General features: G+C 35.0%; 2 protein-coding genes across 6 annotated transcripts in view; both read left to right on the top strand.

Moving 5' to 3' along the window:
- The window catches only part of LOC131154578 (sterol 3-beta-glucosyltransferase UGT80A2-like), a 137,152-nt gene extending 122,017 nt beyond the window's left edge, over positions 1-15,135 (top strand). For both annotated transcript variants that reach the window (XM_058107437.1, XM_058107436.1), the window contains 5 exons: positions 6,222-6,324; positions 6,453-6,529; positions 13,441-13,488; positions 13,576-13,725; positions 14,599-15,135. In XM_058107437.1, coding sequence (XP_057963420.1) covers positions 6,222-6,324; positions 6,453-6,529; positions 13,441-13,488; positions 13,576-13,725; positions 14,599-14,775 — 555 coding nt within the window. In that variant the 3' untranslated portion in view covers positions 14,776-15,135. The remainder of the gene's footprint in view (positions 1-6,221; positions 6,325-6,452; positions 6,530-13,440; positions 13,489-13,575; positions 13,726-14,598) is intronic.
- A 61,336-nt stretch (positions 15,136-76,471) lies between these two features.
- LOC131154577 (protein LUTEIN DEFICIENT 5, chloroplastic) lies at positions 76,472-107,610 on the top strand. Of its 4 annotated transcripts, none has more exons than XM_058107433.1 (16): positions 76,472-76,715; positions 76,825-76,990; positions 77,943-78,159; positions 78,288-78,359; positions 78,457-78,567; positions 78,813-79,004; positions 79,154-79,315; positions 93,737-93,832; positions 93,912-94,013; positions 99,816-99,848; positions 99,984-100,064; positions 100,175-100,257; positions 105,006-105,137; positions 106,596-106,656; positions 106,838-106,903; positions 107,233-107,610. In XM_058107433.1, the coding sequence occupies exons 1-16, from the start codon at positions 76,592-76,594 to the stop codon at positions 107,422-107,424; spliced, it is 1,890 nt and encodes a 629-aa protein (XP_057963416.1). In that variant the 5' UTR covers positions 76,472-76,591; the 3' UTR covers positions 107,425-107,610. The 4 variants fall into 4 exon arrangements, with proteins under 4 accessions (XP_057963416.1, XP_057963415.1, XP_057963417.1 ...); XM_058107432.1 differs by having other exon boundaries at positions 76,822-76,990; XM_058107434.1 differs by having other exon boundaries at positions 76,576-76,715; positions 76,825-76,976.
- The last annotated feature ends 36,569 nt before the right edge of the window (positions 107,611-144,179 follow it).

The following is a 144,179-nucleotide window of genomic DNA, read 5'->3' as shown; positions in this document are numbered from 1 at the left end:
AACTTATCTCAAAAAGGATTTGTGTGCTATGATGCTTCCTCCAATAAATTTCATATATTTCGTAATGTCGTTTTCTTTGAGCATCAATGTTTCTTTCCTAGTTCTCTTACATCATCTCCTGTGGTTTTTGTTCTTCCTCACTTTGATGATTTGATATGCCCTCTTGAACGCTTCAAGCTTGGTTTTGTGTATGAATGCCGTCGGCCAACTTTACCCCTTCCTGAGTCTGATCTGCCACCTAATCCTGATCCCGTTTTGCATCCTCCTCGACTATCTAGCCATGCTTCTCATCCACCAGATAGGTATGATTTGCCTTATTCCTCCTTCTCGGCTACCTTATCAACTATGTCGATTCCTAATTCATACTCACAAGCTGATAAACATGAGTGTTGGAGAAAGGCTATACAGGAAGAACTTCAAGCTCTTCACGAAAATTAGACTTGGGAAATGGTCCCTTGTCCTTCTCATATCAAGCTAATTGGGTGTAAGTGGGTTTTTTCTATGAAACTTTGGTCTGATGGGTCTGTGGACCATTATAAGGCTCGTTTGGTTGCCCTTGGAAACCGTCAGGAGTATGGGGATGACTATGAGGAGACCTCTGCTCCTAATGCTAAAATGACCATTGTGCGTACTATTATTGCCATTGCAGCTTCTCAAGGATGGTCCCTTTGCCAGATGGATGTGAAGAATGCATTTCTTCACAATGATTTACAGGAAGATGTTTACATGACACGTCCTCTTGGCCTTTGCTCATCGTCGACGTCAAATGCGTGTAAGTTGAAGCGCTCTCTATATGGTTTGAAACAGGCTCCCCGGGCCTGGTTTGATAAGTTCCAAGCTACGTTACTTCTGTTTTCTTTCATCCAAAGCCAGTATGATTCCTTGTTGTTTCTTTGTACGACTTCTATTGGTATCGTTCTTCTTCTGGTTTATGTCGACGACATTGTCATCACTGGGACTGATTCTGCTCTCATTGATCGACTCAAGCAGCATCTTTATGATTCCTTCCATATAAAGGTTCTTGGTCCTTTCCGATATTTCCTTGGTTTGGAAGTTCAATCTGGTTCATCTAGGGTTTTCCTGCATCAGCATAAATACATGGAGGATATGATTTCCTTGTCTGGTTTGCAAGACTCCCCTTCAGTGGATACCCCTTTAGAAGTGAATGTCAAGTATCGACATGAGGAGGGGGTTCTCTTTCTTGATCCCACGGTGTTTCAATAATTAGTTGGTAGTCTCAGTTATCTCACTATTACACGGCCTGACATCTCCGCCGAATTATTCGATATCTCTAGGGTTCCTCTCACCATGGCTTGTTGTTCTCTACTGGTACTTCTCTTCGTCTTGTGGCTTTTAGTTATACTGATTGGGTAGGATGTCCTAGTACTTGCCAGTTTGACACCGGGTGGTGTATGTTTCTTGGTGATTCCCTTATCTCTTGCAAGAGAAAGAAACAGGATTGTGTTTCCAAATCAGTGACCGAGTCAGAGTATCATGCCATGTCGGCAACCTGCTCGAAGATTATGTGGCTCTGTGGCTTACTTGTTGTAATAGGTTTTCCTCAGTTTATTCCCACTCCTCTTAATGCTAATAATACAAGTGCTATTCGGATCACTACAAATCCCGTCTATCACTAGCGTACCAAACATATCGAGGTGGACTGCCATTCTATTTGGGAAGCTATCGATACTCTGGTTATCTCTATTCCACATGTCTCAAGCGACCATCAGATAGCGGATGTCTTCACCAAAGCTATGACAAGACTACGTCATCAGTTTCTTGTTGGCAAATTGATGCTTCTTGATCGACCAACATCAATTTGAGGTGGGATGTTAGTAGGATAGTAACAAACTTACCATAAATTGTTCTACATTTATTTAGGAAACAAATCTATCAGACCTACCATAAAATGTTGTATAATTATTTAGGAAACAGATTTGTAAATATCTTTTATGAATTAGGGGTCAATGCTTTATGTTAGGAGATGCTGTAATTAGGATGCTTAATGTTAAGAGATGTTGTAATTAGGAGATATTGTAATTAAGGGATATATACCATTGCTGTGATTAGGAGATATTGTAATTAAGGGATATATTGTAATTAGGGAAAATGAATTCTATATAAGAAAAGGACCACTTGATTGAGGGTCATCGAGCAAATCTAACAGTTGATACACCCATGGATCTTGATAGCTTAGTGCCAAATTTGAGTGATTTGTTGGCTGACCCTCAATGACCCCAAAGACTTGTTGGAAAGTTGAGCTATTTCATAATCACTCAACCATATATATCTTTTGCAACAAGTGTTAGCCAATTTCTTGATTCTCCAAGAGCAAGTCATTGGGATGTAATCATTAATATCTTGAGATACCTTAAAGTTGCACTTGAGAGAGGTCTCTTACAGCAAGATCAGAGTAACACTTGCATTCAAGGATATGCATATATAGATTAGGTTGGTTCATCTTCTTATAGAAGATCCACGTTTGGGTATTGCATTTTTGTTGGTAGTAACTTGGTATCCTAGAAAAATTAGAAACAAAAAATATGGTGACCTAGTCAAGTGCTCAGCTAGAGTATTTGGCCATGGCCTACACTAAGCTTGTATGGCTAATGAACAAGTTGGAAGAATTTGGTTTCTACATTCTCTGGCCATGGAGTTAATGTGTGATAATCAAGTTTCTATTCATAATTTTTCCAACCTAGTGCTCCATAAGTAGATGAAACCAAGGTCTTAAATTTCGATTTCGACTCAAATTTCAAAGCTCCAAAAGTACAAAAATTTTGACGGAAATTTCGATTTCGATTTGAAAAAGTAACAGAATTCAGTAATAAAGCATGGAATTCTTTGTAAAGCTTTAGAAATGGTTAACAAACATAATAATATAAGTTTTAGGACTAATATATTACAAATTAAATACATCTATGTTTTGTATGAGGTGGAAAAGTTGTAAAATAGTATGTGTATCAAATATATTTAAGATAATGTGCATTAAACATATTCAGTTAATACAAATGAAATTCATAAATCATTTAAATATTATTTATTATACAAATAGTGATAATTTAGACATGAATGGTTAAATAAAACGTTACTGTAAGTTTATTTTTTTCATATAATTTCAAAAGCACTTGTAATAATTTTTTGTTCCGAAAAAATAAATAAATAAATAAAGATAGAATTTCACTTCATTCCTAAATTTCTCATTTGAATTCTAAGGAAATTTTATTGTATAGTTAAAATTTTGGCAAGTTTTGCTAAAATTTCGAGATTTCGATAAATTTCGGATGATTCATTGAGATTTCGACGGAAATTATGCAAGACGGAAATCGAATGCCATTTCAATTTCAAGGGTGACGCAAATCGGAAATTTCAACGGAAATTTCGACAATTTTGTGGAAATTTAAGACTATGGATGAAACCCATTGAAGTTGATTGTCACTTTCTTCATAAAAAAAGCACGTGCAGAAGCTCATTACAACCACTCATGGGAAGTAATTCCAACATGCTGATACTAAAGCATTTAGGGGGGGGGGGGGGGGGGGCGGTAACAACTTAGGAGCATATATATTTATGCTTCAGCTTGAACAGAAAGTGCCACTGGTTAGTTATTTAGGTTGTTGTGTGTTATGGCTATGTTAGTAAGCTTGAGTTAGTGTGTGAATTAGTAAGGGTAATATGGTCACTTTCATCTTCTTGGCATATATTATACATAGAGGGAGAGATCTATCATTGTGATCAGGTCTTTCAGTTTACACAATACTTTTAACAGTTATAAATTTGTTGCGACATGTTATGAAGAATGAATACAACAATTAATGTAGATGAAATTTGTTTATGGAGTGTGCATTATAATGCCTATGGTTCATTGTAAATTTACTTTATCTTGATGGTTTACAGTTAAAAGGGAAAATTCAATATTACATGTTCCTTAAAAAAAAAAAAAAATGTGAATCTCTGTATCATGTTGATATTGGTATTGTGTCATGCCTGTGACAGGTTTCAGTGATAGCACTTCTTAGATTCTGAACGACTTCTTGATCTGGATTCCTCCATTTGGATCATAAAATTGATGGAAGGAAGATCATTGCCTCCAAAAGAATATGATCATTGGTCTTACTCATCTACAACTAGTTATATAACCTGAAGGGATTTGTCAATTGCATTAAATATGTATCGTACTTCAGAAGCAACTACACAAATTTCACTAAAGTATTTGGACTTTCCATGTTTATCATTCATCCCTATCTAGAGTACTATTGCACTAACATCTATAAAAAGAACTTTTTATTGTATGAGGTACACAAATCTTAAAATCTTGCATGAGAGAGAATCAGATTCCCTTTTGAGCCAGCTTTTAACTAGTAGGGGGTGGATCATTATTGGTTGGGTGTTGACTTTAACAGGAAAAAGATAAAGTGGGAGCTAGTGGGGGAAATATGGAGATGTGCAAGAGGTATGGGCTAGAAGTGTCCAGGAAGCTTTTTTGTCAATCATATGAGTTTGGAAAACCCTTACAAAATTCTTCTAGTTGCACATGGTTGTTTACTTATTGACTTGAGCAGTGCGTAAAGGAAAGTTTGGAAAAAGGTCTTGAACCTGTTACCTTTTGCAGCCTCTCGTTCTAGAATCTCTGATCTCATCTTTTAATTAGTCCTCTGATCTCACAATAGACTATCCATTTAGCTGACCATGTCTAGCACACGCCCAATATGCATAAATTTATGTTTAAAATAAAAATTTCCTTTTCTATCCTCTCCTTCCAAAAAAGAATTTTTCCCACAAAGAATACATGTGCTCAACCCTCTCCTTACCTGCAAACCCTTCTCCAGATCTCCCATCAGCCGTCGCCTACTAGTGTTATTATTGTTGAGGGCATTTGTGTTCCAAGTGGGTAGTGTTGGAGAATTTGGAGAATTGTAGAGAGGAAATAGAGGATTTACAATGGGTGGATTGGATGATAAAGGGAGTATGTGAGTTTGGATCTGCTGCATCTGCATCCAAGATTTCTATATCTGCTAAATCCTATGCTAAAACTATCATTCCCGGCCATTCCCCACGGTTCTCAGCCAACTCCTGTCTCTATTTTGTCATCAATGGCCTGACACACCACCATAAAACCCACGCCACTCTGTCAACTCAAAACCTATCTTAGGTCATGGCAAAGGTAAACTGAACCCATAGCACCATTTTTGTTACCATCCAACTCAGTTGAGCCCTTATCTGTGGCCATATTAGCCAAAAATAGCGGGATCCAAGAGCAATTAGAAAGAAATCAAAGAAAAGAGCATTGCAGTCATGGTTAGCCACACCGACAGTGCAGTTATAGCAGCCCCAGCCTTGATCTCCTTCTTGGATTGCTCATCAACTGACTTCTGGCAGAAGGCAATGAGGGCCTTGGCAGTGTTCTGGTGGATGATATACTTGTTGATTGGATGTGATCATGTGGCAATGAGCAAGTGGCTAAAATTGAGTGTGCGTGCATGTGGAGCATGGATAAATGCCTCAATTCCCTGGCCTTACCTTTCCATTATGCCGCAGCCTAGTTTCCAGATGTCTCCACCTTCTGCCATTTTCTGATTAATAAATTCTGCCTCTGCCTATTTTTGTCTGCAAAATTTTTCCTTAAAATTTTTTTGATTCCACAATCCCAATGGTGCATGAAGGTTTTTGAAAAATATGGTGCAAAATATAGGTCTAAAACTTCAGATTTTTTTTTAAAAGAAATTTTGCTTTAATAATGAATGCAACAGGATTTAACGGCTGCCTCTAAAAGACTGGGAAGAATGCAGATTACTGAGGTCTTAGGCCATATTGAATGGAATATTACATGATATGTCGTTCTTTTGGTTCCATTACCCCATAATGATAAGTGTTTTGGTCATGAAACTGTTGCCAACTACATCCTGCTCATGATAATTGGGAGAAGGCCGACATGGAAATTCTCAACCATTGTCGCTTTGGAGAACTTTGATTTTCTGAATAAGAAGGTTCTCCATTTGCAGTCTGAATTTCTGAAAAAATATTCAATGCATCTAAGAATGGCATCTATGCACCACCCATTGGTCATTTTCTGAAAATACATTTGCTTGCTAGAATGCTGATAAAATGGGTTCTTAAAAAAACAAAAAAAGTGAATTTGGTTTTACTGTTTTGGCTCATTGACCACAATGGTAAAAACTTCTTTCCTCCTATACTCATCATTTATTTTTTTGAGTTTGCAGCCTCTTCAAGATCCAGGGAAAATGACTAATATAGTTGTTCAAGCTCTAGAAATCACTGGACAAAGAGGTATCATTAACAGAGGCTGGGGTGGTCTTGGTAACTGTAAGTTTCTATATCTCTTCTTGATCAATTGGATAGTCTCCATGAAGATCATACTTTCTGCCATTATTTAGCATTACTGTTCTGTAGTTATAGGAATGCATTTTATAGACTTAGTCCTTTTTTTCCAGTGGCAGAACCAAAAGACTTTGTGTACTCATTAGACAACTGCCCTCATGATTGGCTATTCTTGCGATGCTTTGCTGTGGTGAGTCTTGATTTTTTTGTTTAAATTTTTTGTTACAATTTGATATTTCTCATTTTATATATTGGCCACATTGTCCTTTGAATATCATGAATTCGAGTGGTGAAGACCAGTGGCCGATCAAGGACCTTGAGAGGTTATTTGTGTTTTTTTTAGTATTATTATTATTAAGTGTGTTAGTATGTTAATTAGTGAGAGTTAGCAAGTGTATTATTGTTAATAGAATGTATTTAATTTGTATTATAAATAGAGGGAGAGACCTATCTTATAGTGAGGTCATTCATTTTAATCAAATCTTAATATGATATCAGAGTGTGATCCAACCTAAACCCTATTCCCCTCAGCTGTTGTCGGAAAATGCCATTCCTGCAGCTGTCCTTCCCAGATCCATCTCCACCCCACATTATTTCACAAAACCAACCATACCCATAATAAGAATCCCTCAAAGCCTAACCGCAAAACCCCATCACCGGAGGAGCTCCCACACATCCCCACACGCCAACCAAATGCCAGCAGTGCCGGCGCGTGAGTGAATTTCCGACCACCTTTTTCTTCTTCCTTTTTTCCCTATGCCATGTTCTGATTCCTTCTCTAGACAATATTATCAAGCTGTTAGGCCTGTTTGTGAATTTTTTTGGAGCAATGGTAGTGTTTTTATGTTCAGTTGTGAGGCCGTGGCAGTGCTATATACGTTGGTAAGTTGTTCACCTCATCCATGATTGTGTTGGTGCTTCACATAGTTTGTGTTTGTCTCAATTAGTTTTGATTGATCTTCTTGTTTGACATTGGTGTGGTTTCTAATTTGTGAGCATTCGGTTGGAATCTATGAATCCTAAAAATTTGTTTCCTACACCGCTACCACTAATAATGACTCAAAATTTGGATGGAAAGAACAATGTTCAATGGTCTAAAGTTGTTTGGGTTTATTTAGCAAGATTAGGAAAATATGACCACTTGCTCCAATCAGATCCTTCTAATGAGAGGAGAAAGGACGTGTGAGCTCAAGAAGATGCCTTGATTGTTTCCCTCTTATGGAATTCGATAGAGCGACAGACTGCATGGATTTCTATGCATCAAGATGTGCAAGGAGATTTGGGATTATGGCAAACTTCTACTCTAGTAACATTACACGTATGTATGATTTATCCCAAGAGTACTTTCAGTTACAACAAAGAGATAGGAATATTGCAGATTATTTTGGAGTGATGAAGTGTATTCATAAGGATTTTAATTTCGTACAACTTATAACTGCCAACGTTCTTGAGGTGCAGAAGCAGAGGGAGTAGATGATTGTTGTTCGTGTTCTAGCTGGCTTGAGACCCAAGTTTGAGGCAGCTCAATCTCTGATACTTAGTAGTGTCGAGCTGCCATAATTTGTCAATGTTTATCCTCATCTCCTTCATGCTTCCTTTAGCACAGTCCTACTCTTGCATCTGGCTTTGAGAGGACAACCTTTGCTACACAGGGTGATTTCTCTACCAAACAACCGCAAAAGTTATCGAGATGGTTCGAGTGGTCATAGCTGTAGAGACGGACGACGTAGAGGTACTCCTTGCAAGTGCACTCATTGTGGGCGGAGTAATCATACTATTGAGCAGTGTTGGGATCTTCATGGTAGAGCTTCACGTGTTGCCAATGCAGCCACCACTGACTTCACACCTTTGGGAGCAGCCAATGCAGCCACCACTGACTCCTCACCCTTGGGGAAGAGCTGCCCGGGGGGAGGGGGGGAACGTACTATATCCATGTTAGAGGAAGAGTATTCCAAGTTCTAGCAGTATCAAGTGTCACAACAAGCTTCTCTTACCATTTCATCTCTTGCCCAAATAGGTAATCCCACAGTATGCCTGTCATCTAGTACTTCTCATCCTAGTCCTTGGGTTGTAGACTCTGCTGCCACTGATCTGATCACAGGCATACCTAGCTTCTTCTCCACTCTTCAATATCCTACAAATTTACCTTGTGTTACTCTTGCTGATGAATCCATTACTATAGCCAAGGGAATTGGGACTGTAAATCCCACTTCTTCTATTTCCCTTCCTTTGGTTTTATATATTCCTAAATTTCCTTTCAATCTTATGTCTGTTAGTAGAATTACTAAATCCATGAATTGTTCAGTGACATTCTTCCTTGATTTTGTGGTTATTTAGGATTTGAAGACGAGGAAGATGATTGGCGTAGTGTGTGAAGCTGATGGATTCTATCACTTTGAGCTACTATCTCCTTCTACCGCTTGCATTGCTGCTACCACACCTTTCCAAATTTATTGTTGCCTTGGTCATCCTTGATTGGAAAAGTTAAAATGTCTTGTTCCTAGTTTGAGTTCTGTGTAGTCTCGATTGTGAGTCTTGTCAGTTGGGAAAGCACCATCATGTTCCTTTCGCTTCTCGAGTCAATAAATAGGCTACAAGCCCTTTTATGTTAGTTTATTTTGATGTTTGGGGTCCTGTTAGGGTTGCATCCAAGTAGGGTTTCCAGTACTTTGTAACCTTTATGGATGATTATTCAATATTGACTTGGTTATATTTAATAAAATATCATTCCAAGTTATTTCACGTATTTTGTGCAATTTCTTTTAAAATAAAGACTCAATTTGGTTTTCCAGTTTGAATACTTCAAATAGATAATGCTAAAGAGTATTTTAGTGCATAATTCACTACTTATATGACTTAGTTTGGTATTGTTTATAAGTCATCCTATGCCCACACTCCTCAACAAAATTGGGTTGCAGAGAGGAAAAATAGACATCTTCTTGAAATCACTCATACCTTACTTTATCAAATGCATGTACATAAAGTGTTTTGGAGTGATGTTGTACTTACTTCTTGTTATCCTCTGTTTTTAGTGGTAAAATTCCCTATTCCATTCTCTTTCCTAATTCACCTTTATTTTCTCTCCCTCTTATATTTGGGTGTGTGTCCTTTCTTCATCAACTGACTCCTAGGGTGGATAAGTTGGATCTTTATGCTATAAAATGTGTCTTTATAGGCTACTCATATACTCAAAAGGGATATTGTTGTTATAGTTTTGTGTTGCATCGCTTCTTTGTTTCTACTGATGTTACCCTCTTTGAGTCTGCACCTTACTACACTCAGTCATTCAGTGCTTTTGAGCTCAATGCGTCTCTTCCTTTGCCTTATCTTCCATATTCTACTTTGCTGTCCTTGCCCAACTAACCATCTGCTCTCCATGTAATTCATTTCCTTTTCAACGTCTTGATCATCCTAATTCGCAGGTGTATTCACGACGATGGCTCCGAGGAAGAGACTCCCCTTTAGCTTCTATTGCCACACCTTTGGTTTCCTCGTCTGATGATCTTACTCCCCATGATGTTGATCCTCTTATTGTTGTTCGGAAAGGTAAACGCATATGTACTCAACATCCCATTTCCAGCTATGTTTGTTATGACTCTTTATCACTCTCCTATTGTTTTTTTGTTACTGCTTTATCATTTACAACCCTTCCTAAATCTGTTTCAGAAGCCTTATCCATTATGGGTGGAGGGAGCTATGGTTGAAGAAATGAATGCTTTACATGACAATGGTACTTGGGACTTGGTACCTTTTCCTCCTGACAAGTCTATGGTTGGTTGCCGCTGGGTTTACATTGTAAAAGTCGACACTATTGGTTCTATGGCTCATCAAAAGGTTTGTCTTGTTGCTAATGGTTATACTCAGGTTTATGGTTTGGATTATTCTGATTTTTTTTTTCCTCCGGTTGCCAAAATTACAATAATACGTTTGTTTATCTCCTTAGCTACCACTTGCCACTAGCCTCCACATCAGTTAGATATGAAAAATTCCTTGTTAGATGGTGACCTTGAGGAGGAGGTTTATATGGAGCAACCACCTGGGTTTGTTGCTCAGGGGGAGTCAGACTTAGTGTGTCAGCTCAATAAGGGTCTATATTATTTAAAACAGTCTCTTAGAGCATGATTTAGTAATTTTAGTGTTGTTGTACTTGAGTTTGGTCTTCGACGATGTGTTGTGGATCATTCTGTGTTTTATTGTCATACTTCATCGGGTAGGATCCTTCTTGTTGTTTATGTAGATGATATTGTTATTATAGGTGATGATGATAAAGGTATTCGGAATTTCAATTTTTTTCTATAGACTAAGTTTTAGACCAAATATTTGGTACTATTGAAATACTTCTTGGGTATAGAAGTATCTAGATCTCATATGGGAATTTTTTTTGTCACAGAGAAAGTATGTTCTTGATCTGTTGGATGAAACTGGGTTGTTGGGATCTAAACCGATTGATACACCTATGGATCCTAACAAAAAGTTAGTGTCGGATATGGGTAATTTGGTACCTAATCTTGGACAATAACGGAGACTTGTTGGAAAGTTGAATTATCTCACAGTCACTTGGCCGAATGTATCTTTTGCAAAAAGTGTTGTGAGTCAATTTCTAGATTCTCTAAGGACAAGTCATTGGGACGCAATAATTCGCATCTTGATATATCTCAAAAGTGCTCCTAGGAGAGGTATTTTATATCATGATCACGGTCACACTTATATCCATGTATATATAGATGTTCATTGGGTGGGTCGCCTTTCGACCGGAGATCCACATTCGGGTACTATATCTTGGTTGGTGGTAGTTTGGTTTCTTGGCAGAGTAAGAAACAAACTATGGTGGATGGTCAAGGGCTGAATCAAAATATAGAACTGTGGCTCAGACTGCCTGTGAACTTGTCTGATTGAAGAACATGTTAGAAGAATTTCTTATTTCTCATTTTCAGCCTATGAAGTTGATGTGTGACAATCAAGCTACTTTTTATATTGCCTCCAACCTAGTCTTTCATAAGTGGATGAAGTACATTGAAGTTGATTGCCACTTTGTTCAAGTGAAACTTGTGCAGAAGTTCATTACTACCGCTTATGTGAAGTCGGATATGTAGCTTGCTGATTTGTTTACCCAAGCATTGGGGGGTGCTCGTGTTAAATTCATTTGTAACAAGCTAAGAGCATATGACATTTATGCTCCAACTTGAGGGGGGTTGTTAGAGTTTATTTATGTCTATTAGTATTATTATTATTAAGTGTGTTAATATGTTAATTAGTGAGAGTTAATAAGGGTATTATTGTCATTAGAATGTATTTGATTTGTATTATAAATAGAGGGAGAGACCTATCTTCAAGTGAAGTCATTCATTTTAATCAAATTTTGACCAACTTTAGTCTGTAAGGGCTATAATATGCATATTCAATGTTTTTTTTTTTTGAAATTAAACCTTGATGGAGACAACTTAAGAATGTGTGGTGATTTTTGTCTATCTGTATACTTAAGACAAAAGTAGATTTGCCACACTGGCAAGGACTGTTGTAACATTATTTGAAAAATTAAAATAATTAGGTAAGTAGGGGAGTGCAAATGCATGCACTAAAAAAGGTTTAGAATTGTTGCGGCATTGTATACAGACAATAGATACCCCAAGGATGGTCATAATTTATATTTGAATAAGTAAGACAGGAAACCTAGTTTTTTGGATTGAGAATGAAGAATTGAATTGACTTTTACAGCACCAATTTCAAAAACTAGTTGAAAATACAGTTATATAAAACAAACAAAATATTTATATTAGAAATATGAAACATGTTAATGAAGATCATGTGTCCCAATATGCATACATGCCTATCAGATGTACATATCTATACATATACACGTACACACAAACATGTATGCATACATCCCCCCCCCCCCCCCCCGCGGCCCCCCACACACACACACACACATATGTTAGTATATTTTTTAAGGAATCAAAATAACTTGCCATTGAAATATAAAAAATTTTCATATGCAAACACTATAAGGACTAAAAAAAAAAATTTCTCTCAGGGAAGAATCAAACAAATGACACCTTATGAGATTTCAAACTATTGTTTAGAAAAAATTAGGAACTCAAGGGCTTTAGTTGTGGAAAATATTTTTAATTTCTAATTTTTAGTTTTCCAAAGAATTATAAAAATTTTTTTTTTTATTTTTTAAGATTGGTATTAAAAATGTAGAAAATATAGAGTTTTTTTAAATATGCAAAATAATTTTCCATTATTTATTTTTAGATTTTAAAATAATCACAAAAAAGAGAACTTATTTTCCAATTTTCAGATTTTATACAAGATAATATTTGGGATCATGGATTTTGGGGCTTGAATTTGGATTTGTGTACATGAGAAGAAATTTTATACAAATTCATACAAATTAAAGTTCAAGATCTAAATTTCATGCTCCCATATGCAAAGAGTTTGGAAATCTAGAAAAATAATGGAAAGATGTTTTCTAACTTTTTGTATAAATTTGGAAAATTGAAAAATAAGGTGGCATTTTGTAATTATTTGAAAAAATAGAAATAAAAAATAAAACTATTTTCATAAGTAAATAGTGTCAAAATTGTTTACTGTTCTTTTATTTCATACAAATGTTGTAAAAATGAAAAATTAGCTAACTTTTGTTGTAGTGTTTTGGAATACTAAAATAGAAAATGAAAACTTTTCCAGAACTAAACGGGCCTTAATTTTTTTTTAAATTCAAAAGAGGAATAGAAGTGACTAGTGACTAGATGTTTAAAGGTCTTTTTATATGCAAAATTGGAGAATTTTTTGGATTTTAAACAGATGGATTTGAATTGGAAACAATTCGGTATACCAACTGCTTCTTGATCCATAAACGGTAAGAATTAATCAAGAATAATATGATTCACGGTCAATTGTTTCTTCCTTTGGTTCACCTACTAGCTTCAAATTGATTGGCTAGTGACTCAAATTGAATCATAAGATTCAATTTGAGAATTGTAAGATTTTGACAACTAATTCACCATTCTAAAAATTAATTTTCCCCCTGGTTTCCTTTTTTCCAGTCATTCTTTGTAAATATTGAGTGTTCTCGAATTACCATGCACAATTTTGCAGGTACATCATGGAGGTGCTGGAACAACTGCTGCTGGTCTAAAGGCTGCGGTACTCAACTATGCAGCTATTTTTTCTGATTCTTACTCCTAACTGTTCCTCTAGCTTCTGATTCCTCCTCGTTTCATTGTAATTCAGTGTCCAACCACTATTGTGCCCTTCTTTGGGGACCAACCATTTTGGGGAGGGCGGGTGCATGCCAGGGGAGTAGGTCCAGCACCCATACCAATTGATGAGTTCTCACTTGAGAAGTTGGTTGCTGCTATACGATTCATGCTAGATCCTAAGGTAGTTGGAATTCCTTCAAAACTTTTCATTCAAGTTAATCTTGACTGTTCCATATCTGCCTTTATAGAGAAATTATTCAAAATTTTTCAAAAATTCCCCATGCCATTTTAGAAAGAATTATTTAATAATGCAACTCATGACTCAGCTTCTTCCTTTTTCTCTCTCTATTTTTTTTCAGGTTGTGATTGTAGACTTTAGATATAGCTGTCAATCACCAAATATTTCTCTTGACTTGTTGCTTGAGCTTTCTAAAATCTTGAATTTGGACTTTAGGTTGTGTTGTTGTCTTGCTGTAACTGGAATGTGCATGGGAGTGAAGTTGGTACAAAATGTGTGAGCCTAGAATAATAGTTGAGCTACTAGATAATAAATGATAGTATTAGGAAGAATAAGTAACTAGACAAGAGAGAGATCTTCCTCTCACTCTCTCTCTCTCTCTCGGATGGGTAACAACAGGTAGATCTTATAAAAAAAATGAGAATGAAAAGTTACTTCGACATTCAGAAATAGGGGAATCAAGGACAAATATGGGAACACTATTTTATTTTTTATTTCCAATTGTCGAAAAATAAAAATAAAAAACATCACCCTGTTTTATTGTTTTTCTGCATTTGTATAAAAAGCTGGAAGATCAAATTTTCTTATTTTCGAGCTTTAGTTGAGAAGCTAGAAAATAAGGTGGCATTCTTAAAGAAGCTGAAAATGAAAAAATGGAAACTGTTTTCCACAACCAAATGAATCCTAAACTGCTCCCATTGTTTATGACATCAGATTTAAAAAGAAAAAAACTAAAGTTTGTATAGCTCTGGGCTTACCTTTATTTTATTTTGTGGATGCTAAACAAGAGAAGCATTGCATTTGCACTGAATGCAGGTGAAAGAGCGGGCAGTTCAATTGGCCAAGGCCATGGAGAACGAGGATGGGGTGACAGGAGCAGTCAAAGCTTTCTATAAACATTTTCCTGGCAAAAGGCCGGAGTCCGATCCCGATCCTAATCCATCTCCCAGCAGTTCATGCTCTTTAAGACGATGCTTTGGTTGTAACTGTTGACATTGGAGGACCTTGTTGCTTGAAACACTTGCAGAATTTTCCTCCCCAAGTTTCCACAATCATTCCCATCTTAGAATCCATTTTCATGCAGAATTTTTTACCAGGATGACCCTTCCCAACATCATTATACGCCCCAAGTAAGATGGAGATGAAACTCAGTTCCACTCTGTGTGATGTCCACTTTGTTGGGGGAAAAATAATAAAAGTTGAGGCATGTTTTCTTGTAAAGAACATTTTTATATTCTCTCTTTCTTAGCTTTACTATAATTATAAAAGAAATGCAATGTTGTTTTTCAGTTTTTTTAATTGTTATGTAAACATTGGATCCATTCACTTATAGAAAGTTATTTACATTTTTAATTTTCTTTTAAAGTTTTAGAAATATTATAAAAGGCTACCAGATCTGTTTGTTACAACAAGCTAGTAAAAACTATTAAAAACTACATTGCCTTCAGAAATGTTCAAATTGTGAATTTGAATTTGTATAGATTTGAATGAAGTTTAGTACAAATTTGTACCATACATAAATTTATATGTCTAAACCCACGCAGCTCTCAAATGTAGGGTTATTAAAAATTTTGTATACAAATATATTGCAAAATATTAAAGTTGTTATGATGATACTTTCGAAAGCTTAAATTGAAAAATAAAACGAGCAATTTTTCAAGTCGATGGTCCGTGAAAAGATCTTACAATGATTTTTTGTTATTTTTTATGTTGAAAAATAGAAAAATGCAGCAGCATTAATTGTTTTAGCTTTTTAACTCCATAAGATGAAAAATTCTGAAGTCCAAGCTATCAAAGACACCCGTCCTAAGATCTCTACAACCAAATAAAAAAAATTAAATAAAAGGATGTATTATGATCTTACAATCAATTTCAAAATCCTAGACAGGTTAGGTTTCTATAAATAAGAGTAGGAAAATCAGAATATTGTGAAGGTATAGATCCACAATACAAAGCTGAACTCGTGACAATGCAGAATGATCCTAAAACTAATATTAGGAGAAGAAAAAAAATGTATATGTTATACAACTCACAGAAAATGTTGATATTACGGTCATATGTACTAGGAAGATCTTAAGTATATAAGGTTGGTTTTAATTTAAATTGTGTGAACTGCCTTTTGTGGGACAAAATCGTGCGATTAATAGACCAAAACGAACAATTTCACAATGTCTTGTCGAAGTTGGATTGAAATCGTTGCATTTAGTATCAAAGTCACCTTGAAAGTACTATTTGTTTATGATTGGGTCTAAACATGTTTTGACAATTAGGTGGAGGGTGGCAAGTGAGGTTAAGGCTGCTCGTGACAATGAACTGTGTCCTTGGTCTTAATTCAATATTTTGATGCTGCAAAGGACATGAAGACAAGGCATTTAGGAACCAAGCATCGTATTCGGGCTTTGCAACTTGAGATTTCCCTCAAGAAGGTGACGATGACATGATTGTTGATCCTAGAGTCAAAATGTGCTGTTTAAACACACCAGCACTCAAATCTTCGTTAGAAAGAAGCTGCTAAAATTTGATTTGCAAGTTCAAGCAACTAGGATTTGATTTGAAACTTAAAAAATATGCCTATGATGGTATATAACCTTAAGGTGTTCTATTTCTTCTACGTTATCATCATGGTCATCTTCTTCTCCTAAAAAAGTACAATTTTCATCCTTGATACTATTGAGGAGGAGGAATTTGGTCACCTTTGGTAGCTAGTGTAAGCACCAAGTAACCAAAAATATATCAAGAGAATTAAAAAAACCAAATGCTTAGTTTCCATCAGGAGGTTGGAATTCCTATAATTCCTTTTTCCTAAACCATACATGAAGAATTCATGCAAATGTCGAAAAATTGTTTCTAGGTTACTACAAGACCATGGATATAATGTCTCTAATTATTGATTATACCATGTTTTGATGGATTATTTTTAAAATATCTTCTCTTTCTCTTAGCAATATGATTACTTTTTGTGTGATTTGTATTGGAAGTTTGTAAATCCATTTGATATAAAAGAAAGGAGGAGGGATTTCAGCATTTTTACTATACTATGACAATTAATTTGAGGGGCTTAGGTAGGCTACTTTTTAGTTGTTCGAGTCAAATGCATATGTTTTAGAGAACTTTCTGATGCAGAATCAAATCTCGAGAACGGAATTGCATTTCAAAGTTTAGTTTGTAAAATTAAGGACGAAATTATATTCCAACCGGAATATGATTCCTGTGAATGGAGGAATCACAATTCTAGTTTAGATAAGTTGGAATTAATCTTCATTCTATGGAATCAGACTCATTTTATAATAGAAAGATTTAAAAAACAACAAGAAATGCAAATAATACTAATTATTATAATAGATAACAACTAATGATAATTGCAATAACAATAAATAATATTCATTATTATAAAAGTAATAATAACAATAAGAACAATATTAATAATAAAAAAAGTCAAAAATAATTGTTATTTTAAGAATGACAATTATTATAAAAATAATAAAAGATAATAACAACTACTATAAAAGTAATATTTATTATTGTAAAATAATACTAACAACAAGAGTAATAATAATTAGAAAAGGAAAAAAATACTTATTACTATTTTAAAGGTAATAATTGTTATAAAAATAATAAAATAGTAATAACAGCAATAAAAAAATAATAATTACACTAATAACAATCACTATTATGAAAATAATAATAAAAATAATCAAACAAAAATAACAACAAATAATAATAAAAATAATACTTATTGTTATTATTATTATAAAAATAATAATAGCTAATAATAATTACAATAACAACAATAATTAACAACTAATAATAATTTGTTTGTTATTATTTCATCGCTATTTGTTTGTTTTTTGTTTTTTGTTTTTTTTTTTTTTTAAAAAAATTTCTAATTACACACATTTGAGTAGGTAATGTTCTTTTTTACACCATACTGCATTGGCCAATGCAAGAATTAACTAAAGTCGTTGCATGCCTTTTGATGGGAATTTTTTATCATGTCTAGCCTTAACAAGTGTTTTTTATTACATATTTGATTTGAGATTGAGAAAATTTAGCTAAAGTGTTGTTGATGTTAAATCGTGTTTGAGATATCGATGAAGGGAATCTTCCCCAACTTAACACCTTGGTGATTTTCAAAATAAGAAGGTTAAAGAAGAGAGAGAATGCTAATAGACTGGTAAAAACAGAAAGATATAAATAGCAAAGCCGTCACATTATTTTTTAGAAAAAAAAAAAACTTAGGACTACTAAAATTAGAGATTGGGTCCAAGAGTACATTTGTTCACAGGGAAGGTGACTGACTAACCATCTCAATGATGATTAACCAGTTAGCACCCCTATCGGCACCTGCTCATGGAACATCACTGCAAATTTCATGTGTGTGTTCCCTTTTAAAGAAAAAAAAAAACTAAGAGATATATTAAAGAAACAAAATGAAGAAGACTCCATTTCGTCATCCAATTAAGTTGTTATTGTTTATAAACACTCAAAAATGACTTGAGAAGTTCTGAATAAAGAGGTTAACCTTCATTAGAACCCTAATTTTTTTTTAAAAATGATGATGATGCAAAACATTGATTTGAAAACATCGAGATGTTACTAATTAAAAACATATGTTTGAAATGAATGTCATGATGTGGTCAACTTGAAAATGTGTTTGAAAATGAGTATTGATATGCAGTCAATTTGAAAAAAAAAATTAATTGAAAAAATGGTTTGAAGATGCACGAGTTTGATGGAAAAGTTTAGGGTTTCATCATCAATCCCCTTTTTTGTTAAATCAAGATGGTTTTGCAAATAACTGTTTGGGTTTTTGAAAGCATTTTTTATATGTGGAAACTCCAAAATAGATCAAATACAAACACCTAATTATATGCTTTTTGGTTCATTTGACCTAATCTTGTTGGTCAGGACCATAATCTCCCTTAAATCATATGATCTTTGAGGGTTAAAAATCCTTATTGTGCATAAGGATAAGGGGAAGATGATACTACACAATAAAGTCTTCCCTTTACCCCACCATAAGTTTATATTAGAATTTGAGAATCAAGCCACGTAATTAGATGCTATACACACATGCTAATAAAGTAACTTTCACTTTTGGATTTTTAAAAGACAATCATAATAATAAAATATGCTATTAAAAGTAATTCAAGCAATAACTGACAATACTAACTAATAGGCACTAGAATTTTCACTAACACCCAAGGAACACATTACTAGATACTAATGACAATACTAAAATATTCTAGTTAGTATACTCACTCACATTTCACTAAACACCTACTAATCACATGCACACTAAGCACCAAAATCACAATTTAATAACAAGATATACTTGGTTATAGGGTAACACACATACTAATACCTCATACAATGCATGTAGGGTCCTATGCTAATGTTAACAATACAGATGATAAGATAATAACACAATATTAGGTTAATGGCATGCACACATTATAGGTCGATTGATAAGGCCAAAGAGAGATAATTTACAAGATAGGATCTATTTATATCTAACGTCATAAAAAAAAAAAAAAAAAAAAAGAGTTCGGATCTCGTGCGGGAATGATATGGAAGATCTAACACATATATATATATATATATATATATATATATATATGCATGTTATACGTATGCAACCATGATGAAATGCCTCGTGCGTGCATGAGCATCCATTATCACACCTACTCACATCAATTTCTCATGCATGCATATTATCAACTCTCAAACGCCGAAATAAACACACATTCACATATTCATGACATATGCACGTATTGTTGTGTCGGGCACCCCACTTGTGCCAAATACCAATACTACAACTATTGCTATTAAATATATAAGAAATTAAAGCAATACAAAAACTAAGAATAAAACAGTAAAAAAAAATATGACAAGAAATTTACGAAGTTCAGTATAGAATTACCTACGTCCTCGGGCGCTGATGATCAATCCACTACTTTTTGATAAAGTACAACTTTGAGGTGTGTTTTACAAATGAAGAGTTGAGCTCTTTATATAGCTTCGACCTCAAGTCCAAAAAATACTTCTCTCCAATGTGGGACAAATAATATAAAAAATTCACAACAACCTTTTATACTAATGTGAAACTATTCTACCAATCTTAGACAAAAAACAACAAATCTCCACCTTGACGATAAATTCAACAAATTTTTTCAGTCACCAACATTTTCTGGAGATCCACATCATCGGCGTCTTCCAAAAATATTCAGACTTGCAAGATATTGATCAAGTCCAAACAATGTTTGAATTTGATTATTGTCATAATCTTGGTCAACATATCTGCGGGATTTTCACTTGTAGCAATCTTCTGAAGAGTATCTTTCCTCCATCAATAATATCCCGCATAAAATGAAATCGAACGTTGATGTGTTTCGTTCGTGCATGGTAGATGTGGTTCTTTGCCAAATGAATAGCACTTTGGCTATCACAGAACACAACAATGTGCTTCTGAACAACTCCCAAATTTTCAAGTAAACCCTGCAACCAAATAACTTCCTTAACAACCTCTGAAGCTGTCATGTACTCTACTTCTGTTGTAGATAAGGCAATGGTAGACTGTAAGATAGGCTCCAACTCACTAGACCATTAGCAAATGTAAAAACATATCCAGTAGTTGATCGACATTTATCCAAATCACTTGCAAAATCAGAATCCACATATCCAACAACACGTTGATCAATAGTATTATTTTTCTCAAATACTATACCAACATCAATCGTATTCATAATATATCTCAAAATCCATTTCATAGCTTGTCAATGTCCTTTACCCGAATCATGCATATACCTGCTCATACTTACAGCTTGTGAAATATTAGGTCTAGTACAAACCATTGCATACATCAGACTACCAACAGCACTTGCATAAGGAACCTGTGACGTTCCTCATATGATTTAGGAGATAAAGCCGCACTAAGTTTGAAATGAGGAGCAAGAGGAGTGCTTACTTGTTTTGACAGCTCAGACATGCCAAAACTCTATACTACCTTCTTCAAATATTGTTTCTCAGATAAACTAACTTTTCCTCTCATTCTGTCTCTGCGAACTCCATGCCAAGTATCTTCTTTACTTCACCAAAATCTTTCATCTCAAACTTTTGATTTAATTGACTTTTCAACTTGTTGATTTCTTCCCTATTCTTTGAAATTATCAACATATCATCAACATACAAGAGTAAATATATAAAAGATCCATTTTGTAGTCTGCGAAAATAAACACAATGATCATGTTTATTTCTGATGTACTTCTGACCCATCATAAACTGATGAAATTGTTTGTACCACTGTCTTGGAGACTGTTTTAAACCATACATCGATTAACCCAGTTTACATACCCAATTTTCTTTTCCAGCAACCTGAAATCCATCTGGCTGAGTCATACAGATTTCCTCTTCCAAATCACCATGTAAAAAATGTAGTTTTTACATCGAGCTGAACTTGTTCAAAATCAAATTGTGCTACCAAAGCCAACAAAATTCGAATGGAAGAATGCTTAACAACTAGAGAAAATACCTCATTATAATCAATGTCTTCCTTCTGTGCATAGCCCTTAGCTACCAATCTAGTTATTAAGCAAACATTATTTGCATCTGAAAATCTTTCTTTCTTTACATAAACCCATTTGTAACCAATTGCTTTCTTGTCATTGGGAAGCTGGGCTAACTCCCAAGTCTGATTCTGATGAAGAGACGACATTTCTTTATCCATTGCTCTTTTCCACTTGTCTGATTCAGAGTTCCTCATTACTTCTTTGAGAGTGTAAGGAACATTATCATCCACAACTGGAAGTGCATAGGCCACCATATCAGTATATCGAGCAGGTTTTCAAATTTCTCATCATCCCCTTTGAGAAACAATTGATTCTTGTTGCTGTGAAGATTCTCGAATTGAAATCTCCTCTTATTGTACACTATTCGCCACCCTAACTGGAGAGTTACCTTGTGTAGTCTTATTTCTCACTGGGTTTCCCAAAATTGTCTTAACCTCCACCTGTTGTTGAGTACCACTGGTCTTCTCTTCAACTCGTGACTCCTTGCGTATTGTTTTTTTCATCATCACAAGTTCATCAAAAGTCACATCCCTGCTTAAAATCATTTTTTTCGTCTCTAGACACCAAAGATGATATCCTTTGACTCCCGCACTTATTCCCAAGAATATTGCTTTCTTGACTTTTGGATCTAACTTAGATTCTTTAACATGACAATAAGCCATAGTACCAAATACATGTAAAGAATCATAATCACTAGCAGACTTTCCAAACCATACCTCATAGGGTGTTTTTCCCCCTATTGCAGATGATGGTAGACGATTGATGAGATGACACGCATATCTAACAACCTCAGCCCAAAACCTTTTGCCTAACCCAGCATTAGACAACATACATCTAACTTTCTCCAGCAAAGTCCGATTCATGCGTTCTGCCACCCCATTCTATTGTGGTGTATTTCGAACTATGAAGTGTCGAGCAATACCTTCATCCTAATTCATAAATGGGTCACTCGTGTATTCACCACCATTATCTGATCTGAGTTGTTTAATCTTTTTGCTAGTTTGAGTTTCAACTAATTTTTTCCACTTAAGGAAAATATCATACTCTTCATTTTTATGCTTCATAGAATACACCCAAAGTCTTCTGAAAAAATCATCAACAAAAGTGACAAAATAATGCATACCACCCAACGAAGCCATTTTTGTGGACCCCCATACATCTGTATGGATGTAGTCTAAAATACCTTCAGTCTTATGGATTGTTGTGCCAAATTTCACTCTAGTTTGTTTTCCTAGAATGCAATGCTCACAAAATTCAAGTTTGCACACCTTTGCATCCTTTGACAAACCTCGCTTAACTAATTGTTGCAAAGACTTTTTTCCTACTTGTGCTAATCGCATATGTCATAAACTGGTTGTATCTGAACTTGCATCTTTCTCAGAAACAACAGCTGCTGAACCAATAACTGTACTACCTTGTAAATAATACAAGTTATTTTTCCTTATTCTTTTCATCACCACCAGCGCACCTAATTTAATCTTTAAGGTTCCATCTTTCAAAGTATAGTGAACCTTTTAGATTCTAAAATACCTAATGAAATCAGATTCTTCTTTAGGCTTGGAACATACCTAACATTAGTCAAGGTCTCAATAGTTCCATCTTGACATTTCAACTGTATTGACCCTATTCTAGTTATTTTACAAGTATTATCATTTCCCATTAGAACAACCCCACCATCTAATTCTTCAAAATTAGAAAACCATTCCTTACTGGGATACATGTGATAGGAACAACTAGAATCCAAAATCTACTCACCAAAATAATGTGACAAAGATGTTCCAACAAGAGAAAAATCTGACTCACTTCCATCATCATTGGCTATATTGGTATTAGAATGTGCTTTGCCCTTATTCTTCTACTATAATTTAGGGCAATCTTTCTTCTAATGCCCTCTCTCACGACAAAAGGCGCATTCATCTTTAGCAGGTCTCCCACAAGATTTACTCCTCCCATGAGATTTACTCTTCCTTCTAGGCATACGAATCTGAGAGCGTCCCGTTATTGTTAGTGCTTCTGCTATTTCCTTATGGACCCTCTGATCCTTCTTTCTGCATTCAGTACTAATCAATGCAGTACAAATAACATCATAAGTAACTTTATCTTTCCCATACAATAAAGTGGTGGTCAAATCTTTATACTCATCAGGGAGAGAATTCAATAACAATATGGCTTTATCCTTGTCTTTCACCTTTTCATCCAAATTTAACAAATCGGCCAAAATTTTATTGAAAGCATTTATGTCATCATTTATTGAAATACCTGGTTGATACTAGAAGCGAAACAATTTCTTTTTCAAATAGAGCTGATTTTTCAGACTCTTTGTCATAAATGTATCTTCCAATGTTTTCCACAATTTCTTTGCAGATGTCTCTCTCATAACACAATATTTATGATTTTTGGCGAGACACAGACGAATCGTACCACATGCCTGACGATTGATCTTTTCCCAATCTCTGTCCCCATATCTACTGGTTTATCATCCAAAGCAATATCTAGTTCTTGCTGATACAAGATGTCCATCACCTCACATTGCCACATACCAAAACTATTGGTACCATCAAATTTCTCCACCTCAAACCGAGCATTAGTTATCGTCTTCAATGATGATGTCGAAGCCGAAGGGGTTGGAGTTCGTGTGGACAGAGTTTCTTCTACTGCTGCACTAGTTTCTGTCATCTTCTATATATTCAATAGCAACCAACAAAGCAAAAGGCATAGGACGAATAGTACGTACCAACTGTGACTACTCTGTTTTATCCTATGAAATTCCACTTTGACCAGGCTAACCTCCAGGGAGCGATTGAGCCGCAATGGTCTTTAAGCACTCGCTTAGACAAGGTCTTTCTTAGGCATCAAACGTGAAATCAAGGATCCTAACAGAGGAACACCTCCGTATTGACACTATTCAACCTAACTCTGATACCAATTGTTGTGCTAGGCACCACACTTGTGCCAAACACCAATACTACAACTATTGCTATTGAATATATAAGAAATTAAAGCAATGTAGAAACTAATAATAAAACAGTAAAAAAAAACAAGACAAGAAATTTACGAGATTCGGTATAGAATTACTTACGTCCTCGGGCGACGATGATCAATCCACTACTTCTTGATAAAGTGCAACATTGAGGTGTGTTTTACAAATGAAGACTTGAGCTCTTTATATAGCTCAACCTCAAGTCAAAAAAACACTTCTCTCCAATGTGGGACAAATAATATAAAAAATTCACAACAACCTTTTATACTAATGTGGAACTATTCTACCAATGTGGGACAAAAAACAACACGTATATCATTCATATGTACCTCAATGAAGGAGCCAAAAAATATGAGCACCTCTCGAGCCACCCCCGGGGAAGCCTCAGATTTATTTGTTCTTAAATTTCTATGAAATTATGGCAATTTTTCAATTTTCGTCACCCTCGAAATTGAAATGGGAATCGATTTCCGTCTTATATAATTTTCATTGAAACCTCAAGGAATCATATGAAATTTATCGAAACCTCAAAGTTTTAGTGAAACTTGTCAAAATTTTAACTATACAATGAAATTTTCGTCGAAATTCAAATAAGAAATTTAGAAGTGAAGTAAAATTTTTATCTTAATTTATTTGATTTATTTTATCGAAACAAAAGATTATTACAAGTGCTTTTAAAATTATATGAAAAAAAAAAAACTTAGAGTAACATTTTATTTAACCAATCATATCTTAATTATCATTATTTGTATAATAAATAATATTTAAATGATTTATGAATTTCATTTATATTAACTGAATATGTTTAAGTATATTATCTTACAAAAATGTTTGATATACATACCATATTACAACTTTTCCACCTCATACAAAACACAGATGTATTTAATTTGTAATATATTAGTCCTAAAACTTATATTATTATGTTTATTAACCATTTCTAAAGTTTCACAAAGAATTTCATGTTTCACTACTAATTTCTGTTAATTTTTTTCAAATCAAAATCAAAATTTCTATCGAAATTTCTGTCTTTTGAAGCTTCGAGATTTGCGTCAAAATCGAAATTTAAGACCTTGATGTACGCTACCAACTCATACATGCATAAACATGATACGACTCACCCTTTCATGCCTAGATATCCTTCACCACTTAAATACGAACGTGTGCTTTTCATTATTTTTTCTAAATTTCTAACTCTTATTTTGTGCATGAGAGTATGAAATTCAGATTTTATACTTTAATTTGTATGAATTATTTATAAAATTTCTTCTAAATTCACACAAATTCAACTTTGAGACTCAAAAAACTCATGATTTCAAATATTACCTTATATGAAGTTTGAAAAATTTTAAAAATAAGTTGTATATTTCGTGATTATTTTGAAATCTATAAAAAAAAAATTAAAATTTATTTTGCTATTTAAACAAACTCTTCATTTTTTTTTTACCTTTTTTATTATAGATCTTGAAAATTTTAAAATAAGCTAAAATTTTTATAGTTTTTCAAAAAACTAAAAATTGAAAAACTTTAAAAAATATTTTTCTGAGTTAAATGGAAATATGATTTTTCAATTAAATAGAAATTTGATTTTTTGAAAAAAAAAATTAATCATATTAAAACAAAATTTTAACTTTAGTAACATTTAATATTAAAAAACTATAATAAAAAATAAATTTCTTTATTATCCTTAATTAAAATGCTTTTCATTTCTTTATTAGGGCATCTTTTTTATTTGAAAAATTAATGGGGCCTACCTAGTAAGTGCATAGTCATTTACCAGGGGTAACCCAAGGTTTGAGAATAAAGGAAATTACATGGTACGAACTCAGCTAGTTAATAGGGGATCTTTTTTTCTTTTTTTGAAAAATCAATGGGGCTACTTGGTAATTATAGAGTCAATTACCGGGGGATAACCCAGGGTTTAAGAATAAAAGGAATGGCTTGATAAAAACTTAGCCAATTACCAAGGGATTTTTTTTTATTTCAAAAATCAATGGGCCTTGTTTGGCAAGTAGAAAGTCAATTACTAGGTGGTAACCCAAAGTTTGACAATAAAAGAAATGGTGAAATGGCTTGGTAAGAACTTAGCCAGTTACTAGAGGATCTCTTTTATTTGAAAAATCAGTAAGACTTGCCTGATAAGTATAAAGTCAAATACTAGGGGTTAACCCAAGGTTTGAGAATAAAAGAAATTGTCTGGTAAGAACTTAGCCAATTACTTGGAGATCTTTTCTATTTGAAAAATTTTGAGGGTCTGCTTGGCAAGTATAGAGTCAATTACTAGGGGGTAACCCAAGGTTTGAGAACAAAAGAACTTATCTGGTAAGAACTTAGCCAATTACTCAGAGATATTTTCTATTTGAAAAAAAAAATGGGGCCTACTGGTAAGTACAAAGTCAATTATCAACTCGAGGTTTGAAAATAAAAGAAATTGCTTAGTAAGAACTTAGCTAGTTACTAGGGGATTTTTTTATTTGAAAAATCAATAGGGTCTACTTGATAAGTACAAAGTCAATTACTAGGGGGTAACCTAAGGTTAAAGAATAAAAGAAATGACTTGGTAAGAACTTAACTTGTTACCAGGGATCTCTTTCGTTTGATTAATCAATTACGTCTACTTGGTAAGTACAGAGTCAATTACCTAGGGGTAACTCAAGGTTTGAGAATAAAAGAAATGGCTTGGTAAGAACTTATGCAGTTACTCAAGTTTCTTTTTTAATTGAAAAATCATTGGGGCTTGCCTGGTAAGCACAGAGTTGTCGATGCTAGATTCTGTCTAGAGGTGCAGACGAAAAGGAAATGGCAGTCCCCAAACGAGAAAGAAAGGAATTTTGATTTAAAAAAGAAAAAAGAAAAAAAAAAGGTAAAACAATTAAAACACTGAGTTACCACCTTATTTTTTTTGCGAAACATAGGAAAAATAAAGAAAACCCCTGCAAGTCTATGAAAATCTAAATTAAATTTCAAAAGTACACTTGTGTGTAGGGAAGGTGATTAGCCAATGATCTCAATGATGATCAACCTTTTAGCGCCCCTAATGACACCCATTCGTAGAATGGTTACTGTAATTATGCAGATGTTGCCTTCAAAAAGTGAAGACAAAGAAAATAAAAGAGAGAGAAAAGACTCATTTTGGTCATTCAATGACAAAATCACTATTTGAGCATTCCAACATGGCCTTGAGTAGTCTAGAGTATTGCTCTAAAAGGGGTGAGCCTCAGAACCCTAATTTTTTATGAAAATATGATGATGATGGTGATGGTGATTGATGAATAGAAAACTGTTAGTTTTTTTTTTTTTTTTAAATGCTAGGCTTGTATTACTAACCAAGAAAACCAATTTTTTTTTTTTTTAAACACTGGGTTTGTATTACCAGTATTTGAAAAGAGTGAAAGAAATGAGTGAGTTTGAAAATGAGAGAGTTTGAGTGGAAATATAAGGTAAGATGCATAAGTTTTGAAATTTTAGGACTTTATCATCGCCCTTATTGAAAAGTGAGAAAAATGCTGGAAAAAAACATATTTTTTGGGTTGTTTTTTTGAAAATGTAGTTGAGAAAAAGAAGACTTTGACATCAAATGAACTAAGCATGGTTCGTTTGGTCTAATTTTGTTGGTGAGAGTCTTAATCCTTCTTAGGTCATATGATTCTTGAAGGTTAAGATTCCCATCATGCCTAGGGATTAGGGGAGGAAAACACTATGTAGTAGAATATTTAGGCATAGAACACTAATAAAATAACTTAAAGCCACACAAAAATGCTATTTCCTTTTTTGGATTTTTTTAATGTTTCATTTTTTTTTGAGTTTTTTAGAAAGTAATGACAATAAAGGTAATAACTAAAGATCAACAATAATACTAATAATAATGGCATACAAATAAATAGTAATAATGCAACTTATGCAATACACTTACCAATACATGCACATGCACAAATCACATAAACCCCTAACATTAATTATATGTACATGACATCACATAATAATATTCACACACTAGCACTAGTCATGTGCACACTATGTATCAAAACAACACTTCCTCAAGTCAATAGAAATAAAATATGTGTTATAAAATACTTTGATTTATGAAGAAAAGGTCCTTTTTGTTTTGATTGAAAATATAAAAAGATAAGGATATGACATTCAAATGACCTTTTGGAAACCAAATGATTTGGAGGTAGAGTTTTCCTTAGGCCCCTACCTTCATCCCATAGTTTATGCTTATGGATTAAGCAAAACCTTAAGTTTAGAGTCCCTTCTATTTTGGTAATAAATTAAGCAAAACCTTAAGTTTAGGGTCCCTTCTATTTTGGTAAATATATTTTTTATTGAAACCGTGAAAAAGGTTTTGACCACTTTCTGAACATCTATCTTTGGAAATTTGGTGTGTCAAAATTTTTGAATGATTAATTATTACTTTTATCAAGATCCAAGTTTTTTTTTTTAAAAAAAATAAAAAGAGTTTTAAACAAATTTTCCATTTAAGAAAGGAGATTACTCCCTTGAACACCCTATCTTGGTACCAAATAAAAAAAATTCATTATCCCAAAGTTAAAGGTCAAGGCCAAAACATGAAATTTAAAAAAGACATAAACTTCATTTAAACAACTTATGTACTATAGCCAATAACTTCCTTCACAAATCTTCAATTTAGGCAACCCCTTGAACCTAGACTCATGAGGCTTCAAAATGATAGGTGGTAAGTTACATGGTTCAATTACATAAGTTCACTATATGAGTCCAAAGTTGAGTCTCAAAACTGTCTATGAAAGGTCAAGTCCATGTAGCCAGTTTGGATAAAAATGGCCGTAACTTTACTTTGAGGGTCCAAATTGTGTACGACAAAAACTATTAATAGGTAAATTCTTAGAGCTTTAAAATGACAGATTATTTGTAAAATTACTGTTAGCCTAATAAGGCTTACAATTCTTATTTTGATGATAAAAAATCAAGATAAGTTTGATATGATTTTCAAGTTAAATCGGTTCAGGAAGCAGGCAAAGCTCAAGCATTTCAAACTTAAATGACAATAAAGCTCATAATGGACATACTAAAAGCTTGAAGAATGAAAGTTGATTGAAAGCTCAAAGATGATATACAATCATGGAAAAGCAAGGATTTACATGAAGATCAAAAGATTAGAGTTTTAAGGATGTCTCTATGTAAGTACTTCATGTAAACCTCAATATAAATTGAATTGAAGCTCTTACAAATAAAAAGAAACTAAGAAACACATTTTTTGAAAGACCTTAAAATATGTTTTTAAATCAAAATGATAAAAGGTCTCAAAGGAATAAAGTTTTAAAAGTAAAAAAGGGAGTTTCTGAGAGGCAGACGATTGCCTAATATAGGCAGTAGACTGTCAAAAATAAAGGGAATTAAACTTGGGAGGCAGTAGGATCCCAGGAGATTGCCTAAACCCTGTCATGCACTTGAGTGGTCAAGCCAGGTGATTGCTTATGTCTTCGCAGGAGACTGCCAGCTTTTTGGATATATAGTTTTGACTATGGTAGGCGACTGCCACTCGAACAGACTTTTAAAAACTTAACAGGAAGATTTTTTAAATGGATTTATTGGGCTCTACTCTTTTTGAAAACTTGATGTTTACTCCAAGTAAATTTGGGGGGTAAGGAATTATCTTTTAAACATCTATAAATAGCCCCAAACTACAATGATTTTATTTACTAAGAAATTTTCCAACAATCAAAGTACTCTCAAAGCTCTCAATCTCTCTTGTGCTCATCCTACTTTCACTACTGAATTGCTGCTAATCCCAACTCCGAATTAGAGCCACCAAAGTTTGCATCTTTCAATACACGGAAGATATATTTGGTGATCTAAATTCAATTGAGCTTCAATCTCTTTATATTGATTTACATTGAAGTATATTTGTGTTGAATATTTACTAACCAGCTTTGTTGTGAGAGTGTCTCTTGTACACAAACCTTTCTCTACTTGTTTCTTGTTTATAGACGATTCAAGGCTGTTGGATCATTATGCCAAGCGAAGGGATATCATTTAGAGAGGCAAACTCTTGCCTAATCAAAGGAGTGTTGTAAACGGTGTTGTTCTGCCCGACAAAGGAACTGACCTAGTGAATCCTTTGGTGGTTTGCCAAAGGCGAGGATGTAGGCTGGGTACAAGTCGAATCTCGTAAAACCTTGTGTTCCTCTCTCTCTTCCCTACTCTTTACTTTTCAGCGAACTTTACAAACTTTGTGGATGCTTTATAATTTCTGAATTTTGAGTGTTTGGTTGTTAAATAGACTAGAAGATAATTTGTTTTGGTTTGATTAGCATTGATTGTGGAAACCAAAAGGGACTACGTTGGTTGATCATCCTAAAATTATTAAATTAAAAGTTTATTTAAAAGCTGAACATTGGGAAGAAGTGTGATTGTGAATTTCAAACACAGGGCTTATACAAATCCAACAAGCATTGCATATTACTATAGAGCTATTGTTACAAGAATCAAGTGCTTGGTTTTTTCGTTTTGATTGTGGTTGATTTGGATTGATTATTTTACATGTATTTTGTGATTGTGTTTAGGTTGTGTTTAGTGTTATAATAGAAAAGCTTTTAAAAAGAATATAAATCTTTTAAAACCCAATTCACCCCCCCTCTTGGGAACTATATCCTATTTTCAATTGGTATTAGAGCCTAGTTATAGTAAATCTTAACAAGAAGTTATAAAAAGATCGAATGGCACACTTAGGAGTAGCTCCCTTCGGAGAGGGTCAATCCTCAACCCGACCACCTATCTTTTGTGGATATAACTATACTTTTTGGAAAAAATGAATGCAAATCTATCTTCAACATATGGATTGGAAAGCTTGGTAAGTTGTTATGGATGGAGATCTAATTCCTACCAAAATAGTGGATGGAAAACAAATTCCTAAAGAGAAAAACGTCTTGACCAATATAGACTACAAAATGCTACAAATAAATTCAAGTGCCATATGTGCCTTGTATTGTGCTTTAGATGCTAATGAATTCAATAGATTCATGGCTTGAAAAACAGCCAAAGAAATTTGGGACAAGTTAGAAGTAACTTACGAGGGAATGGTAAATGTTAGAGACAATAGAATTGACATGCTAACCAGTGAGCATGAAGCTTTCAAAATGAATCCGGATGAAACAATCACTAGTATGCACTCACATAATAAATTCTCTAAGTGCCTTAGGAAAGACCTATACCACCTATGAAATGATTCAGAAAATACTAAGTGGCCTTCCCTTTATATGGGAACCAAAGGCCATTGCAATAACTGAAGGTAGGAACCTTAAGACTACCTCACTAGATGAACTTATAGGTTCACTACTCACTTATGAAATGACATTAAAAGAAAAAAACCCTAAACCTAAGCATAAGAAGTCCATAGCCTTAAAAGTAGCTAGTGAAAGATCAAGTGAAGATGAAAGTGAATCTAGTGATCTAAACCAAGATGAATTAGCATTCATCACTAAAGGACTTGGCAAGTTCTATAGGAGAAATAAAAAGTTTCCTAGAAAGTTTAGTAAAAAGAAATCTGAAAAAGGGGAAACTAGTAGGAAAGAAAACAAAAGTAAAAATGACCCTCCTACATGTTATCATTGCAAGAAACCAGGACACATCAAGTCGAACTGCCCTTTACTCAAGAAGGATAAAAAGAAGAAGAAGGAAGCTAGGAAAGCTATGTGGGATGATTCAAGAAGCGAAACGGAGAACGAGTCAAGCAGACAAGCGATAGCAAATATGTGCTTCATGACAAATAATGAATAGGTAAATTCTTACTACTCTTCATCAACGAAATCTAGTAACGAATCTTGTGATGAATCTTGCGGTAGCATGCCCTCCTATAAAGAACTACAAGCCGAGTTATTTGCCTTATATAAAAGGTTTATCAAAGTCTCCAAAAGAAACATAAACTTGAAAGAAAAAAATGAAAAACTAATGAAACTACTTGAATCTTCTAAATCCATTGAAAAGGAGAAAGAATCTCATATTGAAAAGTTAGAGGGGAAAATAGAAGATATGACTCAAGAAATAGTCAAAATACAAGTAGATGATCAAAATAAAAAGGATTTAGAAATAATTGAACTAAAGAAGTCAATAGAAGATAAAGAGAAATTCATTTATAACTTTACCAAAGAAAAAGAAAATTTTGAAAAGGTGATTGGACAACAAAAATTGCATGGAAATAGAGAAGGAATCGGATATAATGGAAAAACAAATAAAAGAAGTAAGAAGTTATTCATGAGATATTTTGTTAAAGAAGCAAAGTACTATGCTAGTACTTCCTCAACCAATATACATGAACATACTACTTGCTACATGTGTTATGATAAAGGACATGTGATGTTTAACTGCCCACTCAAAAGGAAATATGTTAAAGTTCAAAATGAATGGAAAGTAAACAATGGAACTAAAAATAATTCAAAGAAAGTAAGGAAAATTTGGGTTCCAAAAACTAACACCATGAATCCTTCATCGTAGGTGTGCTTTAGGACAACACCATCAAGGGAAAAGTGGTGCTTGGATAGTGAGTGTTCGAGACACATGACCGGAGATAGGACCAAGTTCACCACACTAAAACAAAACAATGGGGGATACGTGACCTTCGGTGACAATGCCAAAGGTAAAATTGTTGGCATTGGTAAAATATAGGTAAAGAACCCTCTCTTACAATTGATGACGTGTTGTTGGTAGATGGTTTAAAACATAATCTTTTGAGTATTAGTCAATTAAGTGACAAAGGTTTTGAAATAATTTTTAAGAAAGACAAATGCATTATTCAAATCCTAAGAATGATGAAACCTTATTCATAGCTCATAGGGTACATAACGTATATTGTATAAATCTTGATAACCTAGTTAATCAAAATGTGACATGTTTGGCTACCATGAATGAAACTAGTTGGCTTTGGCATAGGAAACTAGGACATGCAAGCATGGACCTATTATCTAAACTATCCAAGAAAAATTTAGTAAAATGATTACCAAATATAAAATTTATAAAAGATAAGATTTGTGATGCATGCCAAAAAGGAAAACAAATTAAGACAAGTTTCAAAAAGAGGTACATATCAACTAGTAGACCCTTAGAACTCTTGCACCTAGACTTATTTGGTCCTACTAGAACACAAAACTTAGGAGGCAAACAATATGCTTTTGCGATTGTAGATGATTATTCAAGATATACTTGGGTATTATTCTTAGCAAAAAAAATGAAGCTTGTAACATGTTAATAACTCTATGCAATAAACTACAAAATGAAAAAGGCTATAACATAACTAACTTTAGAAGTGATCAAGGTAAAGAGTTCAAAAACAAAGATGTTGACAAATTTTGTGATGATCATCGTATAAACCATAACTTCTCAGCACCTAGGACTCCACAGCAAAATGGAGTTGTTGAGAGGAAAAATAGAACTCTTCAAGAAATGGCAAGAACCGTGTTAAATGAAAATGATTTGCCTAAGTACTTTTGGGCTGAAGCTGTAAATACATCTTGTTATGTTATAAATAGGGTATCTATTAGATCAAGTCTAGATAAAACACCTTATGAACTATGGAAAGGTAGAAGACCCAACCTAGCTTACTTCCATGTATTTGGATGTAAATGCTTTGTTCTCGATAATAAAGATGATCTAGGTAAATTTGATGCAAAATCAGATGAAGGCATTTTCTTAATATATTCAACAAATAGTAAAGCCTATAGGGTTTATAATAAGAGAACACTTACTATCGTTGAATCCATGCATATAACTTTTGATGAATCAAATCACTATGTCAAAGAAATTAAGAATGATGAAAGAGAAGATATCTCATAAAAATAAGAAAATCTTGAAATAAAAGAAGAAAACAATGATGAAACTTCAAATGAAAATCCCATAGAAAACCAAGAACTACCAAAAGAGTGGAAATATGTTAAATTTCATCCAAAAGATCAAATTCTTGGAGAACCATCAAAAGGAGTAACCACTAGAGCATCATTGAAAATTATATGCAACCATTATGCATTTTTATCTCAAGATGAACCCAAGAACATTGAAGAAGCCTTAAATGATGATTCTTGAATTATGGCTATGCAAGAGAACTAAATCAGTTTGAAAGAAGTCAAGTATGGCAACTAGTAGCTAAACCCAAAGAACATTCAATCATAGGAACTAAATGGTTCTTTAGAAATAAGAAGGATGAAAATGGGGTAATTGTTAGAAACAAATTTAGGTTAGTAGCAAAAGGTTGTAATCAAGAAGAAGGTATCGATTATGAAGAAACCTTTGCACCCATAATAAGAATGGAAGCAATAAGGATGCTCCTAGCCTATGCAGCCCATAAGGATTTTAAACTATATCAAATGGATGTAAAAAGTGCGTTCTTAAATGGATATATAAATGAAGAATTTTATGTTAAATAACCTTCAGGTTTTGAAGACACGAAAAATCGCAATCATGTATACATGTTAACAAAAGTTTTGTATGGTTTGAAAAAAGCTCCTAGAGCTTGGTATGAAAGACTAAACAATTTTTTACTCAAAAATGATTTTTCAAGAGGAAAGATAGATAGCACTTTATTCATAAAAACTAAAAATAAAGATATGCTTATAGTACAAATCTATGTTGATGATATTATATTCGGTGCAACACATGAAGGATTATGTAAAGAATTTGCTGCATGTGTGACGACCTGAATAATAATGGTATTTAAATAATAAATATGAAGGGAAATGGAAACAGTAAAAGAAGGAGGAAGTCGACGAAGCGTTTGTCGATGACATTGCACTTTGGAAATAATAACTGAGGGAAATTATCAGGGCCTCGTCGACGAACACAGGGGATTCATCGATGAGGGTATAAGAGGGCCTCGTTGACGAAGCCAAGTTTCGTCGATGAGAAGATACCGAGAGAGGGTTTCGGGGAAGTCTGAAATTCATTGACGAATGTGCAGGTTCGTCGACGAACTTTCTACAGGACTCGTCGACGAGGTGACGTCTCTCGTCGATGAATCTGATCCTATAAATAGTAGAAACTTGGATTTTAATGTAGAAAACAAGAAATCTCTCTCACTCTCTCTCTCCTCTTTCGGTTTCTCTCTCCTCTCTCTTCGATTCTGGCTCCGTCGCTCATCGGATCGACGATCTGAGGCCACCACGACGCTCCTGGAGAAGTTCTTTACATATCTGCCGGAGCGGATCGTCGGTGGAACTCCATTGAAATTCATCCTTGAGTTGAGGTAAGACTTTTTATGCTAAATTTGGTCTTACTGTAGTTATAGGAAATGATATTCATATTAAAATACTGAAGTTTAGTTCTCCAAGTTTTCATTTTCAGGGTACTGATCAGGAAATCCTACGGGTGTGAGTCTAGGAATACATAGGGGCTTTTTAGTTGCCAGGTAAAGGAATAAACTAAAATAGTTATTTTTTCACACGTATTATTATTATTATCAGCAAAGAAATTTTCAAGGAATATGCATGATATTTGAATATTATTGAGAAAATGTATGTTATTGGGAAAATATTGCTATTGTATGGAGAATGAGATTTTAGAATGAAATGTACGAAATTACTTAACTTAGTGTGGCATGAACGTTATTTTCATGAAAGGTAATGATATGACAAATTTTACGAGTAAAACATGTTTTTAGGTATTATAAAAAGATACAGTATGTTATGATGATTTTGAAAAATACATGATAATTGATTTATTTTCAGAATGAAATGTATGAAATGATTTCAGCGCGAGGCCGTGTATATATGAAATGATTTCGGCGTGAGCCCATATTTATGAAATGATTTCGGCGCGAGACCGTATTTATGAAATTATGAAAAATGCTATAATATCATGTATTATATGTTATCAGAACCTGAATGTTAGTTTAGTTCAGTTTTAGGAGCTCGGTACCGTAACTATATAGATCAGATATCTATGTTCAGACTTGTGCTAACCACCCCACGAAGGGGTGGGAGATGGATAGTCAATGTAGCTTTTAGTGTAGAGTTGTAGATGTCCACCTGGCAGTCTAGACCAGGGTGTGGCAGGCCCATCGTACTTACAGACATTTTTGACTCGGCAGTAGTCAGCTAGCCATTGTCGGGTCCCGCCTTCGGGCTGCACAACCCGTCATGGGGGTAATACATGACATCAACTAGTTATTCATCCTGGGTATAATTTTAGTATTATCAGTTATAGCGGATGTTTTATGAACGATATGATTTATTAGCAAGTATGAAAGTATATGATTATTCAGTACAATATGATGAATGTTTACAAATATATGAAATGTACTGTATATGTATAATTGCATTAAATGTTCATATTGTCACACAACTGTATTTAGTTTATTTTCCCTTACTGAGAAGTGTCTCACCCCGGAACTTAATTAATTTTTCAGGAGACCCTGAGAGACCGGTGGGTCGTGGCCGTTGTTGAGTTTATTGAGTTACAATGCTAGGAGGGTAAGATTTTGTATTAGGATTAGGATTATTTTGTTGTGAGATCGTAGTTATAGTTGGAATGTTATGGGAGATTGAAAGTATATATATGATATTTTGGGGTAAGTAGACTCTGGTATTATGATTTATGGTTGGATGGTTGTAATTCTATACTTACTGCTACTTAGGTTTTCGCTGTGAATGACAGGTGTCTCGTTACCCTCGGGTTCAGGTTGACTGTTTTATTTATTTTTCTTATATTATATGAGTACATAAGTAGGTCGTTACAACATGTATGCAAAGAGAAGTTGAAATGAGTATGATGGGAGAGTTGAATTACTTCCTAGGGTTACAAATTAAACAAGCTAAAAATGGAACATTCATAAATCAAACTAAACATATAAAGGATATGTTGAAAAATTTTGATATGGAAGAAAGCAAACCTATAGGAACTCCCATGAGCACCTCAACAAGCCTTGACAAAGATGAAAATGGAAAACAAGTAGACACTAAACATTACCGTGGAATGATAGGAAGCCTATTATATCTAACATCATGTGCACCTGACATCATGTTTAGTGTATGCATGTGTGCTAGGTTTCAATCGGCACTTAAGGAATCACATCAGATAGTAGTTAAATGAATACTAAGGTACTTTCTAGGCACACTTGATCTAGGCTTGTGGTTTCCAAAGGGAACTGATTTTGAAATGATTAGCTACTCAAATGCGGATTATGTTGGGTGTAAAATAGATAGAAAAGCACTAGTGGAACTTGTCACTTTCTAGGACACTCACTAGTCTCCTGGTGTTCAAAGAAACAAAATTTTGTGGCATTATCCATAGCTAAAGCAGAATACATAGCAACTGAGAGTTGTTGTGCCCAAACATTATATATGAAACAACAATTAAGAGATTTCAAAATTCAATATCAAACAATTCCAATAAAGTGCGACAACACAAGTGCCATAAATATTTCAAAAAATCCGGTATCTCACTCAAGAACAAAACATATTGACATAAGACATCACTTCTTGAGAGATCACGTACAAAACGAGGAAATAATTCTAGTGTTTGTCAATACAAATGATCAATTAGCAGACATATTCACAAAACCATTCTCTGAGGATCGATTTATATTCATTAGATGAGAATAATGAATGATGCATGTTCGAGAAGTTGTTTGAAGAAAAGTTTTTTAAAATCTGCTTGGCAAGCGACTGCCACCTGGGTGACAGACGAATGCCATGCTATTGACTTGGTGCCTTTTGGGTTGATAGGCGCTAGCCTCCTAGTGACAGGCAACTGCCTCGCGGCAGGTAAGGGTTTAAAACCCTATCATGTTTCATTTTAACAACCCTTAGGCGCCTGCCACTTCTCGTCTCACTCTAAATCCTCTCATTCTTACTCTTCTTCAAACCCAGTTCTCCTCCAAATCCGTCCAAAATCAGGATCCAAACCAAAAACCTACATCATCCTCACAAAATTCCTAGGGTTTCTCAAATTCAAATCTCAAAGCAAACATGCCACGAACAAAATCGGTTGCTAACAAGGGTGCTTCCTCCTCCACACGCATCAACAATGATGAAGTATAAAAATGGTTAGTAACTCCTCAAGCCAAAATTCTCTATAGAAATCAAATTGCTTCATCGGAACCAATTCTAGGCAAAGTAATCGATGTTGTATTTTTCAATTCTAATTTTCCTAAAATCTTAGAGCTTTTTAAAGAAATCGGATGGGAAATGTTTATCACATATCAAGCCAAAGGGTATTATCCAAACTTAGTAACGATCTTTTATGCTAACATGGAGAAAGAAGACGATGGGTTAAAAACGAATCTCCTAGGGCAGAGTATCCACCTCACTCCCATATCTTTAGGAAAAATCCTTTGTGTTAAACCGAGAAATTTCGAAGTTCAAATTGTTGAAAAACAATGAATAATGGCCCAAGGATTCACTCCAGAGGCATTCTTACCTCTTGTAATGACTGATACACCCACCTATTTTGGAAATCCATCCATCTATAAACAGTTAAATCTCCAAGCTATAATTTTGCATAAACTCATTAGGTATAATATCCTACCACGATCCAGTTCACATGATCATGTTTCCTTTCTAGATTATTTCATCATGTGGTGTATTTTGAAAAGGAAAAATATGGATCTTTCTGGTCTTCTCATCAAGTAGATTAATATGAAAGTTGACGCTTCTCGCATCATTCTTCCATATGTTGGGATATTGAATATGGTGTTTGCAAATTTTAACATCCTCACACCATCTTTCAACTTCATTAGAAAAACCCATTACAACATATTTTCTAACACAATTCTTAAACACATGGGTTATAAGAAAACCACTCAAGGATGGTTTCACAAGGGTCATCGACACCCTACATCTGCACCTCCACCTTAGCCTTCTATGCCTGCTACTTCAGCACAGCCAAACCCAGATACTCCCTCTTGATTTCTACCATTTTACACTCACTATATGGACTTCAGCGATGGGATGCAATTTGGTCTTGGTACTCTTCAGGAGAAGGTTTCCATTGTGGAAACTCACTGCTCCACTCTTAATCAGTGGGTTGATAAAATTGAAAAGCATTTGGCTAGTACGACACCGATATATATCAGCTCCGATCCATCTAGTGACAATGAATCTGCTAAAAATTCTGAGGAAGAAGAAGATGAAGATGATTGAAATGGATCCAAGGAAGATTCTGACTGATGTGCTTGATCCTTGTGATGTTTTGATATCTTATCTTATGTATTAGTACTTAATCTTTCTATGTATTTCATCGGACAACATTTTTTTTGTTTGTAAGAACTTAAGTACTTTTGTAGTTCAAAACTTCCCTATGCTTTATGATGAATCACCCTCTTAAGTACTTTTGCTGCATGCCATTATACGAACTTGTCAATGAAAACCTGCACACAAACTTAGCAACCATTAAATACCAGAGTATTTGTCATGATAAAAATGGGATGTGACCAATAGGGTTAACATAGACTTTACTTTTAGAAATTGAATGCATTTGGATTTCAATTAGAAGATTAAGATTCAAATATTAGACCTTAATTTTGGGAACTAAAAGGAATTGGGCTTGAATTTTGGAGTACTTAGAGGGTTTTTGGCTAGGCTTGTATAGGAGATGGAATGAAGATGGGGACATATGGACCTTTTTTGTGCAGGATTCTTTTTGTATTTTTGTATTTTTATAAAAGACAATTTTGTTACAATTTTGAAAAATGGACTAAACCACACAAAACACACGCACACACACACACACACAAAGCTTACTTTCTAGGATAATACACATTAGAATAAAAAACAAAATCAAAGAAAAACAAAACAAAAATAAAATAAAATAAAAAAATAAATCCAAGCTTAAAAGGGTTTGGGTAAAATGGACCATCAACACTATCAACAATGACATGGCAATAATTCCATGTTAGCTTTGTTAACATTAGGCAATAAATAGAAGAAATTATCTGTCTTTTGCTGCATAAATTATAGTCCATACTATTCACCTTATTATACTTATATAAGTTTTGTTATCTCCTAATAAAATAGTGCAAATGCAGCTATAGATGGAAAGAATTTAGGAATTCCTTTAAAAGAACTACATGCAATTCGTAGTAAGAGAACTGAGCTTGAAAATAAAAAAAAAACACAAGAAGGCAAAATTGGGTAGACAATACTAGTCTGCCTTCTATCAACATGTTAGCCTTTGCTTGGATTAATCACTAATAAGGTATTTTTGTTTCCTATCCTATATGCTTGGATTCCTAGAATTTATTTCACTATAGAATTAGTCAATTTTTTGATTTTTTTATAACTTCATGTGACTACTAGAGCTTCATTCATATCATAGACAAATGCACTTGTAATTCTATAATAGTTTAAGGTTGAAATGTAGGATGTTGTTGGCCAAGAAAGGTGTTGTCAGATGTTAACTGCTTCGTGAAAAACTCATTTGCTAGAAAAATGAACTATTTCATTATTCTTTCATTGGGTTAGTAAGACGGTACAGTCTTAATTTTTAATTGTGCCTTGATATTGTATGCTCTATTGGCTCCATTGACATCACTTTCCTACCCAAGTGTGATAGTTGCAAGTATTATGTATACAGAAGCCTAGAATACAACCACCTTATAATCATTTGTCAAGGTCTCTCTAATCATTATGTACAAAATTGTTACTTCTAAGTAATGCATAAATCTTAGGGATTCTTAATAATAATGGACTGATAAAATTTGTAATGTCAGATATTGAATATTAAGCATCCCATGCATATAAAAACATATAACCCTAAGAAACCACTAAATTTTAGCCATATAGGCCCATGTTTTTTATTTGGGCCTTTCAAGGGTTGTAATCTTAGCATCCTTAAGTAATAATGGACCAATGAACCACTCTTCTGCTATAAGAGGGAAGAACAAGTGCAAGTGAAACCATTCATAATGGATATGTAAGTGGATTATATCACGACATGTGGACTAGGGCTAGGCTAGGATCCAACGCCTTAACAGGGATGCAAGACAAATCATATATGAAATGGGATTACGTTTTCATATTCCTTAATTTCTATGGACTCATAACTAATCTTTGATTTATCTTAAGTGCAGTAAGTCACCTAATAAACTACTAATTTATGGAAAGCCTAAGCCAAATCTACATCAGAAAACTAATAGGGTTTGGCCTACGCTACTAAGTTGAGTTTAGAGTATACTTATACAAGGGGAACATATTAGCACCCTATATACACTTGTCCCACGAACGATACCCATTTAGCCTTAGATTATTTTAAATTTAATCGACAAAGAACTTCAATTTGCTCAATTATTTCTAATTTACCATCCATTTCAATAATATTGATCCACCTCATGACCATATGGTATCCTGGTTATGTATAAGGGTTCTTTCACCTTAGGAATCTCAAAAGGATACTATCATCCCATTATAAAATTCCAATGTCAAATTGATTAGATTTGGGTTCTTCAAGCTAAAATCACATAAGAAAGATTTAGAAATAAAAGAGATATCAAATAATGCAAGAAAGAACCGTCATACAAAAAATAAGAACACAATCCATCAATCAAAGCAACACATGCAACTTACTCCAAATAATCAAATTAAGGTCATGCTTCGAAAAAAAAAAACAACATAAAAGGAGTTTCAATAACCAACTAAAAGTAAGGAAATTATGAGATAATAAACATAATCTAAAAGATGTTACTAAGCAAATTCAAACTACAGTTCCCTATTTCCACAAGATCTAACTTTTCTAAGAAAGAAAGCCAACAATTCCAAGTTTTATCTGCAAACTTCTCTCTTGATTTTCATAATGTTTTATCTTTTTTGTGAATTTTATCTAATTGAAACCCTAATCTAAGGAAACAACCAAAGGAACCCAACCAGCTCTAGAAACTCAAGAAAACAACCCCTAGAACCTAGTTTAAGAATTTTTCTCCATTTTTTTTTATTTTATGTTTTGGCTTATTTTTAGATTTATTAATAATGAAATTAAGGCACAAATGACACTAATAATAACAACAAATACAAATAGTAGGAAATTCATCTAAAAACACTTTAATGATTCTTTTGAATATTTTTATTTTTTTTGGATTTTTGAGAATTGAATACCAATAATAATAATAATAACAATAACAATAAGAACAGTAATAATGCTAAAGGAACTTAAAAGAAATAATCAAACTACAACTTCTATTTCTCTACATTTTTCTCAAAAAAAATGAAATACATAACGATGGATAGATCAAATATATAATGATGATGATCATAATCCACTAAAAACTTAAACAAAATAATAAACTTATTTTTGTTTCTATCTTTTTGTGCATTTCTCATAGATTTTTTTTGAAAATATAATTTATACTTTAAATAAAAACAAAAACAACAACTATCCATCATGAAACTAACTAGAGGCGTGGATCTTATTTTCTTTAGATTTTCCAAGGCTTTGATGTGCATTGCTTGTGATGCTAGAGATACTAGTCCAAATTGGTTTGCACACCCAACCATGGGCCATCATGAATTATTGTCCCTCGCATCATGTCTTTGCCAAATCTTTGAATTCTCATGGAAACATTTAATCTATAGGGTAAGAATCCAACTCTATAGCCTCAATTCTTTCAGTTTTTCACAAGCCTCTTTTGGTAGTAGCCTAATGTCCATCGAGACACAACAGTTCTCTTTGAGCTTGCTTGCAACACCACCACCTCACAACAATCTATCAAACTACTAATAGTGGATACTTGAAATGTCGGAGATGGGGGTCTAGATCTCTCTCTCTCTCTCTCTCTCTCTCTCCCTCCCTCCCTCCCTCTTTCTCTTACATTTTCCTATCTTTTTCTATCTCTCTCTTGCAATATCTCTTGTTTATGTTCTGTGCTATGCAAGACAACAAAAGTTTTTGTTATGACCTCTCCCAACTATTAGCTAATCAAAGTTTATAAAGAATGAATGAATAATTGTTGTGTATTATATTGGTCCTAGAGGGCATAATTTATGAAACTTTATTACACACATGGATCGCATGGTTTGATCCATAAAGGTAAGTATTTACACACATGGATCACATGTGCTACTTCATACTAGGTTGGTATGCATGTCACATGGGTAAATTTATATAAGGTAGGCATGTATATATTTACACGCATAGTTGTATGTTGCTAACATACCTACTCAAACTCAATGAGATAAAGACCCTAACTTGAGTTTGGAAACTAAGTGCTGGAAACAACCATGATAGGGCACTTAAGGAGAAATGGTGTAAAGTAGCATGACTGTTATTGTTGTGATTGTCCATAAATTTAACGCTAGAGAAGTACATAAAGAGGTAGGAAACCTAGGAGTATATCTAAGCCTACATAGGGAAGCAAATAGCTAGGAGCATATCTAAGCTTGGAGAGGTCTACAAGGAGTTAAGGGCAAATTTGAGCAAGGAGAGGGGAGTAAGGACCTAGAAGAAAATATAAGTCCGAAGAGGTAAGCAAGGGGCTAGGAGCAAATCTAAACAAAGAGAGTGGAACAAGGACTTAGGAGCATATCCAAGCTCAAAGAGGTAAGCAAGGAACTAAAAGAAAATTTGAGCAAGGAGATGAGAGCAAGGAGCTAGGTGCTAATTTTGGCCTCGAGAGATAAGCAAGGTGTTAAGAGGCTATGATGACAAGTGTGAGCGATGTTGATGGCATGCACAAGAGGTGGTGCTGATGTATGTGGGTGATGGTAAAAAAAATGGATTTTGTGGATGGTAGGAGCTCTTCGCTGGTTGTGGAGCACAAGGAATAAGAAAAAGCAGACGACGATAAGAGACGATATAAGAAAGCATTATCCATGGTGGAGGATTGCCAACCATGGCTCTAATACCATATTAGCTAAGAAAAGTTTACAAAAAAAAAAGAATGAATGATTGTTGTATCTTCTATTGGCCCTAAAAGGCTCAATTTATACTATGTTCTTACACACATGGATCACATGGGTTAATCCATAAAAGGTAAGTATTTACACACATGGATCAAATGTGTTAATTCATATAAGGTTTATATATGTATCACACAGGTAAATTTATATAGTGTTGGTATGTATAAATTTACACACATTGTTGTATCTTCCTAACAAAACCATCACCTGAGCCATTGTTGGAACCCCTATACTTCGAGGTCTACTATGCCAAAGATTAGTAAAACGTGCTAGCTTCTCTCTTTCTGTGTGTGTGTGTGTGTGTGTTTCTCTCTATCCCCCTTACTAGGCTCAACAAGATTATGAAAAAATAGAAGGAAAAAAACTGAGGAAGAAGAAGAAATAAGAGGGTGATGATGATGAATGCTAATAAAACATCCATAGAAATGTGTACATGTAGGCTTATGTAGGTGATTTTCATACACAAGTGGCCATAATTATTATGGAGTCCATGCAAGAGGTGTGTGAATAAGAAGTATGATGAAAATGATAAAATTCCATGATGAATGACCATGGTATGAATGCTTATAGTGTTAAAAAATGATTGTGATGATGAAGGGGATCACAAGCATAAAAAAAAATAATACCTTCAAGTTATGCATACAGTCAATATTTAAACTAGAAAACATACCTCCCCTATAAGCCTGTGATCACTCCATCTAAAATCTAATGGGGTAACTAGGCCTATGCAAAAATTTGTTTTACATATCATCATTCGGAATCAAGTTGAAATCCAATTAAGAGTGAACATTTTCTAAAAACACTATATATCTTGCTCATCCTATTCCCTAATAATTCCAGGTTCAAGCTGAAGGAGAGCTCCACTTGTTAGGTTCTCCAAGATACAACAATTTTGACACGTATTACAAGTTGGTAGGAAGACAATGAGGATATTCAATATGTGTTTTTGGGGTAGTTATGTATATAGACTAGAGAGTGAGAATAATGTTGCATGAAAAGTACATCGCAATGTAAAGAGCTTGTTGCTAAAGACGTTTTACATTTAGCAACAAGCTCTTTACATTGCGATATACTTTTCATGCAACATTATTCTCACTCCCTAGTCTATATACATAACCGCCCCAAAAACACATATTGAATATCCTCGTTGTCTTCCTACCAACTTGTAATACATGTCAAAATGGTTGTATCTTGGAGAACCTAACAAGTGGAGCTCTCCTTCAGCTTGAACCTGAAATTATTAGGGAATAAGATGAGCAACCACAAGTTTCATAGACATTCTTAACTCCCCCTTATTCAAATGAGGATTTCAACACTTAACACAAGAATTTATATATATATGCATGATCATAAGGTACATGAACACAATCTTTATTCAAGCAATTTGTCCATATTAAGTGATCATTGCAAAGTATTCATTTAGCATGCATTTACACATTCTTTCAAATATAGCAGTGTTATCCTAAGTTCCCAACTAAGTGCATAGTTTATCACAAACAAGTACCAATTCTAACTTGGGCAAGCACCACTTAACATGGAAATACTAACAAGTGCCAAATTCCAGCTTGGCCAACCACAGTTTACTACAAAATTACCCTCCAGAGGTTTAGGGCCTTTCACCCAAGGGAGACACAATCCCTACTTGCTCAAATTCCTTAATATTATAGACACAACAACACATGATGCCAACTACTATTTAACAATTCAACATATGCATACACAAGCTTTTCCATAGCAAGTAAAACCATAATCTTTGCTAGAGGAATATCTATCACATGGAAATTTTCTAACTAAACAAGATATGCAACTATAGCAACCAAAGAAAACATGTATATGTATTTTGCAGCCATATCAAATAATTAGAGATAACAAACTTAAATCTTCCTTATTAGGATTCAACTTTATACAAGTTTCTACCATTGTTTCCTTTAAATACCCAAAAATACTAGGTGAATAAATGAAAATTAAGAACACCTACCCTGATTTTCAGCTTCTTCAACTTCATCTGAGTTCCCCTTTGAATTTCATGTATTTTCTCTTGATTTTCTATAAAATTCCCAGATTTTTTGTAGAGTTAACTCTCCCTTTCTCCTCCCCCCCTTCTCTCTTTTTATCTTAATCTAGGGTTTTCAACAAGAGTTTTGGGGTATTCTTTTCTATATTCAAGAAATTTTGCAGGCTGGAAAAGTTAAAAACAGCGGCTAGTAGCTATTGGTAACGAGGGTCTACTGTTCTAGAGGTTGAGAAAATTAGGACCACTGTTGGCAGCTGATGATAGCAAGGGTCTCCTGTTCTAGAGGCTGGAAAAGTAAAAACATCTGTTGGAAGCTGATGACAATAGGTGTCTACCATTCTAGAGGCTGTTAAAGTGAAGACAACTGTTGGTAGCTAATGGCAATAGGTGTCTACTGTTCTGGGGCTGGAAAAGTCAAGACAGCTGCTAGCAGTTGATGGTAATAAAGGTCCTATAGTGTTGATAGATGCACTAGGTGTTTGCTACTAGTTTGTTTTTCTCTTTTTGCCCCAACTCAATAATATTTATATTTTAGCTTGACCCTTATAATTTGCTTTCATCTAAGTCCCTCTTACCACTAATAGTCAAATGGAATTTCCATTATCAGTTAGCCCAACACAAATAAATAAATAACATGGTTAGTATTGTTTATTGAGAAACAAAACAAGTCATGCTAATTTATCAAAATAGTTTAAATTCACCTTGGCCTAAATAGTATGGTTATCAAAATTCTCTCACCCTTAAGAAATTTTGTCCTCGAAATTTCATCCAATCTTAGGTTATAAACAAATGAGGATATCTTCCAGTCATGTTGATTTCTGATTCCTAGATTTCTTCTTTGATGCCATGGTGTTGCCATAGTACCTTGACCAAAGGAATAACTTTTTTCCTTAAGACCCTTTCCTTCTTTTCAAGAATCTGGATAGGATTTTCTTCATAACTAACATCATCCCTCAACGGAATATTGGACCATTCAAGAACACGATTCAAATATGGTTTATACTTTGGAAGTATCCAAACATGGAAAACATTGTGAATATGAGCTAATTCATATGGCAACCTCAATTTATATGTTGTTTTCCTAACTCGTTTGACTATTTGAAACTACCCAACATAACAAATTGTAGTTTTCCCTTCTTCCCAAATCTTAATGTCCCCTTTCGAGGTGACACCCTTAGGAATACAAAATTTTTTACTTCAAATTCTAGCGGTCATCTTTTTTATATGCATAAATCTTTTGTCAGCTTTGGGTTATGAGGAGATGATTTCATACTTTCTTAATTTTCTCAGTAGTTACTTGAATTAAATATGGACCAAGCATTTGATTTTTCCCTATCTATACCCAACATACTGGTGATCTACAAAGTCTCCCATATAGAGCTTCATAAGGTGTCATATTTATACTTGATTGGAAACTGTTGTTGCAGGCAAATTCTACCAGAGGTAAATGCTCATTCCAAATGCCTTTGAAGTCTAGAATGCAAGCCCTCGACATATCTTCTAAAATTTGAATTACCCTTTTATATTTGTCATCTATTTTAGGATGATAGACAATGCTGAATTTTAATTGTGTTCCAATAGCCTTTTGGAAACTTTGCCAAAATTGAGTTGTAAATCTCATATCTCTATTTGAAATGATGGATAATAGAATCCATATAGTCATACAATTTCTTTTATAAACAACTGACTTAGCCTTTTGAGTGAATATGAAATTTTGACAGGCAAAAAGTGAGTTGATTTTCTCAATCTATCCACAATAACCCATTATCATGATCAAGGGTAGTCTTTGTCAACCCTTAAACAAAATCAATTGTTACCTCATCCCACTTTCATTGTGCTACTGGTAATGATTGTAATAAACCCACAGGATTTTGATGTCCAACTTTCACTTATTGACAAGTTAGAAATTTGGTCACAAATTTTCTCACATCCTTTTTTATACATGCCCACCAAAATTGCCTTTTTAAATCTTTATACATCTTAGTGCTTCTGGGATGGAGTATGTATCTAGAACAATGTGCTTCCCGCAATACTTCCTTTTTCAAATAATGTGGAACACAAAGCCTACCCAAATTATGAAGTCCTCTATTAGAAGATTTTGTCCATCCTTTAAAGAGTGTACCCTCTTCTATAGTTGTCAATATTTTTTGAAATTGAGAGCCATGCTCTTGTCCGTTGATAATTTTCTCTAGAATAATTGGTTGTTCCCTTAAGTTATATATACAAACCTTATTTCCTTGAAGTGTCATCTGCAAGTTAAAAGAATATATTGTCTTCAACATCTTCCACCTTTGAATTTTCAAGTTTGCTAATGTGTGTTGGACTTTCTTCTTAGTGCATCTGCCACAACATTTGCCTTACGTGGATGATAATGGAGTTTGAAGTCATAATCTTCCAAATACTCCACCCATCGCCTTTGCCTTAAGTTCAATTTCTTCTCAATAAAAAGATATTGAAGGCTTTTATAGTCTGAATTCAATTCAAATTTGTTTCCATACAAGTATGAACTCCATCATTTTAATGCAAACATGACTACAACTAATTCCAAGTCATGGGTTGGATAATTGCGCTCATGTGGCTTTAATTTTAGTGATCTATATGCAACCACCTTTTCCTTTTGCATCAGTACACATCCCGGACCATTCAAGGAAGCATGTGTATATACTGCATAGCGATCTTCATTATTTGGAAGAGCTAGTAGTGAGGCTATTGTCAATTGATGCTTTAATTCTTGAAATGTTATTTCACATTCTTCACTCCACATAAATTTCTTTCCTTTCCTTGTCAACTCAGTCAATGGCATAGCTATTCTAGAAATACTCTACACTAACCTGCAATAATACCATGCCAAACCCAGGAAACTACAAATTTCGGCCACATTTTTAGGGGTTTCCCAACTTAGTACAACCTTAACTTTATAATGATCAACAAATAAACCATCCTTGGTTATGACATGACCAAAAAATTTCACACTAGTTTTTCAGAACACACATTTCTCCCGTTTGGCATATAACTGATGCTCCCGTAATGTTTGTAAAGCCAATAGCAAGTGTCGTTCATGTTCTTCCTTTGTTTTTGAATATTTCAAAATATCATCGATAAAAACTATAATAAATTGATTTAGGTATGGTTGAAAAACTTGATTCATCACATCCATAAAGACAGTAGGTGCATTTCTAACCCAAAGGGTAATACTAGAAACTTATTATGACCATATTGTGTATGGAATGTCTTCTTTGGGATGTCTGACTCTCGAATTCTTGGTTGATGATAACCTTATCACAGGTCAATCTATGTAAAATATTGGGATCCTACCAATTGATAAAATAGTTTATCAATTGTTGGAGGTGGATACTGATTCCTAATAGGAACTCAATTCAACTTCCTATAATCAATGCATAGTCTTAAGGACCCATCATGTTTCTTAGTGAATAACATAGGTGCATCCCCATGGTGATACACTAGGTCAAATAAATACCTTGTTGAGGAGATGTTTTAGTTGCACCTTAAGCTCCCTTAGTTCAGTTGGAGTCATTCTATATAGGGCAGTTGATATAGGCTCCGTCCCCAGTACTAAATCAATAATAAACTCAATCTCGTGCTTTGGAGGCAGCCTTGGTAAATCATTTGGAAAAATGTCTGAAAATTCATCAAGTATAGGCAAAGAGGCTTGGGTTTTACTAACTTGTGTACTTTCTTCAATTTCTGCTACAAATCCAAGAAATCTCTGCTACAAACCCAAGACATTTGCCAAAATTCCATCCATCCACAAGCAACGTAGATGTCAAACATGAGGTCTTTTTAGTTTGGTCTCCGTGGAAGGAAACTATTGCTCCATTTGGATCTTTGAGTTCTACTTCATTTTTAAAACTATCAACAAGAGCATGATAAATGGATAACCACTCCATTCTTAGGATTACGTCACAATCCATAAGATCCATGATTAATAAGCCAACTAAGAATTCATGTCCATCAATATGTAACATGCAATTTTGGCATATTTTGTCCATTTATAGTTTTCCCCACATGTGAAGCAACACAAAGAATACTACTCAAATGTTCAAATTCTAACCACAACATATTAGCAAAGGATGTAGCAATATAGGAGTATATAGAACCAGAATCAAATAAAACCCTCACCCAAGTGTTGTGTAATAGAATCATACCTTCCACCATAGCATTACTTGCCTCCTCATTTGGTTGTTCTCCATGATGCCCATGTTGGGGTGGTGCAATGGTATAAAATCTTCCTTGTACCTTATTCTCCATCTCATTCCGCTTTCCTTTATATGAAACTTCAACCTTAAATGGATTTGCAGGAGCATCCAAATGTGCTAGTTGCACTAAATTTCGAGCGAAAATCAACCCCAGGAAAAGATATGGTTAATAAGATAGAGGAGGAGAGAACTAAGTTGCTGGTTGCTGTTGTCTTTGTAGTATCATAGTAGATTGAGAGGTAGTACACTCCCTCCTTATATGCCCTTCTTGTCCACACCCATAACACTTTATAACCCTATGGAAGGGGCCACTGATTTGAACACATTTTTTATAGTGTTGGAGAGACTTTTGGCTTCTTTCTAGTTGATCTAGATTGGCTAAATGAAGACCTCTTCTTCTAGTCATAAATATTCTGAGTGTATTCCATATCTTGCTCCACCAAGATAGCTCTTTCCATTATTTCTCCAAAACTCTCAATCCTTAGGGCCACAAGTTTAGACCTAATAATAGGTCTCACTCCCCTCTCAAACTTTCGAACCTTCAATTCCTCAATGCTGACAAGTTCTAATCCAAATCATGATAATTAAACGAATTTAATTTCAAAGTGTCTAACAGACAAGTTCCTTTGAATCAACTACATAAATTCCTATAGTTTGGCTTCTCGAAAAGCCTTTTGAAAATATTTCTCATTGAAAATTGTTTCAAAGTTAGCCCAGCTCACAACCTCAACATCTCTTACCCATTGTATAGGTTCCCACCAATGGTCAGCCTCACCCTAAAATAAGGAACTTGCAATGATGACTCTGTACTCATTTGGAATTCTAAGCATATAAAAAATTTTCTGAACTTTCCACAGCCAATTCTCAAACTCTAGTGGTTCTGAGTTCATTGCAAAGCTGGGAGGGTTTAATGTCTTATACTCTTTCACCGTATGCATCTGTTTTCTGCAATTGTTTCTTCTAGCAAGCTCCACTATCAGTTGTTGATTCAGCTGGCTTTCACGATTATTTTGTTGAGTCAGTCGATTATTTTGATTCATTGTAGTTATAGCTTGATTAATACTCTGCAAGGCTGCGTAAATCCCTTCTAAACCCTCAGATTCTCTTGGAACATTTTTCTTCGAATTGATAACATGTTGTGGTGGGGTTAAAGAACTTGGACCACCCCTTTGTCTCATTCTCCTTGAAGGAAAAAGAAAAACATCAAGTGTTTTCACAAAATCATGAAATATTTCCATGGACATGTAGTCATTGTCTAAGTTATGTAACTAGTTGTATTTATTATACTTATGCATACGCCTAAATCTACTCAACATAATCTATAGATGACCTAACCATATGCAAGTTAAAGGACCCACCCATGTGCTACTCAAGTTAATATTATCTAGTCATCTTAAGTAAAGCCCAATGTAACCAAAGCTCTGATACCACTCTGTCAAGTCCTTAGTTTTTATTTATTTATTTATAATTTTTTTTTGGTACGTGATTGTCATTTATTTATAATTTTTTTGTGGCACGTGATTGTCATGACTCCATCTAAAATCCATGGGGTCATTAGGCCTAGGAATTTTTATTTTTTTATTTTTACATATCATCATTTGAAATCAAGTTAAAAGCGAATCAAGAGTGAACATTTGTTGAAAACACAAACCATATATATGTATTTCATAAGCAACTAAAAACGTTTTACATTTAGTAAGAAGCCCTTTACATTGGGTTGTACTTTTCATACAACATTATTCTCACTCCCTAGTATACATACATAACCACACCAAAATCGAACAAATGTTGAATATCCTTATCATCTTCCTACTAATCAATAATACATGTCAAAATGGTAGAGAACCTAACAAGTGGAGCTCTCCTTCAGTTTGAACTGAAATTGTTAGGGAATAAGATGAGAAACCACAAGCTTAGTAGACATTCTTAACTCCCCTTTATTCAAATAAGGATTTCAATACTTAACACAAGAGTTCTTACATATATGCATGATCATAAGGTGTATGCACACAATCTTTATTCAAGCAATCTGTTCATATTAAGTGATCATTGCAAAATAGTTGATTAGCATGCATTTACACATTTTTTTTTTAAAACATAGAAATGTTATCCTAAGTTCCCAACTAAGTGTAGATTTTACCCTAAACAAGTACCAAATTCTAGCTTGGCCAACCACTGCTTAACATAGAAATACTAACAAGTGCCAAATTCTAGCTTGGCCAACCACCGCTTAACATGGAAATACTAACAAGTGCCAAGTTCCAACTTGGCCAACCACTGCTTAACACGGACATACCTTTCGAAGGTTTAGGGCCTTTCAGCCAAGAGAGACATAATCCCTACTTGCTCAAAATCCTTAATATTTCAGCCACAACAACTCATGGTGCCATCTATTTGACAATTCAACATATGTATACACAAGCTTTGCCATAGCAAGTAAAACCATCATCCTTACTTGAGGAATATCTATCACATGAAAATTTTCCAACTAAACAAGATATGCAACAATGGTAACCAAAGAGAACATGTATATGTATTTTGTAACCATATCAAGTAATTAGAGATAGCAAACTTAAATCTTCCTTATTAGGATTCAATTTTATACAAGTTTTTACCCTTGTTTTTTTTTAAATACCCAAAATCCCTAGGTGAATAAATGAAAATTAAGAACACCTTCCTTGATTTTCAGATTCTTCAACTTAGTCTAAGTTCCCCTTTGAATTTTCCGTATTTTCTCTGGAATTCCTAGATTTTTTTGCAAAGTACTTAACTCTCCCTTTCTCTCCCCCTCTCTATTTCTCTCGATCTAGGGTTTTTAGCAAGAGTTTTAGCGTAAACTCTTTTTATGTTCATGCTATTCTATAGGCTACAAAAGCCAAAGACATCTGCTGGCAGTTGATGACAACAAGGGGCCATCAAGGTTCTACTATTTTGGAGGCTAGAAAAGTCAAGACAGCTGCTAGCAACAAGTGTTTATGGTTCTAGAGGCTAGAAAAGTGAAGAGAGCTGCTAGTAGCTAATGGCAACATTTGTTTACCGTTCTGGAGGCTAGAGAAGTAAACACTACAAAAAAGAAAGCCTTTAGTGATGGTTTCAAACCGTCACTAATAATAGTGAACCGTTACTAGTACTTATTAGTGACAGTTTGGGAGTGGTGACTAAAATGGGGCTCGCAACTAACTATTAGTGACGATTTTGGAAACTGTCACTAATAATGGAGTATTAGTGACAATTTCATTCTATAAGTAAAAGCCTAAGATCGTCACTATAACTGATACGTTTTCTCGACTGAAAATTGTCACTAAAGACATACTATTAGTGACGGATTTCAAAATCGTCACTAATAGTCACTATATCAACTTTTATTGACGGTTATAGAACTGTCACTAAATGTTTAAATAATTAATTTTTTTAAATCACCCATTAATTCCTATAAAAACTTGTAATTAAATTTCTGCACACATAATATTGAACTGGAATCAATGAAAAATTCATAAATTGTTCAGAATGCACACACACACACACACAACAAATTGTTCAAAAACATCATATATACATTATCTGTTCATATAACAAAAAATACAACAAAAAAAAAAACTGCATCTGACTATAGTGTTCAGCATCATCCTCATCTTCTTGGGATAGACCCCAGATCCTACAAAGTAATAATTATACAAAAAATTAGTATACAATTTTTGAAGTGAACATGTTGCTAGTTTTCATCACTAACAAATTGTCACAATACCCCACTATGCACCCGGAGAACATAAGTAAAGACACTCTCAAAATATGTAATGACAATGAACAAAACGTAAATGATGACAACAATATAAATACAACTTCCTAAACTATCCACACATTGGACAATTCAAGAATGGTTGAAATACAAACATCACTAATCATAAATGAAACAACTAATTAACATGTTCCATTGATTATTAATCTAGATAGTATGACTAATAATCAATTGAATATTAATTGATTTGTATTACATTTACGATAAGACATGAATGTATAGTAATGATTCTTGAACGAGTCTAAGTTTCAATGAACACTTGTGTATAATGAATGAAAGCATAAACAAAATATGATTTCTTTTAGCTCTATCCAACAGAAGATACCTGCTCATAGCTACCACAGTTCTACAAATTCCATCACAAATTAACAGCAAAACTTTTGTTTGGACTATATTATGATTTAAGCCTATTGTGGGCCAACTGCTGTTAGTGTAACCCAATTTCAGACATTTGATGATTTGAGGCCCACAATGGGCTTTCTTTTGAAAGGACATACTATTGTGACTAATTTTGAGTGATTAAAGGATTGCTCAAAATGATTTTAAAAACTTGAAATTTAATGCCTATTTCGTTTTATATATATATATAAGATCTAGATAAAATTAGGTATCTATAGCAGCAACCACCACAGCGAATGTCACCTTATATTTTCTTATTTAACTTGAAGAAGCTAAACAATTCTGACAAACAAAACCCTACAACCCTCCTCCCTCCCCTCCCCCCAACTACACCGATTGGAATTTATCCAAGATTCCTTAAAACATCTGCCAACCTTGATATTTCAAAAGGCAAAATAAATGTTTCATTATTTTGACTCAAAATGCCTCTAAAAATAATATATACTACTACCAAACAGGGGAAAATAATTTTTGCAATAAAACTTACTCAAAACACACTTAAAAATAACATATACCAACCACTAAATAAGAATACAATAATTTGTATAATAAAATCGATCAAATTCACAATTCATCTCAACATTCACATTTTTAATATATAGAGAAGAGATAAGAAGAGAGAAGTGATGTTATACAACAACATCACATGTGTCTTCACCTTAACGTAAGTTATCATGACCCTAGAAAAATGCTCACGAATATGATGGTGGTATTGGTGACTAACATACCATACTAGCTGCTAGATATATAGCTACATATCATGTAGAAGATTGAAGATTGAAACACAACATTGTCTTGTTGCCCTACATATGGAACCTAGCTATCTACCTCGCTGATTGATGGAAGAAAATTTATTTAGCCAAATGAAATGGAAGTTGTTCTTCCTTCTATGACAATGATAAACCAAATTTCCTTGCTACCAATTCCTAAAATTTTATAAATAGCACAAGCAGAAAGCAACAACTAAAAATTACAAAAATGCTATCAATAGCTGCAAAAAAGCATACAAATAGCACCAAACCATAAGGAGGAGGAGGAACCTTGTAGGTGGCGGTGGGTTGTGATGGCGATAGGTTGTGGTTGTGGTGGGTTGAGGCGGTAGACTCTGGAGACTCACACACGATAGGTGGCTTGTAGCAGGGTTGTGCAAGGAGGAGGGATTGTGCAGAGAGGAGGGGTTCTGTGTAGTGGGAAGGGAAAGGAAAAATGGAGGATTTGGGGGTGTTTGCGTGAAGGGCTGAGGGGACTCCAGCGACTAGGGAAGGAGAGGATTCCATGATAGTGGGAGGAGGAAGAATACGTTGCACTATAATTGGGGAAGGAGGGGATTTTGTGATGTAAGAGGGAAATCAAGTGATCGAGAGGGAATATTGGGGATTTCAACGCGAAGAAATGAAGGCAGAAAGGGGGTTTTCTGGGAAGGGTTTTTGTGATGGTTTCAAAAACCATCACTAATACCCAAAAAAGTGCTGTTAATATTTTTTCACAATAGTTTTAGTTAGAAATCTAGTATTAATGACGAAAGTATTAGTGACGATTTCATTTTTGTTACTAATAATGGGCCACTAGTGGCGATTAATAAATTCATCGCTAATACGTTGACTATTAGTGACAAATTTAATTTTCGTGACTAATGGCCCATTATTAGTGACGAATTTTGCTCCGTCACTAATAATTTCGTCACTACAAATACCTTTTTTTGTAGTGCAAGACAACTCTTGGCAGCTAATGGCAACAAGGGTCCTGCAGTGCTGACAGCTGCACTAGGTGTTTGCTGTTGGTTTTTTTTTTTCTCTCTGCCCCAACTCTTATACTATTTATATTTTAGCTTGACCCTTATAATTTTATTTCATCTAAGTCCCTCCTACCACTACTAGTCAAATGGAATTTCCAATATCAGTTAGCACAACACAAATAAATGAATAGCATAGCTAGTATTATTTATTGAGAAATAAAACAAGTCATGCTAATTTATCAAAGTAGTTTAAATTTACCTTGGTCTAAAGGGTATGGTCATCACATTGTATATTAATATAACCTCCTCCTTGCTATCTTCTCAAAACCAATCTAGCCTCCAATTTGTGCACACTGTTGGGAGTCCCAGCTCGGAGTATATAGTTTAGAGGGGGGGGGTGTGAATAGACTTTTTTTGCAGAGTATGTATTTTTCTATAAAATAAAAACTCTTGGAAAGATACAAGAAATTATATTATAATATCAATATAAATTATGCACAAGATATAAAATAAAGAGTGTAAGGGAGAGAAAGAACAACACCGGTATTTTTACGTGGTTCAGCACCAAGCCTACGTCCACGCCTTAGCACCAAGCCATGGATTCCACAATCCACTATAATTGCGACTTCTATAGAAGAGCAAGCCTTACAAACTTAGAAACAAATCCCTACAGCTCACAAAGAGCCTTTACCAATTCGGTTCACAAAGAACCTTGCAACTTGGTTCACAATGAACCTTTCACAAGAAGATGGAAGATTACAAAGAATGCTCCTTACAATGAGAAAATATGATTTACAACTCAAACCTCACACTATTCTCTCAAGAATTGAATCAAACACAATAAGTGAGCAAGAGAGAATGAGCACATGTAATGAAGAACTAATATGCAATATACTAGGTTTTGTATAAAATGATGTTTTTTACTAACAATGATCAAAGACCGTCAAAACCATGTTAATACAAGTCTAATAGCTTATATTTATAGCCCAAGAGCCTTAGGAGCCGTTAACTAGCCGTTGGGGGGGGGTAGATATTTTATTTGGTAAACTAGCCGTTTTCCGCCCGTCAGCATCATTCTGCCCTTTGGACTCGTCGAGGCCCTTACACTTGTCGACTAATCATATACTGCACATCTTCAATGAATCCCCTGTGTTCGTTAATAAGATCCCTGAATTAGAAAAGGTAATCAACATAAACATTGTGTAATTTTGTCTTAACTTTCCAGAGACACCAAGATCATCCCATTTGGACTTTTCTATAAAAAGTTATGCCCAAAATACTAAAAGGTGTTTAAGACTCAAGGCTGCACTACGGTAGTGACGATTACTTTGTTTTTCCTTATCAAAAAGCGTTTTAATGACTCAAAACATTCTTGGACAAAAGTATATGAAATTTATTAAGTCTAATGAAGATTAAAACTTATCCAAATGGGTTTTATTTTGAATATAAGATATCTTGATTAATAAAAAACGTTTGAAAACCCATTTTGATATCTTATATGCTTAGTATGACCTTTTATCAATATACTTGACTTTCTTTGAACCTTTAAGAAACAAGACTCGTTTTGATAATACCGGGACTAAGTATGAAGATGTTCCAAATACTAAAATGTTTGAAAACTTGTCTCTTTAGAAAACATATTTGAGTTTAGGATTCATTTAACAAACTCTTTAAGTTTAACTTTGAAAGCCATTAAAGGTGAGTTTGTGTTTATGTATTTAGTGCAATCCTATATGATCATGTGTCCAAGTATGCTTATGCAATGGCTCAAATCTTACTCAGAAATCATGCAAGACACATACCGAAAGAGTTACAATACGCACTCACTCACACAACCCTTATTACAATTAATTTCAGAATGTGTTTTGGTGCTTTCGAGTCAACGTCTTTCTGATCTTTCCTATTTGATGTTTACTCGGTCTGATCTTTGCTTTTGATTTGGTACCTCCGTGTATCCAACACTTTGTACCTGTACTAGATAAGATTTGCAAGGATGAAAAATACTAGGAACAACAAATATGTTAATATCATCGAAACATATAAACCAAGATAGTGTAGCTGTCAAGGCTAACACACCCTAAATAAAGTCATTCCCTTCACCCGCAACCTTCTCCTTTAGCCTTTCTATAAGAGCTAGGGTTAGGTTTTAAGGTAAAAATTAAAACTTCCTGAAGTACCCTTAGAAATTGAAAATTTTCACTAATTTTCCAAATAAGTGAGCCTAGATCTAGCCCCACCCTCCAATTCACCCAATGTACCTTAAAAGCACTAAAATAAGCTTGAACTGGCGCTTCAAAATAAGGAACTTAGTTTGGAGTTAGCTTTGACAAAAATAGGTTCCAACACATCATATGCTAAAACATATTAATTGTAAAACATGCTTGTTGAATTGCAAAAAGGCAAACTAAAATTTGAAAAAGGAAATGCACATTTCCCACCTAAAAAAGAATGTCAAAGAGGAAACATATTGTGCCCTTGCTAATATAAAGCACCTCCTTATACATTTAGTGCCAAATTGACCTCAAAGGCATATTGACATGGACATCAGTTGAGCAGCATCGATATGTCAAGTTTGGGTTCTTAAGCTGGAAGATTGGAATTGAACATTGTATTGGTCTTATACTCTCATTACAATAGTGTAGGGAAGAATATGTTTGGATATGCATAGTTTAGAGGAAGGGTCATAAAAAATGTTTTTTTCTCTCAATTGCTATATATATATATATTGAATATGAACATTTCAATTTCATTTTATGAACATTTTGTCTTGAAAAGTCTTGAAACTTATGATGTTTCCTAGTAACTCCAACATTTGAAGTAGATTTATGTTCACTGTTTGATTTAATTTTATTTTTAGGTTATGATAAATGTAATTTTGTGAGCATAATATCTTATTTTTGCTAGCTATATTTGGTAACTTTTTAAGTTAGAAGATTGGAATTGAACATTGTATTGGTCTTACACCCTCATTACAATAGTATAGAGAAGAGTATGTTTGGATATGTATAGTTTAGAGGAAGGGTCATTTAAAACGTGTTTTTTTCTCCCAATTGCTATATACATTGAATATGAACATTTTGTCCTTAAAAAGTCTTGAAACTTATGATGTTTCCTAGTAACTCCAACATTTGAAGAAGATTTATGTTCAATGTTTGATTTAATTTTATTTTTAGGTTATAATAAATGTAATTTTGTTAGCAAAATATCTTATTTTTTCTAGTTATATCTAGTAACTTTTTAAGGGCTACATTGCAACTCAATGATATATGCTCTTGAACCACATGACACTTAAAAGTAAGCAAAAAGTTATATGTTGTTTCGGCATGAGACTATAAATCCCTTTGCGCCATTCTAACTTTTAATAATCCATTATTTTGACATCATGAAACTATAAAACCCATAATCACTATTCATCATTATCATGTATGTGCATATGGAAGTTGTGGCATATCATTTTCACTTATTGCCCACAATTTATTGTATATAAGCTTATGATTTAGATGAAACATTAGTAGCATGTTTATTTAGTCTTGGTTGTCGATTGCAGATGGATCCTAACAATATAAGACCAATTCAAGGAGGGAGGTCATGAATAATTTTTTTTCTAGAATATGAACTTTTAAAAAAAAAACAATCTAAATTAGTTGATGATGGAACTTGGCTATGGACTCGTAAGTTTTTTATTTAATTTCATTTGTGTTCAAGTGTTATACACATGTAGTTATTTATTTTAAGATTAATATTAAGCATATTAAGTCATTTTGAGATTAAGAACAAGCTATATAAGTTGGTTGTGGAACTTGGCTATAAACTGAGTTTTTTGTTTAAATTTTCATTTTATCAAATGTTGTTGTGTTTTGTGGCTCATATCTTTGAGTGGATGACATACACAAGGAGAAAAATATAGTTAGATCAGTGTGTTGAGGGAAACCGTCCATGATTCGCTCTTACCGTCGATGGTTTGGGTGTTTTTTAGAATGTTTTCTTTCAATATTTATTTGTTGAGGGAACCGACGATGGATTGACTGAACATGCAAATACGGTTTGCTCTTGGTATCTCAAACCATCAACGATTTCTTTCTGGGCACCAGCGCTGATTTCAAATTTTGAAATGTGGACATTAGTATGGTTGGGGTTTGGAGGGAAACTCTCCGAGAACTTTATAAATACACTGTTTTGGGTGCATTTGCATTGTAAGAATATCATTGTAAGTATCTTTTGACACCAAGATAGTAAAAGTACTTTGTCGATTGCGCCCGTGGATGTAGGCATTACCGAACCACGTAATTCCTTGTGTTGTTAATTTTGCTTTCATATATATTGCATGGTTGTGTTCTATGTTTGGTTTTCATTGATTGCTACATTGATATTCCCCTGTGAAAATACAATTCATACAACAAATTGGTATCAGAGCACTTGTTGTAATGGCTTTGGGTACTTCGTCTATGAAATTTGATGTTGTCAAGTTTGATGGAACTGAGAACTTCGGTTTATGGTAAAAAAGGGTAAAGGATTTTCTTGTGCAACAAGGGATGGTGAAGACCTTGTATGGTGTTCAATTGGAAGGCATGGAGGAAGCAAATTGGAAGGAATTTGAGGCAAAGACGGTGGCTACTATTAGATTGTGTCTGGCGGATGACGTGTTGTATCACATCATGGAACAGGATTCTTTTGTGGCTGTATTACAAAAGCTTGAAAGTCGGTACATGTCTAAATCTCTTACAAATAAACTCTTTCTTAAGCAAAGGCTTTATTGGCTCAAGATGGTGGAGGGTTCGGATTTGAACCAACACATCAACGCATTTAATCAAATCATAAGTGATTTAATGCGGGTTGATGTGAAATTCGATGAAGATGATAAGGTGTTGATGCTACTGAATTCCCTACCGGTGTCTCACACATATGAGCACTTTGTTACAACTCTTACTTGAGGTAAAGAGACCCTGAATTTAGAAGAGTTAACAAGCATGTTATTGGGGTTTCATCAAAGAAAGAAAGTCTGAGATGAAATCTCACATGGAGAAAGGCTTGTGATGAAGGGTAACCATGAACATGGGAAAGAAAAATTAAAATATGGATCGAATCAAACTATGTCTCAATCTCTATCCAAGAAGAAAAGGGATATCTGGTGTTTTTAAGTGTGGTAAAAAGGGGCATATAAAATCGGAGTGTCCAGATTGGAAGAAAAGGAATGTTGAAAAGCAAGATGGCACTTCAAAATCAGAAAATGTAGTTTATGGGTAATGATGTTTCATGTAAAATTATTGGCATAGGAAATGTAAGAATTAAAATGTTTGATAGTGCTGTAAGAACTTTATGTGATGTAAGACACATCTCGGACCTACGGAAGAGTCTAATTTCATTAGGCACTTTGGACTATGATGGATTCAGTTACAAGTTCGAAAGTGAAGTGATGAAGGTGTGCAAAGGCAATCTAATAGTGATGAAAGGGCAAAATTTAGATGGAAAAATTTATGCATTGTTGGGCACTATAGTTGTAGGTGGAGCTGCAACCATAGATTCTGAATTTGATGAAACCGTCTTATGACACATGCATCTAGGGCATATGGGTGAGCATGGTATGTAAGAACTTCAAAAAAGGAAGCTCTTGAAGGGTATGAAATCATGCAAGTTGAACTTCTATAAGTTTTGTGTTCTTGGGAAGTAAAGCAGGTTGTAGCTCAAAATAGTTAATCAAAAATACAAAAGGTCTTTTTTATTACATACATTCTAATGTTTTAGGGCTAGTAAATGTAGCGTCACATAGAGGACATGTGTATTTTGTAAGTTTTATTGACGACTACTCACGGAAGGTCAGGGTATACTTAATTTGACACAAGTCAGATACGTTTGTTAGGTTTAAGTTGTGGAAAGTTGAAGTGGAAAACCAAATCGGGAGAAGAATTAAATACCTCAGATAAGACAATGGGACTGAGTACGTTGATTCTAGGTTCATGGAGTTTTGTGAGCAGCAGGGCATTAAGAGACATTTCACTGTTCGCCAAACACCTCAGCAAAATGGTGTGGCTGAAAGGATGAATTGAACTCTAGCTGAGAGAGCTTGTTGTCTCAGGCATAATGCAAGGCTAGCGAAGAACTTCTAGGCAGAGGCAGTTAGAATGGCTTGTTTTTTGGTAAACTGATCGCCAAGAGCATCACTAGAGGGAAAAGTGACAGAGGAGGTATGGACGAGAAATGCGGGAGACTACTACGGATTGAAGGTATTTGGTTTTCTAGCCTATGTTCATGTGTCTAGTGAGGAGAAATCGTAGCTTGATGCAAAGTTTAGACGCTACTTCTTTTTGGGATATCAGAAAGGTGTGAAGGGGTTCAAGCTGTGGGATCCAATGACAAACAATGTAACGCCCTGAACCTTAAAACCCGGGTTCTACTCGTTATACCTAATAATCCACAATTCATAATATACGCAGTGAAAAACATAACCACAATCTTTCAACAAATATAATACCACAGTTTTCTACATCCATCTACACACCATAATAAATCATGCATCCACCTATATTCCAACATATACACATATCTCCCAAAAATATTTAGTATTCACAATACCAATATGTTTCACAACCATTCATAATATCTAGAAGACTTAAAACATAAAACATAAATAATTATACATCCCAAAATTAACGTAGAAATATACCCTTTTATTTTTCTATTTCCCAATAATGCTATAAAAACCTTGAGCTCTCAAAGCTCGCTCTCGAGGAAATCCTGAAAAAGATAAATTCATATTCGGGTGAGACACATCTCAGTATGGGAATAAACAATATATTAAAACAGTGTGTGGCTAACATGAGTTTATAAATATCATTTTAGTAACATTTGCAAAACATTATCACAAACATTGAAATCATTTTCTGAACCTAATCAATCACATGCAGAGATTTAACCCACGAGATTACCCAATGATAGGGGTAATTACAAGCCCATACAAGTAGTATCCCTCTACTCTAATGCATTTGGCAACCCAAGGGTCGCTCCTAAAGAATATCAAAGTACTCACCTTAATCAGTAAGTCCTCAAGTATTAGATTAATCTCGTACTCACAAAGTTCATATAAAAGTTTACCGGCGAAGGCTCCCAAGAATAGGGAAATCTACCCACCCATACAAGTAGTTTTCCTCTGCTTTAGCACGTTATGCAGTCTACTGCTACACCTGATACAATCAAGGCACTCTCCTTTCTCAACAAGCCCTTTGGCGAAGAGTTTGCCTCGTCCAAACATAACATGTTCTACTAGCATAAATACTGCTAATATCACAATACATTATTCTTTCTGTCATTGTTCAACCATTCACCTATGTTCATGTTCATAACTTTAACATTTCACTTCATTTCACTTTAAGTGACTCTTCCCATTTTACATTGTTCACATTTCACATTTCATTTCCATTTCATTCATTTCCCTTTTCATTTTATTTCATTTCATACCTAACATCTTTCAACTGTTTTACCCAGCATTTTTCAGCTATCATACATTACCCAACATCTTTCAGCTGTTTTACCTAACATTTTTCAACTGTTACACATTTACTCAGCATCTTTCAGCTATTTTACCCAGCATCTTTCAACTGTTTTACCCAACATTTTTCAGCTATTTACCCAACATTTTTCAGTTGTTTACATGGTTGCATTAATACACACAAGTAACATAGTTCATATTATGTTTTATTCACAATGCATTACTTACTTAACCTACATCTCATACATTTAACATATATTTGCACAGAATCTCATGTCACACAGTTTAGCAATAAAATTCATACATTGCCTGTAAAATACGCCAACTAACATTTAACGTTTATATACCGAAAATAACTTTCATTCCTTATATAATTACCCTGATAATATTTTTCCACTTTCATCAGTTCATTTTTGCATATACATATCTAATAAATAGTCCTAAACTCAAAAAAATAATTTAAATGGTTGGTATTTTAAACTTATACCAAAACATATACACGTATATATAATACAATTTATTTTTCATTAAATTCATAAAAATTCTGATTTAATATATATACTTCCTCTTACCTGGTTTCTTGAACTACGCCAACAAGGATCCCGAAAAATACCTGCGGCGCTCACCCGGACCCTAAATCAAAAATCCTAATTCCATTAAGTTATTCCTAAATAAAATACTATTTAAATATTTCCTAGGACCATAATTTTCAAATTAATAGTTATACCCACAAATATAATCACTTTGCCAAATTTTCCAAATCTCACTCTCGCTTTGTAGTAGTGCCTAGAAAATCCTAATTGGAAATTTACTTATGTCAAAATGACGACGATCACAACTAAGACCCCATGGTAGTGCCTGATCGTCGATTTGACTGCAGATTTAATAAGAAATTGAGAGATTAGGGAAAATATATCTTTCTCCATGAGTGGTGCCTACGCCACTCCCACGACAAATCCGTTCTAGTAGAAATGTCGGTGGCGGAGTTAAGAATCTTACGACACTTTCCATTTTCGATTGGCGCTCGTTTGGCTGACGAAATTAAGAGAAAAAGAGACGAAGACGAAAGGAAATGACGGAGAGTGAGAGAGAGAACAGAGAGAGCTGCGCAGGAAGCTTCTGCATTCGCAGGAAGCCACTGGCTTCCTTATCTTTTTTTCCCCTTTTTTTTTTACTTACTTTATATATATTATAATAATATCATATCATATCATATTATATATATATATATATATATATATATATATATACTTTATCCTTATATATTCATATATATATATATATAACCACCATTTACTTAACTTAATTAATTCAAGTTAATAATGTTTAATTAATTAATTACTAATAAATAATTTTAATTTAATTTAATTATTTTTTTCTATTTCCTTTATTTGTTTATTTAATACATTAATTTAATAATGTTTAACTAATTAACTTATTAATAATTTTAATTTATTAATTTTTTTTTAATTTTAATTTTTTTAAAATTTTTTTCTCGGGTTGTTACATTCTTCCCTTCTTCAAAGAATTTCGTCCTCAAAATTTCGTTAGGTAATCAATCATTTCCTCATTTCAAGAATTCTAGATATTTTCAAATACTCTAATTTAAATATCAAACACCCAAGTTGCTCGCAAATCATTTAATCAAATCACTTAAATTATTTTTCTCTCCAAATCAACCAACCTAACCTTCGAGTTCAAATTCCAAATTCTAATTTTTCTGCTCGAAAACATCACCATCGATGGATTTAGCACGATCTTTTGAAGCTAGCTTCTTCTTCGAAAAAACATAGAAAATCATCAAGGGATCTCTGCCCCCAAGCTTATGAAACACGACTCAGAATTCCTATTGATATCTTAATCTACTCATTCTTATCTTTATCGCAACTCAATCCTATACTCTAGTATAAATCATTTCTAACCTAATATTCTAATATTTCCATGTCCAGGCGATGTGAATCTAATCACACTTCCGACTGGACATTACTCTGATACCACAATGTAACGCCTCGAACCCTTAAACTTGGGTTCAGCGCGTTATACCTGATAATCCATAATTCATAATATACGCAGTGGAAAACATAACTACAATCTTTCAACAAATATAATACCACAGTTTTCTACATCCATCTACACACCATAAGAAATCATGCATCCACCTATATTCCCATATATACACATATCTCCCAAAAATATTTAGTATTCACAATACCAATATGTTTCACAACCATTCATAATATCTAGAAGACTTAAAACATAAAACATAAATATTATACATCCCAAAATTAATATAGAAATATACCCTTTTATTTTTCTATTTTCCAATAATGCTATAGAAACTTCGAGCTCTCAAAGCTCGCTCTCGAGGAAATCCTGAAAAAGATATATTCGTATTCAGGTGAGACACATCTCAGTAAGGGAAGAAACAATATATTAAAACAGTGTGTGACTAACATGAGTTTATAAATATCATTTTAGTAACATTTGCAAAACATTATCATAAACACTCAAATCATTTTCTGAATCTAATCAATCACATGCAGAGATTTAACCCACGAGATTACTCAAGGATAGGGTTGATTACCCACCCATACAATTAGCACCCCTCTGCTTTGATACATTTGGCAACCCAATGGTCGCTACTAAAGCATATCAAAGTACTCACCTTACTCAGTAAGCACTCAAGTATTAGATTAATCTCGTACTCACACAGTTCATACAAAAGTTTACTAGCGAAGGCTCCCAAGAATATGGAAATCTACCCGCCCATACAAGTAGTTTTCCTCTTCCCTAGTACTTTATGCAGCCTACTGCTACACCTGATACAATCAGGGCACTCACCTTTCTCAACAAGCCCACGGACGAAGAGTTTGCCTCATCCAAACGTAACATGTTCTACTAGCATAAATATTGCTAATACCATAATACATTATTCTTTCTGTCATTGTTCAACCATTCACCTATGTTCATATTCATAACTTTAACATTTTACTTCATTTCACTTTAAGTGACTTTTCCCATTTTACATTGTTCACATTTCACATTTCATTTTCATTTCATTAATTTCCCTTTTCATTTCATTTCATTTCATACCCAACATCTTTCAATTGTTTTACCCAGCATCTTTTAGCTGTTTTACCTTACATTTTTCAGCTGTTATACATTTACCCAGCATCTTTCGGCTATTTTACCCAACATTTTTCAACTATGACATATTTACTCAACATCTTTAAGCTATTTTACCCAGTATCTTTCAACTTTTTATAGAGCATTTTTTAGCTGTTTACCCAACATTTTTTAGCTGTTTACATGGTTGCATTAACACACACAAGCAGCATAGTTCATATCATGTGTTTATTCATAATGCATTACTTACTTAACTTGCATCTCATACATTTAATATATATTTGCACAAAATCTCATGCCACACAGTTTAGCAATAAAATTCATACATTGCCTGTAAAATATGCCAACAAACATTTAACGTTTATATACCAAAAATACCTTTCATTCCTTACATTATTACCCTGGTAATATTTTTCCACTTTCATCGGTTCATTTTCGCATATACATATCGAATAAACAGCCCTAAACTCGAAAAAATATAATTTAAATGGTTGGCATTTTAAACCCATATCGAAACATTTACAAATATATATAATGCAATTTATTTTTCATTAAATTCATAAAAATTATGATTTAATATATATTTTTCCCCTTACCTGGTTTCTTGAACTATGCCAATAGGGACCCCGAAAAATACTTGCGGCGCTCACCCGGACCCTGAATCAAAAAATCCTAATTCCATTAAATTATTCCTAAATAAAATACTATTTAAATATTTCCTAAGACCATAATTTTCAAATTAATAGTTATACCTGCAAATATAATCAATTTGCCAATTTTTCCAAATCTCACTCTCGCTTTGGGGTAAGGCCTAGAAAATCTCAATTGGAAATTTACTTATATCAAAATATCGACAATCACGACTAGAACCCCATAGTAGTGCCTGATCGTCGATTTGACTACAGATTTAACAAGAAATTGAGAGATTAGGGAAAATATACCTTTCCCCAAGAGTGGTGCCTATCCCGCTCCCACGACAAATCCGCTCTAGTAGAAATGTCGGTGGTGGAGTTAGGAATCCTACGACACCTTCCATTTTTCGATTGGAGCTTGTTAGGTCAAAGAAATTAAGAGAAAGAGAGACGGAGACGGAAGGAAATGACAGAGAATGGGAGAGAGAACAGAGAGAGCTGCGCAGGAAGCTTCTGCATTCACAGGAAGCCTCTGGCTTCCTTATCTTTTTTTTCCCTTTTCTTTTTTTTATACTTACTTTATATATATTATAACAATATCATATTTTATATATATATATATATATATATATATAACTACCATTTACTTAACTTAATTAATTCAAGTTAATAATGTTTAATTAATTAATTACTAATAGATCATTTTAATTTAATTTAATTTTTTTTTCTATTTCCTTTATTTTTTTTATTTAATACATTAATTTAATAATATTTAACTAATTAACTGATTAATAATTTCAATTTATTGATTTTTTTTAATTGTTTTTCCTGAGTTGTTACAAACAAGATGGAAATCAGTAGAAATGTAGTTTTTGATGAGAAAGCTAAGGTGAAACATACTTAAGTTGATGATGAAGAGAAATAGGAGTCAGAAAACTAGAGCAGAGTTGAGCATGTTGTGCAGGTGGAGTTAGAAATTCAGGACAATGATAATGATCTTGGTCCCCTGATTATAGGAAGTTCTAACTCAGGAAACCAGCAAGTCGACAATGTTCCTATATGGAGATCCAGACGCACTATCAGACCACCGCCTAGGTATGGATTTGATGATCTGGTATTTTATGTCTTCATTACAAGTTGTAAGGATCCAGCTACTTTTCAAGAGGTAGTGCATAACTAGGAGAAAAGTAGGTGGATGGGTGCAATGATTAATTGAGGAAATGGAGTCGTTATATAAGAACCAGACTTGGGATTTGGTGGAACTTCCAAATAGGAAGAGGGCGATAGGCTGCAAATAGGTATATAGGAAGAAGGAAGCAATTTCATAAAAGGAAGGAGAGAAATTCAAGGTATGGTTAGTGGCAAAGGGGTACTCATAGAAGAATGGAGTAGATTATAATGAGATCTTCTCATCTGTGGTCTAACAAACTTCCATTAGGGTAGTGTTGGGATTAGTGGCTCATTATGACCTATATTTAAAACAAATGGATGTGAAGATGACATTTCTCCATGGTGACTTGGAAGAGTAGTTTTATATGGTACAGTTAGAGGGATTTAGTTAACCCGCGTAAGAGCACTTAGTTTGCAAATTAAAGAAGTTTCTTTATGGGCTGAAACAGTCTCTGAGGCAATGGTACAAATGGTTTGATTCATATATGATCCAAGTAGGCCACAGAATGTGTGAGTATGACTTCTACGTGTTTGTGAAGAAGCTTGATGATGGTACTATCATTTTCTTATTGTTGTAAATTGATGACATGCTAAAAGCTGTGAAGGATTTAATTGAGGTAAATCAGTTAAAAATTATGTTGCATAAAGAGTTTGACATGAAGGATCTTGGCGCTGCTAAGAAGATACTTAGGATGGAGATTTTCCAAGATAGAATTGTATAGAGGTTGTGGTTATCTCAGGGCGGTTATGTGGAGAAGGTGTTGGAAAGGTTCAACATGACTAATGCTAAACTAGTATAAACACCTCTAGAAAATCACTTTAAATTGTCTACCGCTAAATGCCCAAGGACGAATGATGAAATCCGGGACATGTCAAAGGTTCTCATATTGTGGAGAGTTTAATGTATGTCATGGTGTGTACAAGACCAGACTTGGCACATGCAGTAAGTTTGATGAGTAAGTTTCTCTCTAATCTGGGTAGACAACATTAGGAAACCGTCAAATGAATTTTCATATACTTACGGGGTACTTCTAACTATGGTATCATGTTCGGCAAGCAACAGGATATTCCATCAATTATGAGATTTTTTTTATGCTGATTATGAAGGGGATATGGATGATAGGAGGTCTACAACGGGTTATGTTTTCATCTTTGTGAGAGGACCTATATGTTGGAGGTCCATGGTACAATCCCTGGTGGCATTGTCTACAATTGAGTCTAAATATATGGTAGTCACCGAAGCTATAAAGGAAGCCTTATGGCTTATTGGTTTAGTCAAGGAGCTGGGCATACAACAAGGTGGATTTGTGCTGCGTTGTGATAGTCAGAGTGTCATCTACTTGGCGAAGAATAAAGTGTATCATGCTAGAACCAAACATATTGATGTAAGGTTCCATGGGATCCAGGAATTGATCTTTTCAAGTGAGCTTATACTAAAGAAGGTTCACATATCTAAGAACGCAATGGATATATTGACAAATTCGGTTACTACTGAAAAGTTCAAGCATTGCTCCGACTTGCTTCATGTCTCCAAGTGTTAGAAGGGAGACTGACCCAACCTAATGTTCCAAGGTTAAGGTGGAGCAATGGGCTATACTTTCGGTTTCTCCTAAGGAGCGTATATTCGCCAAGTTGGAGATTGTTGTGTTTTGTGACTCATATCTTTGAGTGGATGACATACATAAGGAGGAAAACGATTTGCTCTCGGTATCTCAAACCATCGACGGTTTGCTGAAACCGTCGACAATTTTGTTATAGGCACCACCGCTGATTTCAAATTTTGAAATGTGGACGTTAGTATGGTTGAGGTTTGGAGGGAAACCCTCTAAGAACTTTATAAATGTATTGTTCTTGTTGTATTTGCATTGTAAGAAGATCACTGTAAGTGTCTTTTGACACCAAGATAGTAAAAGTACTTTGTCGATTGCTCCCGTGGATATAAGCATTTCCGAACCACATAATTCCTTGTGTTGTTAATTTTACTTTCATATATACTGCATGGTTGTCTTCTGTATTTGGTTTTCATTGATTGTTGCATTGATATTCCGTTGTGCAAATACGATTCATACAACAAATGTTATACATATGTACTTATTTATTTTGAAATTAATATAAAGCCTATTCGCTTTACTCCTGATGCTATAAGTTTAAGTTTATAAATGATGTTAAAATGACAATGCACTTGAACGCAAGAAAATTTTGTTTTTTATTTTCTTAAGATTGCTTGAATATTTTGATATATTTGGAATTAAATCAAGGAAACTTTATGGAATACTATTAATGTTTCTATTATTGAATTGGATGTTGGTGTGTTGGATGTAATATAATTACACACCCGCGTATGTGTATATGGTGTTTCCATTATCAAACAAGATGTTGGTGTGTTGGATATGATATAATTAAGTAAATAAGTGTGTGTGTGTGTGTGTGTGTGTGTTTGTGTATATGTTGGAAAGTAGGAAAAATAAAATAATCAAATAAATTAAAAAAAAAGTGACACTCAATGATCCTTTATTGTTGTGAGTTTCATTTATAACATTCACTAAGTGCGATAGAAGAGTATCTACAAAGACATCAATAACCTTTTATAGCTTTGCTAAAATATCATAAGTGGTATATTTATTGAGTTGTCTATTGTAGAAAACATATTTGTAATGATTCTAAAACGTTGCAAATAAGATTTTACAACATTCCTAGTATGATGTAAAAGATTCAAGACCTTTTATGTTTTCTAAATGTAACATTTAGCATAATGCTACCTTTTACAATGTTTGTGAAGTGTTGTAAAAGGTGCTAGTGAGAGGTTCACTTACCATGGACAAAGGAGAAGACGACAAAATAGTAACTAAAAGAGAGTGGGAGGTACCATCAAAAGCAACCTACTTCTTCTTCAATAAACTTGAGGGTGCTTGTCATTAGTAATATTCATAGTCTTAGTGAAAAAATCATGCACAAAATGATGCAAGAGTACAATAATAGTAGAAAACTACATTTAGCAACAGGTGCAAAATAAAAAATATGTTCGAGGAAGATGGCATTCGAGAAACAAAAATATGATGCAAATTAGGATCAATATACAAAACACCTTTATCATCACAACATTAACCCATAAAGCTACACATGATTGCTCGAGGAGATAACTTGGTTTGCTTATACAAAGGCAAATGAACAAAGTGCACAACCATACATATGAAGCAAAAACTAGCTAAGAAAACACAATAAGTTTTTAGAAGGGGAACATTATTCAAAAAGGATTGTCAAGATGATTGATTTTATTCACAGTGAAGGTGGATCAAGAGGCATATAACAAGGTTTGAAAAATGGCCAAAATGTGAAAAATTTTCCTACTAGGACAAGAATACAATGACAACATCAAGAAGCCTTTTTTTTTTTTTTGTGAATCTATCTTGGTACACTCCTTTTGAATTGGAAATTAAAATTTTAATTTGATAAGAAAATTTAGCAATCATTTTTTGTAAGATTTGAAATAAGGAAACACCCTTTTTTTTTTGCACAAAATATGTGCAATATGTATATATATATCAAGTATAGTAGTCATATATCAACCCATCAGATAGTAAAAACCTAATCAAAGTAAAATAGTGGTGTGTCCTAGACATAATTTGAATGGAGCTATAGAGTTATTAGCACAAAAAAAAATGATACTCATGCTAAAGAATAACTTATATAATATCCCTTTTTTGTTTAGTTGGAAGTCTAGAGTAGTCATGAGTTGTGCATAGGGAAATGACACATTCCCATCTCATACCTCTTTCTCATCTACCCTAGTATTCAAATTTGAGACCTCTAATATAAAAGTCCAAACTTTAACAACTGAGATCTCTCTTGGAAGACTATATGAGACTCCCTTGTATAATTTAAAGAAGGCGGCTTATTATTTAAGAAAGAGAAATGAAACAAACGATTTAGAATGTGGATTATCAAAGCATTTATGCCATAGTCACCAAACATTATTTGAACTAATAAAAGAAACACACACACACACACACACACACACACACACAAACACACACACACACACACACACACACACACACACACACACACACACACAGAGAGAGAGAGAGAGAGAGAGAGAGAGAGAGAGAGAGAGAGAGGGAGGGAGGGAGAGGGAGGATGAATAAACATTTTTTTTCTTTATTTTCTAAAGCAAATAGATGCTGACGTCTAACACCCCTCACTTTCACCTTCCAAGCATACTATAACCATAATAAGAGAAATGAACAATGTTACCATCATCAGCTAGTAGTTGGTCAACAATTATAAGGTTTATTGTTAGTTTTGGAACAATGGGAACCTTGGGCAAGTTAAATGACCAAAAGTGTAACAATCCAAAAGTAATATGTAAGTGTGATCCTAAATTTAATTAATTAATTAATTAATAATTATTAATTCAATAATATAATATAATATAATAATATATTAAGCTTTAGGAATCAAAATTTCCTGAGTTACTGAGACCCCCCAATGTGTTCTTCCTCCATCTCTCTCACCACTCTCTCTCTCTCTCTCTCTCCTCAAACTCTCTTTCTCTCTCCTCAATTTTCTTAGCAAACGTGCGCTGATTGAAGAACAAAAAATATCCCTAATTTCCAATTTCAGCCATCAACATTTTAATCGGGGAGATTTCGTAGTTTGAGCATCATAGACACCACTCCTGAGATAAGGTAAGGGGAATAAATTATGTCAGCTGTTTTCAAAGATTAACCGTTTAAATTGAAGAATATAATTATATGGATATTATGTTTATTTTAATCTGAGTATATGAGATTAATTAAAGTATGAATTAAAGTATGAAGTATTGTTTAAAATGTGTGACATGAGATTAATTCAGTTTATTGTATAAATTAAACTTGTTAGGATTTTCACGATATGGTACTAGTTATAGTAAGATTTTATGAAGTGGTATTTTATTATATATCTATGGGAATTATGTTACGGTGATAAACTGGATTTCGAGAAATGTCGAAAAGAATGCATTATATGGTTTAAGAACCCTGATGGATCAGATCAGTATCAGTGTAGTCACATTATTCAAAACAGTGTTGGTATGGAAAGTCGGTTTGGCCAGCGAGAGGGGTTGAATACGTTCTTGGTATACAGACCAGGTTCGGTAGGCAAATCGGACTAACATATGAGTTACTTTGACTTAGCGTTGGTATACTAAGTCCAGCCTTCGGGCCGCACAACCAGTCATGGGGGTTATACGTGTCGATTATTTATGTAGGGAGATTCTTTTACTCATATTTGCAGATTTAATGAGAAGCATGTATTTTCAATTATGAGTGTGAGTTACAGTTATAAAATGTAGTTTCATTTAAAGTTATATTAATGGGTAAATTTGTTTACACAAAAACTCATTTGTTACACACTGATAATAATTTATTCCTTCTTACTGAGAGGTGTCCCACGCCATCACGATCAATTATTTTTTAGATGTCATAAGGAGTATAACAGTAATCAAAGTGCACAAAGGAAGTGTTGGTGGGGTAAAAGGTCCTTGGTTAGAATTGTTATTATTTTATTTATGTTGTTGATAAGTTCAAATTTTCATTAGGATACTAGGATGAACTTATTGTTACATTGGGATATTTTAGTTACTTTGGAAATATGCTTGGAGATGTATTATTTAGTACTCTGGTAATGGATATTGAGGCCTTCCGCAATGTAATTATTTGATATCAGAGATTTATTTTTAAAACAGTTTCGGGTTCGAGGCGTTACAAAAAGGCTTGGTGAAGCTAACAAAGACAAATTGACAGTGCAAATTATATCAAGCTACTTTTAACCGTTACTAGTCACAATATATTTATTATTTGGGCATGGTTTTATAAGTGAGGGAACTAGAATATCCTCTTATTATAGATTGGAAGCACATGAATAAATGATTCAAACTAGATTGATGGAAGGGCAAAGAGAGTTCGATTTACCAAACAAACCAAATGCAAAAAAATATATATGATATAACAATGAACAATGAATTCTAGATCAATTATCCTTACGATTGGGAGGGAGAAGGAAAGAGTTACAGAGAAATGGTAAGATATTTTGCATCTAAATGTTTATCTATGGTTTGTTTGCTGAACAAATTTTGATACATTTCTATGGAATATCTTGTAATTTCTTCTTTTGAAGGTTGAGTATTACACAATGTCAATGTGATTGATGTGCTTACAATAGATAGATTTTTTCCCATATAGTAAGAAGCAGCATACACACACTCTTTACATTCATAAAATTGCGTGAAAGATCACACTAGAAAATTCTATCCTTAATCTTATTAGGTAAACTTGTTACTTAAAACACGATATGTTTTATTCTTATAAGTTGTTATCCCTTCTAAGGTGGCTTGAGTAATTATACAAGTCTCTACACAAAGCAATTCTACAATACAAAATCTATATGAAGTAAACCTTCAAAATTCAAAATGGTTGTCCCTATATTTCTTAACATCTAGATAGAGCATCATTAGGATTTGGATCATCTTCCTTTTAGCTTGAACTTTCTAAAGTGCCTTAGCACAACAATCAGCTATAATACCACATATGCTAGCTTACCTGTGTACTTATACTAAAGTTCCATGAAGCTTGCATAACATTCTTGTACATTTTTCTTGTCTTGATTAAAATGAAATATTTTATATTTAATATGAAATTTTCATAATGAAGCTTGATTGCAAGTACATTTTAATTTGCATGATAATCCCATAGGTTCTTTGTAGCTTAAAGTTCTCAAAGATATTTTGGTTTTTAGATCCATAGAAACTAAAAACTAAAAGATAATTTTTGCATTATCAATCTCCCACTAATTCATACTTTTGGTATGTGCAATATATGGCTTGGTTTCAAACAAATTAATTCGTATGCCCTAAAGTCCCTTACCTTGAAGGAAGATTGAAAGTGCAATCCACTCAAGGCATTGTTCGATCCATCAAGATTCACGAGAATCTCCTTTTTTTTTTTTTAATAGAAATTATAACATAGTTCAATAAAGATAAAAAAATTTCAGCCTAAAAAGTAGATTATATCTAGTACCACTAACTATAGAAAAAATTACACAAAAAGAAGATGATATCTATATTACTCCAACCGGTCAATGATTTATATTAAAATTTTAGTCCTTTTAAGAAGGACAGGATATATTATTAAAGAAACAATAGCCAACTCTGGACACTTAAAAACTTGTTTTGATGCAAATTAAGTTAGAAAGTCGTATGGAACTATTGACGCTATAAGCAAAGAGAGACCAAGTGTAAAAAGTTAAATCAACTTCGATGGCATTAGCCTCGAAAAATATATTTTGTACTTCCTTAATATCTTGTTTGAAACACATAAAATATTAGGAAAAGAAAAGTAAATATTAAAAAATTCACATTTTCATGTTTGGTTATCAAGAAAAGTGAAAAAGAAAATAAAAAAACTTATAAATAAAATTTTAATTTTGGACACCATTAATATATAATTTTTTCTAATTTTTAGTCTGATAAACTTTTATTCTTAATGATATTTAATAGAGAAAGAAAATATAAAAAAAAATAAATTACCTCTCCTTCTTTTTTTCCTTTCTTTTCACAAGCAAAATCTTTAATCTACACAATAAAAGAGTAGATAGTATAATTTGTGTCTGAATATGAAGGATTTGTAATTGAAAAAAAAAAAGAGTATCCCTTCTGTACTTCCGCATGATCCTTTAAAATTTGTACTCTGCCGGGCAAGCGGTTGGGAGTTGAGGCCGCCACATTGCCGTCATCTCTCACTCTATCGAGAAAAAAACCACTCCCTCTCTCTCTCTCTCTCTCTCTCCCTCTGTGGCAGTCTCATGGCTGCCAACTTTACTCTCCTGCAAGTGCCATCCATCTCAGCTCAGTCCCTTCAAACCAAGCTCAACATAAACAGATTGAACCTCCCATCATCCTCATCTTCTTACTCTCCCAAGCAGAGCGGTTCGATAATTTTCGATTTTTTTTTTTGCTGCTAAATCTCGCTTTTAATGGAATTGAAACATTCTTCGGTGCATAATTGGCTTTAGTTTGCGAATTTTTGTTGCAGCAGCCGCTGCGTCTCGGTGGTCCCTCGTTACCTGCTTATCCTCAAGTGGGCGCGAGCCTAATCCGGTGGAAGATGGGGTTAAGAGCGATGAACGGCGTCTCGAGGAGAAACGGCGGGCAGAGTTGTCCGCTCGGATTGCTTCCGGAGAATTTACGGTGCGGAAATCTGGGTACGCTTAATTGAGAACATTGTCATCGTTAATAAAAATGATTTTGGTATGCTTGAATTTGCTCTCTCATGTGGACTCGTGAGTTATTCGTGAGTTTTATTTTGCTTATTGTTGAATTAAGATAATCATCTGGGCATTATGCACGATGATTTCTTTATTTACAAATGTAAAAAACCATGTGGGTAATTCCCCTAAACTGGAAGACTCGTGTTTTTAATGTACTAACCATGTTGAAAGCTGTTTGAGCTTCCTTGTTTTTATTTATGCTGGATTTGAGAGGATAGATTTTAGGCCTTAGATTTGAATTTTATGGATTTGGACGGAACTCAATACAATTTTCTACTGCATTTTGTCTAAATTTACATAAATCCAAATCTAAGGCTGAAAGTGTATTTATGAAAATATGCTTACCATCCTTTTCACTCAAAGAATTTTCTTTTTTGGGTGACAAAACAATGGATTTCACTTATCAAAGTAAATAGAAAGGTCTTGCTAATGAGTGCCCCCAGACGTTTGTTAATATTTCTACTTTAAGAAATATTTTTTCATTCAATGCAGGTGGGAATCATCGCAGTTAAGGCCAAATCAATGCAATAATGCAATAATACTTCCAAAAATAGTATCTTAGCTAGCTCTTAGGTCACTTGTTAACAAAATCAAAAGAAACAAAATTCATCTTGATATTTGTAAATTTGTGCAAGAAAGAATGGCAATGCTTTTTTTTCCCATTCCATTGAGTAAAAAAGATGGATTTAGGTAAAGAAATACAAACAAAATTAGTATGAAGACTCATCTAAATTTTGCTCAAATGAGCTTAATATTTAATAGTTCATCAATGTGCATAGAAAAAATAAAGCTTCCTCAACATACTTGAATTTAATATTGCATATACTTCTATCTGTTTTATCTTATTTTTTTAATAATTTATTTGCATGTTGGTGGTGGGATAAAGTTTTCAATCTCTGTTGAGGGATGGCTTGTTAAAATTGGGTGTTCCTGCGAAGAGTGTGGAATTTTTGTTGAAATGGATTGACGCCCCAGAACAGTATCCAAGGATTCCGGAGGCAAAAGGAATAATTAGTGCCATTCGGAGCGAGGCCTTTTTCATTCCACTTTATGAGCTTTTCCTCACTTATGGTGGAATTTTTAGACTAACATTTGGTCCAAAGGTTTGATTCTTATCTATATTTGTATCTGACTTTTTTTTTTTTGAAATGATATTTTTATTATACTATTCATGGGGCAAGATCTTTGAGATTTGAGTTTTTGATCAATCATTTGTTGTTTCTTGTTGTAGTCCTTCTTGATAGTCTCAGATCCTTCCATCGCTAAGCACATACTGAGGGACAATTCAAAAGCTTACTCAAAGGTTGACTCTGTTAATTTTTCTTTTCCTTTTTAATTTTAAAAATTGCAAGCAATAGTTACTTTTCAAAAATACATTCTGATGAGTCCTTTATGTGCAGGGTATTTTGGCAGAAATTCTAGAATTTGTCATGGGTAAGGGACTCATCCCAGCTGACGGGGATATATGGCGTGTGCGACGGCGTGCAATCGTTCCAGCATTGCATCGGAAGGTAAATAGTCACTGCATTTTGGGCTTGATGTCCATCTTGATACCTTTCCAATTTGTCCTATGATTGAACCTTTTTTTTTTTTGTCTTAATTATGGAGAGTGAAGAAGTTAAGAAGATATGTTTTTTATCCTTCTTCTTCATCATCATCATGATCATCATTGTGTTTTTTTTTTTTAAAACTAGAGTTCTGTACGAAACTTGTAATTGCATTTCGCTCCCCACCTTCTTTTAATTTCTTATTGTAGTATGTAGCAGCTATGATCAACCTGTTTGGAAAAGCTACTTTTAGGCTTTGTAATAAGCTAGATGCCGCTGCATCTGATGGTGAAGATGTTGAGATGGAATCACTTTTCTCCAATTTGACCTTGGATATTATTGGCAAGGCAGTATTTAATTATGATTTTGATTCATTAACAAATGACACTGGAATAGTTGAGGTATATTCTTTTTTACCTTTTGACCTTTCTTCAGTTTAGCTTACTTAAATCCTGCTTTATTGACTTCATCTTTGGTTCTGTTTTGATGGGATTTCATTAATAACTGCTGCTTCATGTGGTTGTATGTTCATATTTTTTAACTAGATCAGGCTGTTTATACAGTCTTGCGAGAAGCCGAAGATCGAAGTGTTGCACCAATTCCATTCTGGGAGATTCCTATATGGAAGGACATTTCACCAAGGCAAAGAAAGGTTACTGCAGCTCTCAAGCTGATCAATAGTATACTTGATAATCTGATTGCAATATGTAAGGTAAATTTGTCCCTTATGGAATGGTTTTAAAGCCTTTTCTTTTAGTTTTCTTCTATATGTGTTTGTGTACAGATGCCTGCAGATATGTTTCATGTTTACATATGCCACATCAATGCAATCTAATTCACACAACTACTCACACAAATACTCGCTACATCTTCCAGTTAAATACTGCCAGATTTATGATTGAATACAGAGAACATGCTTGAATTTAGTTGGGCTGATCACTGAAACTAAAGATGGACCTCTTCATGCCTTATGCTGAAGCAGTAAGCAATGGCAATAAAGTTAGAAATCATGGGGCTCCTCAACATGCCCTACACTATAAGTTATGACTTGCGCTTGTAGTAAAATGGGAGTTGACCTATGCCGGACATGTTTTAGCATTGTTTTTGGACAATAACCCCCTAATAATTTCCTCAGTTGTTGAAAGATGTCAAATTTTTGTGGAAATGGTGACTGACATAGATACGAGCTTAACCTAAAACCTATGTTGCAGTTTATCAAAATGGCTGGCAGAACATGATCTAGATACTGGGAACCTGATATGGTGATGTTAAAGGAACAGGGAAAGCAATCTGATAATGGCTAATGTTATTGTTGTCACTCATCAATGGACACATGTTCTTAATGCCACTGATGATAACCTGTAAGCAATACCAGTAGCATATGTTTACAATGTTTAATTGGTGTGATTCTGTTGTGTGGGGCTTCAGTTGAAGGCCTAACCAAGGCCAGCTGCAATTTATATTAATCCAGGTTGTTCCAGCCCAAGACAACTTTACCTTGCGTTATAGCTGCTCAACTTTCTTTGTTTAGTTGAGGTGGGATCGTTGGAGTCGCACAAAATGATATTTATGTATGTCATTTATGGAAAAATCTTTTAACCAGTTACACTACAAAGTGTGTTTTGCTGAAGATAATATTAGTGGAAGGTGTTAAGCAACCTCTTTATCTAAAGCCTAAGTTGTTAGGAAGTGAGCGGCAATGTACATCGATCCATCCAACACTTCTCCTCATTGCAATCCCATTTTGCATGCGAAGAGGGTATCTCCTAGAACCAAAGCTTTGATATGGTGTCATATTCCATAGTGGAGGGTTAACTATTGTTAATGCCTCTCTAGTAAAGAGATATATACAATAGACATGAATACATCTCCAATAATACTCTTTGACCTATGTTTTGCAATAGAAGGGATTTTAAATAGGAGAAAAATCTTGTATAGGTTGATCACATGCAGGGCTTTCTAATTTAACTTTAGGTAGTGTAATGATTTTACACTAATATTTCAAGGCTTCAAAATTTTGAGGCTTCAAAAGTATGGAAATCAACGTCAATGCTTGTAGTAAAGTTTGTGTTGATTCAGGTGTAATGCCAAGAGGGGGGGTGAATTGGGTATTTTAAAAATCTTTTAGTTTATTTTACCACTTAATCCCTATTTCAATATTTAACAAATTAATTGCAGGGGCTTGAAATTAATTCAAATTATTATCTCAATAAATTCTATTTTACCCAATTAATTATCAAGTGCGTATAATATAAATCAACATACAACCATGCAAAAACTGATAGTGAAATGCAAGCGGAAGTTAAAAGATAATGGAAGAGAGAAGGCAAACACGATTTTACGAGGTTCAGCCAACCCGACCTACGTCCTCGTCTTGAGCAACCCACTCAAGGATTTCACTAAATCCCTGCTCCTTTAACAGGGGCGGAGTTTCCCTTACAATCCGCTGTTTACAAGAGGCACAACTTCCTCCTCACCCGGTTCACAACCCGAACTGTGATTACAATATAAAATTTCAAATCTGCAAAAAACTCAATATTGCTTCTACACAAGCTGATGAGTACAATAGAAATTTCTAACACATATTCATATGATAAAAACTTGAAACTCAATGAGTGTATGTAATGTGGTCAATAAAATCTCTGAATAATCTTTGGTTTAAAAGAATATGACTATTCTGCTTCAAATATTGAATCCAACTAAATGATCTCAATACAAATATGTAATTTAGTTTTGCTCCAAAAGTTTAGATCGATCAGTTTTGTTCCAAATCTCCAAAACACAATATGATCTTTGTATATGAATATGTATAATATGTGTTCCAAAGATCAAAAACCTAATATAATATTTTTCAGAAAATATCCCTCAATAATATATATATTTATGAGCTCTTAGGATATTTAATTAAGTGGTTTTGTAATATCGAAAATATCGAGTCTTTAAATGAATAAACACATGAATAAAAAATATTCAATCATTGGCAAAACTTTTCTTGAGTAGTGATCTTTTCAAAACAATCTATATATATATATAAGTACACTCAAGATCATTCTCTCAAATAATATTCAATGATAAATTTTTGAAATGAAAAACTCTTTGAGATTAAGTAGTAACAAATAGATCGATTTACCAAACCTCAATACCAAGTTGAATGCACAATAATCGCTAGAATGCCTTTTGAAAATCAATGTAGCCTTAGCTTAGATTTGACGTATATACTTTGAAATCCCAAGCAAGAATTCAGCAGTGTGTTCAATGCTTTCCCAAGTTGTGCTAAACGTTCAAGACACTCAATCTCATGCCAAAGGTTAAGGCACTAGGGTTTAGAGGTTGATTATATAGGTAATCTCGGTCTTAGGATAAGTCCTGACCTTTGGATCAATTTGATCAAGCGTATAACCCGCGTGTTCTCTCACTAAAGATCAGATTTTTAAACTTCCCACAAGTTTAGACGACTGAAGATTCAGGTTCAGAAGTCTGATGTTCCCTAAAGCACTGAAAATTTTAGTTTGGACACAGGGTCAGACGACTGAACTATGGGTTCAGTCTCCTGAAGTCCTAGATCAGACGACTGAACTTAAGGTTTAGACGTCTGAACGTGTTCTTTCTGTTCTGTGTTTCAACATTAATTCTTCAGATGACTGAACTAATTTTTCAGTCTTCTGAGAAAATTTTTCAGACGTCTGAAGTTGCATCTTTAGACGTCTGAGGGTAATCCTTAGTCATCTGGGGAGTCCAACTTCAGTTTTTATATTTTGTTTTCAAAAACCATTTTTGCTTTCTTGCTTTGCTTCTTCATAAAACTTTTTCCGGGGTTTTAAATAGAGTCTCTAAGTCAATGAATAACCCTAGAAAGTTTTCATGAGATGCACGCATATGGTATATTTTGAGCTTCTAGCTATATCATATAAAATGTGCACATACATCGATTCTAAATACCCATTTCCATGACGATCTTGAACTTGATACATGCATAAGATGCTTGCATCTTCATTCTTTTACTCTTCTTAGTTCCATAGCTTGTGTCAGGTTATATATATATATATATATATGCTTTAATTCTCGTGGCTTCTATGACTTCATCACCTTCCGTGCATGCTAAGTAATGTTCTTGCTCACTTTCTCAATGCACAGATCAAATACCAAATGATTTGTCATTATCAAAACAAGACTAGACTCATAGAGTCAACAGTTTGGAAATTTTTAATGAAACTTTATAAACTATTAATAGACATAATAACACAATCATAAATGACAAGTGTGTAGCGTATATGTTGTGATATTTGTAACACCATAATAGTATTAAAACATATTCAATTAACATAATAAAGAATAAATTGGAAAAGAAAGGATTCATGCAGCCGACCCTACCTAGTGGGACTTAAGGTTTGGTTTGTTGTTGTTGTTGTAATTAACATATATGAAATTCATAAATCATTAAATATTAATTATTTAGAAAACATAATTATTTTTTACATAAAAAGTGAAATAAAATGTTTAGCTAATGTTATGTTCAATTTTGCATGAAATTATTATCGATATCTTTCTTGTGTAGTCTTTATTTCTGTAAAATATTACATGAGAAATTTCAATCATGGGTTTTGTTTTATTTTCAAAATTTTGAAAAATTTCATCGAAATTTAGATATAAGTTTTGGATGATTTGAGGAAATATCTACAAAAATTTTGTAAGATATATTGACTGCTATTTTGATTCTGAGGGTGGTGGAAAGCAGAAATTTAAACAGAACAGTGGGTTTTGGTGAAGATAATAATGGGAAGTGTTAAATAACTACTTCATTAAAAGCTTAGGTTGTTAGGCAATGGGCCCACAATGTATATCTAGCAATCCAACTCTCATCTTCAAGTTCGATCTCATCTTGCTTGTGACAAGGACGCAATCAAATGAACTTGAACACATACCCAAACAGAAACAGAATAAAATACACTAACAAATACAACAAGGGAGAGCACACATTACATGACTTGATCCAATGACTTCCTAGAACTAGAGCTTTGGTAGCATGTCACATAAAGGAAGAATGAACAAAATGTGAGGCTTAAGTAGTGTGGCTGCCTATCAATCTATTCATAATAGAAGGATATATATGTAAATGTGTGTGTGTGTGTGTGTGTAGTCGATGTGGATAATCCTCAGATAATACACTTAGCCCATGTTTTTTAGTACAAGGAACTTCAAAAAGGAGAAAAATGTTTTATAGATCAATCACATAATGAACTATGGTGGCTTATTGGCATTTTCCCATTTTAACTTTAAGCAGTGGAAAGCAGAAATTTAAACAGAACAGTGGGTTTTGGTGAAGATAATAATGGGAAGTGTTAAATAACTACTTCATTAAAAGCTTAGGTTGTTAGGCAATGGACCCACAATGTATATCTAGCAATCCAACTCTCATCTTCAAGTTCGATCTCATCCTGCTTGTGACAAGGACGCAAACAAATGAACTTGAACACATACCCAAACAGAAACAGAATAAAATACACTAACAAATACAAGAAGGGAGAGCACACATTACATGACTTGATCCAATGACTTCCTAGAACTAGAGCTTTGGTAGCATGTCACATAAAGGAAGAATGAACAAAATGTGAGGCTTAAGTAGTGTGGCTGCCTATCATTCTATTCATAATAGAAGGATATATATATATATGTGTGTGTGTGTGTGTGTGTGTGTGTAGTCGATGTGGATAATCCTCAGATAATACACTTAGCCCATGTTTTTTAGTACAAGGAACTTCAAAAAGGAGAAAAATGTTTTATAGACCAATCACATAATGAACTATGGTGGCTTATTGGCATTTTCCCATTTTAACTTTAAGCAGTGTTCTGATTTTATGAAACATAGGTGTGCATTGTTTTTCTAAGTCATAGTAATTAAATACATGCATTTAAATTGAGACAATTTGTATAAATTTAAATCCGCCTGTGATGCACTCAATGTCTTAAATATTTTCACACACAGTCGGTCCAAGCTCAAGTAAAGGAGCAGGGTTGTGTTTGGTAGCTGACAGCCTGCATAAAACTTGGAATCTCTATGATATGAATATGTACCGTCTATTTGCTAGGGCGTCCCTTATGAGTGATGCATTGCACTTATACCACTTGAGTGTAGTGCAAAATGTGTAAGGGTGGGCTGAATCATTGCCCTAAAGTGATGTGCTATGTCAGCTCTTGATTATGGTTTCAAATATGCAAGGATTCCCACATCATTCTAGACGTGGTCAGGTAAAGAAGTTAGCTTGACTAGGGTTAGATAACAACTTAGAATACAGGGACACTTGCGAGTAAAAGCATGGAAATAGTTGATACAATGATTTTTAGAAAAATTAACTTAATTAGCCTTCAAGAAACTATGTGGGTATTTGAGAAAGCTAGTGAGATAAAAAATCCAAGATTCAAACTTTTGGCACTTTGGAAAATAAAAACATAATAATGGGGTAGGAATCATTGTAGGCAAAGACCTAAAAGATAGTGTTATAGATGTTAAAAGAGTATGGATGGAATCATAAAAGTCATGGCCTTTGGACAAGAGATAATAAATGTCATTAGTGTCTATGCTCCTCAAATAGGCGTAGCAGAAAACCTTAAAAGATAATTTTAAGAAGATACCGATAGTATTATGCAAGGGATATCAGGGACTTAAGAAAATAATCATAGGAGATTATTTGGTTGGACACATTAGAAAGGACAATAAAGGTTATGAGAGGATACATGGATGACATGGATACGGGGATAAAAATGAGTCTAGTGATATGATTTTAAGCTCCGCTGTGTCATATGATCTTATTGCAATGAAGACATGCTAAAAGAAGAGAAAAAAACACTTAAGGCTCATTAAGTTTTGGAAAATAGTTTTTATTTTCCATTTTAGTTTTCCAAAAAATTTACAAAAAAGTTACCTAATTTTTTTTTAAAATTTTTATATTAGAAACAAATGTCTCAAAAAACCAATTTGGTTTTATGCCTGGGAGATCTACTAGAAAAGCTATATATCTTTTAAGAAGATTATTGGAAAAGTTTAGGGAAAAGGGACTTGCGTATGGTATCTCTTGACTTAGAGAAAGCGTATGATAGGGTACCTAGGGAAGTTCTATGGTGGGTTTTAGATTAAAAAAAGAAAGGGTGTATTTAGTAGGTATATTGATGTCATTAAGGATATGTACGATGGAGTAAAAACTAGCATTAGGACTATAGGTGAAGAGATTAGGGAATTTCCAATCACAATAGGTATGCATCGAGGCCTTTATCTTTTTGATTTAGTGATGGATGAACTAACTAAGAGTATCCAAAAGGAGGTTCCATGATGTATGTTGTTTGCAGATAATATTTATCCAAAAGGAGGTTCCATGATGTATGTTGTTTGCAGATAATATTGCCTTGATTGATGAAACTAGGGTGAAGTAGAATTTAAGAATAATGGAGAGAAGCTTTAGAATCTAGAAACTTTAGGATTAGTAGAAATAATACAGAATATTGAAATGTAATTTCAATCGTAGTAAGAGGAATATAGGAGATAAAGTTAAACTTGATGATGAAGAAATCTATAGCACTAGTAGATTTCCATACCTTGGATCTATTATGCAAGCTGAAGGAGAAATTGAAGAAGATGTAATGCATGGAGTTAAAGCAAGTTGGATAAAATGGAGAAGTGCTTCAAGTGTGCTGTGTGATTGTAGAATGCCTTTAGATTAAAAGGGAAGTTTTATAGGATGGTTGTAAGACTAGCTATGCTATATGGATCAGAATGTTGGGTGACTAAGAAACAATATATGGAAAAAATAAAAGTTGCTGAGGTGAGAATACTAAGATAGATGAATAGTATAACGTCAAAAGATAAATTAAGGAATGGACATATTCGCGGAAAGTTAGGCATAGCTCCTATAGAAGTTAAGATAAGGGAGGGAGTCGAGGGACAACTTAGATGATTTGAGCACTTGCAACGTAACTAGTGTGGAAAAGTGAGTTAGTTACTATGAGGGGTAGGGAAAGATCTAAAATAACTTGGAATGAGATTTAATAGCACTGATTTTATTGAAGGAAATTGTCCATAATTGCATAAATTGGCAGAAATGGATTCATGTAAGTATGTAACTGAACCCACCTAGTGAGACCTAAGACTTGGTTTGTTGTTGTTGTTGTACAACATTTACATGAAATAAATGAAGAACAATAAACAATTTTGGCACTATTTTCTTGTTCAGAGTAGTTTTATTTTTCATTTCTAATTTTTCAAATAATTACTAAAATGCCACCTTGTTTTCCAATTTTCCAAATTTATATAGAAAAGTTGGAAAACACCTTTTCGTTATTTTTCTAGATTCCTAAGTCTTGCTTTTCGTATGGGAGCATGAAATTCAGATATTGGACTTTAATTTGTGTGGATTATGTATAGAATTTCTTCTAAATTCACGCAAATCCAATTTAAGTCCTAAAGTACATAATTCTAAGTATTACCTTGTGTAAATTTTGGAAATTTGGAAAACAAGTTTGTTTGTTTGTTTTTTTTTTTTGTGATTATTTTGAAATCTAAAAAATCAAAAAATCAAAAATGGTTTTGCACATTTAAGCAAACTCTTAGTTTCTATCTTTTTAATATGAATTTTGAAAATTAAAAAATAAGCTAAAATTTTTATAATTCTTTGGAAAACTAAGAATTGGAAAATGGAAAATGTTTTCCACAACTAAATGGGCCCTTAATACCCTTCAAGAGTGGACAAGATTAAAGCAAATTATATTTTTTCTTAAAGAGAGAAGAATACATGCTTTGGATGTTGTAATCATTGCCAATAGCCAAAAATCTTGCACACACAAAATTGGAAAAATCCTACTAGCAATGGTAGGGCAATAGAAACTCAAGTACCATCACATTGAACCTACCAAACCAGGCTCTCAGAGATCACTTAAGACCATATAAAGATTTCTTGAGATGATACACCAATGCTAACTCCCTTTGAGCAACAACATACGTGGTTGCTCCATATAGACCTCTTCATGAAAATCACTATGTAGGAAGGCATTCTTCATTTCAAACTGATGCAAAAGCCAATGACAAGTGACAACTAAGGAGATAAAAGTCCAGATCAATGTAAATTTGGCGACTAGGGAGAATATGTTAGAATAGTCCAACCATACACTTGAGTGTTTCCTTTGGCAACCAGACTGGTGATGCAAATAGGTGTTGGAATATAAGAAAGAAATTCATAAGTAAAGACTGAGATTTCAGGATAGTGTTTTAGCAACCTTTTTTTATTCAAATAACTACTAAATCTGTAAAATAATAAATAGATGACTGCTGTGAATTTTAGTTCAGCGAATAAGATAAATTCTAGTCACAACAGCAACTTAATCCTCAAATCAGTACCTGTATTGGCACTGTTTCAGACTGTAACAGCAGATTCTGCTAGCCTCTCGTGCCTTTAGTTGCGATCAAGGGACTGGTAGTAACTGCAGGATTGAATCCTCAAAATCCTAGCCTCCAAATCTTCACAACCCTAGCCAGTTTGAAGGTGAGCCCTAGAGAAAAATCTTTTCAAAGATAAAATGCCAAAAAGCCTCCTGGAAAAGTGGCTGAAGACTCCTACTTATACTAGGCCTAAAGCTTCCAAGAGAAGCCAACTCCTATTTTGCACATAACCCCCTCTAGAAGCCACTTATCTTCTAAAGACCCGCCAAAAATAACTACAATCACAAAAATACCCCTGAATATTACAAAATGACCCCCCTAGGCTGACCAAAATGAACCCCAAAGTTCATAAATTACAAAAATAGCCCTAGCGCCCAAAAATAGCAACACTTGATAGAAGCAGAATTTTTTTTTAAAAAAAATTTCTGTTTGCATCAATTGACTTTAGGTAAGCCATAGAACCGCTAGGGTTGACCTTCATTGTGTACAACCAGTGACATCCTACCACAGACTTGTCAACAAGAAAAGGCACCAATTCCCTGTATCATCATCCTTGCCCTCTAAAGGCAGGCATCTCTTCAAACCATTGTGCTTCTCTATTGAGAATGGGATAGGTCTTTAGACACAGACTTGGGAAGGAAAACAAGCGAAAAGGTGGTAATAAAACATTAATATGAGAGTCACAAGAAATAATAACTATAAATAAAATAGAGATTGGATGCTAGGTACCGGTGCATTTACCTTTTTGAACTGGAATAGGAAGGTCAATATCATAGGAAGTTGGGTCATCAATTGAATTTGGAGGGGATTCTCCTCGCTTTAGATGCTGTGGGCATACATGAAGATGTGGATGATCTAAGTGACTAGAATGATTAAATTGAGACGATGACATATGAGGAGCATTGGGATGAGACAGTAGACCAAAAAATTTGATATACTAGGCATAGAAAAGGACTCATTGAGGTTAGCATGACTTAAGGAATTCGAATAATATAACATGAGACGAAGAGACAACACAAAGTAGGAATATAACTGTGATATCCCTTTTGAGTTCAAGAGTACCCAGAAAAATACATTTGATAGCATGAGGATCCAACTTAGACAGTCTTGGAATTAACTTATGGCCAAAAGACTCATCTAAATATATGGGGAGGTAATAAGAACAAAGGAGCATGCGTGAAGATAACCAAATAGGGTATTTTACCACGAAGGATAGAGGATGGCATTTTGTTGATAAGAAAGCAAGCAGCCAACACAATATCACTCCAAAATAGTTTGGAACATTCATCTCATACAATAGAGTACAAGTGACTTTAAGGATATGCCTATTTTTTCTCTTTGCAACTCCATTTGGTTGTGGAGTTCAATTTTCCTCTTTGTGACTCCATCTTGTTGTGGAGTGTGGGCACAAGATGACTAATGAATTGGGTCGTGAATCATACTGTTTTTCAGTTATATAGGTAGTGAATTGGGTACTAAAGTACTCTTTAGCATTACTACTATGAAGTATAAATCAAATTGAGTCTTTAGTACATAACAAAAGGCGCAAAAGATATGAAATAACTCAGAATGATACTTTATTAAACAAAGCCTATTCATTCTTGAGTAGTCATTTACAAAGAAGACATATTATCTGCAAACCATACATAAGAAGAAACTAATATGAAAAGGCTCACTGCCTGTTTGTTGATTGACAAGACTCACACTCAAAACTTAACACAGAACTCAAAAGAGGAACAGTGTTTTTAACTTGTCTAATGAAGGATGATCAAAAACGAACAATGGGTTCGAAGTGCTGAGCAGCAGCAGGGCAGGCAGTAGAGAGAGATTGTGACTCAAAATAGTAAAACCCATCAACCGCATATCCTTTGCCAATTGTCTTCCACGCCTTAAATCCTGAACGAAAACAGAGAAGATTGTTATGGAATAATTCATGTTCTAGATTAAAGAGAAACTTGGAATATCCAAGACAAAATAGAGTGAGGGTAACATGAGGTAACTTCTTAAAATACTGGAGAGCAAAAGAAGTTGGTTATACCTATCATATTGTTAGTTTCAGTTAAATCTATAACGCAAGGACTAATGGGACAGATACTGGAGGACATACAAGCTTGTAGGATTACCCATATGTGCGGGAGATACAATAGGAAGAGAAGCTTGTTGGGATTCCTGATACTGTAGGAACGTCGAATTCTCCTCTGGAAGAGATACAACTACAATAGCTAAGAAAATAAGAGTGGTGTCTGATGGCTGAATTGACAAAGGTTGGGGGGTGGGGGGGGGGGGGTGGGGGGTTGAAGATCCCAACACTGCTAAATCCTATTTCTCCCTTGTCCACAATGAGCATGCTGAACACAATTACTCAAACCAACCTAGAACTTCTGCTACTACTCGGATTGATGTCTATGACAACCTTGTGTAACAAATACAGTTTTGGAACTAGAGGTTGGACTGCCAAAACAAAGAGATGAGGAATGGTGCTAGAGGAGGCATGAAGTATGTGATGATAAACATTAGCTGAGGATGGCAACTTTGCTCTGCAAAGGAAGTGGGACTGGACCAATTCAAACTTGGGTTGCAAACCCATCAAGACATGAAGAACTGTCATCTGCTCCCTTTAACATTGCATCTCACAGGCATATGGGTTGCATGACATTGAGCCATCGAAGGATGAGCTTCATCTTTGTGAAATACTCATTGGCGCTCGTCTCCTTGTTGTAATTGAAAATACTCTAGGGAGAGAGTGCACATGCTGGTTATGTTAGTGTAGTAAAGGAGTTTGACATTGTCAGAAATTTTTTTGCATACATCCAGATGCATACACATTCGCGCAATATGGGATCCATCAAGTTCCAAAATAGGCAGACAATCAATGCGTCTTCTTGCACCCAGGCTTCTTTCTGTGCTGTTGTCATTGGATCCAAACTAAAACAAGTGTTTGGACTTGCCTATGCCTGTCAACTAGGTCCTGAATGCCTTAGACCACTGTGTGCACAATTACTACCATTTATTCTCAGTGAAGAAGGAAACATAGTTTTGGGATTTATAGAATCCATCCCAGAACACACACAATTGTGACCAACAAAAAACAAGATAAAAAACTGGAAAAATTCAGAGACAATAGCTTAACACTGTTTGGGTCCCCAATGAACTTAGCTACCACTGACAAACAGTCTCCAACAGTATTATTTGTACAACCAAAAGGTTGGATCTTTGGACTAAACTCCATAACCCAAAGCTTTATAGCATGGTTTATGGAGGGATTTCAACCATTTAGAATCAGATCAGACCAGCTGTATGAAGCCTCATGAGCTAGCATGTGGATTTGGAGCTGCCAGCCTTTGATCGGCCTGTGAGGGTGCATGGAGGAGCCTCCAGCAATGGGAGTCCAGGGCTTGGCAGATCGGCAGTGCCAGTTGGTGACCATGGTGTTGATTTTTGCAAAAATCTTAGAGGGTACATGCAGCATGTTCTGGCGACTGCTGTGTTTTCCAGCAGCTGCAGGGTTTGTTTCAGGTCTGCGAGGGTGCTCCCAGCCAAGGTCTTAAATTTCGATTTCGACTCTAATGTTGAAGCTCCAAAAGTACGGGAATTTCGACAGAAATTTTAATTTTGATGTCGATTTCGATTTGAAAAAATAACGGAAACTAGTAGGGAAGCATGGAATTCTTTGTGAAACTTTAGAAATGGTTCACAGACATAATAATGTAAGTTTTAGGACTAATATATTACAAGTTAAATACATCTATGTTGTGTATGAGGTGGAAAAGTTGTAAATTGTATGTGTATCAAAAGTATTTGTAAGATGATGTGCATTAAACATATCTAGTTAACATAAATGAAATTCATAAATCATTTAAATATTATTTATTAGACATATAATGATAATTTAGACATGAATGGTTAAATAAAATGTTGTTATAAGTTTATTTTTTCATATAATTTCAAAAGAACTTGTAATAATCTTTTGTTTCAATAAAAATAAATAAAATAAATTAAGAGAGAAATAACACTTCACTCCTAAATCTCTCATTTGAATTTCGAGGAAATTTCATTGCATGGTTAATATTTCGACAAGTTTTTCTAAAATTTTGAGATTTCGATAAATTTTGAATGATTCATTGAGATTTCGATGGAAATTATGCAAGATGGAAATTGACTACCATTTCAATTTCAAGGGTGACAGAAACCGAAAATTTTGACGGAAATTTCAACATTCTCGTGGAAATTTAAGACCATGCTCCCAGCTCACCTAGGGTGGTAAACATGCATAGGATTGTGGGTTTTAGGGCTCTGTTTGGCGATGGCTGTGACACTAGGGATTGAGGCCTCAGAACCATGCTCTAATACCATGTTAAATACATATGAATTGGAAAACCTGATCACAGCGATAGGTCTCCCTCTCTATTTATAATACATGTCAAATACATTGCAATGATAATACGCTTACTGACTAACAACTACTAACGTAGGTTTGCAATGATAATATCCTTACTAACTAACGGCTACTAACATAGGTACTAATACTCAAGCTCTAAAATTTTGATTTCAATTCAAATTTCGAAGCTCCAAAAGTACAATAATTTCAACGAAAATTTTGATTTCGATGTCAGTTTCCTGATTTCAATTTTAAAAAATAATGAAAATCAGTAGTAAATCAAGAAATTCTTTAATGAAACTTTAGAAATGGTTAATAGATGTGATAACATAAGTTTTAGGATTAATATATTGCTAGTTAAATACATCTATGTTGTGTATTAGGTGGAAAAGTTGTAATACAATTTGTGTATAAAGATAATGTGCATTAAAAATATTCAGTTAATACAAATGAAATTCCTAAATCATTTAAATATTATTTATCATACAAATAATGATAATTTAGACATGAATGCTTAGATAAAAAATGTTGTTTTAAGTTTATTTTTTCATATAATTTTAAAATCCTTTTAATAATTTTTTTGTTTCAATAAAAAAGTAAAATAAATTAAGAGAAAATTTTCACTTTGCTCCTAAATCTCTTATTTGAATTCCGAAGAAATTTTGTTCTATAGTTAAATTTCGACAAGTTTCACTAAAATTTTGAGATTTCGATAAATTTTGAATGATTCATTAAAATTTCAATGGAAATTATGTAAAATGAAAATTGACAGCCATTACGATTTGGAGGGTGACGGAAATCGGAAATTTTGACGGAAATTTCAACAATTTCGTGGAAATTTAAGACGATGAGTAAATACTAAATAATTGATAACAGACATAACAAGGGAAAACACAATAAAATTAGAACTCAGAACCTACTGAGACCAGAACGCTGATACCATGTTAAGTCACTACTTGACCTAGAGATTATGCTGTTAGATGATGGGCCAAAAATGTATATCAAGAGATTCAACAGCCTTGACCAACAATAATTATCCCCTCTAGCTGACAATTCTCTTGCTAGTTTCCTCTATCTTCTATCTCTTGTGCTAATGCTAATATTGTTTTTCCTTTTTCTGAACAATTAGGTCTCTCAGGTTTGCAATACCCACTTCATATATTTAAGTTGAAGCTTTGATTATGAAACTGAATGTGACAATAGATCCTGGCTAGCACCCAGTACTGTTGTCCACCAGGATGCAGTATTTCAGTCTATATGCCATTATTTGTCTTATGTCTCTCCAGATGTTTCATGGCTGATAACTGTATTTTTTTTTTGTCCATTTGCAGAGGATGGTAGAAGAAGAAGAACTACAGTTTCACGAGGAATACATGAATGAAGAGGATCCTAGCATTCTTCACTTTCTTTTGGCATCAGGGGATGATGTATGGCATTATTTAATACACTGAGTGTGTCTATAACCAGCCTAATGATTGACCATTCTTGTTACACAAATGTTTCCAGGTTTCAAGCAAGCAACTTCGAGATGACTTAATGACAATGCTTATAGCTGGACATGAAACATCTGCTGCTGTTTTAACGTGGACTTTCTATCTTCTTTCCAAGGTATTTTCTCTACAGCAGAGTTAAAATCCATAATTGTAGCTGGATGCTCACTTTTGTGCTATTTTGGTACATAAAATTCCTTTCTTCTTCTTCTTCTTCTTCTTCTTCTTCCCTGTCTTATTTATTATTATTATTATTATTATTATGCTTTTGGGATGCATAGGAAATTAGATCAGCTTTGGAAATTGGTGATTGTTGCCCAAAACCTATTCAGAAAGATGATTTAGGCCATCCAATTGTGAGAAAGCCGTGAACCTACTGAAGTTAGTTAATTCAGTTATTTAGTTGAAAAGTCAGTAGACAACTCAGCTTACAGTCAGCAGAACATTCAGCAATAAAATTATTCAGTCAGCAAGCCAGTGTGATTCTTATTCAAAGTTCTGTTCAGTTTTTCAAAGTGGAATACAACTGTCATCCATTAATAGCACAGGATCGAGTTATTTACTCTAGGAAATTGTCATATTGTTTGCCTTGTTTCTAGGTTTATTTAATGAGTTGTTAAGTTCCTAGAATATTAAAATTTCCCATCTATTCCCCATGTACTCTGCCCTATAAATAGTGGCCTTATCTCAGTCATTTTAAGTAGTGAAAAAATAGAAAAGAATCTCAAAAATCCAGCAAAAAGTGCTGCAGCACTGTAGCTTTTTATATATGTAATTTCTTCATCAAGTCAGTAAATTAGAGAGGCATTTTTCAGTATTTTTCTTTTTTTTTTATTTTTATTTTTCTATTCTTCTGTTCCAATACCAATTTGTATACCTTCTCTATTGGTTTTTCTCTTCATTTTTTTTTTTTTTTTTATCATAGAAAAGCTAATGGCATAAATCATGTTGGTTTGGTAAAACATTCATCATTTTTAGAATGCCACATGCTGAGCAGTTAGTATCAGGGAATGGATGTCAGGCTGGTGCGGCCAGTGGAATGAAGAAAAAATAGGTGTGGTTCTCTGAGTGTTAATCAAACTGAGTCTTTACTCAACTCAGAATGAACTTCTATTAAATAAATCAAGTTATCCTTGAGTAGTCATTGACAAAAGTAAAAAAATATGTGAAACCCAACTTTCATGAAACAAGACTAAGACCCCAAAACGCCAGAATGAATTAACATGAATTGGCTGACTTCTCGTTTATTTCATGGACATGGTCTTAAATTTCCACAAAATTCTTGAAATTTCCATCGAAATTTCTGATTTCCATCACCCTCGAAATAAAAATGGCAATTGATTTCCGTCTTGCATAATTTCCTTTGAAATATCAATGAATCATTCAAAATTTATCGAAATCTCAAAATTTTAGCAAAACTTGTCAAAATTTTAACTATACAATGAAATTTCGTCTGAATACAAATGAGAAATTTAGGAGTGAAGTGAAATTTCTATCTTAATTTCTTTTATTTATTTTATCGAAACAAAATATTATTACAAGTGCTTTTGAAATTATATGAAAAAATAAACTTATAGTAATATTTTATTTAACCATTCATGTCTAAATTATCATTATTTGTATAATAAATAATATTTAAATGATTTATAAATTCCATTTGTATTAGCTGAATATGTTTAATGTATATTATCTTACACATATGTTTGATACACCTACAATTTTACAACTTTTCCACCTCATACAAAACATAGATGTATTTAATTTGTAATATATTAGTCCTATAACTTATCTTATTATGTTTGTTAACCATTTCTAAAGTTTCACAAAAAATTCCATGCTTTACCATTAATTTATGTTATTTTTTCAAATCGAAATCGAAATTGACATCAAAATCGAAATTTCCGTACTTTTGGAGCTTCGAAATTTGTGTCAAAATCGAAATTTAAGACCTTGCTCATGGAGTCATGAGGCAAATGGAACAAGTGTTTTCCCAATGGACAAACCTCAAACCAAAAACCAACTATTTTAAATTGTTGAATGAAGGATGACCAAGACAACAATGGATTTTAAGCGGTGTGGCAACAACAATACAGGCTGTAGAAGAAGAGAGCTGCTCAAAGTAGTAAAGGCCACCATCTACATGTCCTCCACCAATCATTTCATTGTCTACAAATAGAATGAGGAAAGAAGTTCATGAACAATTCATTGATGTTGTGAAATTGATAACAGACATGATTAAAGGGGAATCTGGAGAGACGGAGGGAGTAGGGTTTACTGTACTTATTATCCTAATTGTATTAGTGGAGTCATGAGGGGGTAGGGTTTACTGTACTTATTCCCCTAATTGTATTGGTGGAGCCATTGGAAATGGTAATACAAGGTAAGTTGGCAGATTACTCCAGGGTAGGAAAGAAATTGGTTGTACTTGTCACTCGTATGGTTAGTGGCAGCAGAATTTATGACCCATAATGGAGGAGATACGAGATGAAAACAAGCTACAGTGTTACCTATTTAAGAAGCAAATGTAATAGGAAGAAATGATTGCTGTGACGCCTACTGCAGGAACTTTGTATACTCTTCTGATACATATAAAATGCTGTCTCCAATGGCTAAACCAGTACTGATGGAATCTATGGCGGCTGGCATTGGTGACATGGCTTACCATGAATATCTCAACACTGTACCATCTCCTCTCCCTTCCCCTTCAGGTGGGCCTGCAATGACTAGACCTGCTTGGGGTACCCCTAGTATGTCCATCCATTCCTCTACAGTTACCCGAACCACACTGGGAACCTCTGCCATGACCCCTGGCTAGTTGCCAAACTACCCTATGTAACAGTTGCAACTTCTCAGAATCAGAATTTTTGATATCCGAATTAGGAGGTGAGGAATGAGTGCTAGAGGAGGCACAAAGTACATGAGAGTAAACATTAACAAAATGTGGCAACTCTGCAGTACGAAGAAGCTATGGTTGAACTGGTTCAGACTCAGGTTTCAAACCCACTAGGAACCAAAGGATTGTTATCTGCTCCCACTGCTTTTGCATTGAATGGACATTAGCTGTTATGGGTTTCACCATGTTAAGTTCCTTATGGATGTGCTTTGTCGCAATGTGCTCCTTGACACTCCTATCTCCTCGTTGTAGCTGAAAGTGTATGACTATTCGAGGGAAGGATCTTCAAATTATATAAACTTGACAGTCCAAAATCTCCTTACACACATCAAGATGCATACACATCCTTGCAATCAAGGGTTCCATTGAGTTCCACAATGGTTAGACAATGAATGCATCTTCTTGAACCAATACCTCCTTTTGCTTCTTGTCAATTGGTCCAAATTGACATAGGTGTTCAGCCTGCAAATAGATCTTGATAGTCTTAGACCACTTCAATAATTACTCCTAATCAATTTCTTCGTCATAATTTGTGGCAACAATGATGGGATCAAACTTTCGGGATTCATGAACTCCATTTCAACAAACACAAACAAGACCGACAATGGACAAAGCAAACCATCGGATTGAACACAATAACATAACATTGCTCTAGCACCTAATTGCCTTTGTTACCACTAACAGCTTCTAAAGGTTCCAAACACTTATCGACGGAGTGCACCCAATTGACTGAGTCAACAACAAAAAAGGATGGATTTTGGGCTAAAAAATTAATGGCCACTGACTTGATATCATGGTCCACAGAAGGATTTGAGCCATGAGGAACCAAATGGAGCAAAAATAGGCTTTTATGAAGCCTCACGCACTGACATGTGTTGTCATGGTGGTCAGCTTGGACCCAACCTTCAGTGATCAGCTTTCAGCAATGTACAGATTGAAATCGCCTGTGGGCAACTATGGTGTTGATTTTCCCAAAAAAATAAAGGATATTTTATGGTTCGATCTGGCAATGTCTTCCAACTATTTTTTGGAAAAAGCTAGAGTTGGTTTGGCTCTCAGGAAGTTTGGACAGCCCTTCTGAGGAGATAGACGGGCATAGGGCTGAGGGATCTACTGTTTGGTTAGGCGGTGAAGGTGGCTCTTTTGGGGTTTACTGTTTTAGGTTTGGAGACCATGCTCTGACAAGGTTTAGTAAAATTGGGAAACCTAACACAACGATAGGTTTTCCTCTTTCTTTATAATTTATCTCGTGTACTTCATAGTGACCATCACTTTCATTAACTCACATTAACATGCAGTGATACCATTAACTAACTGATAACATGATCCATATTTAAATGTGTATATGTACATGCATGAAAATTTCATCAAGATCAATCATGTTGTCATATTATCATTTTTATCAACAATAGAATATGACAAGACACATAATAAGATGGACAATCATATCTTGTATTTGATAGTTGACAAACAATATAAATGCCAAAAATGATTAATTAAGTAAAAATATTTTGTCTCCCCTTAAATTTATGATTATTTTAGATTGAGGAAGCATAAACAATTTGTGGCATGAAGAATAGTGTATTAATGTGCATTAATGCTAAGTATCAATCAAATATTGATCTAGTTAGAAATTCAAAAGATTATTCTTGACTCTTTTTCTAAGCCTACTACCATTTATTACTTATTGCATGGACTTTGATGGTCCACCTTCAGTTTATTGTGAGAGCGTATTATAGTCAAGGACTAAAATTTTAATTTCAATGGATATTTTGTGGGTCTTAATTTATGGAAATTTTGGTTCAAATAGAATTTTCATTTAAAGAAACATTGGAAGATTATAATAAATAATGAAAATTCAAATGACACAGGGAAATATTAGAATAGATGAATTATAATAATTTTGGAACAAAATAAAAAACCTCATGGACAATAGCATTGCTTAGTCTTCATATCCAAATGAAATTTTTGGAAATATTTTTTTGTTTTATTATTTGTTTATTTTTTGAAAAACATGATTTTTCTATGTTTCCTTTTTTACTACAAAAAATTAAAAGTTAGAAAAAGAGTGAATGCTCGAGATGATTTAACTAGGGAATTCTTATATTTCTCGTTTCTTCAATGGTTCAAATCCTAAGCCACTCTTTTCAAGAGCACATCTTTGTTTTCAGAAAGGAGTATCTAAATTTTCTTTCCCATTTTGTGAACTTTGAAAGAGTTTTGTTTAAATCCTCATTTTTCTTTTTCATCATCTGCAAAGTTCTCATTTTTGCTTTCCAATTTAACCATTTTATTTTTTAAGTTTTTCATTTTCATCCTCCAAGGTCCTAATTTTTTTTTTTTTTCCAAGAATATCAATTTCTTGTTGATTTTCACTTTTGAAATATTCAGTTTCATTTTTTCTGTCATTGTTATTCTCCCTAGGAGTTATTCTTAGAATGTTATTAGCATGAGAGCACGAGGCTGATCATATGTTTCATTATATTTCTATTGCAATTACCTGGCTCCAAACTAGATTTAAATAGGTAATTTTTCTAGCCCTAATTTCATATATTTCGTTCACAAATCCTAACCCTAGATCAACTTCCCCTAGTCCTTTTGCATCACTGGCTAACAATTCTCCCCCTCATGAAAAGATCAATGTCCAGATCCATTGCACATCAACAGGCAGACAAAAGGATAACATGTAATATAGGACATAGTATGGCGATAGTGTTTGAACGAAAGATTCGTGAAAAATTAAAATCTGATACCGTTAAACTATTTGATCGTGAAGATTTAATTTATGGGGGAATGAGCCTGCAATCTATATCAGAATACTGTTTTCAGCATTTAGTTTCAATGATGAGTGTTTCTTTGAACTCCTTGTTCGGCCATGATCTTAATTTTGCTAATTGCTATCCATGTGTATAAGATATATCTGTTAGTCATTTGTGTATATCATACAGTGGGCATGTAGTTGAGGCTATCTTTTGAAGCTATCTTTATTTGTTGTTGTTGTTTATTTTTATTTTCTAATGACTGCAGGAACCTAGTGTCATGTCCAAACTTCAAGATGAGGTAACTAACTGAGAGCCTTCCTACAAATGTATCAGTACGAAAAAATGCTGCCTGAATTGGGAAATTTATGTGTGGAACAAATTATAAGGGTCTCTGACTCTCTGGTTGTGTTTCTAATTACATTGTTGTCCGAAGGTTGATAGTGTTCTAGGGGACCGGTTTCCAACATTAGAAGACATGAAGAAGCTTAGATATACTGCTCGAGTTATCAATGAAGTAAGCTAATGCTTTTGTTCTTTCTTAAACGGTGTCATTGAAGTGAATGTTCAAAATTTTATTTGTTCAATTTTGGCATCTATTTATTCACAATTTTGCTTTCTTTACAGTCCTTGAGGCTCTACCCGCAGCCACCTGTTTTGATTCGCCGTTCTCTTGAGAATGATACACTTGGAAAGTATCCTATAAAAAGGTCTCATACTGTTGAATGTTTCAATGAAAAATAGCTAGCTGGTTAGATTTTTTAATATTTTCTTTTTAGTTGTTTCTATTTGTTGTACAAAATTCTACTAATCCTACTGCAAAAGTAACTTGTGTGGGAAAAATAAAAATGTAAAGATAAGTTGACACTATTGTACTACTATTGAGATTAAGCTTGCTATGGACTTTCTTCTATAGAAAATCAATTGTTGCCAATGTTTCTCTCTCTCTCCCCTCCCCCCTATCTTTCTCTCTCTGGCTTCAAAAGTTGGCCCAAGAAAAGAAAAAGGTAGTGTTACAAGGATTCTTAAATTAAACAAAGTTGAGGTTTTGGTTTTCTACCACATTTTTGTATGATTATTCAATAACCACATGGCTTTGTTTAATGAAATATTTTTGAAGATACTATTTTTTGTGCATTTTGTGCTTAAAATATACTTCGTAGTAGTAATGCCCAAGAGTATTTTCCACACCTCTTTATACTTTTGTGACTAATTCTAGCATGACTCTGTCATCTTGTTTTCACACTCCACAACATAATGATCTTGATGAAAGATAAAGTAGGCATCTTATTAACAGGATTAAATTGGCTGCCTCCTTTGGTTTTTGATGAGAAGTCTTCCCATTCCCTTTACTTTCCTAACTTTCCTAACTTTTCTAAAGGACTATATTCGTTGCCTCCTTGTACATTTGGGCATTTCTCCTTTGTACATCAGCTTGCTTTTATTGTTGATAAATTTGATTCTCATGCAATCAAATGCATCTTTTTTGTGATATCCTCTCTCTTTAAAAAGGCAAGTCTAACGTTAAATCCCTTTCTTTTTGTGTGTTAGGCTGAGTTTTTACTACACTACCACACATGCTTTGTCTCCATAGATCTCTTCACTTGTTTGTTCTTGTTCCTACTCTTTTTGCATGCCCCCTCTCTCCTCCTGAAAATAAAAAGGCACATAGGGGCTCTCCATTGCCCAGGCTCGCCAACAATTAAGGTGGCCTCTTAGTATGCAGGTTTCAAAGTGTAGGGCCTTCCTTCTTGGTGGGAGCTCCTCAGCTCATGTGGGATGCCAAATCTGCAAAGGCTTGACTTTTGGGGGCTCCCCAACATGCGCTGGAACTAAGGGACTCTGCAAAGTCGGGGAGAGGGGCTCCCTTGTGCATGGGGGTCTCCACTGCATGTAGGAGGGGCTTTCTTATATGAATGGGCTTTGCATTGCATGGGAGCTTCATAATGTGCAGGGTCTATGCATTGCATGGGGGCTTCATAATGTGCAGGGTCTTTGCATGGCTTGGGGAGCTCCCTAGTATGTGAGATCTTTGCAATGCGAAAGGGACTCCCAAGCACACGAGGGCTTTGCAATTAGCATGGAGCTTTCTAGCTTTTGAGGGATGCATGGTACATAGTGGCCACCCCAACATGTGGGGGGCTCCCAATGTGCAAGGATTCCCTGACTTATGGGCCTCCTATGCACGCATTGTGTGCCATATGTTTGTGGATGACTCCTTAAACAATGTGTTTTGCTTTTAAACATGTTGAGATGGTTTAAAAGAGGATCATGTTTAAAAGAGGATTGATAAGAAAATAAAAAAGTCAAATAGAAGTTTCAAATGTTTGTATGTATATTTTAAAGCGAAGCAATAAAAATGATGAGATAGCCAAATAAAAATTGTTTAAAGGTTGCTATGAGAATTTGGGAGAAGAAAGCCCTATGTCTTGGTTAGTTCCCTAGTGGGGGTTTTCCTTATGTGTAAGGATTCTTTGTGCACTCTACAAACAAACTTGCGCATGAACTGCGGGTTGGATACGGAATCAACGAAATCCAAGGACGGGATGAAAGTGGTATACATATTGATAATGGAAAAAGTGGAAGATATTCCAAGGGAGCGGAAGGGTGGAATAGATGCAACAATAATGGTGTGGTGATCACAATGGTCAATTATCTAGACGTGGGGATGATGGATGATCACTATCATCGATGTCCCAAAGGTGAGACTAATGTATGTGGCATAGTGACCATGATGGTCACCCTTTGGAAGATGGGGAGTGACAAAAGTAGCTTAGAGACCACACATTAGAAGGGAAGTGACAAATATTGAAGAAACTGTCACAGTTGATGCCCCGAAGGTGAGGAGCGACATAAGTGACCATATTTGATGTCCCGAAAGTGGAGCCAAAGACCACAACGATTGACATCCTAGAAGAAGGGAGTGAAGAAAGTGGTTTGAAGATCATAAACATGCTCCACATTAGTTAATTGAATAGTTGAACTAGCTCCTTGTTGTTTTAAGAGACCTTCCAGTTCAATTGGTATAGAATTTTGTTGGAAGCTATATTCAGTGAAATTCATATATTTACGTGTTGGTGGGAGATCTTACATATATTTCAAGATCCATCCTACAATATAGGGTCGATCTTGAAGGAAATGTTGCCAATACCATGGCAGTTGACATACCAAAAGTGGGGATTGGCAGCAATGATGTGGAGACTTTAATGGTTGACATTTGAAAAGTGAATAGTGACAGGAATTATGCGGAGACGAAATGGTTGATGTCTAAAAGGCTGGAGTTATGGAAGTCTAACAAAGACAAGACCACAAAAGTCGTCATCCTAGAAGTAGGAGGTGATAAAAATGGTGCACAAACCACGATTGTCAACATCCCAAAGACAGGGAGGGATGGAAGTGGTTCTAATCACAATGATAGGTCTCTCCCTCTACTTATAATCTATGTCAAGTACATACCAATGACCATAATACCCTTACTAGCTCTCACTTATTAGTAGAACACTAACACACTAATAAATCAAAATGACTAAAATAACCATTAGCACCTTCTCCATCAACAATTTGGGAAATATTTTGACTTTAAGGATGTCATCCAAGCCATATACTTACTTTTTTGTTTCTGATGTCTTCATCATGTGTTCCTTTGCATTACCAGTCTTTCCATTGAAGAGTCCAAATTTCGAACTCTCAGTCTTTGTGATATGGCTTAGAAACAACTTAAGAAATGTAAGGGAACCTGAAACCCAATCTTGTGAGGAGGAATTTCTCCTACATTTTCACGAATGTTACCATCCTTCCTTAGTGACATAAAATGTTAAGTTGGTAGTTGCAGGAGTCAAAGGTGGGGGAATAAAGTTTAGTGGCAGTGTGAGGCATACATACCCTAACTTCGACTAATAGATGGTAGATGAGTGCAGTGAATGCGGTAAGGATAGCTTAGGATAACTTCTCTGGGAGATGGTATTTGAGCATTTGATGTCGATTGAAATTGGAGGGATCTCCCTAGGGTGGAGTGGCATGACTACCTTGTGCTGTAGAAGTTCTGTGAGTGGGAGCATCACCATTAGTCTCATTTGGCAGGAGCTAGTGGAGCCAACAGTATTTTGGAGATGGATAGCAGCAGAGGCATACTAGGAGTTAACTGATGGTGACCACAATTTGGGAGTGTTTTGGTGTTCTCTTGGAGGGCTTTGAGCACCTTCTTTTGGGAAGATTCAAACATCCGCTTAATATGGTCCATGCAGGTATCAAAGTCTTGAGTGCTCAGTATGGTGATCACCTAAGGCCCCTCTTATTTTTGGTGTTTTTGTGGGGATGACTGTTGGAATTTTTTGGGTGATCACATTCCCCCATGTGGAGTTGCCAAAATGTATAACAGGTTCTTGAAAGGTGAGGAGAGGCCACATTGCACACAACTAATAAGAGTTTAAAAAAAAACCCAGAGGAGAACTAGGCAATGCCTAGGAAGCTTAAAGGTGAATTGCAGTAGGTGAAAGGATTATGATGTGGATGGAGTGGTGATACATGGTCAGAGTGAGGGAAGAAAAAGGAGAAAAGGTACATGTACAATTGAGCAGACTAAGAAAAGGCTTGGAGACTTGGAGTGGTGATGCATGGTCAGGGTAAGAGAGAAGAAAAATGAGAGAAGGGGATATGTACGCTTGAGCAGTCTAAGAGAAGGCCAAGGGATTCTGGCATTTGCTTAACAAACCCTGAATCAAGCCTACCAAGCCAAGACCCTCTAGAACGCCCTAGGATTAGGATTGGCAAGGAGAACCTTCCACATATATCCACAACCTATCCTGGGCACATGCACTAGCAGACCTCTTGCAAGGGTAGGGTGCAAACATAAGATCATTGACAATTGGTTCATATTGTGTGCCTACAAATTCCATGTGGTCCAATTCATTTAGAGGAGAAGGCAAATTTTTGCAAAAACAATTTCCTTAATGGACATTATGTTGTGTAGATGCTTAATCTCGGCATTGGGTTGAAGAAGTAAAAATTTAAAAATTTAACAAGCGTTCCATGCCCATGCATTCCAACATTGGGAGCTTTGATAGGTTGGGCACTGATAGGCATCAAGTGAAGTATATGGCTACCTACTGAATTCTAGCTTCAGTATTTGCCAAATATATGTTCAGCCGAAAAATGAAGCTTTCTTCTCCTATTTTTCTGACGTTTGTGCTGTTGGTTCTATCTGTTGGTTTGTGTAGTCCCTTTCATCAGGTCTGATATCTGTATCATGCTTCATAGCTTCTTAAATGGAATTTACTTAATTCTTTTCAAAGCAGACACATCTGGCTTGTGATGCTATGTATCAGCCTTCATGTGGATGTTATTTTTGGTCGAAATATAAGCTTTTCTTTCTGATATTATAATATTCTGAGAAAGGGTACTGGTAATCTACACGAATATTCAAATTTGCCTTCTTCTTTTTTTTTGTTTTAATTGATAGGGGTGAAGATATCTTTATTTCTGTTTGGAACCTGCATCGCTGCCCAAATCACTGGGATGACGCAGATAAGTTTAACCCGGAAAGATGGCCTTTAGATGGTCCCAACCCTAATGAAACCAACCAAAATTTCAGGTATATATTTGTATGTTTTCCTTTTTCATTATTTTTGTGTTCTTGAATTTCTGGTTTCCTTTTAAGAGATGATCATCTGAGAATTCAAATAAGTGTTTTCCTGTTGAATTTTCTTTAATGGCTTGAAAATTTGTCATTACTAGAAAAGGTGGTTGTATTTATACAAGTCTTGCTGAATGACTGCCTTCATATCAGCAGTGTGTCCCAGCCCCATGGCTCCATGATGCATCCAACGCACTAGATGCACACAACAAACCAAGGAACAAGGGACCCCTAAATGACTCCCAAACCAGAAAACAATTCTGTCTTAAGGATCAGTTAGTGTATATAGGTAAGAGAAGGAAAAAGAGACTATTAAAGAACAGTGATGAGTAGCACTATAAACAATAATCGCAAACAGTGACCTGCTCTGGCATCCAAAAGGGAAAGACTAAAGTTGATTAGCCTTGGAACTACCAAATTAGAGTTGGGGAAAGAAGCATCTGGAGGAGAGGAGAGGGTGAAATAATACTCATGTTGTCCAACTGCTTAATAGACATCTTATTGATTTTTTTCTCTTGCAACTTTCACATATTTGATCAGTTTTATATCAAGAGTGTGTCCTGGGCTCATAGCCACATGATGCGTCTAACACACTAGATGTATGCAACAAAACCAAGAAGCAACAAGGGAGCCCAAAATGACTCTCTAAATGGATAAAAATCCTGACCTAAGAATCAACTACTGTAGATGGATAAGAGAAGGACAAGTGACTGAATAGCATCAATGAACAGCAATTTGAGCAGCAGGGTGGGAAGTACCATAAACAGTAATTGCAAACAGTAACCTACTCTGTACCACATCACAAAAAGGAAAGACTTAGTTGATTAGCCTTGGAAGTCGGAGTTGGAAGTCGGAGCTACCAAATTAGAGTTGGGGAAAGCAGGAGAGGAGAGGGTAAAATGTTATTCATGTTATCCAACTGCTTAATAGACACCTTTTTTTATTTTTTCTGTTGCATCTTTCACATATTTCATCAGTTTAGCTCCCTCCTCTCCTCGGCAACCACCTCCACCTCTTCTCACTCTCCCCCCCCCCCTCCCCACACCCAAAACAAATATATATATTTTAAACGGGGGATCATAATTCCTTTCCAGGTTAATATTGTTATGCACCTTGGGATTAAGCACTTTACATTTTTCTGTTAAACATCAGAGCGATGGAATTGGTTTTTTCTGTCATTTCACACAATAATGTCTTTGTTACTAGTATCATATGGGAGCACTATTTATTTTCTGGTTCTCTGTAATCAATTTTGAAGTAAATTATTTTTGAGATACTGTTTTTTTTTTTTATTAGTTAAAATCAATGTCATTGTTAAGTTTTCCCTCTCTTAACTGTGTTAAATATACATGTTCAATGTCATATCTGATGTTTAAGTTGCTATACATTGATGATTTATTAACATTCACTGTTTAGTTACCTGCCCTTTGGTGGAGGACCAAGGAAATGTGTGGGGGACATGTTTGCTTCATTTGAGGTAATTATGTGTATCATCTAATATTAGTTGCTGTAAATATCTATACTAATTAGGTAACTGACATTAAGGATGTAAACATTTATATTATTTATTAGATAGAAATGTGTCAGTAAACAACCTGTTTGCTTCTCATGAAACGATGTGTTCTTTGAATTACAACTTTTATCTTGCTGATTGGCAGACTGCAGTAGCACTTGCAATGCTTGTTCGTCGATTTGACTTCCAAATGGCAGTTGGAGCACCTCCAGTAAGTCAACATTTTCCATACTTGTGTCAACCATTAGCTATCCCAACCTAGTGAAACACAATGACTTGAAAGTTTGATGAATAAAACTCAAACTTTAGTCACTGGTGGAAACATAAATTCTAGCAACTGAAAGCTCCGAATTAGACATGAGTGGGCCTTGTATGGAGTCGAATTGCTTGCTAGCCAAATAAACTCTCAAATTCTGATAATTCTCAATGTATATTTTTTTTCTGGCTAATGAACCGCACCTCATCCAACTTTTGACTCAAATTTAGGAAGGGAGAGGAACATGAAGTGCAAAATCTAACAAGGAAACAATGTAAATGCAGGTTGTGATGACTACAGGAGCAACAATTCACACAACTGAAGGGTTGAAGATGACAGTTACGCGAAGGACAATCCCTCCCATAATTCCCAGATTAGAGATGCCGATAAAGGCAGATGCCTCGGTTAGTGTTGAAGAGAATCTGCTACTTGTTCAGAAAAGTGAAGATTCTGAAGTTTCTTCTGCTCATTCCTAGCACTCGTTGCCTTGCCCCATTCCGGAAACGCCATCAGGTTTGCCTATATTGGGAAGTATATAAACAATCACTGTGGGATATCTATTCCTGAATATGATAGCCTTCCTCAATTTGTAGATTATGCTGTCAGGTGATCCAGTTGTAAAAAACATGATTTTATTTAGCAATGAAAGAAATTATTGCCAATACCTTGCTTAGGAAGTGAACTTTCAAAATTGAAGTCGTCAAGGGATGTTGGTTTTTCTACTGAAACTGACAATGGCATTCGCTTGAGAAGGGTAAGGATCATGCCATGGATGGAGAAAACCGTGTCAAAGACACAGTCCTTGTGTTTAGATGAATCTCTTAACTTGCAAGAACATGAAAAGTCATAAAATAAAAGAAAAAGCAACTTTGCTTATTGTAATTATGATTCAGGTTTTACTTCCTAATGCTCTATAAACTACAACTTTTGCATGTTTTTATATATGGTAATCAGCATGCATAATGCATAATAAACAAAACAACTGTATTAATCATGTAATTATTTTTGTACTTCTCTAGAGATGTTTTACAAACAGTGATTTTAACAGAAGGTAGTTCCATGCTTAGGGCATACCGACTTCTAAGGCTCTTTAGTTGTGTTTTCAATTCTTTTTTAAAGAATTATATAAATTATGGTTTTTTTTTTTTTGCTTTTTAAGATTAGAAGGTAGAAAATAGAGTTTGTTTTAAAGTGGAAAATAGTGTGAACCCATCACGCATGACTAACAATTCTCCATATCTTCATTAATAATAGTCTCTACTTCAATCAAAATACCATGCCTTAGTCTTATCATTCCTGAAAAGAAAATCTAATAAGGTACTATACTTCAAAGACATTAAACACAAGTTATCAACGTCAAAAATAAATTTTATCATCCGAAATCAATCTAACAAGAACCCAAAGCAGCTAATATAAAACAAGAACTTCCAATATAGTTGCAAGTATCTGCATCTTGAGACGCAGCATTGCACGTTCCTTTCATTACCTTAAACATATATAGAGAGAAGAAGGAGATAAGCTACAATTACTTCACAAACACAACGTCAAACACTTCAAGATCTAAGTACAGTTTCATATACCATAAATGCTAGTCATGCTCATTAAAACCATGAATCCTAACGTTTAGTAAGTAAGCAAACAAATTCCTAACTTGAAGAGTATACCGTAAGCAATTTATAGATCAAACTTCTACACATTTATTTTATTCTTTTATAATCATTCTTAGTTCTTCACAAATAAAAATCATACTGTTGTCACTTTATGCTCGGGACGTAAGTTGTAGCAATAATTTCATGATTCGGGCACCAACGTTATACCCGTTGGTACGATTCTTAGAACTAGTTTGATTATTCCATTCATTAGAGACCATTAGTTCATTCATAACCATTTGACAGTCGTAAAAACAAAGTATACACAAATGCCCAAACCAAGTAAAATTTTTAAATATGCATTTCATAAACAACAATGGGTTGAACTACTTCAACAATTTTGCACATGAGATATTTAATTAAAATATTTTTCATTTTTGATTATTCTCAAAGGAGAAGATTATTCTGCTTCTTACCAAGCATATGCGGATACAATCACAATCTTCTTTCCTGCCTTTTTTCTTTTATTCAAAAATCCAATAGAATTCTAAAAAATATTAAACATTCTCATAAAATAGTTCAAATAGCTTGAGCATATATGAACGTAAAGATTTATTCCATGGACTTACCCTATTTTTAATATAAAAAAAAAATAAGTATCATTCACCACAAGTTTCATAAAGAAATTCGTTATTGAAACATTTATACAGAAAAAAAATTTGTCATTGTGTAAACATGTTGAATAGCAATCAATTATTCTCGTTTTCAAATCAAATATAATAGCGTTAACTCCAAACAAGCAAAAACGTTCAATAAACAAGTTTAGAAACCTAAACAAGAGTGTTGCATAAAATTAGAATTCGTTCTAAGGTTTAGGTAGAAATGCACCAAACTGCTCATTCTTAGGTAGAACAACTATAACTCCTAGAAACCTTGGAATTAAAGTCCATTTGTTGCATTAGAAACTAGGCTTAACCATCTTTCCAACCATATATTATCTGTGAATCATAGTACAAAATTTTAAAAGAAAGATTGGCATTACCACTGGGCAATGGACGTGGCTGTTAGAAAGCTTGTGTATTGCTCAAATATTTGGGCATAACTCAGTCCAGAAGAATTGGATTAAGGTGCTGCCTGGGGCCTAGAAACTAGACCCAGTTATCTTTCAAGTGATATATAATAAGAATACCAAAATTTTGGCTATTAGGTTCGGATTCCAGGTCAAAATCAGACATGCGACCAATGCCAACACCCAGTAACTACTAATTCGTCTTGATTCTCCAACCCTAATTGATCCAACCCTTAAACCTCCCTTAATAACCATTCTTAAATTTTGTTTAGATCGTATGATTAACAATCTTATGACAATAATTTTGATAGGGGGAAAGAAATCATCCTTTAGAAATCAATGTAATCCCAAAAATCCTATCAAATTTGCATAATAGAATTTTTAATCAAACTCACTTGTTTCATACTTCATATCAATAAATTAGATATACCGTTCCTAGGGGACATCCCGTCAACGATCAGTATAGAAGGGAAGAGTGGGAAGGGGTATTGGATGGGAGATGAGCTACTTCTTGTTCTATAATTTAGGTTTAGGCTTCTTGATAGTTAGGTAAAACTTGTCAAATCTCTAACATATGAATCCTTACTGATTATCTTTGGGTCGTCCCCTATGAGTAATATGTTGCACTTATACCACTCGGGTATAGTGAATAATGGGCAAGAATGGGCTAGGTCATCGTCTTGAAGTGAGGTGTTGTATCAATGCCTGGGTATGGTATCAAATATGTGATGGTTTCTGCATTATTCTAAACGTGGGCGGGTAAAGAAGTTTGTTTAGAAGGTTAGGATTAGGTTAGTGACTTGGAATACATAGGAGGACCATTTACAGGTAAAAGCATGGAGATAGTGGACATAATCATTAGAAGAAAAACTAACGTAATTTGCCTTTGAAAAACTAAGTGGGCATGGAGGAAAATTAGATAAATTGACAAATTAGGGTTCAAATTTTGGTATACTGGAAAAGAAAAGCATAAGAATTGAATAGGAATCATTGTAGATAGAGCTAAAAGATAGTGTTGTGGATGTCAAAAGAGTAGGGAATAAAATCATAAAGACCAAGATAGTTTGAATCCACAAGATAATAAATGCCATTAGTACTAAAATTCCTCAAATAGGATTAGCAGAAAACCTTAAGAGACAATTTGGGAAGATATACTATAAGGGATATCAAGGATTGACAAAATATTCATAAGAGTTTATTTGAATGGGCACATTGGAAAGGATAATAAAGATTATGAGAGGATACATGGGGACATGGATATGGAGATAAGAAAGAGTCTAGAGATATGATCTTAGATTTTACCATGTCATATTATCCTATTACAATGAATACTTTTTTTAAGAAGAGAGAAGAACATTTAATAATCCTCAAAACTAAAAAAAAAAAAGGTTCAAAGATTGTTTTCTTATCTAAAAGAGTAGATCATTTACCATGTAAAGACTGCAAAGTTATCTCAAGTGAAAGCTTAACTACACAACATAAAGTTTTAGTGTTAGATATCTGTATTAAAAAATGAAAGAGAAAGGATAATATAAATTAGGGCAAGAAAACTAGGTGGTGGAACATGAAGGGAGAAAATACGATAAAATTAATTTAAAGAGAAAATGATCAAAGATGGTGATTGGAAAATAGGATATGGTGTAGAGCCAAACATTCTTTAGAGTATGCTATAGTTACTTTATTAAGCTATAATGAAAACCAAGCAAAAAGATTAAATTTTGAATTGAAAAATGAGGAAAATTCTAAAAATATGAGATTTATTCACAAAATTAGAATTAATGAAGTTAAGTTTGTATTAAAAAAATATGAGATTTATTCACAAAATTAGAATTAATGTATATATAGGACTGGATAACATCGCAATTGAATTTGGAAATGCCTTTGTGATAATAGAATTAACGAATTTATTTAACACAATTATAAAAACTAAGAAAATTATAGATTAATGGAGGAAAAACATTTTAATACCTAAACACATAAAATTAATGAACATATTCAAAATTAAAATAACTATTGTGAAATTAAACGTACGAGTCATACAATGAAACTATGGGAAAGGGTAGTTGAACAAATATTAAAGTTAGATATGAGGATCTAAGAAAATCAATTTGATTTTACGCATGGGAGACCTACTACAGAAAATATATATCTTTTAAGAAAATTAATGGAAAATTTAAAGGAAATAAGCGGAACTTGCATGTAGTTTTTATTGATTTAGAGAAAGCATATAATAGGATACTTAGGTGATTTATATAGTGGGTTTTAGAAACAAAAGGCGTATTTGGTACGTATATTGATGTCATTAAGGATATGTACGATGGAACTACATGTGGAGAAGCTAGGGAATTCTTCTTACAATAAGTCTACATCAAGGATCTATTTTGAGTCCTACTATTTTTGCCTTAGTAGTGGATGAACTTACAAAGAATATTCAAAGTGAGATTCTACAGAATATATTGTTTGCATATGATATTGTCTTGATTAATGAAACTAGGGATGGAAAAGAATTTAAGTTAAAATTATGGAGAGAAGTTTTAAAAATTTTACGTTTTAGAATAAGTAGAAATAAGAAAAAACATATGAAATGTAGTTTTTAGTCATATATAGTAGGAGGAATAGTGGAGAAAAGATTAAACTTGATGGTCAAGAAATCAATGACACTAATAGATTTTGATACCTTGGATCTATTATGCAAGTTGAAGGAGAAACTGAAAAAGATGTAATACATAAAATTAAAGCAGGTTTGGTAATATGTAGAAATACATTAGGTGCGCTATGTGATTGTATAATATCCTTAAAATTAAAAAGAAAGTTGTGTAGAATGACTGTAAGACCAACTATGCTATATGAATGAAAATATTGACAACTAAGAAACAACATATCCAAAAAGTAAAAGTTGTCAAGATGAGGACGTCAAAGTGGGTGAGTCATATATGTTTGTTGCAACGTCCAAGAGGGGTGGAGTCTCGAGATACGAGGGGTCGAATCTCCAAATCGCCTTGAGCGAATAGCAAACTCGAGATTATATGAAAGGGTAATGCATGTGGTGAGAAATGGGTCAAAATGTAGTCCAATGGAGTTGCCTCTGACCTATTTTAACTTAAGGTGATATTAGAACACATATTTAATATACTACTAGTTCATTGGTCTTTAAACTATTCCAAGGTCCAAGAAAACTGATAGTCAATAGTTTGCATTATCAGGTCGAATTTAGAAGTATGATTATGTGAAAAGAAGATATTAACACCCCTTTAGACCCGTCCAATAGACAGTGCCTGATTAGCCTTGGATCACCTTCGAACTTAACCAATAAAAACTCATATTCTTCATTTTTATTTCAATTACCAGTACATAGTATATTGGCCAGTCCTATGAAAGGCAAAAGCTACCCTCACCTCAGGATTCCCGAAGGCGTGCAGAGACAAAACCCATAGTGATCTCTATGAGGATTAATTGCTTATTAAGTTTATTCCAAGTTAAGGGGTTTCTTTTACCCGAACTTTAAATATTGGGATTCCTTGCAATAGATAAAACCCCTTTCACCTTCAATTTCTTGAGGGCATGCGAAAACATAACCCCCAAGTTTAGAGGAAGATTTATTATGGAAGTTCATTTCAATAGCATATGCAATCATTATTTAAGGCATGCAAGCTACAAGCTATTCATGTAAGGTGTGCACTTAACTCAAGGAGTCTAATAGAATCACTATTGAGTAAGGTCAAAGTGATTCTATTACAATCCTCACTAGGTCAACGAGTCTCGAGTTGGCCTGGGTCAAATCGGTTTAACCTAGTTCAAAGGAACAAGCGAGAAGTCGCTTGATCTTGCCACATGTCACTCATCCAAGGGTGACAAATGGCACCCAGTGAATTGACACGTGGCAAAGTGATGTCATGTTGAAGTCACCTTCCATGTTAGTAGACACATGACAAACTGCCACTAGCCCAAACCAAAAGGCCTAGATTGTTGACATGACAGCAATCTAGTCATCCACAGAAAACACAATGCGAACAACTAAGATCATGCCACATCTCTAGGTGATGTCACCTAAAAGGTGCAAACAGGAACGCACCATGTGTCACCACCTAGTAGGTGACACGTGGCCCACCATGGTATATATATATTCTCGCGATGTTCCCAGAAATGAGTTGGGACAAGAGGTAAAAAAAAAAGAAGGTAATTTAACCTTTTGGGGGTGTGGTTAGAACACTTGATCACTACCCCAAGTAAGGTGTCCCCTAAAAGGTGCAGCGGCCCTTTCCCCGCCCCTCAACCGGATGCCCCCCCTGCCTACCATCTCCAGTGTCACCACCTAGTAGTGATCGCTACGCGTTAAACAACGTGAAGGGGTGTCACGCGCGAGTGGCCCACCATGGTATAATAGGAGAGACAAGGGTACATATTATATTCTCGCGGATCAGGGGAGCCTGGGACTCAAGATCCCAGAAATGCGAACCATGTTGGTCTCCCTCCTCCTCCCCACGAAGCGAGCCCCCCCCTGGGAGGTAAAACCTCTGCAAACACTCCACAAACATTGTCCCAGCGTTCCCCTGAACTCGTCCGACCGCGGCGTCATCCTGATCATACCACATACAAGGGCGATCACCGCACCTAAATGCCCCGCCCCCACCACTCCCCCTTCATCTCGCGAACGCGGAATATTTTCTCGGATAAAGCCCACCAACTCGCCACTGCTAAAGAAGGTTCTCGCGGTCTTCCCCCGTAGGTGTACGTGGGGAGTCAAAAGTGAATGTCATGTTTTGAACCCTTTTGAACACATGGCACTAGCCAAACCAAAAGGCTGGTTAGAACACTTGATCACCACATATGGATTACCCTAAAAGGTGCCAACAGAACGCACCATTGTCACCACCTAGTAAGGGTGAATCAGTCGGAAATGAGTTGGGACGTAAAAAAAAAAGAAGTACTTTTGGGGTGTGGTTAGATCACTAACCAAGTAAGGGAGAATCTGGTTTCCGGTCTAGAGTTCGGTTATGCGAAATGAAGGTATCAGCACCCCTACCCACCCGTTCTAATGAACGGTACCTAATTAATCAAAAACTATCCCAAAATTAATTTAATAAGCCTTTAAAACTATTCCCTTTCAAAAATTGTAAAGAAATACACAATATAAATACTATATAAGTATTCCCTCATAACCAGGGTATATCGTACTTCGAAGAGCTCATGCCTCCCTTTTAAATCACCGGAAACGGAAAATCAAGAAAATAGGTTATGAAAATAGCTCTCGGGATTTTTGAAGTTTAGGGGTTTTCTTTAAGTATGAAAAAAATATTTTAGGAGGTTTTGGAATTTATTTGGGATAGAATAGAGTGCCAAAAATGATTTCCAAGTCAAAATACTTTTCTTGATTTTTCTCTATTTTTCTGAATTTTTTCCACATTTTTCTCGAATTTTGAAATAACAAAAAACAATTAAAGCAAAAATAATGAAAATCAAGTCCCAAAAATATTTTTACAATTTTTTTAATTTTATGAACTTTTTAAGATTTTTATGATTTTTTGTGAGTTTTTATACCATTAAAAATAATAAAATAAAAAGGAACAAAGACCAGAATCGGTCTAAGACCGGTTCTAGAGACCCAAATTGGTTAAAGACAGAACCGGTTCAAGGAGGGTCAACCACTTTAGGCCTGGTCAAGGCCAACAGATCGGACACGTGCAACCTTTCGAGTGAGGCCACGTGTCCCTACTGCTTAACACACACACACACACACACACACACACACATATATACCAATCCATGACAACCAAGCCTGACATAATTAATAGATGTAATCATCGCAATGAACTAAACATAAAAGGAAATGATAAACTCTAACAGCAAACCAAGTTGTACAGCAAGTTGTATGCATCCTCACAAGGCTATTCCATGTATACTAATCTAAATCAAAACCTGCCTTCACATGTCACGCCCCGAAACCCGTCATGTGGGGTCCGGGGTGTGATGAGACCAATCACTGTCTCTGATACCATTCACGCAGCGAAAAAATAATGAACAACCTTAAATAAAATACCAGAGTACTATATACAACCCAAAAAGGAGTATCCATCCACATATATTACATAACCAAAAATTCTAAAATATTATTATACATATTTCATTTCTACTACCACTCACAAGTCTCCAAGATTCTAAACCCTGCCCTAGAGCTTTCTAAGCTCGATCACCTGAAGGACCTGAAAAGTTAATAAATCCTTGGGGTGAGACACCTTTCAGTAAGGAAAAAATAAACTATAGTAGTGTGTGGCAGAAGAGTTTTAATATATATAATGGAAACTCATCAATTGATCAACAACAACAGCAAGGCACATACAAATTGTAGTCACACAAATAAAACCAATATTTATAGTGAAGGTTCCCAAGGATTGGGAAGATTACACGCTTATACATATATCTTCCCTTTATTCTATTACCTTTATAACTACCAGGGTACTCACCTTACTCAGTAAGCCCTCAAAGTTATGTTTATAAGCGAAGTTTTCAAGAATAGGAAAATTTACACACCCATACATGTAACTTCCCTCTGCTCTGGTACCAAACTATAATTACTAGGGCACTCGCCTTTTTCAATAAGCCCTCGGATGGAGAGATTTACTTTGCCATAATTATTTATGCATTTAAGTTCACATACTAGTATACACACACATTCACATCAATCATCCAAAAAAGTCAACAACCATATACACCACATTTCATTCACACAGGATACAATACAATCCATTGGACTCAGTACGTGGCCCACCTAAGGCAACTACATACCTCACAATACGTGGCCCACGTAGGGCAGTTACGTCCCTTACTATACATGGCCCACGTAGGGCAGCTACGTACTCACACTGTACGTAGCCCACATAGGGCAGCTACGTATTTCACTACACATTTACACTCATAACAAATAGTATTAACCATCAACCCATATTCACCATCAAACAATGTTCACAACCAAGCAGTACTCACAACCAGAAAGTATTCACAGTTGATCACCAAGCAGACAGTATTCTCAACCAACAGTATTCTCAAGCGAATAGTATTCTCAATCAGTTAATTATAAAGGATTATTCTCATGCGCCATAGTTTTTCTCAAATTATACATTATAACCAAATCATTATTTTAAATTGACTGAACTGTCTTGAAAATCATACTATAATTATATGATTCCTATACTTGAAAATGACCATTTCAAATTAAAATAAAAACTTGGTATAATTTTATTTCTCCTTACCTGATCCTCGAAGTTCAGCCTAAAATGAACGAGAAACTGAACTCTGTATTCCAAAAATTCCTAATTTAATCAGTTCGACCCCAAAATATTTATCATTTAACATCTCCTAAGACCACAAACTCCCAACAATTAATTTTATATTAAATATACCCTACTTGGCCTAATTTTTGGAGTGGTGCCCAAGAACTCCAAATCAAGTTTCTGCCTCGGTTAACTTGAAGAGAATCACCTTAGGAACCTTGTGGTGGTTTCCGATCATCGAATTGGGATAAATTCAGACCAGAATCAAAGAGAGAAGGTAGGAGAACCGAACCTTAGAGAGAAAAAACAAGAGGAGAGATATTTTTCACGCTGAAAATGGATCCAGGGTCTCTTTATAATCTAGCCTTCGTCGATGAGAACATTGTGTTTGTCGATGAAGCATTTAAAAACCTAAATTTTCCCTGCTCTCGGTAATTCATTTTCCCTGCTCTTGGTAATTCCTCATTGACGAGACACGTGTATACGTTGACGAGACCAAGAAGGACGTTCGTCGACAAGGAAAACAAGTTCGTCGATGAATCCCTACTTAATGCCCTTTTTAAATTTCTTTTCTCTTCATTTATTTACCGCTTTTCTTTTATTTTCTGAATTTGGGTTATTACATCACAAACAAAACCCCTCATACCAAAATCGAGAGAGAGCATGTGAGTGCACGGTGGACGGGCATGAAGTCGTACATAAGGTGCGCAAGAAGTGTGTGTACATGTGTGTGTTGTAGTGGCGAGTAACATTGTGTCTTCGAGTGCGTGCATGGGTGTTGACAGTGTGTGTTTGTGGGTGTTGACAGTTCGTGTTTATGTGTATTGATAGTGTATGCTTGAGTGTGTATCAATGTGTGCGAAAGTGTGTGTGTAGGTATGGGTGAGTGTGTGTAAAATGAAAGAGACAGTGAGTTGATAGATCTATATATATATATATATATATATATATATATATGTGGATATATGGGAGTTTGGGTGTGTGTCTCATAGGCAAAAGACCTGAGCATAGGAAATTCACATGTCCGATGCGAGGGACAGAATGGCGATGAGGTTGGTACAACAGTCAGAATGGGCAGTGGAGGCGACGAGGCTCTGGCGCGAGACGGCAATGCCGGAGACAGACGGTGGAACTGGTGTTGGCTTTTTGAGTCCGATCCCTGGTTTTAATTATGACAAATCGCAAGTTACTTATGTGTGTATCTATTAATTGAATAGATCATAATTCAATACATACATAAGGGGGCTGAGAATGGAAGCCAAAGACACGTAAAGACTATACACATAGGCACATTCCATGCTGTCAGAAAGGCGAAGAAGAAGACATTTGATTTAATCTGTATATGCATTTAGGTTTTTATATTTTGGTCTGTAATAAATGCATACATCCTGTATTATATGACTTAATGCTCAGATAGGCCATAGACAAACCTTAGGGCAGACTTTGGTCAATCGACGTTGGGTTTTTAGGCTTAATTAAAAGCCTTGGGCGACTGACCGATTTATGTGTTATAGCCCTCAGTCGACCGAACACACTGTTGGCCAAAAAGTCAAATAGTTGACTGAAGCTTGGGGGGACCAAACCAAAAATGAAGGTAGCTTCCACGGTCGACCGAATTCTAGTCATTGACTATTCCACTATCCCCGATAACCCGAACTTATAGTTCAAAATCATCCCGGGTGACCGAATGGTGAGGCACGGCAAACCGAACCAATGAATCGGGTGCCTAACCTATGAAGGTTTGGGAAGTCACCTTGGCTTCAGCCAACTAGACTCACCCACAGTCACCTAAACCCAATACAGACTTTGTGTCTGTTCGGGCGACTGAACCTCTCGGGTTGGGTTATTTTTTCAGCCCTAAACACACTTATTTTTTAATTAAACATTTTTAAAAATACTGATTGTGTCCCTAACGGTCATATTTTTCAAAAAAAACTATAAATACCCCTTCATTTGCTAAGATTAGCAACTTTGATTAGTTTAAATTTTCTCTCAAATCCTTTATTAATCAAAGTTCCCCCTAATCATTTTTATTGCTAAAATTATTCTTTTGGGGCAAAATCTTTTAAGCAAAACTCTCCAACTCTCTTTCACTTTTCCATTTCAAAATTATTCTCAAAGAGAGTATATTTATTTTGGGCATTTATTGTTATATTCACATGCACTTACTCTCACTTAGATTTTATCTTGAAAATCATTTTTGAGAGTAGACTTAAGATTTCTTCCAATTTTTTTTCTTGATAAACATGTTTTGGAAAAAATTCTTTATTGTAAAAATATTTTTCTTGAGCCTAAACTCCAAATTCTCCAAACATTTTTATTAGGAAAAATCTTTGGTGGAGAACATAATAATCATTTTGATATTTTCATTTGTTTTATTTGTGTAATAATTATTTAGATTAACACCCTTACTCTACTGAGCATAATGCATATCATTAGAGAGTGCATGTATTGAGCTTAAATGTGTACATTTCTTCTTGTATTTTTCAAAAGCATTTTTATGTACAAAAATAATTTTATTGTACCGGTTAGGTTCAACCCATTAATTGAACTAGGGAGTCTCAGCCCAATAAGTAAGACCGGTTCGGTTTAACCCAGAAATTGAATTGGAGAGTCTCCGCCCCGTAAGGGAGACAAGTTGGGCTCAGCCTTGTAATTGAGCTGGGGTTTACCTCACCCCGTAAGAAGAGGTTGTAACGGCTTCTGCTCCGTCCGTTTAAGTGAGTAGGGATAGTGTAATCCTTAAGGGGGACACCCAAGGCGGGGAGTTAGGCTGGTTTGGTCGAACCTCAATAACAAATCTTGTGTCGCTCTCTCTCTTGCTCATTTATATTTCTGCACTTAAATTTACACATGTGTATGCTTTCATTTATAGTTATAATTATTTGTATGCACACCTCAATTTCAAATGAGATATGTTCTACGTGTATGTCTGCATTTATCGTTTCATTAACTTACATACACATTTGTATTATGAATAGGATATGAACTGTGGTGAATTAGTGTAAATGTTTAAATTAGCCAAAATATTTTTAAAACCCAATTCACCCCCCCTCTTTGGATCACACCAATTCCAACAGTTGGTGCATAGCCAACTGGGAGGAGACAACTACGACGGGGTGTCTGGTTCGTTAGGATGGAAGAGAGCTGAGAGCTAAGAGGGAGTCTGAAACGGTGAGGTTTGATGAGATGGTGGGGCGCAGAAGATTTGAGGGGGAGGTAGCAGCTATGGTGATGGTGGAATAGGGTTGGACAACGGTGACGAGAGGGTTCGGCAATGACAAGGCTGCAACAGGTGTGAGACTGGGAAGAACTATGAGGAGTCTGTGCAGGACAATGATGAAACAGGTGTGTGGAGCTCCTGGGAGCACGAGACGACCGTGGAGGTAGGCCGGGATGATGACGATGGGAGAATGAGGGTCACCAGTCGGAGCTGTGAAGGGCAGTGCAAGCTAGTCTAAAGACGGGGATTTTTGAATGGCAATGCGAGTCTCTGGTGCAAGAAAAAGGGAGACGACGATCATAAATGACAGTGATCGGAAATGGTTGTGTGAGACGGTGAGGGAATCTAGATGAGGGGGAAGGCAAGGGAGGTCAGAGAGTTAAGAGTGAGTTCATCTAGAGGGAGGCCGCTCCAGTGTCTAAGAGGATTTGAGAGTCTGAGAGTCTGAGATACGATGCTGACTCACAATTGCAGACAAGATACGGAAAGAGTGATAGTTTGAGAGATGATGCACGACGAGCAGGGATGGAAAGAAATGAAAAGAAGAGAATTGTGGTGTGCTAGAGGATGGCAATGAGAAGGACGATCGGAATAGGTTTGAAGCTGGGTAGAGGCGATGGCAAAAATCAAGGATTTAAAGGCATGAGGATGGTGGTCAGAAGTGACAGCGACAGAGCTGCTGGTAAGTGTGGATGACAAAGAAGCCGGAGATCAAGGTGGATCTGTCAGCTGTGATAGGAGGCTGATTGGGGGGAAACAAAGAATGGAGAATGGAGAAATGGAGGGAATCATGGGAGAGATGGAGAGATGGGAGATTGAGAGATCGCGGATGGATTCGTTGAGGTGATGGTGAATAGTGAGCAAAATAGAGAATAAGAAATGTGAATAGTGGATCCTGTTAGCTTTACTGTAATCCAAGAGGGGGGTGAATTGGTATTTTAAAAACTTGTTGCCTAGGTCAATCCACTAACAACAGTATTACACAAGCCTAAGGTCAATCTAGTGCATATAAAATAAATCAATATAAATAATTAGCAGCAATTAAATTGCACAATTGATTTAACAAAGCATGCACAATAAAGCAGTAAATGGAGACGACACCAAAAATGTTATCAAGGCTCGAAAAATAGCCTACATCCCTACCTTGGCTAAGAAGCACAAGAATTAAACTATAAGTTCACTTAACGGGTGGAGCGGCACCTAAACAACCAGGTCAATTAGTACAGGGCTGACCTCAACCTTTACATACAATGCTTATCGGGCTGGATTACCGCCCCCTCAGGTCATGCCTAGGATACAACATTCCTTCTCAATAATAAAATGGGTACAGTGATTATGCTTCTCAAACAAGCAAATATGTACCAAATGTAATCAATTAACCACATATCAACAGTATAGGAAATTGTAAGCTCAGTGATGAAATTTTGTGCAAGCAAACACTCAGCAAGGTATATTCCCAAATATGTTCAAGAGTGTTCTAACAAGATATTTCTTTGAAACAAAGTATAGCAAATCTCAATAATAGTTTAGGGTTTCAAAGATTTTGGAAACAATATTCAAACAATCTCAAAATATTTTCCTCAATGAAATAAGCACAAGATTTGTTTGAAAAAATATAGCTTGTAAAATATTTTGCACAACAAAAATTATAACTATAGGAATCTTGTAACAACAATGCAAAGATCCACAAACTAATGAGTTTCCCCAAACACAAGATTATCAAATTAAATATGTGGAAAACACTCTTTCTTAACTCTTAAAAATCAAATAATCAACAACCAATCTAATGAGAGTGTTAAGCAATCTATATCAAAGCAATAAGCACAATAAGAACCCTCACAATGCTAGGATTAATCAAAGGAATGATTGTATGAGAGTATTTGAAGATGATTGTATGAGAGTATTTGAAGAAGATTGGGCAAAATGAGCTTTTTGGGTTTGAGAGGATTTTTGCTAATGATTTCATCAATTTCTTGCTAATTTGCACAAATGAGAGCCTATATATAGAAGTGGCCCAAATTGTGATCGTTAAGGACTCGTAGGGCATTATTAGAATTATTTAAAAGCCAATTAGAAAAAATAATCTCGTTCAAATAATTTTAACCTCGGTAAAAAATAAATAATCCGAGAGTTTTCAGGTGGCTAAACCACGGTTTAGTCGCCCAAATAGACTTAGTTAAAAAAGCAACTTTTGAACGTTCAGGTGCCCGAATCACGATTCGGTATGCTGAACTATGACAATTTCATTATGTCTGCATTTCGGTCGCCTGGTCTCTCATTCGTTAACCGAACTCAAGTGTTTGGTCACCCGGGGCCATTTTGAATTTAAAGTTCGGTTGGCTGAGTTGGTGAAAATAGTCACCTCAGAGGTTCGGTCACCCGTGGACGATGTGTTCATTTCAGTTCAGTTTGCCAAACTCAGTTCAACTTGTTGACCGGTCCACGATTCAGGCACCCGAGGTGTTTTGAATACAACGGGTTCGGTCGCCCGACCTTTTAAAATTTTGCCTATTTAGTCCAATACATTTCAATTCTTTCCCCTGATAGTGTAAGTGATTATGGGGACTATTTTATGCATTTGTGTAAGGACCTAAGGTCTTTCTAAGGTCTATGAACTTACAACAAACCTATATGTATGATATGTAGAGATTATTACAAACCTTTTTCCAATAATTACTATTACAGACCCGAATTAAATAATGATATAAATTACAACATAAAATAATCTTCAGGACCTTCAGGTTTTACTCCATGTGCCATTAATGTATCTGCTAACACAAATCTGCACACAGACTAGATAGCCATCAAATACTTGAGTATTTGTCATCATCGAAATCGAGTATGACCTATAAGATCAACATTCTCCCCCTTTTTTATGATGACAAATACACCATGCAAAAAGTGGGTATTGCCTTGAAAGGCTCCCCCTAGCAATATACATAATGTAAAAGAATTATCAATGCAAACAATTTTTCAAGTACTACCCAATTTTTGCCTCTTCTCTTCTCCACCTTTTGGCAGCGGCAAAAAGGGCTATGAAACATATAAAACATGCAGTCATAGGCATTGGGTATGATGCATTAATATAAAAGATAGATTTGGGGAATTTTTTGAAATTTAGACAGCATGTCGTTTGAAAATAGGATATTTTCCCAAAAATTCCTGTATAAAAATGACATGCTTGGAGTTTTAAAAATTAATAGTTTATCCACAACTACTTAACCCAAACAGTCTAGTATAATCAAGATATAAAATATAAATACAATCATCATCATGCAATAGATATGAAGATTATGCATTTCAAAACACAGCCAAATTCATAAACTCTAAACCAATGAAATATTTAAAGTGATACCAATTATTATATCAATTGTTAGACTTAAGATTTTTTGAAAGCCTCTCCTAAGTTCATGCCGTCTATCAAATATCTAGGAGGCATCCCTACTGTGCATTAGACCTAGCACACGTCGAATCTATATGAACCTATCTTATGGGCGTGGTTTAGTGAAAATATCTGCCCATTTCTCATTTGTGCATACAAACTCAAGTGCCACATCCCCTTTCTACACATGATCACGAAGGAAATGATGTCTAATCTCAATATGTTTAGTTTGTGAATGTGAGATAGGATTCTTTGAAATATTGATTGTGCTAGTATTATCACATTTAATCGATACTGTATCATAGTGCAACCCAAAATCCACAAGTTGTTGTTTCATATATAAAGTTTGAGCATAACAACTTCCAGTCGCAATACATTCTGCTTTGGTTGTGGATAAGGAAACTGAGTTTTGTTTCTTGAAGAACCAAGAAACGAGAGATTGTCCTAAATAGTGACAAGTGCCACTAGTACTTTTCCTATCAACCTTACTACCGGCAAAGTCAGCATCAGCATAACTAACAATCTCAAAAGTTGTATGCTTAGGATACCATAATCCTAACTCTATGGTTCCAACTAGATACCTAAGGATTCGTTTAACTACTACTAGATGAGATTCCTTAGGAGCGGCCTGAAACCTAGCATACGTGCACACACTAAACATAATATCAGGCCTACTAGCTATAAGGTATAGAAGACTCCCAATCATGCCATGATACAATTTTACATTAACAGGGATTCCTTGCTCATCTTTATCAAGTTTCATGAAAGAACTCATAGGAGTACCAAGAATTTTACTATCTTCAATATTAAATTTCTTTAGCAAGTCCCTGACATATTTAGATTGGCATATGAAAGTTCCATTTTTAGCTTTTTTAATTTGTAGCCCTAAAAAGAAACTAAGTTCACTCATCATGCTCATTTCAAATTCACTTTGCATGCATTTGGCAAATTCATTACACAACTCATCATTAGTGGCTCCAAAAATGATATCATCAACATAAATTTGAACAATAAGCATATCATCATTTTTGGATTTGATGAAAAGTGTAGTGTCAATTTTGCCACGGGTAAACTCATTTTCTAGTAGAAAACTACTAAGCCTCTCATACCAAGTTCTAGGAACTTGTTTCAATCCATACAAGGTTTTGGACAACTGGTATACATGATTTACATATTTATGATTTTCAAAATCAGGTGGTTGTTTTACGTACACTTCTTCATTAATGTAGCCATTAAGAAATGCGTTGTTAACATCCATTTGATATAATTTAAAGTTCTTAAAAGAAGCATAAGCAAGTAGTATACGAATGGCTTCCATTCTAGCAACGGGAGCATAGGTTTCATCAAAATTTATCCCCTCTTCCTAATTATAACCTTGGGCAACTAGTCTAGCTTTATTCCTAGTTACTATCTCATTCTCATCCTTCTTATTTCTATACACCCATTTGGTTCCAATAATTGTATGATCCTTAGGTCTAGGAACTAGGGTCCACACTTTGCTTCTTTCAAATTGATTAAGTTCTTCTTGCATAGACATCACCCAAGACTCATCCTCTGTGGCTTCTTTAATATTTTTAGGTTCTTCTTGGGACAAGAAGGCAGAGTGACTCACTAGGTTTCTCAAGGAAGATCTTGTGGCTGGTTCACCTTTGAATTGATCTATAGGATGGTCATAATAAATTTCCAATCCCTATGCAGCTCCTGAACTTTATTCTCATTTTGATTATTTTCAGATGATTTATCATTTATTTCTGAATTTTCATTCACATTGTTCTCAATATATAGCTTGTCTAAGAATTTTCTAATGCCAATATCATCTTCATCATCTTTCTTAGAAAATGGATTAGATTCATCAAATACAACATGAATAGATTCAATGACAGTTAAAGTTTTTTTATTGAAAACTCTATATGATTTACTATTAAGAGAATAACTTAGGAAAATGTCTTCATCAGATTTAGAATCAAATTTCCCTAGATGCTCATTATCCCTAAGTACAAAGCATTTACAACCAAAAACATAAAAATAGGAAATATTAGGTCCATGGTTGTTCCACAATTCGTATGGGGTTTTATTAAGTGAAGGTCTAATTAACACCCTATTCATGACATAACATGCAGTATTTATAGTCTCAGCCCAGAAATATTTAGGTAATTTATGTTCATTCAGCATAGTCCTACTCATTTCCTGCAATGACCTATTCTTTCTTTCTACCACACCATTTTGTTGAGGGGTCCTAGGTGCAGAGAAGTTGTGTGATATGTCTTCTAAGTCACAATAATTTTTTATGCCATCATTTTTAAATTCAGTGCCTCTATCACTTCTTATGTGAGTTATCTTATAGCCTTTTTCATTTTGAATTCTCCTGCATAGCTTAGTAAACTGTTCACATGATTCATTTTTATGTGAGAGAAATAACACCCATGTGAACCTATAATAGTCATCAATAATAACAAAAGCATATGATTTTCCACATAGACTTTGCAAAGAGTTAGGACCAAATAAATCCAAGTGAAGCATTTCAAGTGGTCTAGTAGTAGATATAAATTTCTTTTTCTTAAAGTAAGATTTTGTTTGCTTACCCATTTGACATGCATCACAAATTTTATCTTTCACAAAGGGTGTTTTAGGTAAGCCTTTCACTAAGTCTTTTCTTACTAGTTTTGACAACAAGTCCATACTAGCATGTCCTAAGCACCTATGTCATAACCAACTAGCTTCATTTATTGCAAAAAAATAAGTTACTTGTTGTGAAACTAGATTATCAAAAGTAGTAGTAAATACATTTTCATGGTGATCTGCAGCAAAAATAATTTTATTATCTGATTTACTTTCAACTATGCATTTATCATTTTCAAATGAAACCTTATAACCTTTATCACACAATTGACTAATGCTCAACAAATTATGCTTCAAGTCATCAACTAATAGAACACTATCAATAATCAGGGGAGGATCTTTACCGACCTTACCTACGCCGATGATGCGTCCTTTTGCATTGTCGCCAAACGTCACATACCCTCCATCCTTGGGAATGATGGATGCAAACTTCGCTTTATCGTCAGTCATATGCCATGAGCACCCGTTATCTAGGTATCACTTGTCCTTGGAAGAGGACGATCTCAAACACACCTATAAGATAGACTAAGTAACTGACGCTGGTCCTCAAATTATGTTAGGTCCCCAGGGGTTAGTAACTGGATCGCCCTTAACTACCCACACCTTTCTAATTTTTACATGTTTATTCCTAAGTGGGCAATCAAATTGAATGTGACCGATTTGCGACACCTTGGATCTTTAGGTGGGATTTGAGATTTTGATTCACGTGTGAAGTGTCCCAAATAAATATTAGGTCGTCTAATGTTTTCAACACCATTAAAACCAGTCCCTCTTTGCTAAGAGAGTTTCTTTGGGGGGAACTTTAATAACAATTTTGGAGCTATCCTCCAATTTTATTTCAAGCTCATCAATATTCAAATCTTTTTCTTTAAGAATTGAAGCATAAGAATTTTTTTCCATTTCAAATAATTTTGACCAATTCTTGCATTTCTTTTTCAAAACATCATTCTCCTTAGTCATTTTATTCAACAGTTTAGATGCACGAATATATTCAAATTGCAATTCTCTAAAAGTAGGCATGCTATCAGAATCATAATCATCAGAAGAATAATATGAAGATGGAGAGCAAGAAGACAATACCTCATCATCATGTGCCATCAAGCATAGGTTAACAACCTCTGAGTCACTGCGGTCTGATTTTGAGTCACTGCTGCTTAGTTTATCCCATGAAATGCCCATTTTCATGGCTTTCTTCTTTTTCCTAGCTTCCTTTTTCAGTAAGGGACATTCCGACTTGATATGCCCAACCTTGTTGCAGTTATAGCACATAGGAGCGTTTGATTTCTCCTTTCTTATTGCTTGACTCTCCCTTCTCAGATGTAGAGTCCTTACAAGATGTATTAGTGGAAGTTTTCAATGCAGTCACCTTTTTCAACCTATTATGTTCATTAAGTATCTCATTTATAGCTAATTCATAGGTGATCAGTGAACCTATCAACTCATCTAATGTCATGGTCTTAAGGTCTTTACCCTCAGAAATGGTCGTAGCCTTAGCTTCTCAAATAGGAGGCAGGCCTCTAAGGACTTTCCTAATCATCTCATATGTAGGATAGGTCTTACCTAATGCATGTTGTGAACTAAAGATGTGTGTGAATCTAGTGTACATGCTCTGAATGGACTCACCAGTGTTCATTCTAAATGCTTCATACTCACTAGTCAACATATCAATCCTACTATCTTTTACATCTCTAGTACCTTCATATGTGACCTCTAACTTATCCCATATCTCCTTAGCATATGAACATGCCATAACTCTATTAAATTCATTTACATCAATACCAAAATACAAAATATTCATAGCAGTGGCATTTAAACTAACAGTTTTCATATCATCATCATTATATTCTTCCTCAGTTTTAGGAATTCTAGTTATACCCTAAGTTTTCATAGGAACATAATTACCCCTAGAGATAACTCTCCACACCTTCCAATTAGTGTTCTGAAGATAGATGTGCATCCTTTGTTTCCAGAAGGTGTAATTAACACCACTGAAAATTGGAGAGCGTGTGGAAGAGGGTCCCTCAGAGAAAAGGGTTACAGTGCTATGAGACATCTAGATCTTTTTCAAAATAACTATTAAGTCTAAGCTACTAGGCTCTTGTTAGCTTTACTGTAATCCCAAGAGGGGGCTCAATTGGTATTTTAAAAATTTGTTCCCTAGGTCAATCCACTAACAGCAATATTACACAAACCTAAGGTCAATCTAGTGCATATAAAATAAATCAATATAAATAATTAGCGAAAATTAAATTGCATAATTGATTTAACTAAGCATGCACAATAAAACAGTAAATGGAGACGACACCAAAAATGTTATCGAGGTTCGACAAACTGTCTACGTCCCCGTCTTGGCTAACAAGCACAAGGATTACACTATTGGCTCACTTAATGGGTGGAACAACACATAAACAACCAAGTCAATTAGCAAAGAGCTAACCTCAACCTTTACATACAATCCTTACCGGACTGGATTACTGTAACGACCTCAAAATTCTTTTCATTTTTCATTGTTTTTTTTTTTTATATACAATAAACATTCCTACGCAGCGGAAACACAAATCATAAAACCATTTATACATAAACTGTACAATACTAGATTCTAGAATATACAAACCATACAAAAATGTCACTCCAGTATCATCTATCCCAAAAACATACACAACCCTACCAAAAACTCACCCTACAACCAGGGTGATCTGAGCTACACTCTATTCACGAGCCTGGTTTGCTCGCCTCACTAGCTTACTTGAAAAATGTTAGAGTAATGGGGTGAGTCGACGCTCAGTAAGTGGAAATATGCTATCACTAGTGTGTGGCAACTAAGTTAAAGGTACTTTAAAATATAGCAACTGAACTGTAATGCAACAATCTGTAAAACTTATCTTTCAAACATATCTATCTTTCTCAATTTAAAATACATTGTATCGTCTGTATTTTCTACTTTTCATATTGATAATATATCATACTATTCTCATCATATACTGTAAAACTGTAAATATATATATAACTGTGCTTTTATCCCTAGAACTCTGTACGTCATGATTTGACCCCTCATGACAGGGTTGCGTGGCCCGTAGGCGGGACTCTATCTGGTCGGCCCTCCAGATAAGTCATCATACTCTACACTACCTCAGCCCGGCCAAACTGCATCCTCTCCTAAGCTCGGGACTGGCTACTACCTCATCAAACTGGCCCCCTCAACCTAGTGTACTGGGGAGCTGCATACTCTCCGAGCACGGCTGACGGTACCCACATACTATCTGAGATATGTGGTTGCACTCTATCTGTATCTAGCAACGATACCGTGCTCTGTAATCTGTATCTGTCTGTGTACCTTTCCTCAGGGATCTGTTACTATATACATATATACATATATACTCTTTTACTGTTTTCATCATGTTTCCAAAATTACTGTAACGCTGTCTTTATGTACTATATATATATATATTGTAAAACTGTATACTGCATCTGTAGCATCTTGATGCTACCTCTGTATTTCTGTCTGTATATTATGGTAATAGGAAACATGGCATAACAAATTCTGTATAAAGTTGTGGTATAAATCTTGATCTGAATAATACTGTATACGTGTATCTGTATATATGTATATATATATATATATATCTGTTTCCTGAACTATTCATATAAAAACTGTATATGCATGTACATTTCTCTGCGAATATAAATCTATCTCTGTATAATCTCATATGCTGGAAAACCATATCAAATGTATATACTATTTATATCTTTGTATTTAGTATAGTATGATGTTTCATAACAATTGTATAAATTCATTATTCACATGAAAGTCTACTTAGGCCACACAAACATTTATGCTCATTTTCTATAAAAACTGTATAATAGACTGACATAAAAATATGCTTATAAAATCTCTATTAACTCTATTAAAACTCCTAGCATAGCATATTTCCCTTACCTCAACTTTGAAAAGCCCCTATAAAAATCAGGCTCTATACCCGCAGGATTCCTAGATCAACCTCCTGAAAACACAATATCCCAAAACAAAATATTATTATTTTTCCGCCTACGTCATTTCTTATAACTACCATAAAGCCAAAAACTCAATAAAAGACCTTACCCAAAATTTGGGATGAAATCCAACTTCGTTTTCTCGACGATCTGCTCCGGCAAACTTATATGGAATTCCACCAAGAGCGTCGTGGTGGCCTCGGATCGTCAATCCGGCGACTGGTGGGGCCGAAAAAGAAGAGAGAAGGGAGAGAAAGTTGTAGGGAGAGAGAGGAGAGAGGAGAAAGAGAGAGAGAGAGGGACTTCTTAAAATGAATTTATTCCCGGATTTGGGTATATATAAATAGAGGATTTCGTCGACGAGACCCTGTATTCGTCGATGAGTCCTTCACAAATTTTGTCGATGAGACCCTGTATTCGTCGACGAAACTCAGGCTGCCTCAGAACCCTCTCAGTATTTTCTCATCGACGAAACCCTGTGTTCGTTGTCGAAATTATGAAGACCTTCGTCGACGAGATCCTGTGTTCGTCGACGAAGCTTGACAATTTTTCTGAAATTAGTTTTATTTAATATTATCTCCAAAATGCAAAGTCTACGGCCTCTTTTTGTTTCTGTATCTATTTTCCTCTCTCTTTAATATTTGAATATCAATATTTTTCTGGGTCGTTACAATTACTGCCCCCTCAGGTCACGCCTGGAATACAACAATATTTCTTAATAATAAACTAGGTAAAGTGATTATGCTTCTCAATCAAGAAAATATGTACCAAATGTAATCAATTAACCACACATCAACAGTATAGGAAATTGTAAGCTCAGTGATGTAATTTTGTGCAAGAAAACATTCAGCAAGGTATATTCACAAATATGCTCAAGAGTATTCTAACAGGTTATTTCCATGAAACAGAGTATGGCAAATCTCAATAATAGTTTAGGGTTTCAAAGACGCTGCAAACAATATTCAAACAGTCTCAAAATATTATCCTCAATGAAATAAGCACAAATTTTGTTTGAAAAAATATAGCTTGTAAAATATTTTACACAACAAAAATTATAGCTATAGGAATCTTGCAATAACAATGCAAAGATCCACAAGCTAATGAGTTTTCTCAAACACAAGATTTATCAAATTAAATTTGTGGGAAACACTCTTTCTTAACTCTCAAAAATCAAATAATCAACAACCAATCTAAAAAGAGTGTTAAGCAATCTATATCAAAGCAATAAGCACAATAAGAACTCTCACAATGTTAGGATTAATCAAAGGAATGATTGTATGAGAGTATTTGAAAAAGATTGGGCAAAATAAGCTTTTTGGGTTTAAGAGGATTTTTGCTAATGATTTCACTAATCTCTTACTAATTTGCACAAATGAGGGCCAATATATAGAAGTGGCCCAAATTATGACCGTTAAGGACTCCTAGGGCATTATTAGAATTGCTTAAAAGCCAATTAGAAAAAATAATCTCGTGTAAACAATTTTAACCTCGGTAAAAAATAAACAACCCGAGAGTTTTCGTGTTGTTGAACCACGGTTCAGTCGTGGCTGAACCATGGTTTAGTCGCCCGAACAGACTTAGTTAAAAAAGCAACTTTTGAACGTTCGGGTGCCTGAATCACGACTCGGTATGCTGAACTATGGCAATTTCATTCTGTCCGCATTTTGGTCGCCTGGTCTCTCATTCGATTAACCAAACTCAAGTGTTCGGTTGCCCAGGACCATTTTGAACGTAAAGTTTGGTTGGTTAAGTTGGTGAAAATAGTCACCTCAACGATAAGGTCGCCCGTGGACGGTGTGTTCATTTCAATCCGGTTTTCCAAACTCATGTCAACTTGTTGACCGGTCCATGGTTCGGGCGCCCGAGGTGTTTTGAACAGAACGAGTTCAATCGCTTGACCTCTCACAATTTTTCGTATTTAGTCCAATACATTTCAATTCTTTCCCCTGATAGTGTAAGTGATTATGGGGACTATTTGTGCATTTGTGTAGGGACCTAAGGTCTTTCTAAGGTCTATGAGCTTACAAAAAACTTATATGCATGATATGCAGAGATTATTACAGACATTTTTCCTATAATTACTATTACAAGTTCGAATTAAATAATGATATAAATTACAACATAAAATAATCTTCAGGGTCTTCAAGTTTTATTTCATGTGTCATCAATGTATCTGCTAATATAAATCTGTACACAGACTAGATAGTCATCAAATACTTGAGTATTTTTCATTATCAAAACCGGGTATGACCTATGAGGTCAACATTCTCCCCATTTTTGATGATAACAAATACATCATGCAAAAAGTGGGTATAGCCTTGAAAGGCTCCCCCTGGAAATATGCATAATGTAAAAGATTTATCAATGCAAACAATTTTTCAAGTACTACCCAATTTTTGCCTCTTCTCTTCTCCCCCTTTTGGCAACGGAAAAAAGGGTTATGAAACATATAAAACATGAAGTCATAGGCATTGGGTATGATGCATTAATATACAAGATAGATTTGGGAATTTTTTGAAATTTCGACAGCATGCCGTTTGAAAATAGAACATTTTCCAAAAATTCCTGTATAAAAATGACATGCTTGGAGTTTTAAAAAATAACAGTTTATCCACAACTACTTAACCCAAACAGTACATTATGATCAAGACATAAAACATAAATACAATCATCATCAATAGATATGAAGATTATGCATTTCAAAACACAAGCAAATTCATAAAGTCTAAACCAATGAAAGATTTAAAGTGATACCAATTGTTAGACTTAAGATTTTTCGAAAGCTCCCCCTAAGTTCATGCAATATATCAAATATCTAGGAGGCATCCCTACTGTGCATTAGACCTAGCTCACGTCTAATTTATATGAACCTATCTTCTTGAAGTGGTTTAGTGAAAATATCTTCCCACTGCTCATTTGTGCATACAAGCTCAAGTACATCCTCTTTCTACACATGATCACGAAGGAAATGATGTCTAATCTCAATATGTTTAGTTTGTGAATGTGAGATAGGATTCTTTGAAATATTGATTGTACTAGTATTGTCACATTTAATTGGTACTGTATCGTAGTGCAACCCAAAATCCATAAGTTGTTGTTTCACAATAAGGCAACTAAGTTTTTTTTCTTGGAGAACCAAAAAACGAGAGATTGTCCTAAATAGTGACAATTGTCACTAGTGCATTTCCTATCAACCTTACTATCGACAAAGTCAGCATCAGTATAACTAACAATCTCAAAAGTTGTATGCTTAAGATACCATAATCCTAACTCTATGGTTCCCACTAGATACCTAAGGATTCGTTTAACTGCTACTAGATGAGATTCCTTAGAAGCGGCCTGAAACCTAGCACACATGCTCACACTAAACATAATATCAAGCCTACTAATTGTAAGATATAGAAGACTCCCAATCATGCCACGATACAAGTTTACATCAATAGGGATTCCTTGCTCATCTTTATCAAGTTTGATGGAAGAAATCATAGGAATACCAAGAATTTTATTATCTTCAATATTAAATTTATTTAGAAAGTCCCTGACATATTTAGATTGGCATATGAAAGTTCCATAAGCCTCTCATACCAAGCTCTAGGAGCTTGTTTCAATCCATACAAGGCTTTGGACAACTAGTATACATGATCTGGATATCTATGATTTTTAAAACCGGGTGGTTGTTCTACGTACACTTCTTAATTAATGTAGCCATTAAGAAATGCACTTTTAACATCCATTTGATATAATTTAAAGTTCTTAAAAGCAGCATAAGCAAGTAGCATACGAATGACTTCCATTCTAGCAACAGGAGCATATGTTTCATCAAAATCTATCTCATCTTCCTGATTATAACCCTGGGCAACTAGTTTTGCTTTATTCCTAGTTACTATCCCATTCTCATCCTTCTTATTTCTATACACCCATTTGGTTCCAATAATCGTATGATCATTAGGCCTAGGAACTAGGGTCCACACTTTGCTTCTTTCAAATTGATTAAATTCTTCTTGCATAGACATCACCCAAGACTCATCCTCTATGGCTTTTTTAATACTTTAAGGTTCTTCTTGGGACAAGAAAGCGGAGTGACTCAATAGGTTTCTTTGCGGTTAACTACCCCAGTTTCCAAATGTTAGCAAAACAGGAATCGCTCAGTCAAGTATGCAAAAGGATTATTCAAAAGCTTATTCAACAAGACAAGTATGAATGAATGGTGCTTTGTTGCTATATGTATGCATGCTGCTACATGTGGTGCTAGAATGCAGAGATATGTTGCTATATATATGAGTACATAATGATGCATGTTACGTGATGCGTATGCATGTTGCCTGGCATAAAGATATGCATGCATTTTTTTTTCCTTTTTTATGTACGGTGTGAGCTGCATGATGTTGTGTCAGTTTTCTTTCTCCAATGTGCTTGTAATCAACAAAACACACCTTTAATTTTAATCTGATATGGACACCCCTGAATCAGTTCCTCTAAAACTCATCCTGAAGTCTGCCTCAATTAACTTCATCTGTGGCCAATCCTACCTATTTGTGCGTCTTCAATAAGAACCTTCTTTGATCAACCTCCTTAATGTTTTAAAATTAATTTGAAATTCAAATGGATGAACATGCATTTATATGTATTTATCTCATTTAGGGATATGAACGGAAGACTCAAGCTTGTTCGTTTTTACTTGACAAGGAAACAATTTTACTAGCATTTTTACGCAAATGTAACTTTGCCATGAATTTTGGGAGTCATATCAATGGGAAAAACATCTTTTTATTCTTTCTTTTTATTTTTATTTTTATATCAACCCTCCTAACCAGAGATTTTTCTTGCTCGTGTCAAACTTTTTGTCTAGTATCTCATTAAGTAATTTGATCAATACTCCAACCGCAGGGTGGACTTTAAGACACAAGATGAAATGTAGGCTACGGATTCAGGTTTTAACAAGAATAAGGAAACCAAGGCTCCAAAATCCCATCCCATAACAAAAACTTCTACCCTAGTTTGGGGCACAACATTCGCAAAGCATTGACCGAACTTGTTAATTGAACAAGATGCCTACGTACCTTTTTAGGATCAAGTTATTACGTAGTTCAAACTCAACATTGAGTCAACAATATGCACCAATATGGTCAAAACTTTCATTTGGACCATAATGTAGGTTAAGGGTATTGGTTAGAGAAGAAATGGGTATATAAGGCACAAGATTATCAAACTTATCAAGGGGTAAGTTGGTCAAAGATCACGTATGACGTATGTCCCTTAAATTTTTTCATTTTTTTCTTTTCTTCTTTTTCTATAACTTCCTTTTTTACTACATCTTTTGTTTTTCTTTTCATGAAGGAAACTGGACCTGTATTTGGGATTGATCTTTTCTAAAACTACCCTAGTGTGGGGTGTGGTCATTTGACGACTTAGCCAAGAAATTTGATTATTTCAGGCTTAACGGGGCTAGCAAAGCGTATTTTCTTTTCTCAATTTTTTTCTGGATAGCGAAAAAATGGTCTATCGCCACTTTGGCAGCTAATTGTTGTCTCGCATGATTTGCCAAACCCTTGAAAACCCCGAACCTAGTTTAACTTTTAGGAAATGATTTCTTCGAAGAAAATGGTTTAACATTCAAGCTCAAAGAGTTTAACAAATGGTAAATAAATGTTTGGTTCTTTTTAGGGGAAAACTGGTCGACCAAGAATGGTCACCCTTCATTTGATCAAAATATAACCATCATACTTTTAAGACCCTAATCAGTTTCAATGAGCCAATGTGAAGCTTGATATTTTGTCCTTTTCCTACCATTTTGAAATTAACAAGGCTCCTTGTCCATATCCTGCAGTGGGGTCTAAATTTTAGTTTGGAAGCTTTTATTTCTTCTTCTTTTTTTAAACCCCATTGAGTGGTTTCCCAAAATCAATTACCTACTCGAAGTCCCTTGTTCTGGTAAAATCAATTCCTGTGTCAATGTGCAAAATGCAAGAAAAAGTGGACAACATTTGGAATGAGACTAAAATGCATTTCATTCAATTCAAATTTTAAGATGATTAAAACAAGATGGACACAACCCTTTCATTCAATTCAAATTTTAAGATGATTAAAACAAGATGGACACAACCCTTTGAGCAATTTTTTCACTATTGGTTTAGTAACTGAACAACATTTAGTCATTTGATCCGATAGTGTTAACCACACTCCCCACCATGATTAGGCAACAAATTCCCGTATATCCTGGGCTTTTTGTCATCAAATTTGAACCATCCAGCATCTCTTAATGATTGCACCTTGTGTTTAAATGTCCAGCAGCAGTCCATGGTGTGGCTAGGAGAATTGGAGTGATACGCACACCAAGCATCTGGGTCATACCATTGTGGGAGGGGATGTCGTACATCTATTCCAGGGATTACCGCAATGAGCTTTATTTCAAGAAACTGAGGGAACATATCTCAATATATCATAGGAATTGGCTCCACTCTGTTAGGATCTTTTTGCTGCGTCCGAGTATTCTGCTGATTTGGCATGGGTCCAGGAGCAACCATCTGGGGTCTTGCACCCGCATGTACTATTTGATTAATGGGGGGGGGGGGGGGTTCAAAAACAGAGTTCCTCCTATGTCCCAACTTCTGTCCTCTCTGATAATAATGCTCCTGAACCATATAAGCTTCTTTCTCTCTCTTTTTACCAGTCCACTTCTTACCTGGACTTGAGTCTGAGTCTGCGCCTTTGGCCTTGCCTATCCTGATAGCTATTTTTGTCCTTTCTTTGGTTGCCACGACATCCATGAAATCATAGGGGGTCGCCCTTAGAAGATGCCTGAAGTAGGGCTCTTTCAATGTGTTTACGAATAAGGAAATTGCGTCCCTATCGTCCACTGTAGGGATCACCTGGATGGCCATGTCTCTTCACTTGTATGCATATTCTCTAAATGTTTTGGTGGGTTTCATTCCCATTCTCTGCAAGCTCATGCGGTCAGACGCCATCTCTTTCACGTGGTGATACTGAGTTATGAAAGCGTTGGCTAAGTCTTTCCAAGAGCGTACCCGGGTCCTGTCTTACTGTATGTACCAACGGATGGCTAACCCAGTCAAACTGTTCTAAAAAAGTGCATCATCAGTTTTTCGTTGTCTGAGTACGTTGCCATCACCTGACAGAATAACTATAAATAGGTTCGAGGACACAGGGTTCCATCGAGCTTTTCAAAGTATGGGATCTTGAACTTTGGCGACAGAGTGATATTCGGCACTAGGGAGAGGTCTGTCGGATCAACTGAACCGAATGCATTAGTTCCCTCAATGGCTCTCAGACGCTCTTCGAGTACATCACAGCGATGCTCAGTTTCAAATTTGTTTATTCTCACCTTTGTAATCGCCATCAAAGGCATTCTGACCGCTGGAAATCCCAACACCGGCGCAATGGGTACGAACGAAAAGACATTCAGTAATGGGTTTTCTGTGGCGATCGGAGGTTGTGTTGATGTTTGCCCATGGACCGAGGTGAACCTAGGAGCATGGATGGGACTTGTGTCTACCTCGTTGTCCTGTATTTGTACATATTTGCCTTTACCTATTAGTAGGTCCAAGATTTTACTCACTTTTTCACTCAGATCTTCCTGCCCTTGTTCAAGGCCCATAATTCTGCTTTCCACTTGTTCAGCCATAACTTTCGCCTTACTTCTAGTGTTGTAGGGGTGGGTATAGGTGGGTTCAATGTTGGAATCCCAAATTTTTATTCTGCCTGGTTTTACAGGAAATTGGGATGTGATTACTTGGCCCATCAGAGATAAAATCTCATGCATGGATTATGTGTGAATTATTCATGGATGCATGTACTGCAACCTAAATAATCATTTGGGTAGAGTTCCGAGAAAAACCTCATCCATTAATGGTCTTGAACGATCCCTTTTCCTCTTTGTAGGGTACTTTGGGAGATAAAATTTGACTTTTTCATAAACGAATTGGGCTTTTTTCGAAATATTAGCCAAGTGATACGGATTCCTAAGTGAATGCAGAATGTACAACATAACACAAAACATTTTCTAGACATATGTACAACAAACAGATTAACATGTGGAAAAGGATGTGGCTCCTATCCCAATCCCCAGTGGATAGGTCTATATATGTGCAGGGTTCTCCAAGGCTTTACCATAGGCAAAGGATTTTGGATAGTCATGTGTGGTTTAGGCTCTAACTCTTATTGACAATAGGTTCCCAGATTGAACTTCAATCCTCCCCCATAGGGGTCCAAAAAAAGGCCACACTGAGCGGAGTGGTTCGTAGGTCTCATCAAGCTCTACCACGAAGGGACTGACGCTATTACACTCCTATCTAATCCTAGTAAGAAAAGCTTGGGTACAGAGCATGTGCAAGTGTGTGAACTTCATCAATTTTATCCTAATCCCTCTACCCCACATTTATTCATATGCTTATTCAAACAAAACATTCACAATTAATCACATATTTATTCAAAAAACCATGGAAACAATGTATTTACAATTAATCACATGCTTATTCAAACGGTAATGGAAACAAAATATTCACAATTAACTACAGTTAATCAAAGAGATGGATGCAGAATGTATGGCATGGCACAAAGTATATACAAAGGATCGGATCAATATACAAAGGATCGGATCAAGTCACGTGGAGAAGGATGAGGCTCATGTCCCAACCCCGGGTGGATTCATCAATTATACCGAGTTCTTCAAAGCTATATCCTAAGGGGGGAATCCTATGGGTAATCATGTGCAGCTAGGCTCTAATTCTTATTGATGACAAGTCCCCAGATTGGACTTCAATCCTCCCTCATAGGGGTCCGGACAAAGCCCACATTGAGCGGAGTGATTCGCGAGTCTCATCAAGCTTTACTACGAAGGAACAAACGCTATTACACTCCTATCTAATCCTAATAGGTAAGGCCCAGGTATAGGGCGTGCAAGAGTCTGTGAACTTCCTTTTAGCCTAAACCCTTTACCCCACATTCATCCACATGTTTATTCAAGAAAAATATTCACAAGTAATCACATGGTTAAAAGTATGTACAATTAATCACATGCTTGAAAAAGTACTCACAATTATTCACAATTAATCATATGCTTATTATGGGAATAAAGTATTCACAAATATTTTAACCTATATACATGCTTTACCCGTTCATTCAAACACATATTCAACAATATTCACAAAAATGAGTGGGAGTAATCAAAAGGCTTATCAAATTTAAATTTTGGGATAATTCTCCATTAATTACAGGCTCAACTCTTAATAGCCCCCAGTGGAGTCACCAAGCTATCGCGACGTTCCCGGATGCAACTTATGATAAGAGGTAAAAAAATGTGATTTTTGAAAATATTTTCGTGGAAAACAAGGTATAATGGAGTCACCAGCAACCTTTTGGGGTGTGGTTAGAACACTTGATTACTACCCAATTAAGGGTACAATCAGTCTGCGTTACTAGAGTCGGGTTCGAAAGTTCGGTTACGCAAGGGGAAGGTATCAGCACCCCCTACGCGCCCGTTCTTACGAACAATATCTAATTAATCAAAAATTATCCCAAAATTAACTTAATAAGCCTTCAAAACTACTCCCTTACAAAAATTATAAATAAATAAACAATATAAATATTGTATAAGTATTCCCCCAGAACCAGGGCATACCATACTCTGAAGAACTTATGCCTCCCTTTTAAATCATCGGGAACGGAAAATCAAGAAAATAGGTTATGAAAATAGCTCCCGGGATTTTTGAAGTTTATGAGTTTTCTCTAAGTATGAAAAATAATATTTCGGGAGGTTTTGAAATTTATTTGGGATAGAGAGTGCCAAAAATGATTTCCAAGTCAAAATATTTTTCTTGATTTTTCTCTATTTTTTCTAAATTTTTTCCAAAATTTTCTCAAATTTTGAAATAAAAAAAGACAGTTATAGCAAAAATAATGAAAATCAAGTCCGAAAAATATTTTTAGAATTTTTTGTAATTTTATGATTTTTCTGATTTTTTTATGAGTTTTTAAACCATTAAAAATAATAAAATAAAAAGGAACAAAATCCGGAAATGGTCCAAGAGTGGTTCTAGAGACCCAAATCAATTAAACAGAACTGGTTCAAGGTTGGTCAACCCTTTTAGGCTTGTCAAGGCCAACAGATCGGGCATGTGCAACCTTTCGGGTGAGGCCATGTGTCGCTGCAGCTACACACATACACACACACGCACGCACACACACACACACACATACAATATATATATACCAACCCATGACAACAAAGCCTGACATAATTAATAGAGGTAATCATCGCAATGAACTAAACATAAAAGGAAAGGATAAACCCTAACAGCTAACCAAGCTACACAGCAAGCTACATGCATCCTCACAAGGCTATTCCATGTATACTTATCTAAATCAAAACATGTCTTCACAAACAAAACCCCTCATACCAGAAAGGAGAGAGAGCATGTGACTGCACAGTGGCTGGGCATGAAGTCATGTGTAAGGTGTGCAGGCAGTGTGTGTACTTGTGTGTGTTGCAGTGGTGAGTAACAATGTGTGTTCGAGTGTGTGCATGGGTGTTGAAAGTGTGTGTTTGTGGGTGTTGACAATGCGTGTTTGTGTGTATTGATAGTGTATGCTTAAGTGTGTGTCAGTGTGTGCGGAAGTGCGAGTGCATGTGTGGGTGAGTGTGTATGAGTTTGTGTGTGTGTGTGTGTAGGTGTGTGTAAAATGAAAGATACGGTGAGTTTATATATCTATATATATATATATATGGGAGTGTGGGTGTGTGTCCCACCGGCGAAAGACCCGAGAGTAGGGAATTCACCTGTCTGATGCAAGGGACAAAGTGGAGATGAGGTTAGTATGACGGCTGGAATGGGCAGTGGAGACGAAGAGGCTCTGGTGCGATATGGCAATGCTAGCAATGGAGGACGGCGTTGGTGCACGACCGACTAGGAGCAGACGACTGCGACGGGGTGTCTGGTTCGTCGGGATGGAAGAGAGATAGGTGCTGAGAGAGAGTCCAAAACGGTGAGGTTTGTTGGGATGGCTGGGGTCGACTTAACGGCCAGTGACGACAATTGGTGCAATAGGCTGCGAGGAGTGTCATCGGGACTGATCTTGGAGCGTGGCCGGGAGATGGTGGGGGACGAAAGATTTGAGGGGGAGGCAGCGGCGACGGTGATGGTGGAACAGGGCTGGATGATAGTGACGAAAGGTTCTGGCAACAATGAGGCTGCAATGGGTGTGAGACTGGGAAGAACTCAATGGAGTCTGTGTGGGACGATGATGAAAACAGGCGTGTGGAGCTCCCAAAAGCATGAGACGACCGTGGAGGTAGGTCGAGATGACAACGATGGGAGAATGAGGGTCGCCGGTCGGAGCTGTGAAGGGCAGTGTAAGCGAGTCTGAAGAAGGGGATCTATGGATGGCTGTGCGAGGCTCTGGTGCGAGACGGAGGGAGACGACAATCAGAAATCATAATGATCGGAAATGGCTGCGTGAGAAAGTAAGGCAATCTGGCTGAGGGGGAAGGCGAGGCAGGTCAGAGAGTTGAGAGAGAGTTTGAAAACCATCAACTGTTTTTTTCCTGGGACAGAAATATATAAAAAGCCTGCATGTCATTTTCCTTTAAAAAATTTCAAAACCCTCATTCTCTCTCTCTCAGAGCTACGTGCTCCCCCCCCCCCTCTCTCTCTCTCTCTCTCTCTCCCCTCTTTGTCATTTTCTCACTTTGAACTCACCCATCGACGATCAGACTCCGTATGTAAGGCCTAGCGGCGATTCTCATCAATTTGACCGGAGTAGAATTGTGTTTGGAGGATCCCAGGCACCATCCCAAAACTGAGATAAGGAATTTGTTTATAATGTTGATAGATGGTTTAACTAGTTTAATAGGTGTATAGGCCTAGGAATGTGAATATGAACATTATTGGGATTAAACTGATAAAATTAGGATTTTTGGAATACAGGGTTTTGGTGCAAACGCCACATGCACGGGTTTAGGATTCCTACGCGTGTTTCTTCAGGGAATGAGGTAAGAGTAATAAATAGTTAATTGTTTGATGTTTCATTGACTAAATGGAATATGTGGGTCCGGAAAAATGTGAATGTGATATTATTCTAGGGAATACATAATTTCAAGGTTTGTGAGTTATGAATGCCGCAAGCGTGACTATAGAATTTTAGCAAGCCTCACGATAATCAAGTAAGGGGAATAAGTTAAGCAAGATAAATTCAGGAATTTTTATCAATTAAAGTATAACATGTGTTTATGGGGTTTTAGCATATGATTTACTATATATTACAGAATATAAATTTAGAGTATGAAATTTGGATTTTACATCTATTGTATATTTGTGAAAATTCAAAAACTTTGGGTTATAGGAAAGTTTTACAAATGATATGTATTATTTTTATATAACAGGAAAATAAAGTTTTACCCGTACAGATTATAGTATAGGAGTTTCATTAAAATTGTGTGGCATGAGAAATATTAGATATAGTGTAGAGATTTAATATAGAATTTTATACAACTGTTATCGAACCATGATATTATAGCTTTTTCAGAACTATGATTATATACAGTTTTTATAGAACCATGATTATATACAGCTTTTATAGAACCATGATTTACAGTTATCATAAAACCATGATATACAATTATTACAGAGCTATGATTTACAGTTATTATACAAAATCATAGTTATTTTAGTTTATACAAAATCATGGTAAAAGAGTAATATACAGACAGTAATTTAATTTAAAAGAGTAATTTTGTGTAGCACCAGGTAGGGTAAGGTGGTGGGGGTAAGGTTTTACACCTAGGTTTGACAACATGGTCTAATTAACTAGGTTGTTGGGTCCGAGCTTGGTGCCTGCCCCGTGGGGTTCATGTACAAACATACTTTTAAAAAAACAAAAATGATGGGACATTGGCAATAAAAAAATTGGGATAAACACAGATGCCTACTTTACTAGCGTCAATTTTAGTAAGACATGTATATTTTGGGAAATACTGAAACTCTGGCATTGTAAATAAGGTTAGTATATTTTTATGTTTTTTCTGCTGCATAGGTGGTATGTTTTGTGAACAGGGTCTTCGGTATCACTTGAGGTCCAAGACATTATAGTGGATATTGTTATAGGTATTAGAGTAATATTATATTGTTACAAGATATATATAATGGAAATAATTTTGGGGTCGTGACAGAGTTCGTACGAAGGGAGGCTGCTCCAGTGTCTGAGAGGATCCGAGAGTGAGAGAGTCTGAGAGACAACGCTCACTTGCAGTCGCAGACAAGAGACGGAAAGAGTGATAGTTTGAGAGATGATGCACAACGAGCAGGGATGGAAAGAAATGAGAAGAAGAGAATTGTGGTGTGCTAGAGGCTGGCAGCGAGAAGGACGACCGGAATGCGGTTGAATCTGGGTAGAGGCGGCGATGGCAAAAATCGAGGATTTGAAGGCGTGAGGATGGTGGTCGGAAGTGACAGTGACGGAGCTGCTTGTAAGGGCGGATGACAAAGAAGGCGGAGATTGAGGTGGATTTGTGAGCTGTGATAGGAGGCTGATTGGGGGGAAACAGAGAATGGAGAATGGAGAAATGGAGAAATGGAGGGAATCGTGGGAGAGATGGAGAGATGGGAGATTGAGAGACCGCGGATGGATTCGTTGAGGTTATGGTGAACAGTGAGCAAAATAGAGAATAAGAAATGTGAATAGTGGATCCCCTCCTGATGTTGTGTCGAGACTCCTCATTTATAGAGGTCTGGGAGGTGCAAATCGGCGAGCAATGCCCGCAAGAAGTAGAAAAAAAATCCCAACAGAAAATATTCCTTCCCCTATACGCACTTTCTGTTAATGGGGTTTGGGAAGGAATCACTTTTCCCGCGCACATGCTTTTCTTTTTTCTTATTTTTGAATTTCTTTTATATTTATGTTTGCTGGCCAATTTTTTCTTCCAAAAGAAAAGTCCCGGGTTTTAAAAATAAAACTTGATTCCTGGCAATAAAAGGACCTGGACTCAAAAATAAAAACGACTCAAATGAAATAAAAGGGATTCAATTTTATATATATAAACAAAAAGGAATTCAAAAAGAACCTCAATTGTTTTAAAAT

The sequence above is a fragment of the Malania oleifera genome, chromosome 4, assembly GCF_029873635.1.
Source record: "Malania oleifera isolate guangnan ecotype guangnan chromosome 4, ASM2987363v1, whole genome shotgun sequence".
NCBI lineage: Eukaryota > Viridiplantae > Streptophyta > Magnoliopsida > Santalales > Ximeniaceae > Malania > Malania oleifera.
Note: the sequence above shows the minus strand (reverse complement) of the source record. Positions and strands in the feature narration are given on the sequence as shown.

What these genes read in the sequence shown, in the direction of transcription:
- LOC131154577 (XM_058107432.1), top strand. Translation starts at nt 76,592, where the DNA reads ATGGCTGCCAACTTTACTCTCCTGCAAGTGCCATCCATCTCAGCTCAG. An exon ending in TTCCAGCATTGCATCGGAAG is followed by an intron (nt 78,568 to 78,812) that starts GTAAATAGTCAC and finishes TTCTTATTGTAG; the next exon opens with TATGTAGCAGCTATGATCAA. An exon ending in CTTTCTATCTTCTTTCCAAG is followed by an intron (nt 94,014 to 99,815) that starts GTATTTTCTCTA and finishes TAATGACTGCAG; the next exon opens with GAACCTAGTGTCATGTCCAA.